Consider the following 121,896-nt stretch of genomic DNA (forward strand, 5'->3'; position numbering starts at 1 on the left):
ATGAAAAAAATAGAAACCAATGTAAAATATCTCATTGGAAAAACAATTGACCTGGAAAAAAGATCCAGGAGAGAGAATTTTAAAATTATTGGACTGCCTGAAAGCCATGATCAAAAAAAGAGCCTAGACATTATCTTTCAAGAAATTATCAAGCAAAACTGCCCTGATATTCTAGAACCAGGAGGTAAAATTGAAAGAATCCACTGATCACTTCTTGAAAGAGATCCCAAAATGAAAACACTAGGAATATTATAACCAAATTCCAGAGTTCCCAGGTCAAGGAGAAAATATTGCAAGCAGCTGGAAAGAATTGTCAAGGAAACTTGCCATGATATCCTAAAAGAAGTGGGTAAAATAGTAATTAAAAGAATCCACTGATCATTTCCTGAGATCCCAAAATGAAAACTTCCAGAAATATTATAGCAAATTCCAAATCTCTTAGGCCAAGGAGAAAATACAATAAGAAAGAAACAATACAAATACTGAGGAGTCACAGTCAAGATTACACAGGATTTAGCATCTTTTATATTAAAGGATCAGAGGGCTTGGAATATGATATTCTGGAAGGCAAAGGAGCTTAGATTACAATCAAGAATCAATTCCCCAGCAAAACTGAGCATAATCTTTCAGGGAAAAAATGGGCATTCAATGAAATAGGGGACTGTCAAACATTCCTAATGAAAAGACCAGAACTAAACAGAAAATTTGATCTTCAAATACAAGACTCAAGAGAAGCATATAAAAGTAAACATAAAAGAGAAAAACCAAGTTATTCTATAAGGCTAATAATGTTATATCATGATGCAATAAAAATCCTTACACAAGAAGATAAGACTTGTAACTCTTAAGAACTGTATCTCTATTAGGGCAGTTAGAAGCAGTATACATAGACAGAGGTGCAGGTATAAGTTGACTTTGATGGGTTGTGTTTCAACAATCCAGCTAGTAGCTGTTGTGGGTGTGAAAGACCAACACAAGCCCAACAACAAGAACGCTACCAGCATGCTGCAAAAACACAGGTTCTTTTGATCTGCTTTAGTAAGGAAAGCAACGTTAAGGGGTTGACAAGTTTTCTTTAATTCAGCATACAAATATCTTTCACTTAGTTCAGGGGAAAAGACCAGCACCCTGAACTTCAGATCAAATACAAACAAATTACAAACATCGACAGACATACCGAATACAGATTCATAGTTACCCACATCTAGGTTCAGCCTGGGAGCTCATGAAAGGGACTGGCCCAGAGTCACATGCGCCACCACTGCTGTGGGTAAGAGCTCCCAAGAAGAGAAAGCCAACCCCTGGTTTTATATCTTTTTCAGGGTCAGGGGTGAGTCACACATGCGACTCACCCACGTGACCTAAAATCGTCACAAAGAGGCAACTTAAACCCACGTGGTCTAAGAGCCTCTGATGTCCCAAATCACTCAAACTCATGTGTAAACTAGGCCCTCCCTTAGTTAGCCCCACCTAGGGCCCCACCTTGGTTACCAATTCACACCCACATAGGTTTAGCACCTAATTGGGGTTTGGGCCTGGGACTTAGCACCTAGTAAGACTCAAAGACACTTAATCCTTTTAAAACAGTAAGAAAGTCCCAACTCAATTGATATTACAGATGAGATGTATATATATATATATATATATATTATATATACATATATATATACATGTATATTAAGGGGTGAGAAAGAGATGCAGAGTGGAGAGGGAAGAGAGGTAGAATATACCTTTTTCTCATAGTACTGGGCAATTACACAAAAATTAACCACATATTAAGGCATTAAAAATATTATTCAAATGCAAAAAGGCAGAAATATTAAATGCATTCTTTTTAGATCATAATGCCATAAAAATTATTTTTAATAAAAGGTCATAGAAAGATAGATTAAAAATTAATTAGAAACTAAATAATTTAATCCTCAAGAATGAGTGGGTCAAATAACAAATTATAGAAACAATAATTTCATCAAAGAGAATGACAACAATAAGACAACATACCAAAATGTATGGGATGCAGCTAAAGCAGTACTTAAGGGAAAATTTATATCTCTAAACACTTACATCAATAAAATAAAGAACAATCAGATCACTGAATTGGACATAGAACTTAAAAAAGCTAGAAAAAGAGCAAATTCAAAATCCCTAACTAAATGCCAAATGGGAAATCATGAAAATCAAAGGAGAAATTAATAAAAATTGAAAATAAGAAAACCACTGAACTAATAAAACTAGTAGATGGTTTTATGAAAAAAAAACCCAATATGATGGATAAGCCATTTGTTAATTTGTTTAAAAAAAAACAAATTACTAGTATGAAAAATTAAAAAGATGAATTAACTACCAATAAAGAGGAAACAAAATCATTAGGAGCTATTTTGCCCATAAAGCTGAAGTGAAATGAATGAATATTTATAAAAATATAAATTGCCCAATTAACAGAAGAAGAAATAGAATACTTAAATAACTGCATTTTAGAAAAATAAAATTGAACAAGCCATCAATGAATGCCCTAAGAAAAAATCCCCAGGGCCAGATGTATTCGCAAGTGAATTCTACCAAACATTTAAAGAACAATTAATCCCGATACTACATAAACCATGTGGGAAGATAGGTGAAGGAGTCCTGCCAAATTCTTTTTATGACACAAACATTGTGCTGACACCTAAACCAGGAAGAGTCAAAACAGAGAAAGAAATCTATAAACCAATTTCCCTAATGAATATCGATGCAAAAAACTTTAATAAAATGCTAGCAAGAAGATTACAGCAATATATCACCAGGATCACATCCTATTTAATATGACAGAAAAGGAAAATGATAAATGTTGGAAAGAATGTGGGAAAACTGGGACACTACTGCACCATTGATGGAGTTGTGAACTGCCTGTAACCATCCTGAAGAGTAATTTGGAACTATACCCAAAGGGCTATAAAACTATGCATACCCTTTGATCTAGCAATACCATTACTAGGTCTGTATCCCAAAGAGATCATTAAAAAGGGAAAAGGACCTACATGTACAAAAATATTTATAGCAGCTCTTTTTGTGGTGGCAAATAATTGGAAATTGAGGGGATGCCCATCAATTGGGGAATGGCTGAACAAGTTGTGGTATATAAGTGTAATTGAATACTATCGCACTATAAGAAATGACAAGCAGGATGATTTCAGAAAAACCTGGAAGGACTTACATGAACTAATGCAAAGTGAAGAGAACAGAGCCAGGAGAACATCATACACAGTAACAGCAATATAGTGATCCAAAACAATTTCTTCCAAAGAACTCATGATGGAAAATCCATCCAGAAAATCTCAATGTAGAAAATCCACATCAAGAGAAGGAACTGATGGAGTCTGAATGCAGATCAAAGCACACTATTTTCACTCCATTCATTTTTTCATGGTTTTTTACTTTTGGTCTGTTTCTTCTTTCACAATATGACTATTATGGAAATTTTTTCTATGCATGTAAATAGCCTATATCAAGTTGCTTACCATTTTGGCAAGGGGGTGTTGAGGGAGGGAGAGGGAGATAATTTCGAACTCAAAAATATTTTTAGATAAATGTTAAAAATTATTTTCACATGTAATTAGACAAAATAAAATATAATTAAAATAACAAGATAAGACAAAAATTACATAATATATTCTTCAATATTAACTCTCAAAATTGTCCTGCCAATCTGTATTTCCCTCCGAACTTCCCTCTATTCCCATTTATGCATTTTTAAAATGTCAGTGGACCTCTCTTTTTGGCATTATCATTGTCCACCTCCTTTTCCCTCTCCAACCTTCTCCTATCAACAGAGGGAGAAAAAAATAACATTGTAACAACTACAGTCAAATAAAACAAATTCACACAATAGCCATGTCCAGAACTTAATGTCTCATTTTGTACCTTGTGGCTATCATCTGTTTGTCAGGAGGTGAGTGAACTGCTTCATCATAGCTCTTTTGAAGACATTGTGAGTATTTGCACTGATAAGAATTATTAAATATTTCAAAATTGCTTTCTTTAGAGTAACTCCATTTTCTATCAGTAGCTCTGCTTGGTTTCAACTCCATGGACATCATGCCTAACCAGGATAAGCAGAACATCTAAAATCTCATCACCATGCAGATCAACTGTTTTTCATACTCAACACCTTCCCAGCTGACCAACTCACCCCACCCCGCCATAGAAAGCCACACTTTATGGAGGGCACAGGTATGAACTTTCTAGGCAATTCTTCATTTTCCATCAGCACCTATGCTTGCTTTCTACTCCACAGAACATTATACCCACTGATGTCTTTGCCTCCTCCTTGTGTTCGCTGCACCACCAGCTTTGCAGGTTCCATTTGTATATTATCTTCCACCATTAAATTGTGAGCTACTTGAGGACAAGGACTGTCTACTTTTATTTGTATGCCCAGCACTTAGTACAGTGCTAGGCATATAGTAGGTACTTGATAAATGTTTATTGAATTTTTTGTATAAATTGTTCTCTTGGATTTATCCAGTTCATTCTATATCAGTTCATATTGTCCAGAATTTTCTGAAATTTGCCATTTCTTATGGCACAATAATATTTCATTATATTCCTATTCTATAATTTGTTCAGCCATTCCCCAATTGATGGACGCCTCTTACATTCTTCTTATCCTTCCCTCCACCTTCTTCCACCTTATAATACTTGTTTCAAGATGAGAAAATTTTTCATTGTAGCTATTTTTCTCCATTATTATCCTTCTCCTTAACACTGCCCCCATCCCTGTTTATTTCTCTGAATTTCATCATTTTCTACGCCAAATTGTGTGTGTGTGCTCAACATCTCACCCAATTATGAGAAATAGCTAATTCAACCCCCCCCTTTTCTCCTTACTATACTACCGTATTCCTTTTACCCTCCCTTTTTCTTCTCATAAAAATATCAGAACATAATCAATCCCACACCATTCCAGGTCCTCTGTTTTTCATATGTAACTCTCTTAATGTAACTACCCAGCAAGGGATATCTGTTTCTTTTCCCCCTATTAAAGTTTGAACTATGTCCAAAAATACTTAATTCTTATCAGTAAATCTTCCTAGAGATTGGACCCAAGAAACCCCTGAGCAATGAATATATCCCTTCCCCTTCCCAGGGGAGCATCTATTTGTCACAGACATGACTTGTGGAAGGTTGGACACCTGATATCAGCAATAAGATGCATAATAATAAGCTGTTGATAAGTGGGGACCAACCCCTTGCCCTGAGACAGGAGAGTGCCATTTTGCCAGTTGGGGATAGGCTGAGGGCCAGGACAGTTGAGGCAGCTAGGTGATTCAGTGAATAGGGCCCTGGATCTGACGTCAGAAAGACCTGAGTTTAAATCTCACCTCAGACTAGCTTTGTGACCTTGGGCACTTTCCTCCTCTGTAAAATAAAGATAATAAGAATACTTAGCTCCTTAGGGTGGTTTTAAAGATCAAATGGGATAATATATATTTTTTAAAAAGAGCTTAGCACAACATCTGGCACGTAATAAATGCCATATAAATGCTAGCTTGTACTACTAAGTACTAAAATTACCTTAGTAATATTAATTAATAAACCTTATCCTTAGTGGGGGGTGGGGGGAAATCATATAGTCCTGAGTCCAGCACAGCATATCACTATCTAAATGTCCAAATTTAGAAGAACCTCTTTTTTTGTAATAGCTCCAGCCTGATTGTTTAGCATATATTTCTGATGAGAGCTAATATGTCTCACAAACTATGCTAGAAAGCATCTTCCATTAGTCCTGACTCCAAAGGGGAGAGCCGTAATTGTCCAATTCCATGCTCTCCAAGTCCCAGATCACTTTGCCAGACCCATGGCCACTACCTAAGAACTTGTACAGCTGAAGTTCATCTCGGCCCCATCCTTCAAGGTCCTCTCACATGCTAACCATGCAGCCTGGAGCTTAGCAACTGGAAAGACTTGCCAGTAACCCTAATTCCTAGGGTATCTCATCTTACCAAATTAGTGGCTGCTGAAGTCCATTTATGCATGCCTCTCTTGTAGCAGATGGAACAATCAGTTAACCAGGCACAATGGCATTCCTCAAGGAGCCAGGTCCTTATGGGTAGAAGACACTGGGTCAGCAGAGGAGACAGGCTCCCAGGGTCTGGACTGGAGCCCTCAGTACCTAGCATAGTCATAATCTTAAGGGTGGACCAGAAAGACCTAGGTAAGAATGAGTCCTAATGTACAATTTCCATTTAGCAATAGAAGTTTCTTGTGCTCTACCTATCTTGTTAAAGGAATTATCTTGTATCACGCAAACCATAATAGGCATGTACACATGGAAAAAAGGATAATGTGACCCTTTGCCATCCGTTTAGTAGCAAGTAGGTCCCAGTAAGAGACAAGCAACTCCTTTTCAAAAACAGTATAGTGAGAGTGCCTGATCTGAGGAGACTGGAGCTCTAGACACATAAAAGTGGCTTTTTTCTACTGCCCCTAGGTGCCCATGAAAGGTACCACTCAGCCAGGCCTTTATGGACCTTCAGAACATAGGCCTTGCAGGACTGTTTGTTAGTGCCTAAGGGGAGAGAATACTAGACAAATTGCTTTACATCTTCCATGGCTATGGCCTATTCTGAATTATTTTCCTTTTCTGTCATATTAAATAGGATGTGATCCTGGTGATATATTGCTGTAATCTTCTTGCTAGCATTTTATTAAACATTTCAATCTTATTTGAAAGATACTGACTTGTGAATGACTCAATAAAAGGAGGCCATCGTGATATCTAAGTAGGGAGTGTGGATTTTCTGAAATCTAAAGAATCTAGTAAGTACCTAGGTTTTCTGCTTAAATCGAGGGAAGCAAGGGTCAGTAGCTTATTATGGCCTATGTGGAATCCTCTGGGTTTTCCACACAAACTATATCACTCAACACTTGACTGAGAAGGCTGGACCCTAGATTTCCTTAGGGTTGATTTTCCATCCCTTATCTCTCATATGGGCTACCAGCTGATTTAGGGGCTCTGACACTGTGCCCTCATCTGGTTCAGTCGACATTATCATCAATATAGTGCTATATCCCAATGCTCTCAGGAAGAGAAGTCTCTTTCAAGTCTCTACCAACCAGTATGAAGTTCAAGTAGCCCTCAGAAGGATGGTAAACATATACGAGATTCCTTCCCAGGTAAAAGCTGAATCTGATTCATTTTAGCCAGTTGAATATTTCCTTCCTAATTTAAATAGCATTAATTGGTGCAAAAACTTTAAAAATTTTATGTTACCAAAATTGCCCATTTTATTTTCTCTAATAGTTTCCATCCCTTGTTTGGTCATGAATTCTTCGCCTTTGCATGGTTATAAAAGGCATTTCATTTTTAAAATTCTAATTTATATGATATTTTATATTGAAATCATGTATCTATTTGGAACTTACCTTGGTATATCTTTGGTATGTTGACTTAAACCATATTTCTTTGAGATTGCTTTCTAGTTTTCCTAGCTGTTTTTATTGAATAGTGAGTCCTTATACCCCAGTAGCTAGAACCTTTGGGTTCATCAAAAACAATGTTGCTATGCTTATTTTTTCTTTATGTTGTGTATTTAATCTGTTCCACAGATTAACCTCTCTACTTTTTAGTTAGTATGAAATCAGTTTGGATGATTATTCCTTTGCAGTATAGTCTCAGATGTAGTACTACTAGATCTTCCTTTCTTTCTCCTTTTTAAAAACTATTTCCCTTATGACTCTTGAAATTTTATTCCTGTAGATAATTTCTAAAAATTGTTTTTCTAGTTCTATAAATAATCCTTTGGTAGTTTCATTAGTATGGAAATCAATAACAAACAAATTTATAAACATTATTATTTTTATTAGAGTCACAGCCTAATGAGCAATTATATTTCCAATTATTCAGGTCTTACAACTGTAGCTATATAGTTCCTCTGTGTTTCAGTAGATAAATTCCTAAATATCTTATACATCCTGTAATTATTTTAATGGAATTTCCCTTTCTATCTCATCCTGCTAAATTTTGTTGGAAGTATAAAAAATGCTGACAACTTAATGTGGGTTAGAGTTCTCTACATTACCTCTTTTTCCTTTTTGCCTGTTTATTCCTTCAATTTCCTTTTTTTAGTCTTATTCCATTTCTAGAAGCAAATCAAATAAGTGTGCATAATGGACCTTGGTCTCAATGTAAAGTCTTCCAGCCTTTCTCCATTACAGAGTCCATTTATTCTTATGCTTTCTAATTTAACAGAATTCAGGGGGAGGAGAGGAAAGAAGGGTTGTCAAGAGCTTTTAAAGTAACTCAATATAATCATGTGGTTTTTATTATTTCTGTTATTAATTTGGTCCATTATGTTTATAGTTTCCTTTATATTATACCAACTTTTCATTTCTTGGTATAAATCCAAGGTCAGGGTACATAGTCTTTTAACATACAGCTGTAGTCTCTGCTATTCTTTTCTTTAATTTTGCTTTTAACCCTAATTCTTTTTCTCACTCCAATACTTTTGTGTCAACATTCAGGATACTGTGCTACATTTTCTTTTTCTGCTTTGTCACTCCCCAGTTTAAGTTATTAGCAGGATTGTATCTGCATCATGGAAGAATTTTGCTAAGATCTCTTCTCCTATTTTTGCAAATGGCTTTTGTAATATTGGAATTAAGTATTCTTTGATTGTTTGATAGAATTTTAAACATATCTGGTCCAGGAGTTCTGTTCCTTTGGAGTTCATTTATGGTTTATTCATTTTTCCCTGAATATTTATTCAATCAAATGATCTTTTTCTTCTGCTAATATGGGCATTTTATGTTTTTGCAAATATTCATCCATTTCCTTTGTAGGCATATAATTGAGTAAAAGAGATTCTTATAGTTATCTTTCCTTTATCTTCAACTGCTGGTGAATTCATGGTTTTTTTTTTTAACCAGACAATTTGATTTTCCAGGACTGCTTGATTTAAAAAAAAAAACAAACTAGTTTTATTTATCAACTCAATGGCTTTTTCTCATCTTTAATTTTCAGAATTTCTAATTTGGTATTTGGTTAAGGTCTTTTGTTGATTTTATATGATAATAATAATGGACAATATTTATGTAGCACTTTCAGATTTGGAAAGTACTTTATAAATATTATATCATTTGATTCTTATAACAACCCTGTGAGGTAGATGCTATTATTTCCCTCATTTTACAGATGAGGAAACTGAGATAGAAAAGATTCAAGTGACTTGCCTACAGTCACACAGCTGGGAAGTGTCTGAGGCCAGATTTGAACTTAGATCTTCCTGACTTTCATGTCCAACAGTCAATCCACTATGCAACCAAACTGCCAATTCATTGATATATTCTTTCTCTCTTTTGCTAATGGAAGCATTGAGAAACAGAATTTTTCTGCTTAGGACTGCTTTAGCCTCATCTCAAAAGTTTTTGGCTGTTGTGTCATTGCTGTGATTTTCTTTAGTGAAATTACCTACCATTTCTAAGATTTGCTCTTTGACCCACCAATTTTAACATTTAGTCTTCAACTAACTTTTATTCTTTTCTTCAAAGGGACTGGATATAATTTTTATTGTATTATGGTCCTTAAAGTGTTTGTTTAATATTTCTGCTTTTCTATATTTCATTCCAAGTTCAAACCACTAAGGTCTGGCTTAGTCTGGCTCAGGTCGACCCATTACACCATGGGACTGCTAGGTGGCCAAATGGATAAAGTGCTAGGCCTGGAGTCAGGAAGATTCAATTTCCTGAGTTCAAATATGGCCTCAGCTGCTAGCTGTGTGACGTTGGGCAAGTCATTTAACCTTGTTTGCCTCAATTCCTAATCTGTAAATGAGCTGGAGAAGGAAATGGCCAACCATTTCAGTATCTTTGCCAAGGAAACCCCAGATGGGTTCATGAAGAGCTAGAAATGACTTAAAGGACTGAACAACAGGAAAAGGTATAAATGCAATCTGTGATACACAGGGATCTGGATTATAATTGGACAGATGAACAGAGGAAATCTTGGGACTTACAATGGAATACATAATATATGTATATATATATATTACATATATAAAAAAATATGTACACATACATCATATGTATGTCTGTGTATACGTATTTTTTCTTATTAAACCAATTCCTTTGCCTCATCTGTCCCAAATGACTGGGACTGAGTTCGAGTTCAAGTGAAAGATGAAGAATTAAGAGCAGTACTACAAGAAAAAGGGTGAGAAACCAACTCTCTGAAATTCATTTCATTCCTTGGAAGGTAGTTAAATGCTAATACAATTGAGGAAGTCAGAGCTATACCATGAAATGATATACCAAAATGCAACTATCACAGATAGGGTACTAGAAAGCAATTTATGCTGTTCCAAGAATTTTGCTGTATAGCCATGAAGGTGTTATATAATGACTTCAGACATTTAGTTCAAGAAAAAAAAATCCTTAAATTAGTAAGAAGCAGATTTCAGTGACTAAAACTGGAAGCAAATGTTTATACAAAGCATGCACAGAGGAAAATGTTATTGTAGCACTTACTCAGAGGTTGAATATGTAACTCATATTGATAAGTATAATCTCTACAGCATGGCTACTATATCCCCTCCAGGTTCTGGATAGCCATAAGAGGATGGGAAGAGGTACCTTCCTTTCCCCCGGGGTTGATTTTCAATTAACCAACTTTAATTAACTTTTAGAAAGGGATATTTACTAAAGTGGTAAAAAGTTTATGATAAACTATTCTACTTGTACATACAGAGGCTAATGGAAGTAGGCTCAAGTGTAAAAAGTTCACGTGGCAAAAGGATAATTTGCGATTTCTGATTGTCTTTTTGCTTCTCTTCTGGGCTTTTTGTAGAGCTGGAAATCTGTAGCCAGTCTATCCTTGGTTCTCAGGAACAATTGTCATCAACTGATGCTGGGATATTCCACCCCTCCCTCCTTCACTTATTTTCCTTATTGCTCACTTCTGACTCCATTCTCTCTAATTGTAGTTTCTTTAGGGGCTGGATCTCAAAAGAGCCTCAGCCTTCTCCCATACGGGGAAATTCACAATTCACCAACCTAGGTCTCTGCCCCAGCTGACTCTTGGGTGGTCATAACTTGACCCAGCTGGATGCTGTGCTCTCTTTCAGGTTTGGCGGAATGCTACATAGCATTATGTACACACAGTGTCTTGTCCTGGTCACCTGTCCCATTCTCTCTATTCCTTAACACTTTGGCCCAGCATAAGCGATTCAGAGCCTGCTTTTCCTAGCACCCACTGGCAGTTCAGAGCTATAGGCAATTCAGAGTTTTGCAGCATTAGTACATGTGGGTTGTAGCCCCCAGCCAGCGTTGTTGAAGGGCTCTGGCCAACCTGGCTGTTGAGGCCCAAGAAAACTTCCATAGCCAGAAGCCAAGGTCCTTATGGCACTGGAAAGAGGATCTGCTAGTATGGCCTCACAACTGCCAGTGTGTGAGATGAGGGAGGGGTGCTGAGTGAATTCAGGGTCAGTGTCAGTTCCTGGATTTTGTTTTGTTTTTTACCTTGTTTTGGATTCTTAGTCTAGGTCTAGCACCTAGACCACAGAAGCAGCTTAAGTTGCTTGGCACACAGTTTCTCTTTTGGGGAAGTTTAAAGGTCATGAGGATCAGAGAAAATGTCTAGGTCATCATCTTGTTGCTTGCATGACCCAGAAGTCACTGCTAGGATTTGATGGGAAGATGGGAAGTCCTTTTCTGGACCAATGAAGTTTACAAAGCCCTCCTTCCACCAACGGGGTCAAGTGGGAGGGGACTACTACAATCAGTTCTTTGTGAGTTTATCTAGAGCTGTTTCCTCTTTACTCACTCAAATTTTCAATTTCTAATTTTGAACTGGTGTTCTATTTTATAGAAGATACACAGGGCATGATCAGGTTTCTCTAGCCAATCTGAACATACTTCCTGTATTACTAATGTGCCAGAGAAAAGTTTTGGGGATGGCCTTGACTTGGCCTATGGTTAGATAATCTTGACTCAGTTTCCCCACTGTGCTATTTCATTTTTGAACACCTGGTTAATCCTGAGCCTGGTTTTTGATACCCTGTGACTACATGATATGACTCATGCCTTGAATTAAACTGAGCTAATGGAGTTTTTCCTGTTTTGGTATATGTCAGATCAGTCTGTGTCCCTGAGATGAATCTTGACATTGTTATAACTATATCTCTTCTTTTTCTTTCATAGCAAATAAGGGCAGGTGAGCAGTAAAAGTTTTTTAAGTACAATACTAAATCTATTAATAGACTGATGCTGGAACATCTCTGAGTTACTGTACTAGTATGAAAGTTTGAAAAAATCTTATAATTTTAATTTGTATTTGTGATCAAATTATAATATAGAGATTATATTGTAACAGAATTCCTCTTAAAGAGAAAATCAGACAAAGTAATAAGACAAAGATGTAATGTAAAAGTTTTCTAATTAAATGGAATAGCAAATTTTGAGAAAGTAACAGGATTAGTGTTTTCTTTAGGAATTTATATACATATGTAAATCTAACATGGAAATTCAGGCTTTGAGTGTATTTTTGTAATAAATTCTCAAAATTGGGTTAAGGATTTTATATATAAAATTGTATTGATAATTGTAAGGAAAGTGAAATTATTTTCCAATTTTTAAAACTATGTTTGATAATTTTAAAAGACAGAAGAATTCATTTTAGAGTTACAGCCTCATGAATTTTTTTAAAAAAGATTCTTATATCAGATACAGAGTTTAGGTGAAGAAAGAAATAGCAATTGGGATATAAAAACTGAAATTCTCTGAAGTTTCATGTTTGAAAAAACTACATTTAGGAGATTCTATTAAATTGGATTATGTCTTGTTACTCGCAGATTTTAGCAGAATTATTTAAGAACCTTCACAAGTGATTTGGAAACAGAGAAGCAGAGCCCCTTTCAGAGCTGTCCTAAGAATGAAGTATATTCCAGAATATCCAAGAGAAGACAGCCAGGAACTAAATGACTGCATGGAACATCTAGCACTCAAAATGTGTTGATTAAATGGACATTGGGAGTGGGTTAGTAGGATACAAAACTTGACGTTAGTTAATACTGGTGATCACTATTGTATTGCTTGCCCTTCTGTTTCATGTTGTTTATGTTTAAGCTTGGTGACATGTAAATCCCCCTTCTCAAAATTAGTCCACTGTGAGCCCTCTAAGTACTTTGATCTGTAACCTAATTTAGGTAATTCTGATTATGAATTTATGAAAACCCTTATAGATTTGACTTATAGATAAATGATCTATGGGGGGAGTAGACTGCGTGTTCCCCTATAAATCAAAAGGGGAAATTGAGAAAATTGAGAGAATTAAGGGGATTAGGATAGCAAGTGGTTAACTGCAGGAACTGAGTGAACCACACTCCATCTTCTGACTCACTTTTGGAGCTAGCTTGGTTTCTATTACATTATGGGTCTAGTCCAATTTCTGTCTTGTGAGAAAATTTCATTTGTGAGAATTGGTAGAAAACCTTATGGCACTATTTCAACCTACTCCTGCATGGCTAGGAAAGTGGACAACCTCTCCCTGCTGCTTAGTGACCCTTAACTAAGGACCTAAGTTAGGATGAACAAAAACCTAGTCAGATCCTAAAACTGATTTTTTGAACTTTTCTTAAGTTGTTGCCCCCACAACCAAAATTCTTGGCTGACTCACCAAAACACTGTGGCAAGTGAAAGATGAAATGACTGAGGAAACAAAGGTTCAATCTTCCGAGCATAACAATTTATTAAGCAGTGCATTGCAAGTACTCAACAAACCAAGACCAGACCTCCTTAACTTAGGCCTGGACCCTCAATACAGGGGGAGAGAGACTTTTATACAGTAAAAACAATTAATCAAACAAGGCCAATTAATTAAAAGGAAACAATATAATATTAGGTTATCTGATTTCTAATTGGAGGAAAGATTAGGGATTTTGCAATTCCCTTAATTCAGAAAAAGAGGTGTCCCACTCCCCTCAAGTGTCTGTAAGCAATCAAAGGAACATGGCAACAATAACTGACTGATCAATATGGCGGCAGTTTTCAGATATTACCTGTGGATTACTTGTGATGTACAAAACTCCTTGAATCAATCATAAGATCTGAGTTTCTATTCACCATAAGCTAAGTTCTTAGGGTCTCCAAGTAGCAGGGAGAAGTGATCCAGTTTTCCAGCCATGTAGGACTAGGTTGAAACAGCACAATAAGGTTATCTTCCAATTCCCACAATTGAATGAAGTTTTCTCACAAGACAGAAATTGGACTAGACCCATAACTGAATAGAACGAAGCTAGCTCCAGAATTGAGTCAGAAGATGTAGTCACTCAATTTCCACAACTAATCACTTGCTATCCCAATCTCCTCAATTTTCTCAATTTCCTCACTAGAGACACTGTTTATGCATGAATTTTAACAATATTTTCACCTGATAAATGTCTTAGGGCTAAGTGAGAGTGATTTTGATCCCACTCTTCCACTACAAACTTGTTAAGAGTATATTGAAACATACATGTGTGTATACACACACACACACACACACACACACACAAAATGGCAAAATATCTAAGTGCTTAAAGGAAAAGTCAATCAAATTTCATGGAGAAAGAGGTGGTAAAACCTTAATGTGCTTTATCAGACCTAGATAAATCTAATAAAAAAATTAAACAACAAAGAAGTTAAGGACCTCAACAGAACTTTGGAAAAGTTAGCTATGACATCTCTGGAAATTATTAAGAATAGAAAGAGGTGTGTGTGTAATGTATGTGTGTGTATATAATATATGTATGTATGTATATGTATACACACAAACCCCTAAACATATATGGAAGACTTATATGTTAGGTATTATATATTATGTACTAATTTGAGTTTTTTAAGCCCTAGCAAATAGTCAATTTTTATAATGGTGCCATGCACAGATTAATTTATGTATAAACACATTTTTAAAAAAATCAAATATATACATGTACATATATATAGCTATATGTATATATATATGGATACATGTATGTATATGTATGGTGTGTACACAATTTGGATGTGTATTTATGTATATGAGTATATGCATACTTCTGTTGTTCAGTTGTTTTCAGTCATGTCCAATTCTCTGTGACCCCATCTGGGGTTTTCTTGGCAAAGATACTGGAATGGTTTGCCATTTCCTTCTCCAACTCATTTTACAGATGAGGAAACTGAGGCAAACATGGTTAAATGACTTGCCTAGGGTCACACAGCTAGTAAGTGTATAAGGCCATATTTGAATTCAGGGAAATGAGTCTTTTTGACTCCAGGCCCAGAACTCTATGCAGCGTACCACCCAGCTGCTCTGGTAGTTGTGTGTGTGTGTATACATACACACACACACACACACACACACACATATACATACAGGCAAACATATACATATGTGTATATATATATGTATTTGTGCATACATATTTATGTATATATAAACTTTTCAGCTATATATGTCATATTTATAAAAACTGACCATGTGCTAGAGTTTAAAAAAACGCATTAAGAAATGCCAAAAACCAAAAATGTTAAGCATATCTTTTATTGACCAAAAGAATAAAAATTATAATCAATAACAGGCTTTGAAGAAAGACTTCACATTTAAATAGACTTAATTATTTCATCCTCAAGAGTTAGTGGGTCAAAAAAGATATCATGAAAATGATTTTTTCATCAAACAAAATTACAAGAATGAGACAACATACCAAAACTTTTGGGATGCACCCAAAGCAGACCTGAGGACATTGAATTCAGGGAAGTTGATGAGATTATTACATGAGAATATAGGAAGAAAAAAGAAGAGGGTTCAGGACAGAGACTTGAGGTGCACTCATAATTAGTACACATGACATGGATTAAAATCTAGCAAAAGAGACTGAGAAGGAGAAACTAGGAGAAGATCCAAGAGAAAGCAGGGTCACTAATGAGCACAGGGTATCCATAAAAAAGGATGCCAACAGGGTTCAATGATAGAGAGGTCAAAAAGGAAGATGATTGAGAAAGGCCATTAGATTTGACAATTAGACTCAGAAGGGCAGGACTATGATAGAGAGACATGAGGTAGTGGGGAGAAGCAACAGTAGCTGAGAAAGGAGGTATTCACCTAGGCAATCTTCAACTCTGAATCCCAAGGATTAGGAAGAGGTAAATAGAGCTGCTAGTCATAGGATATAGAAGTACTATTTGTTTGGCACTCCTACCCACAAGGTTCCTTTGTAGTGGTCACACACAGGTTGTCTGTTTTGGTAATCCTCAAATACCAGGAAAGAAGGGAGATCAAGATGAGTGTATGAGATGGTCAATATATTCCTGGTAATTGAGGCCTAGGAGCTGACTGAACTCATATTCAACACCAGTTCTTTTGCTTATCCCAAAATGATTGGTGCACAGTCAGAATATATCAGAAACAAAATGAATCCAAAAACCTGATTCTTGGTTACTCCTGGTGTCTGAACATCTTTTGTAGGAGGTTCTCTTCCACGGTCTGACTAGGTGGTCAATAGAGGTCTTAGGCATTTTATCACCTTCCCCAGTGACTCATCTTGGGCAGTATCCCAGTGGCAGGAGCCTACACTAAAGCCTTATTCCATCTGGAATACTGAACATTTTTAAGCATCAATATGTATAGAAATTGTGGGCAGCTTCATGGCACAATGGATTGGGATTGGGTTTGGGATCAAGAAGACTCATCTTCATGAGTTCAAATCCGGCCTCAGACACTTTCTAGCTATGTGACCCTAGGCAAGTCACTTAACCCTGTTTGCCTCAATTCTTCATCTTTAAAATGAGCTGGACAAGGAAGTTGTCGTTGAACAATAACAACAAAATGTATAGGAATTGTGAACAGTCTATTTAGATGAATCATTAATTGAAAAGATAGTTTTGATTCTTAACTCACTAGGTATAGTATAAGATAAGGTGTAAGGTTCAACATACCTCACTGGGGCAAAGATTAGGCAGAAATATTCCTTTTAAAGGATATGCTTAGAAAAGGCTACTAACCAGAAACTAGAGATTTTAGGGTAAATTACAGTCACTCAGAGAATATAAGGGGATTTATTCATAGAGAATGTTTAGAAAGCCATTATTCTCACTTAATAAAAGCTAACATTTATATTGTGTTTTAAGGTTTGCAAAGCATTTTACACCTATCTCATTTTATCCTCACAACAACCATGGAAGATGAATGCTATTATCCCTATTTTACTGGTGAAGGAACTAGAAAACCAAGGTTTAATGACTTGCTCAGAGTCACACTGATAATAAGTGTCTGAGGCAAGATTCAAACTCAGGTTTTCCTGATTTCAGGTCTTCAGAGTTGGAAGGGATCTTATAAGGCACATTATTCAACTTATACTTGAATAGGAATCTCCTTTACAACATCCCTGATGATTATTTATCCAGTCACCACTTTCAAAAGTGGTCATCATGCTTTTGGAAAAAATGATCTCCAGAGTACCTTCCAGCTCTCAGATCTTTTCTTTTATGGTTTAGCTAAAGAAATATTTGACTGCAAATCTTATCTACCAAAGAAGAAATAGTACCTTCCACTTTCAGCTTACTTTCGTCTACTCTCTTTATATATATCTTGTACCTACCCAATCACTGACATATTCTTTACCCTATTAGAATATGCATTACTTGAGGGAGAGACTACTATTGCTTTTTCTTTGCATCCCAATACTTAGCACAATGTCTGGCATGTGGTAAATATGTAATAAAGGCTTGCTGACTAAATTCCAACTGTATATGATCTCTGGAATGCAAAGGTTATTAAACTTGGAGTCTGAACTTTAAAGAAAAAACATTTTGGTCACTATTTCAATATAATCTGTTTCCTTTGCAGTACTACATATTTTGTTTTATGGATTTGAAAACAGTATCCTGTGAAAAGGTACAAAGTTTTCACCAGACTATCAAAGGACATCACACACACACACACACACACACACACACACACACACACACACACACACAAAATGTTACAAAGACCTGGTTGTAATACCATAAGTGTTAGGTCTAGCAAATTTGGTTCTCATACAAAGTGAGTGATCTTATATATCACACAACCCAAGAGGACTATGAGAAAACTAGAAAAATTCCAGAAGATAACTAAAATGTTGGGAATGCTAGCATGAAGACTTAAAACAATTCAGTACTTTGTCCGTAAAAGCAAAGGTTTAAGGGACATAATTAACATCTACAAAACCATAGCTAGGATAAATCATTCTGAATTTGAAAATATTAGGATTGTAGAAACACTAAACTAACTTTTTAGTTTCTCTAGCATTTTTAAGAAATATTTTTCTCTAAATCTCTATTATCCTGGGGAAAACCCCTTATAGGGTCATAAGCTGAGGACAAAATGTCTCCCCATTCACTAAGTATTTGGCCCTGACATTCATCTTTTTCCACTGAGAAAGGATTAAAATATAGATGGAGAGGAGGAAATTCCTTGATTTAATTCCAAGAGTGAAAGGAATGGTCCATGAGGGGATGGTGGCTCGATACTCAGCAAGTCTGGAATGTTAACCTAGACTGTATTTTAATATGTATTTTCCTTGCTCAAGATTCCTAGAAATGTTACCTGAAATCTTCTTAGGACAAGGAACATGCCCACAAGGACACAGAAGATCATGACATTTTGAACATCTCTCTCCAAGCTAGAAACTACTTAGATATAATATTAAATACTTTCAGGTAGACTTTAGCCTAAATTTCAGAATACAGTATTATATTATTTTTCTTCAAGAGGATGTGTGTACACTTTGGAACTTGAATAAAGAAATAATTTAAAATTTTAATTTAGAATAAGTAAGAAATTAAATAGATTAGAAACATAGGATATATTTCTTACGGTATTCTGACCATTTTCCTGCCAGGTTGCTGCATTCTGCCCTCTAAGTTGGTGCTCCAGCTTCTGCCCTACTTGAGTCACTGCATTCCTGATAGGTATACTTAGTCCATCTTCTCTATACACACTTAACCCCACCCCCTCAGCTTCATCGTCTGGACTAGTAATGAAATCAACAATTATTCCTTGACTTTACTCCTCATTTCTGTGACTTCCCGAACCAACACACACAGGTCACTATTCCTCCATATTTGTGTTCTTCCCCTACTGGAATATAAGCTCCTTGAAGGAGGGATTATCTTGCTATTTGTATTTTAATTCTCAACACTTGGCATAATGCATAGTATATAGTAAGCACTTATTAAATATTTTTCATTTGTTCATTCCTAAAGAGAAGGATTCAAAAGGGAATTAGGCAAATTTATGAGAGAAACACATATGGGTATTTTAAAAGGCTACAGTATATCCATTCTTTAAGGTTGCTATCAGAGCCCACTGTGTTGTTGTCATTTGTCCTTCATTCTCAAAGAGGACAATGACATCAGAAAGGTGATGTCATGACTTGCAGGTGAATTGGATTTAACTGAGACAGGGCTAGGCAAAGTCACCAGCCTCACTCTCTCTTCTTGAGCCATCTGGGTCCAATGGCAAGATATAGAACAGGATGCCTAGAGATCAGCCCAGAGCCCACTGTGTATTTGAGTGTACTACTGATAACTAATGAATAACTGGATTAGAGAGCAACAGTTCCTCTTTATAGGTAACTGTGAAACTATCAAAGATCAAGTTAGTCAAGAGATACTTAATAAGTGTGTACTATGTGCCAAGCATTGTGCTATGTGCTAAGGATATAAAAAAAACTCACAAAAAAACAATGCAGTAAAATAAAAAGCAGTCCCTGCTCTCAAGGAACTCACAATCAAATGGGGAGCGGGGGGAGGGGAGACAATACGCAATTAACTATATGTAAACAAGCTATCTGTGGAATAAATTGGAAATAATCCCTCAAAGAGAAGACACCATAATTAAACTGTCAGGAAAGGCTTCCCGTGGAAGGTAAAATTTTACCTGAGGCTTGAAGGAAGTCAATGAAGCAAGGAGGAAGAAAAAAGAAGGGAGGACTTTTCAAGCATTGGGGACAGGAAGTAAAAATGCCCAGTCAGGAGACTGAGTGTCTTGTGTGATGAACAGCAAGGGTTTGGGGATAGGTGAGGAAGGGTGCTGGGGAGTAGTTAGGATATAAGGTGTAAAAAGACTGGAGTGGGGGAGGGCGTTATAAATGGCTTTGAATGTCAGAGAGGACATGGTCAGACCTATGCTTTTAACTTTGACAGCTGGAGAATGGCCGGGAATAAGGAAGAGACTTATGGCAGAAAGATCAACCAGCAAGCTATTGCAATAGTTCAGGCATGAAGAGATGAAGACCTGTACCAGGGTAGTGGCTGTGTCAGAGGAGAGATGTTAAGGTAAAGGTAAAACTGACAGGCCTTGGCAAAAGATTGGATGGGGATAAGGAATAAGAGAGAGAGTGAAGAGGCAAGAATGAAGCCTAGATTGTGAGCCTCAGTGAGAGGGGGAATGGAGGTGCCCCTTGCCAGTAAAAGGTTAAAATTTGGAAGGAAAGATAGTTCAATTTTAAATATTTAGAGTTTAAGATGTTTACAGGAGAGGCAATTCAAGATGATGTCCAACAGGAAATTGGAGATGCAAAAATGGAGGTTAGTGCTGGATAAACAGATTTTAAAATCATCACAGATGATTTATTTGGAGGAAAGGTTCATTGAAAAATCAAGTATGTATGTGTATATAGGGTGGGGAGAATGGAGGGGTAGTAGTGGTGGTTATCTCAGCCTCCAAATACTCCCTGAATTTAATCATCATAATAAATTCCCTAGCATTTTCGTGACATCAGAATCATTGCAGTAGAACATAATACTGTACTTCCAATGTAGTTCTCAAGTCTTTACCTCTCCCCTCCAAAAAGGTAGGGGCAAAAAGGTGGCTAGAACTATCCTTTGAAATGATATAATAAATATAAGACAGGAGTGAGCATCCATGGGACAGCTTTTGAGATACCTGGAGACAGATCCATAACAGAATCAGAAACATGAATTTTAGGTGAAAGTTATCAGATGGTTAATCATAATTAAATTGTCTTTAGGTGACTTTACCTAAAGACCTTATTGGATTTATGCTGTTAAAATAATTATGGATCTGAAATTTAATAAAATAAATGTAAAAGTCCTATGACTAAAAAATTCTGTGCAAAAAAGATATGGGTGTTTTAGTGGACTGTAAGGTCAATATAAGTAAGTAAATTCAAATGTAGCAGCCAAGAATGCTATGTGATCTTAGGCTACATCAATAAAGAAATGAATCCAGAATAAGGGAGATGATAGCTCCGCTGTACACTGTCATGGTCACAACAGGAGTATTGTCTTTAGGTCTGGGCATCACATTTCAGGAAGGATAAATCAAGCTTGGAAGTGTCCAGAGAAGGGTGATCAAGACGATAAGGTTACTAGTGACCATGCCATGCTAGGATTAGTTGAAGAAACTGTGGGGTTTTAGACTGAAGAAGACCTAGCTGTTACATGGAAAAGGGAATTATTAGACTTGCTCTGTTTGGTCACAGACAACAGGATGAAAAGCACTGGGTGGAATTTATGAAAAGAGATGGAGAATCAAAGTAAGGAAAAAGTGCCTTACAACACCCCCCCCCCCCGAGTCTGGTGTAAAGGGTCAATTTCTATGGTCCAAAGAGAAGCTAGGGGCAAAGAAGAGCACTGATGAAAAGGGGGAGAGCTAGAATAAGGAGGGAGAAAAAGAAATAAACATTTATATAGCACCTACCATGTACTAGGCACTATGTTAAATGCTTTACAGATATTACCTCGTTTGATCCTCCTAACAATCTTACGAGGTAGAGGTTGTTGTTATCCCCATTTTACAAGTAAGGAAACTGAGGCAAATAGAGGTTAAGTGACTTGCCAAGGGTCACAAAGCTAGTAAGTATCTGAGGCCAAGTTTGAACTCAGGTCTTCTTGACCCTAGGGCCCAACATTCTATCTATCCACCATACCCAAATGAAGAGAACACAAAGTGTCACAGGAGTTAATTGCTAAGAATTGGGAACTATGCCCAAAGAGTGTATTAGTGTCCCAGGTTTCCCACATCCCTTTTGACATATATTTTCCTTTTTTGTCATATTAGTTACTCTGATACGTGTTAGGTGGTACCTCAGAGTTGTTTTAATTTGTATTTCTCTGATCAATAGTGATTTAGAGCATTTTTTCATATGACTATAGATAGCTTTGATTTTTTTGTCTAAATGACTGTTCAAATCCTTTGACCATTTATCAGTTGGGGAATGTCTTGTATTAAAAATTGTTTTTACATATAATTGGGGAAAAATAAAATATTAAATTTTTAAAATAGAAAAAAAGGTTAACTGCTAGGTACTATTAAGAACTATATTTTCCTATGGGTGTAATTATATTGGTACGCTGCAACGCTCATGTTTGATCCACTAAACTGTTTTCTGGCCAAAACCGATCAGTTGTGGGTTTTTTTTTCCAAAGGATACAAGTACATCTTTGATTTCATAATGGAAATCAACAGGAAAAAAGCACTTTCTTTACATAAAATTACATACAAAGGAAGGCTTAAAAGTGTGAAAATAATGGACCCAAACATAATAATATTCCTAACATACAACTACATTAATTTTAGGACATTAAAGTGGAATATAATTCCTCTACCCATCTCAGACACATCTCCCTTCTATTTACTCATATAACAACTCCCCTACCTCTCCCAGGCTACTGCAATAGCTTCCTAATTGATCATCCCACTTATAGGATCTATTTATCTGTCATAGCTGCTATATTGTTAATTGTAAATTACAGGTCTTGGTCATGCTGTGGAACTCCAGTGACAGGTTCCCAAATAACTATTAACCTTTAGTTTATGTTCTTGTCCTCCCTCAGTTGTACCTAGGATACTACCTTTCATTTCCCTTAGACTTTGTTATTACTCATCTATATACAGGTTTTATACCCCCAGAAGAATGTAAGGTCAAAAGGCAGGGTCTTTTTCATTTGTTTCTGTATATCCAGTGCCTGGAATGTAGTAAGTGTTTAACATTTTTTGAATTGGGCCATTTACACACAAATTTTAAACTTTAGTTTTGATGGAAATTTTTTTTTAAAAATGTTATACTTGTCTTAGAAAACAGGGTATGTTGACCATGAGTTAAATTTTTTTTGATTACCCAGAGTTTTTATGATCAATTATTATCCTATATGGTCTCAGCAACCACTACTAAGGGCTATGTAACTCTACAGTAAATACTAGATTGGTATTTCCTTCTATTTCATGTTTATTCTCTCTCTTCTGCCACCGGTATCAGTTCTTCACAGGCACTAGATCTCCTTCTAGCTATCCTTGACTAATCTCTGCTACAGATTCTGTTGTCTGTCATTCTCCTTTTTTCCCCCTTTTTCCTGCTGTTTTTATTCTTTGGTAGCTTCCATGGTTTTCATAGCTATTATTAAAAAATGAGAGTACTACTTTCCTTCAAGCCACAAACTAACCAATAATCATATTCTCTGTCATTACATCTCCACATCTTTGGCTCTTTGTAGCTATTCTCGTAACTGGTCACATTTCAGAGTTTCTTTGATTTCAGTCAAATGAGACCAAACAGCTGCATGTCCAGTGTGTATGTGAATGGTTATATTATTCTCCAATTATTTCCTCTTCCTCCAGATATACTTACATGCCTGTATTTTTCTTTAAATTGAATAGTTCTAAAAGTGTATACTATAAAAATACTCAGTGATTTACTAATTGTTACATTTTCCAAATCAGTTCTTCAAGATATTCTCAAAGTGGAGAGTTTATCTCTCAAAAAAAAAAAGTAGTTAAAAAGAGCATCTGTTTCCTTGATGAGAACTGTACTTAACTTTATTTTTAATGTGTATATAACATGTAGTAATTTAATTCTTATCCTAAGAGCAAAGATTTTACATAATGGAAAACTGAACATGTTATTTATTTAATAGTGGGGAAGGAATTAGGAAGTAAAAGCATTCTCAATGCTTTAAATCTTCCTGACCCTCAGGAAAGAACTTGTTAAAATAAGTACTTTAGGTTTAATGACCCAGCAACTTTTCTGGTACCTAATTCAAAACACTTTAAGAACTACCTCCTTATGTATGTAAGAAATTTGCTCATTAGAGATTTCAAATTCTATTCCTTTTATTTATTTTGATTTGTACTTGTACACCAAATCTCCACAATGATGCATCACATAATGCAGTAGAGCTTTCTCTGCAGGGCCAGATGATATAATAAAAGGCTGATATTATAGTCCAGGAGTCAGGAGGTTCTCTAGTCTAGCCTTAGACTATCTGGCTTCCAACCTTACCATTCCGCCAAAACTGCCTTCTCCAAATTTACTAATGATCTTTTTTTTTTTTTTTTTGAGCAGGGAAGGCAGGGCAATTAGGGTTAAGTGACTTGCCCAAGGTTGCACAGCTAGTAAGTGTGTCAAGTGTCTGAGGCTGCATTTGAACTCAGGTCCTCCTGACTCCAGGGTCAGTGCTCTACTCACTGTGCCACCTAGCTGCCCCTGTTACTAATGATCTTAGTTGCCAAAACCAATGGCTTTTTTCTCAATCCTCATTCTCCTTGACCTCTTTGCAGTCCTTAAAACTGTTGTTCACGTTCTCCTCTTTGATCCTGTCTTCTAAGTTTTGGGGACATCATTCTCTCCTGGTTTTCTTCCTACCTATCAGACTACTCCTTCTCTGCCTCCTTTGCTGAATTTTCCTCCAGATCACACCTTCTAACTATAAGTGTCACTAAAGGTTCTGTCCCGGGTTTTCTTCTCTTTCTCATTTATACTACTCTGTACTACAATTTCATCAGCTCCCATGGACTTAATTACACATCTTTATGTTGATGATTCTCAAACCTACCTTTCTTGTCCCAATCTCTCCCCTAATCTCTAAACTCAAATCTACAACTGCCTTTCAAACATCTTAAACCAGATGTTCAGTAGATATCTTAAATTCAATTATGTCCAAATCATACTTCATTATCTTTTCCCCTAAACCTTTCCCCTCTTTCACTCTTCCCCTCTACAAGACCATTATGCTAGGCTTTCATGCTCACAACCTAGGAGTCATCCTGGATGCCTAACTATTTTTAACCCCTCATGTCTACGCTATTGGCAAAGCCTGCTAATTGTACGTTTGCGACATATTTCAAATATCCCTCCTTCTCTCCTCTGACACTGCCAGCATTCTACTGCAAGCCCTCATCACCTCATAGCTTGACTAAAATAATAATCTCCTGGTGGGTCTGCCTACCTCAATTCTCTCTCCACCCCAGTCCATCCTCCATATATCCATTTAAATGATTTTCCTAAAATACAGGTCTGATCATGTAAACTCCAGTGGCTTCCTATTGCCTCCAAAAGCGCATATAAAATGTTCTATTTGGCAGTCAAAGCCTAGCCCCCTCATACCTTTCCAGTCTTCTTGTACCTTACTCACAAACACAGACTCTTTAATCTAGTGACACTGGCCTCCCTGCTGTTCCACAAAAAAGATCATCTCTAGGCATTTTCTTTGGCTATCCTCCAAGCCTCTCTCTGTTCTTCTCTACCTACTGACCTCCATGATTTCCTTTAAGCCTCAACTAAAATTCTACCTTTCACAGGAAGCCTTTCCTAACTAATTCCAGTGTTTTCCTTTTAAAAATTATTTCCTATTATCCTGAATATAGTTACTTTGTATGTATTTGTTTGTGTGTTGTCTCCCCTACTACATGGTAAGCACCTTGAGAGTAGAGACTGTCTTTTGCCTCTTTTTGTATCCACAGTGCTTAGCTGAAAACTTGGCAATAGCAGATACTTAATAAATGTTTATCGATTTAAGTTAATGAATAGCCTCTCTTGCTAACTTGGGCAAAAGACTTAACTTCTCTGAGCCTAAATTTCTTCATCTACAAAATTTGTATCATATGACATCTAAAATAACTTTCAGTTCTACAATTCTATTAATACTGAAAAACAGAGGCTTGAAAAAGATGGGATCACTTTCTTCTTTTCTTCTTACAGAACAAACTATACAGCATCAATTCTTTCATTAGAAAGATATTTAGAAAAGCATCAAAGAGAGCATTTGAAAAGAATACATATAACCACATGAATGTGATTAAGGGACCTATTAGAGCAGGAAAATAATTTAGAGAAAATACTTCTCTGTAATGTTAAAAACACTGGTTTTAGAATCAAAGGATTTATGTATGAGTCTTGACACTGCCACTAAAGTTGTGTGACTCCGGCAAAGTCTGAGCCTCAGTTTTTTTTTTGCCTGTAAGAGTTGAGATAAAATTTGCCCTGCATACTTCATCAAGTGTAATATAGTGGCAAAAATAGTAGATCTGGAGTCAAAAGGACTTGGATCCAAAGATTAGCTCTGTCATTTATTCTATATTCTGCTAGTCATAACTACTCAGGCCTGTTTTTCCATCTATAAAATAAGAGGTTCAGATTAGATGACTCTAAGCTCTCTTCTAGCTTTAAATCCTATGATCCTATCTGGTTAATATAAGGAACACATTTTCTAAGCATAATAAAAAGCAGTAAGCTGCTTTTATAGGGTTTTACCTTTTTCTGTAAGCCAATTTTTTTTGCTCACTGTATTTTCTATGTTTGCCAGACTATTCTCTCTTTTGTAATCCATTTAAAGCTCTGCCAGGACTTTTTTTTTCCTTGTGCCAGAAAACTGTAATTAGAGGACAATCTGTAGAACATAGTGTCACCTAAAAAAATTGGAAGAATCCATTAGCATATGCAAATATTCAGGATCTCAAAAAAAAAATCAACCTTTAAAAGCATTAGAGAAAAAAAAATAAAAGCATTTGAGAAATAGGAAATAAAGAAACAAAGTAAGACAAAGTAGAGCTCATAGTTCAAAAAAAGTTAAAATAACCAGTAAACTTGTCTTTCATTAGGAGCAGCCTACCAAAACCACCATCCCAAAACCACACTTTATAAGTTTTAATTTTTCTTATAAGTTCAACCAAAAAATGAAGTACTTAAGTGTGTGATCACATCAGACTTTCTTTTTATGCAACTATTTCACAACTAGCAACTAACAAAATAGAGAGTACTCTAAGTGCTGCAATTAAACAGAAAAGTACATTTACAACACCCAAAAAACCCTGAATATTAAAACTGTTGTGGTCTACAATTTAAGTTATCATGAAGATATCTTTCATGTAATATTGTATAGCTATGCTCACTGATAAATGTTCAGTCTATGTTTATATTAATTCATTATATGTGAGAATATCGGGCAATAAAGATTTATTAAGCATGTACTATGTGCCAGGCACTGTGCTAAGTGTTGGAGATACAAAAAAGGCAAAAGATAGTCCCTGTCTTCAAGGAGCTCACAATCTAATGGGAGAAGACAACAAACAAACATGTGCTTAACCGAAGAATTAGAAGATTCTATGAGAATTTAAGATCCATATGTGGTTTCTAGATTAGATTTTATTTGTGCATCAAATGCACATTGGCTGTAAACAAAAATGAAAAGGTATAGTCATAAAAATATTTTATTGGTAATTTTACATAATGTTAGGCGACTAAATATTTTTGTCTGTATTAGTATATTAATATATGAATAAATGATAATTATGCCTGAAAATAGGGAACTGCATGTTTTTCATTAGAACTGTTTAAAAATATTTAGTAAAGGGCCAATTAAAATAACAAAAGCTGACTTAAGAAGAAATATGATAAATTATTAGGTATTCCCCAGTTCTGTGCACCACTCCATATCTCTGTTGTAATTATATTTATATATGTGGATAGCACTGAAAAAGTCTTGGGCAAGGAAAGAATGATAAAATTATTATTCAGTTAAATTTCTTTCAGGAATGAATGTAACCTCTTAAATGGAAATTTTTCGGCTGCTTTTTTTGTGGCAAATGCCTACAATCACCTGAAATGGAAAATTTTACATAGTATGTAAAATACCAGTGTATAATGATAATAGTACTGTATCTGAATTATAAAGCTAAACAACTGATACTTTAAAATGTTTACTGTTTTGCTAGTAAACATAATAAATGAATGTTTAAAAAAGTGAACAAAAGAAAACCTGATAAAACCAGCAACAGTAATCTAGTTAGATGTGTCAAAAAACATTGGTCAAAGTTCATAGAACATCCTTTAATAACAATTTTCCTATTTAACCATACCAAGTACCAGCAGGTATACTTAAGAAGATAACTATTATGAAAATCTGGTCAATCTAATAGTTCATTAAATTGATCTAACTTGTATGTATATATGTGAATACACACACACACACACACACACACACACACACAAACACACATATACAACTGTTTTATAATTCTCAAATAATACATATCTAGGCAGCTTGAACTATGTTATAAAATTTTTAATTCAGTACATGCCAATAGTAGTGAAATCAAATTTTAAGTGTTGGAATTCACGAAAAGTGAAAAAGATTACCAATAACACTGCATAATGAATGCTCTACCACATTTTCATGGCACTTTTAACTTTGGATATCACAATGTTAATTCTGGAAATGTGGTCTTTAGTGTAGATTGCAACAAAATTCTTAATCCTAATGCACTTATATTTTATGTAAAACATGTTATAGGCTGAGCATAAATGTTTGTCATGAAAATGTGGCATGTCTTGGCCAAAATATCTGTATTTGCATGTTACAGAGAAGTGACTAAAGAAATCAGGAAAAAAATAAACTTTAATGAGACTCTCCATTTAATGATGAGGCTTCTCCTCTGGGTGAAGATGACCTGGACATTCCTCTCTCTGTATTATCAGAGCTAGAACCACTCTGACTATGATGATCTGCAGAAGCAGCACTAGATGCAGGTGGTGACTTAGTTTTCTCCTTAAAGTCTGTAATAATGACTGTCAGATCTCCAACGGTCACTTCCAAATGCTGAGCGCTACTCCGATCCACATTTTTCAATCGTGGCCTAAATGAAATTTATAACATTTAAAACTAGTTTTCCCCTCTAACATAATTTCTGTGAAACTTATGTGCAAAATTTACATGAAAAAATACATCTGTGTCAAAAGCAAGGTATCTAGTGTAACAAGCATGCCACCAATACACTGATGTTAAAAAAAATATGGCAATGTTTACTACTCAGGATTAGAGCCACAACAGAATAGTTCCAACCATAAGTCTTATTTAAATCAATCCTGAAACATTTAACATAATGGTACAACAATCACGTAAAAGGCCACAGTCTGAACCAGTGTCATAAATACGTGCTAACGTATAATTTATGCCAAAATATTGTAGAGAATTCAGCAATAATATGTCCCATTATCACTATCTACACTTTTTCATTGAAGTTTTATGAAATTGAAGATGAAAATTTATGGTTGGAACAGTCTAGAATGCTTATACCAAAGAGTGTGCTAATATACAGGCTGAGTATTCAGTCATTAAGAAAATAAATTCTAATTCGTGGCTAATTCACATTGTATTGTTACATATGTGAAGAATTCCATTTTTAATTTCTATGATTTAACTTCTAGGACCTTTAGAAACCAGTAAAAACTTTAAAAGCTATTTTTATGCATATAACTGAATACATATTCAATCTTAAAAAAAGAAAGAAAAAATATACAGATTTTCCAAATGTTACAAAAATATGTTTCAGATTTACCTGGTTTTCTTATGACTGTTCTTTTTGCTAGTTGTTTCTTTTTCACTTTTTTCCTTTTCTAATTTATCTTTTTTCTCTTTCTTTGATTGTGGGGGGGGCACAAATTGCTGGGTAACTTGCTGTGCAACCAACTGGGAGACAGGTCGAGGTTTCCTGTGTACATTTTAAAAAATAATTTTATTGTATTTCAAGAAAATGTTCTTACAGGATATTATGTAAGAGAAGTACAGACTATGACTTCCAAATTATTTACAAGTTAAAGCCAGATTGTAAAATTTAAGGAGAAAATAAACTACTTTGCTTTTTCTGTTAGCATTTGGGAAAAACTAGGCCAATTTATGATATAATATAATTAAAGCATTCCGAGCAATAGGAGACAACTTAATTATTAGATTTATTATTATGTGAAATAAAGAAGGCCATCAAACCAAGTGTTTATGGTGTGTGCAACATATATAATGAACACAAATCATTGAAGAATAAGTATGGATTACTGTGTGCTGACACTATGTAATCTACACTTACAATCAGATTTATATAAATTCAAATATTTACTAAGTGCCTGATACATCCAAAGTATTGAAAACAGATGGTTCACTGTTCTTTTCCTGAACACATGTAAAGACAAGATTCTTTAATTATCCTGAGGGTCAAAATATCTTATTTCTAACCAAAATCTATCCATCTTTATTTGAAAATCTATTTTCCCTTATAAGGCAAAGAGAAAAACTTCAGAATCTTTCCCCTAAACTAGGGAAAAGGCTATCCTTTCTAGCATGAAGTCAATAATTCTAGTTCCTCTATTTTTTCTTCATAATGGACTTATTTTTTCATCACTTTACAGCTCTACTCTGGACTCTCAATTTTTTGACAACCTTTTGAGTGTACATGGACTTTTGTAACAAGGGAGGTTCAATTGAAAAGGTAAAGACAAACAGCATTAATAGAACTCACTTTGAAAACTTAAAAAAAAAGTAGTGACCGAAACTATACATCATTTTATAGTAAGGGTCTAAAAATTACGCAATACAGTGAAAATTATCTCAGCCTTTGCATTCCTTTTACTGATTTTCAGTATCATACTGGCTTTCTTCACAATAACATCATAGAGCTTTTAAAAAAAAAAAAAGCCTTTTTTTAAACCCCAAAATGCAAAGGTAAAATACTATCCCTTTTTTCAGAAAAAGAAACTCAGGCTGCAAGCAGGTAAATGACTTGCCCAAGGTCTCACAGTGTCAAATTTAATTAATTGTCGTAAACATTTCATTTAACAAACATTTCAGTGTAACTATTATGTGAAAGATACTTTCATAAGTACTACATATACATTATTATTATAAAGCTGGAGGGCAAGTAGGAGCCAGATTATGAAAGGCTTTAAATGTCAAGCAATAGACTTTATATTTTATCATAAAGGCAATAAGGAGCCATTAAAGATTTTTGATCAAGGGAAGAAATATGGCCAGATCTCTGACTTGGGAAGAAGATTTATGCAAGTGTGGAGGTTGGGTTTGAGAGAAGGAGAGACAAACTTATCAGGACACTATTGGAACACTTCAATTGAGAAGTGATAAGGGATCTAATTAATCTAGGATAGTCACAACATGTGGAAAAAGTGGGTCAGATGCAAGAAAACTAGGTAGATAAAATTGACAAGATTTAAAGCCTAGATTCAAACCTAAGTCACCTATTTCTCCTTCTAGCACTTTCCCCACTAATCCATGCTGATTTTTTTTCGCTATTAGCATATCTTTTTCTAACTAGATTGTTAGATCCTCCTAATAGGACAAGGATTATGATTTGGTCCCATTTAATACTACAGAGGTCAGTATAGGGATGGGTACAAGTAGAATTTTTAATGTTTAACTGAAGAGATTACAAGGGATAATGCAACAAACATTTTAAAGAATCTATTGTGTGTGGGACTGAAAAGAATTAAGTATGAGCAAGACTTTGAAGGCCAGGTAAATGGGTCTGAACTTTATTCAGTAAGCAATAGGAAGACAATGAAGGTTTGAGGAGAGGACTGATGGTAGTGGACCCCCTTGGTTTGCAGTACCTGTTCTTTACAGAGTAGGTCTCACAAATAAAGCTAACTCAGGTTCAAAGTACTCAATGGATCTACACCCACCAATACGTGTATCTTTACAGCCAAAGTACGTATCAACAGTCAAATGAACAGTCAATGTATACATAACTAGCTCAAAGCAAAGACATTCAATGTAAAAGCATGAAAAAGTAGTAAAAACATATTATATACCTGGCCAAGAATATCAGTGGAAGGACAGATGGTAATAAGCATTTACTAAGTGCAAGGCATTGTGCTAAGTGCTGGGAATACAAAGAACGGCAAAACACGAGCCCTTGCTTTCAACAAGCTCACAGACTAACAGAAGCAACAACATACAAACAACTATATACAAGCATATTAAATGCAGGATAAATAGGAAATAATGGAGAGAAAGCACTAGAATTAAAAGGGATTAGAAAGGTTTCCCATAGAAGATGAGATTTTAGCTGGGACTTGAAGGAAGCCAGGGAAGCCAGGATGCAGAGATGAGGAGGGAGAACATTCCAGGAACAGGGAACAGGCAGTGAAAATGCCCAGAGAAGTAGAAGATGGAGCATTACATGTGACCAACAGCAAGAGGGCCAGTGTAATTGAATTGAAAAGTGTGTTGGGGAGTAAAGTATAAGAAGTAAAATATAAGAAGACTGTAAAGATATTGAGGGAAGGGGTATAAGTTAAAAGGGCTTTCAATGACAGAGAAGATTTTGTATTTAATCCTAAAGGTAATCCAATGGGGGGAGGGGTCAGGGGTCAGTAAAATAGTAAACTTGTGCTTTAAGAAGATCACTTTGATAGGTGAGTGGAAGATAAACTGGTATGTGGGGCACTTGTGGTGGCAAGGAGACCAACCATTAGCCTACTGCAATGGTTCAAGAGTAAGACAATGAGGGCCTGCCCCAGGGTGGTAGCAGTATCAAAAGGTGGTATATATGAAAGATGTTAAGAAGATAAAAAAAAAAATCGACAGGCCTTAGAAACAGATTAGATACAGGGAAAGGAAATGAGAGAGTGAGGGATCAAGGATGACACTTAGGTTGTGACCTTGGAGGAACTAAGAGGATGGCAGTGCTCTTGAAAGTAATAGGAAAGGAAGAGAGGAGGGTTGGGGAGACAAGATAAGTTCAGTTTGAGATATGTTGAGTTTAAGGTGTTTAAAGGAAATACAGTTTGAGATGTTTAATATTAGACACTCGGAGACGGGAGACTAGAGGTCAGCAGAGAGGTTAGAGTCGGATAAGCATATGTGAAAATCATCAGCAAGAGGTGATAATTGAATCTAGGTGAGCTGATGAGGTCACCAAATTGGGACAGATATGCTCTATGGGAAAACCATGGTTAGTGAGCATAACTTAGATGGAGATCCAGGAAAGGAGGGTTCAAACAGGCAGGAGAACCAGGAGAGAGCAATACCACAAAAATCTAGAGAGAAGAAAGGTTGATCCATAGCATCAAAAGCTGTAGAGAAGGATGAGGATTGAGAAAAGATAATTTTGAGATCGAGTAATTAAAAGATCATTAGTAACTTTGGAGAGAGCAGAATTGAATCAGAAGCCAGACTGTGGAAAATTAAGAAGAAAATGAAAGGAAAGGAAGTGGAAATACCTATTGCAGACAGCTTTCTCAAGGAGTTTAGCTACAAAAGGGAGGAAAGATGGAGGGCAATAAGTAGCAGGGTGGATGGATCAAGTGAGGGTTTTTTGAGGACAGAGACACAAGCATGTTTGTAGGCAGTAGGAAAGCAGCTAGTAGACAGGGAGAGACTGAAGATTAGTAAAAGAGTAAAGTTGCTAATGTTTTCTGGTAGTGTTACTAAGCTGCTGGTGTCAGGCCTGCTCTTTGCTGATCTGCTCTTAATGCTGCTACACTCAATGTGTACTTTCCGCTAGTCACAGCTAGGCATGGCCCCATTAAACCATAAAAAGCTACTATGGTGCCAGGGAAGTTTAAGATACAACCTCAGAAAATAACAATGACATGAAAATGTCTACAAAAAACGCTTTGAAGAAAAAAAATGCAGATTGGACAAAGCCAAACAAAAATTCCTAGAAGAACTTCTAGAAAGAGATTTTTTTTAAAAGTAAAAAAATGATTTTAAAAATCAAATAAGAGCAACAGAGGAAAAGTTGAGAAAAGAAATGAGCAAGAAAATTATGAAAAGAAAATAAACAGCTTTGGTAAAAGACACAGATACACACAGGAGGAAAAAACACCTTAAAAAACATAATTCACCAAATGGTAAAAGAGTTACAAAACTTCACTGAAGAAAATAATTCCTTTTTTTTTTTTTGGAGGGGGAAAGGCAGGGCAATTGAGGTTAAGTGACTTGCCCAAGGTCACACAGCTAGTGCATCAAGTGTCTGAAGCTGGATTTGAACTCAGGTCCTCCTGACTCCAGGCCTGGTGCTCTACTCACTGTACCACCTAGCTGCCCCAGAAAATAATTCCTTAAAAAAAATTAGAACTGCTTAAGTAGAAGCTAATGATTTCGTAAGACATTAAGGAACAATAAAACAAAGTTAAAAGGATGAAAAAAATAGAAGAAAATTCTGAAGTATCTCATCAGAAAAAAAATTGACCGGAAAAAGTGGAGCAAAGGGAGATAATTTAAGAATTACTGGACTACCTAAAAGCCCTGATCAAAAAAAAAAAAAATAAAAAAAAGGCCCAGACATCATATTTATATTTTTAATTGGTAAATATTTTTATTGATTTATTTTTAAGCTTAAATATACAATAAGAAAAGAGAAAGAAACATTTTACAAACACAAATACTAAAAAAAAACTACAATATTAGAAAAGAAAAGAAAGCACTGCTATGTACACAGTAGGACATAAAAGAGGATTTGAAATACACAGCAATAAATTTCCATTTCAAGAAAGCCTATATAATAAACACTCCACATTGTGTTCAGAGCTGTCCATCTTTTCTTTGCTTTCTTGTGAGTTTTCTTTTGTTCTCTGCTGTGCACTTTTTACTTCGTTCTTTTTCTTCCCTCTTTCTCTACCCCCCCCCGCCCCCGCCCCGACAAGGCCACAATTAAGCAGGGATACACATACATACATATACATTAACAATACAAATACACACATATATATATACAAACATGCACATATACATACATATACTTACATATATGTAGATATCTATAATCATACTCGTGTATAGACATATATTCAATGCATCTACGTAAGACTGTACTATACTTTTTCATCCTCTGTTTCTCTGACGGTAGTTAACATCTTCCTTCATAATTCCAAGTCTTTCCATATTTTTCTAAGTCCACAATTCATCATTTTCTACACCACAACAATATTCCATTGTCTAGTTAATTTAGTCTAAAACAATATTGAATGATATGGATGATTAGTTCTCTTGATTAGATCTATTTTAGCTTTAACTTAGTCTGAGATCATGAGACCCCTGCTGTTTTTCCCTAATGAATTCTACTCCTGATTTTCATTTTGTTTGTGTGTATGTTTTTTCCTATACCTCCTGACTCCTCTACTTTACTTTCTGCCTGCTGCCTTGCCCTCTCAATACTTCACCTACTCCCTGCTCCAAAGATCCCTCCCTTGTCCTCTCCCTCCAACCCTTTCCCCTTATCCTTGTTTCTATCTGAATTTAGAAGACTTTTATAGCATTCCAAATATATGTTATTCCTTCTTTATCTCATTCCCGTTAATCTAGACGCTTTTCAATATGCCCCCTTTATTCTATTCCTTCACCTTCTTATTTCTTTATAAATTTAGAAGACTTTTATTCCCTTCCAAATGTAGATATTGTTCTCTCTTTAACCCAGATCTGATGTGAGTAGGGTTCCCTCTAAAAATCCCTCCTTTATCCTCTCCCTGCTTCATAGCCTCTTATTCTTTTATTTCTTTAGGAATTTAGAAGACTTTTATACCCTTCTAGATGTATAGCTATGTTCCCCCTCTTTTACCCATTCCCGATGAGAGTTCCGGAACTACCAGCCCTCCTCCCCCATCTTATTTCTCTGTGTCAGTTTTTCCTCTCACAACACATTTATAGAGGATAATTACTCTTTTTTACCTTTTACTAAATGGCTTAATTTTTAGGAACACATCATACTCAGGTCTGCCCCAATATTTATTTTGAACTACCCTATAACTAATTACAATCTTAGACATATGTATTTATATTTCCTCATATAAAAAGTAAACAGTCTGTCCTGATTGAGTCCCTTGTAATTAGTCTTTGATGCAGACCTTTTATTTCTCTTGGATCTTGTATGTCAAATTTTCCATTAAGTTCAGGTTTTTTTGCAACAAAATCCTGAAAGTCTGGCAATTCATTGAATATCCTTTTTTTTCATTCAGGATTATGCTTACCTTTGCTGGGTATAATATTTTTGGCTATAACCTGAGTCCTTTTGTTCTTTGATATATAATGGTCCAAAACCTGCGGGTCTTTTGGTTTCATCGCTACTAGGTCTCCTGTGATTGTAATTGTGGTTCCATCATATTTTAATTTTTTTCTTGTTGCTCATAATATTATCTCTTTGCAGTGGAGGTTTTGGAACTTGGGCTTGATATTCCTATAAGTTTTTCTAGTGAGATCTCTTTCAGGCAGGGATTGGTGGATTTTTTCTATTTCTATTTTCCCTTCTTGTTCTTATGCTTCAGAACAATTTTCTTTAATTATTTCTTATATTATTGTATCAAGATTCCTTTTTTGATTGTAGCTTTCAAACAAGCCAACTATTTTTATGTTTTCTCTTCTTGGTCTGTTCTCTAGTTCAGTTGTTTTCTTATGAGATGCTTCACATTCTCTTCTATCTTTTATATTTTATTCTTTCTTGGTCTCTTATAATTCCACTGCCTTCCTCTTGCTCAGCTCTAATTTTTAAGGAGTAGCTTTCTTCCTTAAGATTCTGGATATTCTTTTCCAGTTGGTTGACTTTCTTTTCATAATTTTCCTGTTTACCTTGGATTGTTCTTTTTTTTAAAAAAAATTTTTTTTCTCAATTTCTCTCATTTGATTTTTAATTCTTTTTAAAGTTCTTCTATGAATTTTTTTGGGCAAGTGACCATAATTTAGCATTACTCTTTGGGGTAGGAGAGGCTTTTTCCTCAATCTCTCTCATTTGATTTTTAAATCCTCTTTAAAATTCTTCTCTGAATTCTTTTTTGGGTAGGTGACCATTTAGCATTACTCTTTGGGGTAGGAGAGGCTTTTTTCCTTCAGTATCTTCCTCTGAAGATGAGCCCCAGTGTTTTCTATTCTCATAGTAACTTTGTACAGCTGGGTTCTTTCTCCTTTGCCTGTTTATTTTTTTTATTTGTAGTAGCTTATTATAATCACCTCTGGTCCTGGGGTATGGAAGGTGGTGCCTCTGGCTTCAGATCCTCCTTCAATTGTCCCCTCTGGCCTGGAACAGAAACCAAGAACTCTGCACTCCTGTAAGCGCCCACAGCCAGTAGCATCCCCATTCCACTACTTCTGCACTCACTGAGTGTATGCTTCTGCTTTCTCACTCAGGGCCCTATCTCATTAGCACAGCAAAGGTTTCCTCAATCTTCCCTGTTCAGATTCCCAACTCCCCACACTGTCCAGGGGGTAAAAATTCCTGTGGCTGGGGCCAACGCTACCTCCCAATCCAGCTAGTCCTAGGATTCACCACTTGCGGTTTCAGTGGAACTAGCCTATAAACTAGGGCAGATTACACTTCACAGGGACCAAACCTCAGACCTGGGATTTTTCTTCATATCTTTTCTGGATGTTGCAGGAATACTACTGTTCTACCCCAAATCTTGTATATTTTTAACTGCCCTACATTCACCCTGAGGTGTTATTTTGTCTTATATTGGGGGGGGGGGAGGAATCTGGAGTACTTGGAATTTTCTGACCTCCTCCACCATCTTCCAAGAATCTTCGCCCAGACATCACATTTCAAGAAATTATAAAAAAAAATGCCCAAATATCTTAGAGCCAATGGTTGAAGTAGAAATTAAAAGAAATCAACTGGTCACATCCAGAAAGAGATTCCGAAATGAAAACTCTCAGGAATATTATAGCCAGATTCCAGAGCTCCCAAGTCAAGGAGAAAATGCTGCAAGTGGTCAGAAAAAATTCAAATACTGTAGAGCCACAGTCAAGATTTAGCAGCTAAAAGAGCGGAGAACTTGAAATAAGATATTCCAAAAGACAAAAGCTAGTTGTAACACTAGCTTTACTAGTTATAATACTAGCTTTACAACCAAAAATAACCTATTCAGGAAAACTAAGTATAATCCTACAGGGGTAAAACTGACATTTAATGCTTCCTCACCTCTGCATCTTTGTTATCCAGACTTCCTTCAAGACCCAGCTTAAATCCTGGCTTCTTCAAGAGGCCTTTCCTAGTCTACCTAGGCACTTACCTTCCTTTCCTATATTACTTTCTATCCACTTAGTATGTATTCTATCTGTTCCTAATTATTTACATGTTGCCTCTCTCACTGGATTAGGAGCTCCCTAAGGACAGAGACCATGTTTTTGCCTTTATTTGTATGCCTAGTGCTTAGCATAATGCCTGACATATAGTAAGTACTTAATACATACTTAATGATTGACTAAAATTAGTCACATTCATTTATTTAAAGGCAAGAAAGCATAATCATTTTCAAAATCTAAAGTACTGGCTATGATAAACAATTCAAGTCCATAAATTTCTCCTGGGTTAGCCTTTATTTTTAAAAGTAAGAAATATAAAATCAAGAAAATAGATAAACCATTGGTTAATTTGATTTTAAAAAAGAAAAAGGAAAACTAAATTACCAGCATGAAAAATGAAAAGGGTGAATTCATCAGCAATGATGAGGAAATTAATTATTAGGCGCTATTTTGCCCAATTATATGCCAATTTCGACAATCTAATTGAAATGGATGAATATTTACAAAAATATAAACTGCCCATATTAAGAGGAAATGGAGTAATTAAATAACTCTCTTTTGGAAAAAGAAATTGAACAAGCTATCAATGAGCTCCCTAAGAATAAATCCCTAGAAGGATTCAAAAGTGATCTCTACCAAACATTTAAATTACAATTAATTCCAATACTATAAAAATTATTTGGAAAAACAGGCAAAGAAAGAGTCCCACACAAGTTCTTTTTATGATTAAAATAAGGTACTGATACCTAAACCAGAAAGAAAAGAAACAGAAAAAGAAAATTATACACCCATTTCCCTAATGAATATTGATGCAAAAATTATCAAATACTAGCAAGGAGATTACAGCAATATTAACACAAAGATCACACACTGTTACCAGGTGAGATTTATACCAAGAATGTAAAGCTGGTTCAATATTAGGAAAACTATTAGCATAATTGCCTATATCTGCCAAGATAAACCCACGAATTATAGGAACACAATTACAAAATACTTTTTACACAGATGAAGTCAGATCTAAACAAACAAAACCAACAAAAATTATATGATTATCTCATTAGATGCAAAAAAAGCTTTTGACAAAATACAATAGTCATTCCTATTAAAAACACTAGAAAGCATAGGATTAAATGGAGCTTTCCTTAAAATAAGTAGTATCTATCTAGCAAGCATTATCGGAAACAGGGATAAGAGAGAAGCCTTGCCAATAAGATCAGGATGAAGCAAGGATACCTATTATCACCACTATTATTCAGTATTATGCTGGAAATGCTAGCTATAGCAGTAAGAGAAGAAAAAGAATTAGAATAGGCAGTGAGGAAACAAAACTATCATTCTTTGCAGATGATATGATGGTATACTTAGAGAATCCCAGAGAATAAGCTAAAAAAACCTACTTAAAATAATGAACAACTTTAACAAAGTTGCAGGTTATAAAATAAACCCACATAAATCATCAGCATTTCTATATATTGCTAACAAAGCTCAACAACAAGAGATAGAGAAATTATATTTAAAATAACTCTAGAGAATATAAAACACTTGGGGGTCTTTCTGCCAAGAGAAACCCAGGACCTATGGGAACACAATAACAAAATACTTTTCCACACAAGGTCAATTTCAAACAACTGGAGAAGTATTGATTTCTCATTAATGCTCTACCAATCAAACTTCCAAAAAATTACTTCGAAGAACTAGAAAAATAACAAAATCCATCCAGAAAAAGAAAAGATCAAGAATATTAAGGTAATCAATGGGAAAAACATGTGAAGGAAGGTGGCCTAGCAATACTAGATTTCAAATTGTATTACAAAACAACCTGGTACTAGCTAGGAAACAGAGTGGTAGAGCACTGGAATAGATTAGGTGCACAGTAGTAAATGACCATACTAATCTAATGTTTGATAAATGCAAAGATACAAGCTTTTGGGACAATAACTCATTATTTGGCTGGGAAAGTAAAGCAGAAACCAGGTATATACCAACACAGATATACACCAACACCTCACATCATATATCAATATATGGTTTAGACATAAAGGGTGGTTGCCATAAGGAAAATAGGGGAGCATGGAATAACTTACCTGTCAGATCTATGGATAAGGGAAGAATTTATGACAAAATAAGAGACAGAATTACACAAAGTAAAAAGGATCATTTTGATTACATTAAATTAAAGAGGGTTTGCACAAACAGCAGCTAAGATTAGAAGGAAAGTGGGAAACTGGGGGCAAAGTTTACAGCAAGATTCTCTGATAAAGGTCTCATTTCTCAAATATATACAGAACTGAATCAAATCTATAAGAATATCAGTTATTCCCCAATTGATGTGGTCAAAGGATATGAACAGGTAGTTTTCAGAAGAAGAAATCAAAGATATAGCCATATGAAAAAGTGCTGTAAATCACTATTGATCAGACAAATACAAATTAAAACAACTCTGACCTAACAGATTGGCTAGTATGACAAAAAAGGAAAATGACAACTACTGGAGGGGATGTGGAATAATTGGGACAGTAATACACTGTTGGTGGAACTGATCCAGCTACTTTGGAGAGCAATTTGGAACTATGCCCAAAGGGCTATAAAACTGTAGATACTCTTTGACCTAGTAATGGCACTAATAGGTCTGTGTCCCAAAGAGATTAAGGGGGAAAAAAAAAAGGAAAAGGACCTATCTACACAAAAATATTTGTAGCAGCTCTTTTTGTGATGACAAAGAATTGGTAATGGAGGGGATGTCCATCAACTGGGGAATGGCTCACCAAGTTGTAGTATATGATTGTGATGCAATACTATTGTGCTATAAGAAATGACAGACAGCTAAGGGCATAATAGATAGAATGCTGGGCCTGAAGTCAGGAAGACTCATCTTCCTGAGTTCAAAGCCAGTCTCAGACAATTACTAGTTGTGTGACCCTGGGCAAGTCACTTAAATCTGTTTGCCTCAGTTTCCTCACCTGTAAAATGAGCTGGAGTTTAAAAAAAATGTTTTTACATGCAACTGGGAAATAAGATGTACAGGCAATGGGGTATAAAAATCTACCTCACCCTACAAGAAAGTAAGGGGAAATGGGATGGGGGGAAGGGGGGGAATAGAAGGGAGGGCAGACTGGGGAAAGGGGCACTCAGAATATATAACATCTTGGGGTGGGGGGAGGGTAGAAATGGGGAGAAAATTTGTAACTCAAAATCTTGTGGAGATCAATGTTGAAAACTAAAAATATTAAATAAAAGCACTACGCTAAAAGAAAAAAAATGTTACCAAGAAAAAAAAATGAGCTGGAGAAGAAAATGACAAACCACAATATTTTTCCCAAGAAAACCCTAAATGGGGCTATGCCTGCAAAAAGACTAAACATGAGAAATGATGAACAAGATGCTTTCAGAAAAACCAGGGAAGACTTAGATGAACTGATGCAAAGTGAAGTGAGAGGAACCAGGAGAATATTGTACACAGTAAAAGAAATATTGTACAATGATCAACTGCGCATGACTTATTCTCAGCAATATAATGATCCAAGAAATTTCCAAAAGCCTTAACATGAAAAATGTTCTCTCTTTTCCCAGTAAAAAAGGATGCAAAGTGCTCACCTATAGAGGTATGGAGACAGGGGGAAGGGGGTATAGGAAAACTGAGGTTTGGAATAGCCTATCAAGAGTTTGATAATTGGGGAAAACTAAAAGGATTGCTGTGATCTAGTGAGGGCCTAGTTGAACCTAAATAATAAATCTGTTATGAACTCAGTTTATACAGTTGCATGACATTCTCTGGGAGCTTTCAGTATTGCATGAATAGAAACTGAGAAGGCAGGTGGTAGAGGTAACAAGTATAGATCATAAAAAGGACCACAGCTTTAGAGCTTGAAGAAACTTTAAAGGTCACTGGATCCAACCTCCTTATTTTACAGATGAGGAAACTTAGGCACTGAGAAGTTAAGTGACTTGCCCAGAGTCTAGCTCCAGCTAGTAAGTGTCAGAGGCTGGCCCCAGGTCTTCCTGATCCTAAGTCCAGCCAAGTCCATGACACCACACTGGTAAATATGGTTTGATAAAGTATGTCTAGTACAGGACAAAGTGGAAAGGGATTCAAAGGCAACTAAACAGGCCAACCATATGGTCAAGACTGAAAAGAAGAAAATGAGGCCAGGTGACAGTGATGGATTAGGAAAACAAGGAGGAATGAGGGGACTGAAGGTCACAGTAGGGATAAATAATAGGCTTATGAGGAGTAAGTCAGTCAATTAACATTTATTAAATGCCTACTAATTACTAAGCACTGTTCTAAATTCTGGAAAGTCAGTTGAAACTGAAGAATATCAGAGAAATTTTAGAGTTTGTGGTCACAAACGTAGAAGTTATAAGTAATAGTCAGATGAAAGGTATGATCATCCCTGTGCATGTCCGAGATAGAATTAGGAGGCTGAAAAACAATGAGGTAAAGGTATTTAAGGGGGATCTGGCATGTATACCAAAATCCCCAAGTATAAGAAGTGAGTCAAGTACTGAACTTCTTGAGAAAAGAGGGAGACTGTCTGGGAGGCTGGAAGAAAACTGCCACAAAAGAGATGAATCAAATGATAATGATAGAGAAACCCCGAAGGGAAAAACAGACTGATGAATGATAGCAGAGCAAAGAAACAGCGTGGTCATGGGAATAAAGAGAAAGGATGTACCTATTTCTCTTTCTGGAATAGTATTTCAGTTTGCATGATAGAAGAATCAATTGGTAGTGAAGAGGATAGCCAGGTATGCAATATCTCCCTGGAGAAGAAGGTTGATATTTGTACAAGAAGATGGCAGGAGGGGGCGGGCCCAAGATGGTGGCTGGAAAACAGGGACCCACTTAAGCTCTCCCCCACATCCCTCCAAACACCGGTAAAAAATGGCTCTGAACAAATACTAGAGCTACAGAACCCACGAAATAACAGAGGGAAGTGGGTCTCCAGCCCTGGACCGCCTGGATGGTCGCTGGTAAAAGTCTATCACACCATGCTGGGAGCAGAGTGCAGCCCAGCATGGGCCGTACCAGGACAGACCAGGCGCTGAGGAGATAGGGCAGAGCAGGGCCATGAATCACTAAGCTGTGGCAGCTACCAGACTTCTCAACCCACAAATGCCAAAGACAACTTAGCATGTCAGTGGGAAAATTGCTGGATCAGGCAGAGAGAAGTGCACAGTTGGCCCTAGCCCCGGGGGTGGAGGTGATGCAGCACAGCAGCAGTGGCAGCAGGAAGCTCCTGAGGCTGCTTCCAGAGCTCTAGCTGCAGTTGCCTCTGGCCCCAGGCCCACCTGGTGGGAGGAATTAAGTGGTGGGTGAGAGCAGGAGTGCAGGGAGCACTTTGCTGGTGCAGAGGCAGGGTTCTCTTGCTTTGCCCTGCTTGGAACTGGGTCACAGTCTTGGTTGGCAGTTTTTGGGGAAGGAGGAGCACTGGTGTGGCAGAGTTTGCTGTGTAGAAATAGCTCTGAAAACAGCCAACGCAAGGCCCCTGAAGCTTGGGACAAAGCACCCATTATTCAGAAAGCAGTCATACCCAGACAAAAACCTCAAGGGTCAAGTAGTTGGCTGGGAACATAAGCAAGCAGTGAAAGACTCAGACTACTGAATCTTTTTGTGGCAACAAAGATGATCAAAACATACAGCCAGAAGAAGTCAACAAAGTCAAAAACAACATATCAAAAGCCTCCAAGAGAAATATGAATTGGTCTCAGGCCATGGAAGAGCTCAAAAAGGATTTGGAAAGGCAAGTAAAAAAGTAAAGGAAAAATTGGGAAGAGAAATGAGAGTGATGCAAGAAAATCATGAAAAACAGGTCAATGACTTGCTAAAGGAGACCCAAAAAATACTGAAGAAAATAACACCTTAAAAAAATAGACTAACCCAAATGGCAAAAGAGCTCCAAAAAGCCAATGAGGAGAAGAATGCCTTAAAAGGCAGAATTAGCAAAATGGAAAAGGAAGTCCCAAAGACCACTGAAGAAATAGTACCTTAAAAATTAGAATAGAGCAAGTGGAAGTTAGTGACTTTATGAGAAATCAAAAAATTATAAAACAGAACCAAAACAATGAAAAAATGGAAGGCAATGTGAACTATCTCACTGGAAAAACCACTGACCTGGAAAATAGATACAGGAGAGGGAATTTAAAAATTATTGGACTACCTGAAAGCTATGATCAAAAAAGAGCCTAGATGTCATCTTTAAAGAAATTATCAAGGAAAACTACCCTGAGATTCTAGAACAAGAGGATAAAATAGAAATGGAAAGAATTCACTGATCGCCTCTTGAAAAAGATCCCAAAAAGAAAATGCCCAGGAATACTGTAGCCAAATTCCAGAGTTCCCAGGTTAAGGAGAAAATATTGCAAGCAGCCAGAAAGAAACAATTTGAGCATTGTGGAAACACAATCAGGATAACACAAGATCTAGCAGCTTCTACATTGAGGGATCAAAGGGCTTGGAATATGATATTCTGGAGGTCAAAGGACCAAGGATTAAAACCAAGAATCATCTACCCAGCAAAACTCAGAATAATACTCCAGGATAAAATATGGATTTTCAATAAAATTGAGGACTTTCAAGCTTTCTCAATGAAAAGACCAGAGCTGAAGAGAAATCTGACTATCAAATACAAGAATCAAGAGAAGCATGAAAAGGTAAATAGGAAAGAGAAATCATAAGGGACTTACTAAAGTTGAATTGTTTTGTTTACATTCCTACGGCACAGGGTGAGTTGAATTAGAAGGGATGATACCTAAAAATAAATAAATAAATACAATTAAGGGGTGAGGGAGAAAAATATTGGGAGGAGAAAGGGAGAGATAGAAGGGGTAAATTATCTCACATAAAAGTGGCAAGAAAAAGCAGTTAGTTCTATTGGAAGGGAAGAGGGGGCATGTGAAAGGGAATGAGTGAATCTTGCTCTCATCAGATTTGACTTAAGGAAGGAATAACATACACACTCAATTGGGTATCTTACCCTACAGGAAAGTAGGGGGGAAGGGGATAAGACAGGGGAAGACAGAATGGGGTAAATGATCTCACATAAAAGTGGCAAGAAAAAGCAGTTCTACTGGAAGGGAAGAGGGGGCAGATGAAAGGGAATGAGTGAATCTTACTCACATCAGACTTGACTTAAGGAGGGAATAATTGGGTATCTTACCCTACATGAAAGTAGGGGGGAAGAGAATAAGAGAGAGGGGATGATAGAGGGGAGGGCAGATCAGGGGAGAAGGTAATCAAAAGCAAACACTTGAAAAGGGACAGGGTCAAGAGGAAAAAAGTGAATAAGGTGGGGACAGGATAGGATAGAAGGAAATAATAGTCTTTCACAACATGACTGTTATGGAAGTGTTTTGCATAATGATACATGTGTGGCCTATGTTGAATTGCTGGCCTTCTCAAGGAGGGTGGGTAGGGAGGGAAGAAGGGAGAGAATTTGGAACTCAAAAGTTCTAAAAACAAATGCTAAAAAAAAAAATTTTTTTTTTTACATGCAACTGGGAAATAAGATATATAAGCATTGGGGTATAGAAATCTATCTTGTCCTACAAGAAAGTAAGGGAAAAGGGGATGGGGGGAGGGGGGAGTGACAGAAGGGAGGGCAGAGCAGGGAAAGGGGCAATCAGAATATATGCCATCTTGGGGTGGGGGGAGGGTAGAAATGGGGAGAAAATTTGTAACTCAAAGTCTTGTGGAAATCAATGTTGAAAACTTAAAATTATTAAATAAAGTAATAAAGACATAAAATAGAAGATGCAAGGAAGATGAATTGAAGGGATCCAGGATAAAGGTTAAGTTTACAAGATAATGAAGATGCTAGAGAGCAAAATGAAACAAAAAAGGCAGAGAAGAATATAAGTGAATCTTAGGTGGATGTGGAAAATGGAAGAGAAAGGGAAAAAGTTAATTTTTGCCTTGGTGGACATTTGCTCTCAATTCTAGGAATAAAGGAAGAGGTAAGAATTTCCCTATCATGGCAATGAAATAACCACTCTCTAGGATCTTGTGCTAATGATATATAGAATCAATGTTATACCACACTGCTTTGGACTCCCAGAAGCATATGCTAAGTCAAGTCAGCTAGCACCGGAAATATAATGGCAAAAACAGCCTTTCCTTTCAAAGAGCTCACAGTCTAATGAGGGAGACACCATGCCAAAAACTATATAGAAAGGAAATATGTACAGATAAATTGGAGATAATCTCAGAAGGAAGATACTAGCTTTAAGGGGAATAGGGAAAGTCTTCATGCACAAAGTAGGATTTTAGCTGAGACTTAAAGGAAGCCACGAAATCCAGGGCATAGAGATAAGAAGGGTGAAAATTCCAGGCATGGGGGACAGCCAGTTGAAAATGCAGAGAGTCAAGAGATGGGAGTGTCTTGTGTGAGGAACAGCAAAGAGGCCGGTGTCACTAGAATGCAGTAGACTAGAAGTGGGGAAGAGGGGAAGGTAGGGAGGTTATGAAGAGGCTTAAAAACTAGAAGATATTGTATTTGATATTAGAGGTAATAGAGAGCCACTGGAGTTTACTGAATGAGAGATGACATAGTCATACCTGCCCTTTAGGAAGATCACTTTGGCAAATGAGTTAAGATGAACTAGAGTGAAGAGAGGCTTGAGGAAAGGAGATCAACCAGAAGGTTACTACAACAGTTAAGGAGTGAGATGAGGGCCTGCACTGGGGGATAACAGTGTCAGAAGAGAGAAGGGGGTTAGGGAGGTTTAGGAGAGAGATTATAAGGGTAGACGCAACAGGACTTGGCAACTGACATGGGGAGAGAGGGGGAGTAAGGAGTCAGGAAGACACTTGGCTTGCGAGGATAATCACCTTTAGTTCAGAGATTCATATAGTTTAGAAACAACACTGTACTGTACTCACACTCAATACCTTATTCCAAAACAGGAAATGAAACAAACTCAGGAGATGGCTTACATGCAGCATAAATACCTAGCTCCTGATCTCTGAATTTTCTACTGTCCCCGAGGGCCTTAGATATGGTGAGATTCAGGAACCAAGATGCATTAGACTCCCCTTTGGAGTAAGCCTAGCTCCTGGCCTCTAGAAGTCAAGGTCTAGGATAGGAAAGGTTTCTTTGTATTGGATTTTATTTTAATATACTATAAGGAAAAGAGTTCTAATACTCAGAGATATCTAAAAATGTTCAGGCCTTTTAGTTTTCTGGAGTTCCTTGCTTGATGCAGTGGAGGCACGGGAAGAAGTAGACAGAACAAAAGAGCTTAAGTTAAAATATCTGTGGGATCCAAGTTACTTCAATAAAACTGTATGTTCTTGATTTCTTGCCAGACCCTCCTATGCACCTGATAATATTCTGCATGTTATATGCACCTCTTTAGATTGTAAGATCCTTCAAAGTAAGTATCTTTTTTCATGTCTAGTATGAATACTTAGTGGAGTCCCTTGAATAAACTAGGCACTTCAACTGAGTTGCACTATAGAAGTTGTGTCAACTATAAAGTATTAAATGTTACAGGGGTCAAGGGGGGGGTGAAGAATGAAAAACTGACCAATGGAGCAGGAAATCATAGGGTGACTTTTGAGAGAACAGTTCCAATAATGTAAAAGAGAAGATGACTACAAGGGAATAGAAAAGACTGGGTGGTGAGGAAGTTTGGTGGCAAAGGAGAGAAGAAAGATAAAACTTAGAAGGTTTTTTGTCTTTGTTTTTAAAAATAGGACTGGGGAGAACAGAGCCTATTTGCACACAGGTAAAAGGAGATAACAGAGAGGGAAATACTGAAGTTGCATGATAAAAATGTGACAACTTCTGCAAGGGACATGGTTGGAGGGTAAGGGCTAAAGGGCATAGATAGAATGATTGCTCCTAGTAAGGATTTTTCTATTACCTAAGGAAAATAAGAGAGAGTTAAGTGATGATGTCAAGAAGTCTTGAGAGTTGGAAAGAAGGGAACCTAAGAGAGTCCACATTTAATGGCCTCAAACTTCTCAGTGAAGTTGGAGACTATTTCTTGTTTCAGGGAGAGGAGAGGGCAAAGTAGAAAGAAGCACATTAGCTTTGAAACATACATTTTGGGAAGTGCAATTCTATACATCAGTGTTTCATAGAATTGATTCAACTGATCCTCACAAGATCCCTATGGGGTAGGTACTGTTCTTATTCCCATTTTGCAGATGAGAAAACTGAGTCTAAGTGGTTAAATGACTTGCCCATAATCACACAGCTGCCAATCCTGCCAGAGGCTGAATCTGAAACTGGGTTCTCCTGCCTCCAAGTTGTATATTTTTCCACTCTACTCAAATGCCACGGGTAGATTTGTTAAGGAATAACAAGAGTCTAGATGACACCACAGAACATACTTAAAATGGGTGAGTTCAGATCAGGTTTCCTACCCCCTCATCAGAGAGTTTGGCAGTACCAGAGCAGGAATGGAGAACTGAAAGGTGGAGATTAACTTCAAAGGATAAAGGCAAGGCACCCATGATAAACAGTAATAAATTAACTCGCAAATTAACTTTTTAAGACAAATTCAGTTGGGGAAAGAGAAACCCCAAAACACACAATCTTGGAGAAACGGATGGGCCAGTGACAGAAGCACATGTCGTACAGGGTAGGGCTGGACCAAGGAGGTGTTTAACCATTGTGCTATACCTATAAAACTGCAGGGGGAAGGTAAAAACAGAACACAAAATGAGGTCCTGAAGCTTATTCAGACTATTCATTGCAACATAGTTTGGCTGAGGTTGATCAGGTATTAGGTGTGATGATAAAATGAAGTATCACTAAGTCAGTCAACAAGCATTTATTAAGTGATTACTATGTATCAGGCACTGTGCTAATGAACTGGGGATAAGTACAAAGAAAGACAAAAAACAGTTCCTGCCCTAAAGGAGTTGCGAAATGTGCTAAAGAAGAATCACACATGGCACAGAGAAAAATGGTCACAAAGACAATAAAGTATGTAGAATCATTATCTAGAAAGAGGATCTAGTGAAGACCATGCAGTTCAAAGTTGGAGGTTCAAAGCAAAAAATACAAAGTAGCAAAGAGGTAACTGTGGCCACTATGAGATATGCTTCAAAAAGGACTTTAAATTGGGAAGGAAATTAAGGGAAGTTAAATTAAATCAGTCATTTTACATTATCAACAGCATAGTTTTTAAAAAAGAAATTAAGAGAGGTCAAAGGATATGAACACTAATTTCCAGAAGAAGAAATTCAAGTTATTAATAGCCAGATAAAAATGTTCTAAGTCACTAATAATTAGAAAGATGCATATTAAAACAAATCTGAGGCACCACCCATCAGATTAACAAAGTTGACAAAAAGGGAAAATGACAAATGCTGAAGAGGCTAAGGGAAAATAGGTACACTGATAAAGGGTTGGCAAATCTGTGAATTGGTCCAATCATTCTGAAAAAACAATTTAGAACTATGCCCCCAAAACTATTAAACTGTGAATATCCTTTGACCCAGCAATGCTGCTACCAGGTCTTGGGTGGAAGGAGGGAGGAGGAAGAGAGCATTTATACATACAACACTTCCCTTTTCCATGTAGCAGAATTTGGAAGTTCCTGTATATACTTCACCCAAACTGTGCAATCCTAAGTAGTTAGGGGGCAGAGCCAAGATGGCCACATGAAAACAGAGTCTTACAGGAGCTCTCACACAAATTCTGTCAGATACCTCTAAAAAAGTCAATCTGAGCAGATTTGAGAGAGTTAGAAGCGCCACTAGTAGACTGAGTGGGGCAAATTTCCAAGCCAGGAAGAGTTGTCAGGGTCGACAGGCCAGATCTGTAGGCTGGGAGAGTGCCCGGCACATGGAGCTGCACCAGACCACACCAAAGCTGAAGCAGCTACGGAAATCAGCCAGTGATCCAGGCTGGGAGAACTCACACTGGTAGTGATCCCCAGGCCTTAGGACTCCCAGGACAGGAGTCTGTCTGAACTACAGGAAGAAGCAGCATAGCACCTGAAGCCACAAGAACAACTACTCCAGAGGCTTGCAACAAGCAGTCTAAAGGTTTGAAATGTGCCTTTTTGAACTTCCAGGAGCAATAATGGCCAGTTAAAATGGCTCTCACCCCTCCCTTCCTCCCTAACCCAGATAATACTCCTTCGGGAGAAACTTTGAAATGGAAGAGCCATAAGTGGGGCTTCAGTAGCCTTTTAGCTTGAGAAGTTGGGGAGAAGTCCCTTATCATGGTGGTGGAAGGAGACTAGCGTGGGAAGAGAGGTATCCCAGCAGGCCCCACCTCAGCAGAACAGTGGGAGTTCCCAAGCCTCAGGAGGGCGGAGCCAGCAGTTGTCAACACCAGGATCGCAGATGTGGGTTTGCACAGCCAGGGGAAATGGCAGACATCAGACATCAGCACAGAAAAAGGCTGTACCACAGCACTAAGGGAAGAGGAGACTTCCAGCAGCCAAACCACCCTTCCCCTACACCTCAAAAACCAGAGGCTGTAACACACAAAACCAATAACTACACCCACAATTCCCAGAACAAGAATGCTGGGACAGAGCCCCCTGAAGCCCAAAAGCAGAAATCCACTTTAAAGCCAGGAAAAAGTTAACCAACATGAAGAAGAACTCTAGGAAACCAAGGACCATTGATTATTTCTATGGAGAGAAGGAACACCAAAATACCAATTTGGAAGAAGACAGCAGACACTATACCCACATCTGAAACCTCAAAAGGGAATGTGAACTGGTCTCAAGCCCAAAAAGCATTCCTGGAAGAGCTCAAGGAAAATTTTAAAAATCAAAATAGAGAGGTAAAAAAAAAAATGGAAGAAAAATTCATGGAAGAAAAAAAATTTTAAAGAGTAAAATTAGAGAAATGGCTAAGGAGATTCAGAATGTAGTTAGAGAAAATGATGCCCTGAAAAATAAAATAAACCAAATGGAAAAGGAGGCCCAGAAGCAAAATGAAGACAACAATTCATTAAAAATTAGAATTGAGCAAGTAGATTGATTCTATGAGAGTAGAAATGATTCTATGAGGCATCAAGAGTCGGTCAAACAAAATCTAAAGAATGAAAAAATAGAAGAAAACATGAAATACCTGACTGGAAAAACAACTGACCTGGAAAATAATCCAAAAGAGACAATCTAAGAATTGTTGGTCTACCAGAATGCCATGATGAAAAAGAGAGCCTGGACAGTATCTTCCAAGAAATCATTAAGGACAACTTCCCTGAGGTCCTAAAACCAGAAGGCAAAAGAGTCATCAAAAGAATCCACAGATCACCCCCTGAAAGAGATCCCAAATTGAAAACTTCAAGAAATACTATAGCTAATTCCAGAATTATCAGGTCAAGGAGAAAATACTGCCAGGCAGCCAGAAAGAAACAATTCAAATATCATGGAACTACAGTCAGGATCACGCAGGATCTTTCAGCTGCTATATTAAATGACAGGAGAAATTGGAATATGATATTTTGAAAGGCAAAGGAGCTTGGACTACAACCAAGGATCAACTACCCAGCTAAATTGAGCATAATTTTTCAGGCAAGGAGATGGACATTCAATGAAATAAGAGAATTCCAGATCTTCCTGATGAAAAGGTCAGAGCTCAATGGAAAATTTGATCTTCAAATACGAAATTCAAGAGAGACATAAAAAGGTAAACGGGGGAAAAAAACCTTGTTAATCAATAAGGGCAAACTGTTTATATTCATATATAGGATTATATTGTTTTACATGTGTTATATATATATACACATATATATGTCAATCTTGAGAATAGTACAGTTACGACAATTGAAAGGGATATACACAGACTGTGGATGTCAGTATAAAGTAACTGATGTAATGATAAAAAACATAATTAAGGGGTGTAAAGGCATGGACTTGGGAGAAGAGGTAAGGAGGTAGTAGAAAAGGGTAAATTACATCATAAGAAGAGGCACAAAAACATAGAATAGTAGAGGGAAAGAAGGGAGGGAGAAGAGGTATATTTGAGCTTTACTCTCATCAGATTTGTTTCAAGAAGGGAATAACATACTCTGAGAAGTATAGAAATCAAACTCGTCCTACAGGCAGTAGGAGGGGTAAGGGGAAAGAAGCAGGGGGGGGGGGGTCAGAAGGGAGGGAAGAAGTAGCAAGGGGAAAAGGGCATGACAAGGGAGAGAAATCAATAGAAAGGGTAAACCAAGGAAGGCAGCCATCAAAAGCAAAACTCTTGTGAGGAGTGGAGAGGGGAGAAATAAAAGCATAAATGGGGCGGGGCAGGGGGGAATAAATAGAGAAAAAGACACAGATAGTAAAAATAACTGTGAATGTGGATGGGATGAACTCTCCCATAAAATAGAGCCAGACAGCTGAATGGATTAAAAGCCATAACCCTACAGTGTGTTGTTTACAAGAAATACATCTGAAACAGGGAGATACACATAAGGTAAAGGTAAAAGGATGGAGTAGAATATATTGTGCTTCAGCTAAAGTGAAAAATGCAGGGGTTGCAATCCTAATCTCAGACAAAGCAAAAGCAAAGACAGATCTTATTAAAAGAGATAAGGAAGGGCACTATATCCTGCTAAAAGACACCATAGACAATAAAGCAATATCATTACTTAACACATATGCACCAAGTGGTACAGCATCCAAATTCTTAGAGAAGGGGTTAAGGGAATTACAGGAAGAAATAGACAGCAAAACAACACTAGTGGGGGACCTCAACTTACCCCTCTCTGAACTTGATAAATCTAACCTCAAAATAAATAAGAAAGAAGTTAAGGATGTGAATAGAATTTTAGAAAAGGCAGATATGATAGACCTCTGGAGAAAACTAAATGGGCATAAAAAGGAATATACTTTTTTCTCAGCGGTATATAGTGCATACTCAAAAACTGACCATGTACTAGGGCATAAAAACCTCACAATCCAGTGCAGAAAGTCAGAAATAGTCAATGCATCCTTTTCAGATCATAATGCAATAAAAATTATTTGTAATAAAGGACCATGGAAAGTTAAACTAAAAATTAATTGGAGACTAAATAATATAATCCTAAAGAATGAGTGGGCCAAAGAACAAATCATAGAAACAATAACTTCATTCAAGAGAATGACAATAATGAGACAACATACCAAAATTTATGGTATGCAGCAAAAGCAGTTCTTAGGGGAAGTTTTGTATCTCTAAATTCTTACATGAATAAAATAGATAAAAAGGAGAACAATGAATTGGGCATGCAACTGAAAAACTAGAAAAAGAACAAAATGAAAATCCTAAGTGGTTAATTATGCCAGCAGGGCAGTTTTGACCTCCTACTATAACCCTATTTCTATTCTTTATCCCTTAATTACTTCTTTTCTTCAAATCAACTTTTTTATAAACCAGCATAAAGACCTTCAAGTACTCTTAGGTAAAATCCAGTTTTTAAAATCTGGATTTGCTTCACAATCAGCCTCTGACCAATTCCATATGGTCACAAACAAACGTTCACTAGAGATGTATCCCAGTTGCTACTGGCACTGTCTTGACATTACAGGGATACCAATGAGGTACACAAACTGTCCATCAGTTATTCCTCATTTTTGCTACATGATTAGCCATCTCTCTTTTAATAATCTGCCCTAAAGTTCTGCCACAAATTTAAGTTAAACTCACTTTACAAATTATACAGTCTGTAAAGGATAGACTTCTTCCCCTTTTTAGACAATCAATATACTTGTCCACCTCCATTCCTGCATGGTACCTCACTCATCCTCAATGATTTATCAAAAATCACTCACACAATTTAGTAACGCCATCTTTCAGATGCTCTCTCATAATCCAGGACATAAGTTCACGTGAACCTGATTGTGTTAACTCATTCAAGTATTTATAAAACCTCTGAGGTAACATGGTCAACTTTTTTCTAAGGTTATGTTACCATCTCCTCTCTTACGTTGCATGTCAATTCCCTGTTATTTTTGTTCTGACCTTAGCAATCAGAAGATAATTTCTTAGGCAGACAAAATGTAAACAAGAGTTAAATACTTATCCCTTTTCTGCCATCTGTAATAATAATAATGATGTTAAGTTGCTCACATTTTTTAGTACTTTAAACTTGGCAAAGTGTTTTACATACTTTATCTCATTTGATCCCCATATCAGCCCTCTGAAATGGATCCTATTGTTATTTTATTGATTTAACAAAGGGAGTAGAGCAATAAATAAACATCTTGTTTTAAAAGGTCTATAAGTAGAACAGTGAAACAGAGAACAGAGAAACCCTAGAATAATATCACTAGACCTGAGTACTCGCATTGGGTCTTTCACTAATTAGCTTTGGACAATTCAATAAACATTTTTTTCAGTTTTTTTTCAGTTGTGTCTGACCCTTCACAGCCCCATGTTGAGTTTTCTTGGCAAAATACTTGTGTTGTTTGCCATTTCCTTCTCCAGTTTATTTCACAGATAAGAAAACTGGGGCAAACTGTTAAGTGACTTGCTAAGGGTAAAACAGCTATTAAGTGTCTGAAGCCACACTGGAATTCAGGAAGATGAGTCTTCCTGACTCAAGCCCAGCACTCTATTCACTGCTGTGCCACCTAGCTGCCCCAACAAACATGTAAGTATCTATTATGTACTGAGCTCTTGGAACACAAATAAGAAAAAGAGACAGTCCCTGCCTTCAGGGAGTTTATTATCTAATGGGAGAAGACAAGATACGAAAGGAAACTGAACCAGGAGGAAGGGGAAATCCAGAGGGTGGGGAAAGAGATGTTGTTCCATGGAATCAAAGTCAAAGAGAGCAGCAGCTGACAGAAAGTAGAGTTACTAGGAAGGTTATGAGTCCTTTACAAAGGAAGGCTTGGGGAGAAGTTTAGTGTTCTGCCCTCCAACCCTCCCCCAAAGGGAAGAGGCAACTGAAGGTGAGTTGAGAAAGTGTACAGTATCAAAACCTGAGTCATGCTTCCTGGTAAGGAGGATCAATCTATACTGGCAGGAGGGTATATTAGGGCATGGAGTCAAGCCAAGCAGAGCAGCTAATGGAATATGTCACTAAACTTCTAGACTTCAGTTTTATAACATGTTAAAATGAAGGTGTCAAACTATATCATCTCTAAAGACACTTTCAAATTTACTTCAATTCATTTCACTTCAAATACCCATTATCCATACACATGGCAACAAAGACAAAAAAAAAAAATTCTTGCCCTCAGAGAGATTACATTTTATATGTTAAAGAAAAGAAAATCCAGTGGTAGGAAGGAGAGTGAAAATGGAAAGAAAATGAAGAATAAGAAGAAGCTTTCTAGACAAACCTGAGCTAAACCTTAAAGGTAGGGATTATTAAGAGATAGAGGTAATTTCTCTTTTTTTTGGCGGGGGGGGGGGGGGGGGGGGGGAGATTCATTCAATTCATATTTATCACCCAATCAAGATTCTGATAGCTGTTGTTTAGAGATCACAAGGATGCTATCCTTTCTTCTTCAATAGCAGGTTCACATTACTAAGGAACTTTAATAGACATGGATATTCTGTCAATCACCCTAACCTCCCAACTTCTGAATTTACTCATTTTCCATGACCAGAGGAATACCTCAAATTCACCATAGTTACACTGGGAACTTAGAACCAGCACCCACCCTTGGGTCACTTACTTAGGTCACTGGGAACTAAGTCCTGATGGAGAATTGTACAAGGAGACAGAGAGGGTCTATAGCAAAAGCAGATCAACGGGAGACTGAAACAGAAATCAACAATTAAGGAAGAGGGTAGAACTTAGTACCAGAATGGCAGTGAAAATAGTATTCAGACTACAGAGGGGACAAAGCCAAACAGGACCTACCCAACTCATCTAAGAGTGGCAGAGGGGAAGGAACAGAGGGCACTAGTACGAAATTGCAATTTATGCACAGAACCTGGAAATATAAATAAGCAGGAAAAAAAACACCACAACGATGAAACACAATGGGTTAAGAGAAGTCCAAGAGCCTCAGAGGGAAAAAAAAATTTAAGGGCTTGCCTGCAAGGAAAACAAGGGTAAATGGAAGAAATGAACAATGTAAAAAACGAAAATGGAAATAAGAATAATCCAAGAAAAACAAAAAGGCTATGAAAGGAAAGTCAACCAATTACAAAAGGAGATCCAGAATCTTAAGGAAGAAAATGACACCTTGAAAATTAGAAGTGGGCAAAGTGAAGCTAGCAAAATTATAAGAGATCAAGGAATAATTAAACAAAATATGAATAATGAAAAAATAGAAGAGAAAGTGAAACATAAGAAAAACAACAGATTTGGAGAACAGAACAAGAAGAGAAAATATAAAAATAACTGGACTAACTGAAAGTTATGATCAAAAAAGGAATCTTGATACAAAAATAAAAGAAATAATTAAAGAAAATAGTCCCAAAGCATTAGAACAAGGCAAGGAAGTAGAAATAAAAAAAAAATCCATCGATCACCACTAAAAAGAGATCCTATGAGGAAAACTCATAGGAATATCATAGTCAAATTTGAAACCCCCAGCTTAAGGATAAAATATTAAAAGCATCAAGAGTAAAATAATTTTTTATTCCATAAATTAACCCATTTATTGTTGGACTATGGGCTACAGATATTTGATAAGATTTTACTGGTCTTTCAATTCCTTCAGTCTTCTGATGGTAGTTTTGACTGTGACTGCAGAGGTGGTATTGTAGGTCCATGCACCATCAGCTACTGTTTTCATACAAGATTCACAAAGCCAGATACCCACAGCCTGTCTCTTCATTTTGGTCTTGCCACAGAAGGAGCAGGTATACTTGGCATGCTAGTTAATTTCAATTTTCTTCTCCATTTTTCTGAGGGATGCACCATAACGTGTTCCATATTTACCAACAATTCTGACCTTTTGGGTACGTTTAGCCACGTTGCCAATTGTGGGGCTGGAGCTCGGAGAGGCAAGAGTAAAACAATTTAAATATTATGGTGCCACAATTAGAATTACACAAAACCTAGCAGCAGAAACAGTAAAAGATCGCAGGTTTTGGAACACAATATATCAAAGAGCAAAAGAACTGAGGCTCTGGCCAAAAATACCATACCCTGGCAAAGTTAAGTATTATCCTAAATGAAAAAAAAAATGGACATTTGATAAAACTCTCAGACTTTCAAGACTTTGTTAAAAAAAAAAATCCTGAACTTAACAGAAGATACAACATATAAGAACCAAGAGAAATATAAAGTACATACCAAAGACTGATTATAAGGGATTCATAAGGACAGACTGATTACCCTTTATCTAAGTATATCTAAGATTCTTATTAATAATTAGGTAGCTCATAAGAAAGATTGGGGTAAACCTATGATATGAATTTTAAAAGTAAAACCATTTAGAAACAGCTAAAAAAGGTAATTATTTTATACAAATGAGGCATAAGAGGAAGAATGAATACAGAGGAATTAGATGGGATAGGAGTACTGGTAGTTCTGATAATCTACTTTCATCAGGAAGGGGTTTAAGAGGGAACAATGCATGTGTATTTAGAAGACTGTAAAAGTATTCTAAATTCAGAAGAAATAAAACAGTAGGGGCATAGGGCGGGAGGAGAGGACAAGGGAGGGATTTTTAGAGGGGAGAATGTGGGAATAGGTAAAGGGGGTTATAGAAAGGTGTCTAGATTTATGTCAATGGGAGGACAGGGGAGAGATCCTTGGAGGGGGTTAGGCAAGTAACAGGAGGGCAAGGTAGTGAGTGGAAGTAAAGTAGAAGAGGCAGGAAGTACAGGAAACGAGATATAACAAACATAAAAACAAAGATCAGGAGTACAATATGTTTGGGAAAGTTTATGTTTATATATGTATGTATATATCTATAGCTATAGAGAAACATATCCAAACTTTATTGTAGCCTTGGGGGGACGGCAGGTTGGGAAGGAGGAGGGGAAAAAAAAGAACAAAGTAAAAAAGTGCACAGAAGAGAACAAAAGAAAACTCACAAGGAAACAAAGAAAAGATGGACAATTCTCAACATAATGTGTATTATTTATCATACAGTCTTTCTTAAAATGAAAATTTATTGTTACATATTTTGAATCCTCTCTTATGTTCTGCCTGGACAGTATCTTCCAAGAAATCATTAAGGAAAATTGCCCTAAGATCCTAGAACCAGAGAGTAAAATTATCATCGAAAAAATCCACAGATCACCCCCTGAAAGAGATCCTAAATCAAAAACTCCAAGGAATATTGTAGCCAAATTCCAGAATTATCAGGTCAAGGAGAAAATACTGCCAGGCAGCCAGAAAGAAACAATTCAAACATCATGGAACTACAGTCAGGATCACGCAGGATCTTTCAGCTGCTACATTAAATGACAGGAGAAATTGGAATATGATATTTCGAAAGGCAAAGCAGCTTGGACTACAACCAAGGATCAACTACCCAGCTAAATTAAGCATAATTTTTCAGGCAAGGAGATGGACATTCAATGAAATAAGAGAATTCCAGACTTTCCTGATGAAAAGGTGAGAGCTCAATAAAAAAATGTGATCTTCAAATACAGAACTCAAGAGAGACATAAAAAGGTAAACAGGGGGAAAACAAAACAAAACAAAACTATGGTATTCAATAAGGGAAAATTGTTTATATCCTTATATAGGATTATACTAATTTATATATGTTGTATGTCAATCTTGAGAATGGTACAGTTATTATGACAATTGAAAGGGATATACATAGACGGAGAAGGTCAGTATAAAGTAACTGATGTGATGATAAAAAACATAACTAAGCAGTGCAAAGGGATTGTTCTGGGAGAAGAGGGAAGGAGGAGGTGGAAAAGGGTAAATTAACTCACATGAAGAGGCACAAAAACAGAGGGAAAAAAGGAAGGGAGAAAAGTAGTGTTTGAGCTTTACTCTCATCTGATTTGGTTCAAGGAGGGAATAACATACTCTGATGAGTACAGAAATCAAACTTGTCCTACAGGCAGTAGGAGGGGGAAGGGGAAAGAAAAGGTAGGGGGGTGGATAGAAGGGAGGGAAGAAGAAGCAAGAAGAAAGGGTTAAGATAAGGGAGGGGTGTCATAAGGGAGGAAAAACTGAGGAAGAAGGTGGTCAAAAACAAAACTCTTTTGAGGAGTGGAAGGGAAAAGAGAGAAACAGAAGCGTAAATGGGGGGAAATAGGATGGAGAAAAAGACACAGTAATCATAACTGTGAATCTGAATGGGATGAACTCTCCCATAAAATGGAGCTGGACAGCTGACTGGATTAAAAGCCATAACCTTACAGTGTGTCGCTTACAAGAAACACATTTGAAACGGGGATACAGACAGGGCAAAGGTAAAAGGCTGGAGTAAAATATATTTTGCTTTAGCTAAAGTAAAAAAAAAGCAGGGGTAGCAATCCTGATCTCAGACAAAGTAAAAGCAAAGACAGATCTAATTAAAAGAGATAAGGAAGGACACTATATCTTACTAGAGAGCACCACTGACAATGAAACAATATCATTACTTAACATATAGGTACCAAGTGGTACAGCATCCAGATTCTTAGAGAAGTTAATGGAGTTACAAGAAGAAATAGACTGCAAAACTACACTAGTGGGGGACTTCAACCTTCCCCTCTCTGAACTTGATAAATCTAACCCCAAAATAAACAAGAAAGAAATCAAGGAAGTGAATAGAATTTTAGAAAAGGCAGATATGATAGACCTCTGGAGAAAAGTGAATGGGGATAAAAAGCAATATACCTTTTTCTCAGCAGTACATGGCACATACTCAAAAACTGACCATGTAGTAGGGCATAAAAATCTCTCAATTCAGTGCAGAAAGGCGGAAATAGTCAATGCATTCTTTTCAAATCATGATGGAATTAAACTTATTTGTAATAAAGAATCATGGAAAGATAAACTAAAAATTAATTGGAAACTAAATAGTCTAATCCTAAAGAATGAGTAAGTCAAGGAACAAATCATAGAAAAAATTAATAACTTCATTCAAGGGAATGACAATGAGACAACATACCAAAACTTATGGGATGCAGCAAAAGCAGTTCTTAGGGGAAATTTTATATCTCTAAATGCTTACATGAATAAAATAGAGAAAAAGGAGATCAACGAATTGGGCATGCAACTGAAAAAGTCAGAAAAAGAACAAACTGAATATCCTCAATTAAATACCAAATTAGAAATACTGAAAACCAAAGGGGAGATTAATAAGATTGAAATAAAAAAACTATTGAACTAATTGGTTTTATGAAAAAAAAAACAATAAAATTGATAAATCTTTAGTCAATTTGATTAAAAAAAGAAAGAAACCAAATTACCAGTATCCAAAAAGAAAAGGGTGAATTTACTTCCAATGAAGAAGAAATTAAAACATAATTAGGAATTATTTTGCCCAATTGTTCACAAATGTGACAACCTGAGGGGAATGGATGAATATTTACAAAAATATAAATTGCCCAGGTTAACAGAAGAGGAAGTAAAATACCTAAATAACTCCATCTCAGAAAAAGAAATTGAGCAAGCCATCAATGAACACCCTAGGAAAAAAATCTCCAGGGCCAGATGGTTTCACATATAAATTCAACCAAACATCAAAAGAACAATTAATTCCCATACTTTATAGACTATTTGGGAAAACAGGTGAAGGAGTCCTACCAAATTCTTTTTATGGCACAAATATGGCACTAATACCTAAACCAGGAAGAGTCAAAACAGAGAAAGAAAATTATAGACCAATTTCCCTAACGAATATCGATGCAAAAATTTTAAATAAAATATTAGCAAAAAGATTGCAGCAACTTATCATGAGAATAATACACTAAGACCAGGTAGCATTTATTACAGGAATGCAAGGCTGCTTCAATATTAGGAAAACTATTAGCGTAATTGATCATATCAACAACAAAACAAGCAAAAACCATATGATCATCTCAATAGATGCAGAAAAAGCTTTTGACAAAATACGACACCCATTCTTATTAAAAACACTAGAAAGCATAGGAACAAATGAAGTCTTCCTTAAAATTATAAGTAGCATCTACCTAAAACCATCAGCAAGCATTATATGTAATGGGAATAAGCTAGACACATTCCCATTAAGATCAGGGATGAAACAAGAATATCCAGTATCACCCCTATTGTTCAATTTGCTACTAGAAATGTTAGCTTTAGCAATGAGAAGAAAAAGAAACTGAAGTAATTAGAATACGCAAAGAAGAAACTAAGTTATCACTCTTTGCAGATGATATGCAGATTTACTTAGAGAATCAAGTAAAAAGCTACTTGAAATAATAAAAACCTTTAATAAAGTTGCAGGACATAAAACAAACCCACATAAATCCTCAGCATTCCTATACATTACTAACAAAGCCCAACGGCAAGAGATAGAAAGATAAATTCCACTTAACGTTATTGTAGACACTATAAAATATTTGGGAGTCTCCTGCCAAAACAACCCAAGGGCTATATGAATACAATTATGAAACACTTTTCACACAAGTAAAGTCATACCTAAATAAATGGAAAAACATCAGTTGCTCGTGGTTAGGCCAAGCTAATATAATAAAAATGACAATTTTACCTTAATTTATTTATTCAGTGCCATACCAATCAAACTACCAAAAAATTATTTTACAGAGCTGGATAAAATAATAACAAAATTCTTCTGGAAGAACAAAAGGTCCAAAATATCAAAGGAATTAATGAAAAGAAATGCTAGGGAAGGTGGCCTAGCCATACCAGATATTAAAGTGTACTGTAAAGCAGCAGTCATCAAAACTACCTGGTACTGGCTAAGAAACAGAGTGGTGGATCAGTGCAATAAGTTAGGTACACAAGACACAGTAGTAAAAGAATATAGCAATCTACTCTTTGATAAACCCAAAGAATCCAGCTTCTGGGATAAGAATGTACTAACTCACAAAAACTGCTGGGAAAATTGGGAAATGGTAGGGCAGAAACTGGGAACAGACCAGTGTATTACACCATATATCAATAAAGGCTGATACTATAAAGCAATTTGGGAGAGCAAGGAATAGTTTACCTGTCAGATTTATGGGAAAGGGAAGAACTCATGACTCAACAAGAGACAGAGAGTGTTACAAAATGCAAAATGGATAATTTTCATTATGTTAAATTGAAGAGTTTTTGTATAAACAAAGCCAATGCAACCAAGGTAAGGAGGGAAGCAGAAAATTGGGAGAAAATCTTTACTATCAAGTGTCTCTGATAAAGGCCTCATCTCTAAAACATACAGGGAACTGAGACAAATTTATGGGAATACAAGTCATTCACCCATTGAGAAATGATCAAAGGATATGAACTGGCAGTTTTCAGAGGAAGAAATTAAAGATATCTATAGGCATATGAAAAAATGCTCTAAATCACTATTGGTTAGAGAAATGCAAATCAAAACAACTCTTAAGTACCACATCTCTCCTGTCAGATTGGCTAATATGACAAAACAAGAAAATGATAAATGCTGGAGAGGATATGGGAAAACTGGAACATCATTACATTGTTGGTGGAATTGTGAACTCATCCAGCCATTCTGGTGAGCAATTTGGAACTATGCCCAAAGGGCTATAAAAATGTGCATACCCTTTGACCCAGCACTACCACTTCTAGGGCTACATCCCAAAGAAATCACACAAGTGGGAAATGGACCAGTATGTACAAAAATATTTATAGCAGCTCTTTTTGTGGTGGCAAAGAATTGGAAATCAAAGCGATGCCTATCAATTGGGGAATGGCTAACCAAATTGTGGTATAGGAATGTGATGGAATACTACTGTGCTATAAGAAATAAGGAGCAGATGGACTTCGTTATAACCTGGAATGACTTATACGAACTGATGCTGAGTAAGGGGAAGAGAACCAGGAGATCACTATACACGATTACAGATACACGATATCTGTAAGGACTAACTTTGATAGACTTGACTGCTCTCATCAATGCAAGGTTCAAAGACAGCTCCAAAAGACTCATGATGGAAAAAGCTATGCACAACCAGAGAAAGAATCATGGAGTCTGCATGCAGATTGAGGCAAACTTTTTGCTCTTTTTTAAATTTGGTTTTGTTTCTCCTTCCTCATGATTCATTCCATTGGTTATAATTCTTCATTACAATTGGACTATTATGTAAATAATTTCAATGTGAAGGTATATGTAGAACCTACACTGGGTTACATGCCATCTTGGGGGTTTAGGGGGAGGGAGAGAAAATTTGAAATCCAAATACTTGTGCAACAGAGTGCTGTAAACTAAAAACAAAAAATAAGTTAAAAAAAAAAAAAGAAAGAAAGCAGCTCATAAATGGGGATTGAGGGAAGCTGAGTGATAAAATAGGTATGACAGAAGGGGCAATCTACTAGAAAAGATAAGATGGAATGTAATCACTTGTGTGTAGAAGTGTTAGCTTTACAGAGAAGGGCCACTTAAAGCTCATGAGTTGGAGAGGAAGGAAAAGATAGTAGCAGAAAGCATCTGGATGATGTGCGATGAAGAGGAAAGGAAAAGAGAGATTCTCAGGGAATAGCCTCAATTTTTTCCCTATGTATTTGTTTATTTTTTCTAACTCAATATTCGGCATGTGGGTACCTAAAAAGACTTTCTACTTGAGTTTGACACCACTGGTCTAAAGCATCTATTGGTTATATGACTTGCCCAAGGTCATACAACCTGTAACAGATTGGGAACCTGAGACCAGGTGTTCATGGCTCTGAGGACAATTCTCTATCCATTACATCATGCTGCCTCTTAATTTAATATATATTTTCAAATAAGCAAGCAACACAGATTTCTGGTGTAACAAGATATTTCTGTTAATATTCTACCTGTAGTCACAGATCTTGAGAGTTGGAAGAGACCTCAGTGGTCATGTCAATCAATCAATAAACATTAATTAAGTGCCTGCTATATCCGAGGCACTCGGCTAAGCTCTGGGGTTACAATAGGGGACAAAAGACAGCCCCTGCCCTCAAGGAGCTTACAACTTAGAGGAAGAGAAAACAAGCAAACATACAGATACAACACAAGCTTTATACAAGATAAATAGGAAATAATTAATGGCAGGAAGTAAGAGGGGTTGATGAAGGTTTCCAAAAAAAGATGGGATTTTAATTGGGACTTAAAGCTAGCCAGAGAGGTCAGGAGTCAGACTGGAAGAAAGAGAGCATTCTAGGAAATGGGGATGGCCAAAAATTTACCTGGAGCCAAGAGATGGAATATCTTGGTCCTAGAACAGCCAGGTCATTGGTGTCACTGGATCAAAGAAGTAAGATGTGAGAAGAGTGGAAAGGGAGGAGGCCAGGTTATGAAGAGCACTGAATGCCAAACAGCATTTTATATTTGATCCTGGAGACAACAGGAAACCACTGGTGTTTTTATTAAGTATGGAGGATGACATGATCAGACCTACACTTTTTGGAAAATCATGTTAGTAGTTAAATGTAGGGTGGATACACCAAAGGAATCCAACTACAACATACCTGAGAAGTCATCATCTGTTATCAAGGAAATATATGAGCAAAAATTTCTTCAGTGTAATGAAGGGAATGATTCAATGGACATATCAAATTCTCCACTTATAGCCTTCTGATTTAAGGGAGGACAGACTCTTTTAGAGTGAGTTTATCAATCAGGCAAGCAACAAATAGTTACTAAGTGCCTACAAAGTAGCAAACACTGTGCTAGAAAATGTGAATACAAATACAAGGAAAGAAACAATCCCTATTCTCAAAGGACTTGTTCTATTGGATGAGACAACAAACATTCAGAATAAATAATACATACAATAAATAAATAGCAGGTCATTAACTACAAGCTGGTGGGAGGGAGAAGAGAGAGGAAGACCTCATTTAGAAGGTGCTCCTTGAGCTGTAACTTGAAGGAAGAGAAGGATTCCATTACGAAGAGGCAAGGAGGGAGTACATTACAGATGACATATGCAAAAAAATGACATGGAGAGTCAAATGTGAAGACAGCAAAATGGTTAATTTGGCTGAACTACAGGGTGTTAGCAGAGAGATCTATAATTAGGCTGGAAATCAATCAACTTTTATTAAACAATCAACATTTATTAAACATTGTCAAGTACTGTGCTAAGTGTGAGGAAGTCAAAAGATAGTGCCTGCCCTCAAGAAGATGACAATCTAATAAGGAAACAACAAGCAAACAAATCTATACAAAGCAAGATCTAAGTAAGATAAATCAGAGATAATTTTAACAAAGGGAAGGCTGTAGAATTAAGATGGTTTGGGGAAGGGCTTTTAGTTGGGACTTAGGGGAAGTTAGTAGACAGAGTTAAGGAGGGAAAACATTTCAGGCATGGGGAACAGTCATCTGCTCCTATTCACATGTTGAATTAAGCTAGAGAAAATTTAAAAAACAACTGTGCTGCTTGGGTCTACTATGTATTCAGGTGACATAACTTCAAGTTATACCTCACTAACTCACTATGCCACTCATGACAACAGCTCTTCCAAACTTTTTTATCCATCCTCAAATCTCTCAAGGATCCCCCTCTCCAATTCTCTCAGCTGAGAGCCTTCCATCTTAATCACTGAGATCAACTGTCAACAACTCTCTCTTGTCCTCTCCACCTCTTCTCACATGATAGTCTTCTGCCATTATCTCCTCCATTACCTGAGTGAGGCAGCTGGTAAAGCAGTGGACAGAACACTGAGTCTAGAGTCAGAAGACCAGCATTCAAATCCAGTCTCAGACACTTACTGCTATGTGACCCTGGGCAAGTCACTTAATTTCTCTTTGCCTTAGTTTCTTCAACTGTAAAATGGAGATAATAATAGTACCAACCTTGTAGAACTGTTGTGAGGAACAATGAAATAATATTTGTAAAAAGTGCTTAGTGCTCTTATGTGTGTATAACATCCATCCCATTTGAACATGGTTAAGAGCTGAACATGTTTTACTTATAGACTACTCACTTTATATACACTGTTCTCTGTATACAATTTGGAACTGATTACATAAGTATATTCACATGCCCTTTTGAAGGTCTTTTTCTTACAATTGGAGTAAAATAAATATCTCTTAGGTAAATTCATTTGTATAGTCACCGCAACTACGCATGGAAGACACCTACTTACAAAGAGTGTTGTTCATCTTCCTGAGGGGTAAATTAATGTTGGAGTTGAAAGTTTTGAGAAAGCAGTAAGATCAGATGATTATATATGTCAAGTATAAATGAATCTAATGGGATATAAAGACTTTTAGCATGTACTAATAATAAGTTCTAAAAACCGGCTTTAGGGTTTTATATATACAATTGTATTGTTTACCTTCTGCACAAACCAGGCAGTTCTCATTAAATATATCAACATAAATTACTAACTTAGATGATAAAGTAGTTACGGAGAATAAAACTGAAGTTTTTCCTTTGTGGGGCATGAATCCAAGGTGAAGAATGAAATAAATGAATACCAGTCTTAAGAAGTTAAATGACTATGAAGTAAATGCCAATTTTTAAATAGCATTCGACCTTAGCTTACAGGTTTAATTTGATAAACACTGAATCTTTAACCAATTTACAAGTTACATCTTCATAGATTTTTTTTAAGATTCTTCCTTCAGCCTGTTGTTGGCAGTATCTAAATCAAGAACAAGGTTTAGGTAAAGATAGAACTATCTAGCGAGGGGGATACAAAAACCTAAATTCTCCAAAGTTTCAAGTGAACGATGGGTTAACAGAATTAGAGCCACAAGATTTGAGCTAGTTTTCACCACATGACCTAGTTATTCACAAAACAGAATTTAAGTGGCTTTATTGTACTGGGATATGTTTTGCAAAAGAATATAACAAAAACATCTAAAAAGCTCGACGAATAACCTGAACCAGAGAAGCAGATCAGCTAAGAGAAGCTGCTCAAAAAAAGAGGCTAATTCTAGAATTCCCAAGAGGAGAGGTCTTCAGAAACCAGATGACAGCATCAAGAGGAGAGTTTTTCAGAAACCAAACAACTACATGAGACATCTGAGACCTAAGATATGATGTGCTAATGAAATGAACATGTGGAATAGGTTACTAAGAAAGAGACTGGATGTACACTCTTCCCTCTCACTCCTTCCTCATGTGTTGCTGTTTCTGTAAGGCCTACTTGCCAAGGTGGACTGACCTCAATGGATCCTATCAAGTTAATGATCAATCTCTCTTTCCTCCTCACAATATTCCCATTATGCCAAAATACCTAGGTCTCATAATTAACAATCCTGAATGAAGTGTTGAGTGACATCAGGTCTTTTCGTATCCTAGTGAGTCAATCTTGAGAGGCCAATAGACTTATCAGCTAGTGATTCATTGAGGAAATTGTGTTTTCTCAATGAATAGGAGAGAAGAATGTTTAAAGATACTGTCTTCTCCAGCAGATTGTCCCTGTATCATTCCTGCTTTCTAATTAATCTTCAATCTCTCCCTGTCCACTACCTACAAACATGCACATCTACTTCAAACTTAAAAAACCCTCAGTTGATCCATTTATTCCCACTAGTTCTTATCCCATAGTTCTCTTTCCTTTTGAAGTTAAACTGCTTGAAAAGGCTGCCTATAGTAGCTGCCATGACTTCTTTTCTTTTTACTCTCTTCTTTAACTCTCTACAATCTGATTTCTGACTTGCTCATTCAACTGTTGTCTCCAAAGTTACTATGTCTTAATTCCCAAATCTTCTCAATCCTTATCGTTCTTGACATCTCTGCAGCATTTGATACTGTGGATCAACCTCTTCTCCTTAATATTATCATCTCTCTAGGTTGTCATGACATTACTTTCTCCTGGTTTTCCTCCTGTCTATCTGACTATGACTATCTATCCTGGGCTCTCTTCTTCCTCAATATAATTTTATTTGGTGATCTTAGTTCCCAAGGATTCAATTATCATCTTGGTGATGAGGATTCTCAAAAATAATTATCCAGTCCTAACCTCTCTGCTGACCTCCAGTTTTGCAACTCAGTTGCCTGCCAGACGTCACCGGATGTCCCAAAGCCATATTAAATTCAACATGTCCAAAACTGAAATTTCCCTATCGTTGAAGGGAACCACCAGCACCCATAACACCTAGGCTCAAAAGCTAAGTGTCATTCCCTCTCTTACCCCTCCTGCCCCATATCCAAGTTGTTGCCGAGATCTTCAATTTTATCTTCACAACATCTCTTTCCCATCTGCCCCTTTCTCTTCTTAGAAACTGTCATCTCTATGGTGTAGACTCTGATCATCTTATATTTGGACTATTATAATAGCCTGTTGGTTAAGTCAGTCTACCTGCCACAGTTTCTGCCCTATTCAATCCATCTTCCACTTAGCTATCAAAGTGATCTTACTAAAGTGCAGGTTTGACCATGCCACACCCCATTCCCAACTCAGAAAATTCCAATGGCTCCCTATTACCTCCATGATCAAATATAAAACCCACTATTTGGCTTTAATATTCATTATTTGCATCTTCCCATCTTTCCAGTTTTCTTATACTTTACACTCCTTTACATATTCTGCAATCCAGTGGCACTAACATCCTTGATGTTTCTCACATACAATATTCCATCTTCCAACTGCAGGCATTCTCACTTCCTGTCCCTCCCATGCCTGAAATGTTTTCCCTCCTCACCCCCACTTCCTGGCTTTCTTCAAGTTCCAGTTAAAATCCCACCTTCTATAGGAAGCATTTCCCAGTCCCCTTTAATTCCACTACTTCCCCCCATTGATTATTTCCTATTTGCCTGTACAAGGCTTCTTTGTACAAAGCTGTTTGCATGTTTTCTCTCACATTGAAATGTGACCTTGAGAGCAAGGGCTGTCTTTTGCCTTTCTTTTTATACCCAGTGCTTACTTTAGCATGTGGCACATAACAAATGTTAACTGACTAATAAACACACATCCACATAATTTTCTTTGGATTCTTTAAACTTCTTTAGATTTCTTCAGATTATAAACCCAGAAAGAAAGACTAACAGTACAATTCTGTGAAATAGTTTTGATCTCTCTTTAAAAATTATTCCTCCTGACTCCAGAGCCAGTGCTCTACTCACTGCACAACCTTGTTTTTGTTTTTGGGTTGGGTTTTTTTTTTTTGGTCCTGTTTCTTCTTTCTCCTGATTCATTCCATTGGTCATAATTCTTCTCCATAACTTGACTAGTGTGTAAATTAATTCAATGCGAAGCTATACGTGGAAGTTATATGGGATTCGATGCCGTCTTGGGGAGGGATTGGGGGAGGGAGGGAAGAAAATCTGGAACTCAAAATTATGTAGAACCAAGTGTTGTAAACTAAAAATTAAAAAAAAAAAGTAATTGGCAAATGTTTAATGAAATAAATAAAACTATAATACAATGTAAAAAAAATTATTCCTCCAAGTTGATGAAGGTAAGACCAGTTTGCTTGAAGATGTAATGAGGGTAAAACATGATTTTTCATCATATTAATCCTGCATTGCTATAGCTCCCTACCACAATGCACATCAGCTTCTTCTACATAACTGGCCTCTCCATTAACATGTCAGAAATAGGATATTGTTGGTTGAGTAGCCAGGGCCTATTACAATTCTCCTTGAACTCTGACTCCATTTTATGTCCAATCTTAGTAACAAAAAGCACATCAAAAAACTCAAGAATATCATCTTCTGTAGAATATTCAAAAAAAATTGTTTCTGTGCCTTTACTCTCTCTAAAGAATTGATATATATACTTTCACTGCTACCTGACTCTATTTTCTGACACCTAGAAACATATCTTCAAAGAACTCAGCCTACTCTGTGCAGCTACAAATGCTGCCTACCATATGTGACCCTAGAACTCTTTCAATTCTAGTTTTATCCAAAGATATCTGCCAGTACACACACTCTACCACAGCCTGGATCATTTTCTCAATGTCATCTACTCCATTACCAGATCCTGAATAAATCAGCACAATTCCATGCAAGTTAGAATCCTCTTCTGCCTATTTTCTCAGAAGTTTTACATCTAGTTGACACTATACCTCTTTCCAATATGCTTCTCTAAATTCTTTAACATTCTCTCCAATATAGGAAAACAATGTGTCTTTTATGAAATAAATTGTAGTTATGGTACCTTTCATATCTAATAGGGCCACAGTGACTTCTCAGGCACAAAGAGGACCACTCTATCTCTGTCCCTGAGGCAGACTGTCAAGAGCAGGGCAGGGCAGCAAGAGCTTTTCACACCCAAGGACCTGAGCTGCACCTGCTTCGCATACCTCAAAGCTATATATAAATATTACATATTCTCTGAGACTAGGTTCTGATTCTCAAATCTGGAAAATATAAGACTAAAAAAAAACTACAGGCCAACACTGGTAAGTATTGATGAAGAACTATTAGAGACAAAAATATATTACTGTATTCTAAATATTTATTATGACCTAGTAAGATTTATACCAGTGATACAAGGATAGTTCTTTTTTAACCAAATATGGAGATTCTCACCACTAGATAGTGACTTTGCCTCATTAAGTACCAGACCTTATGAGTAATGGTCTCTCCAGGAATTGGAGATTGCTGAAATACTAGAAACATCCATCAAATATGGGACTTTCCCCATTTTCTTAATAAAAGAAGGTAAAATTAAATATCACTGTACCAGCATAAATATTAGACTTTAATACATGGTATATTATATATATTATAAAATATTATTGTTGTTCAGTCATTCAGTCATGTCTGAGTTTTCCATTTCCTTCCCCAGTGTGTCCCTATTTTACAGATGAGGAACTGAGGCAAATAGTGGTTAGGTGACTTGTTCAGGGTCAGCTAATAAATGTCTGAGGCCGGGTCAGAACTCAGATCTTCATGAGACCAGGCCCAGCACTCTATCCACTGTACCACCTAGCATATACTATATTATACTATATATAACATATATAGTATATATACCTTTGCCTCTGCCTGTCTTCTCCAAAGAAAGGTAAATTTTGATGACTGAATGCTGCCTAGTTAACTTAGGATTTACTGGCTAGATCTCTTTCTCAAAGACCAAGCCTTAATCCCATTTCACTCTCTGGAGCTCATAGATTGGACAACAATAGGTCCGTGCCCAAGCACCACTTAATGGCTATTTTCTGGGTCCCCCAGGCTCAGAGTGAATGTAAGTAGTAACTGTTTCTCTTCTGGCAGGCAACCCAGAGGGTCTTCCCCTCCCAATTTGATTTTTTCTTTTAATAAAGGGGCCAGGCCTAGACTCACTTTTTAAAGAGGCCTATTCACGGAATGGGAGTTACCTCACTCAAAGTGGGAACCTGAGAAGACCTCAGCCTAAAAGGGCCAAGGTCTCCCACTGCATCCTGGGCCATCTCCAGTCATCCTGATTAATATCTGGCCCCTGGACCTAGATGGCTCTAGAGGAAAAAGTGAGGCTGGTGACCCTGCACATCCCTCCCTCACTCAAATCAAAGACAATTACAAGTCATGTCGTCATCTCCCTGATGTCATGGCCCTCTTCGAGAACAAAGGACAAATAAAACTACAACAAGTTCTTTTTTGACCAATTATATTCCATTAAAACTGGTAATTCACAGGAAAAGAGAAATATGTAAAAAAATCATAAAATATTCAGATTAACAAAAGAAATACTCTATAAATATAACTTAATATCAGAAAAAGAAATTGAACAAGCCATAAATAAACTCCCAAAGAAAAAATCCTAGGACAAGACATACAAGTCATTTCTATCAAATATAGAAAACATGATTAATTCTATTAGTACACAAAATGTTCACCAAAAAAAGGATAAAAGGGCACCTACAAAATAAATATGGTCTTGACTAGACATCAAGAGCTGAGGATGAGGTAAAAGAGAGAGATTAAATGAAGAAAGAAAACTATATACCTTTATCTCTAATAAAAATTAATGCGAAAAATTTTAATAAAACATTATCTAGCAGGATACAATATATTACAAAGATTATTATACCAGGAATAGGGAGTTGGTTCAACATAAGGAAGAATGTAAATTTTTTTAGTGTTAATAATATAAATAATAAAAAGAAAGATTATATCAACAGATGCTGAAAAAGCTTTTGAAAAAATTCAGCACTTGTTACTATTAAAAACTCGAGAAATCATAAGAATAAATGAATCTTTCATTAATATAGTAAATAAACTATATCAGGTGGATAGGTGGCACAGTAGATAGAGTGGTGGGCCTGGAGTCAGCAAGACTTGGGTTCAAATCCAGCCTCAGACACTTACTAGCTATGTGATGTTGGACAAGTTACTTAACCTGTCTGCCTTTTTCCTCAACTGTAAAACAAGGATAATAACAGCATGCCACCTTGGGCAGGGGTGGGGGTGGGGGGGTGGGTGAAGATTTAGAACTCAAAATCTTATAAAAGTGAATGTTGAAAACTAAAAATAAATAAATTTAATAAAAAAATAAAACACACACACACACACACAGACACACATGAATCATCACAGAGACTGTATCACCTTTGGTATTCATACCTCATCAGTAGCCTTAGCCTCTGCCTCTTTGATTGGAGGGTTGGAAGGCAGAGCAAAAAATTCCTCCCAAAGCCTCCATTTAAAAAGAGCTCAGAAGGTTCAAAGTCCAAATATTTGCCACCCTCCCCCTACCTTTTTAAGCTTCCTTTAGTTTACTGTCTTCTTTCATTAGACTGTAAGCTCCTTGAAGGCAGGGGTTATCTTTTTTTTTTCCCTTATTTGTACCCCAGGCACTTAACTGGCACCCCTGTACCCCGGCATATAGTAGGTACTTAAAATAAATATCAAATATCAGCCAACAAGGATTTATTAAGTGCTTACCATGTGCTAGGCAAGTGCTGGGGATACGAAGAAAAGCAAAATACAGTGCCGGCTCAGGAGTTTACAATCTAACGAGAAAGGAATTTTATATGGATGTATGTATGTATGCATGTATGTATGTATTCCTTAGCTAGGCATGGTACCTAATAGAAAAAAACTGACCATGAATTAAGGCATTAAAAACCTCACAAAGGGAGAAAAAACAAATATTAAACATATTTTTTATCGAGCATGAGGAATAAAAATTATATTCAATAAAAGACTGATAAACAATTAAAATTAGATATTAAATAACCTGAAATAAATCACAGAAACAAAGAATAATAGAAAACAGATAATATCAAAGAAAATGCCAGCAATAAGAAAACACAGAAATTTAAGAGATACCATCAAAACCTTTTCATTAACAAAAGAGAAGCAACAGATCTAGTAATTGTATGTGTAACTAAAAGAACCAGAAAGCTAACACATTTCAAAAACTCAAATAAAGAGTAAACCTGAATATCAAAGAAGAGATTAGCAAAACTGAAAGCAAGAAACCTTAGAATTAATAAAACTTGGGAGCTAGTGTAAAAGAAAAAAACCAACAATATGTTAAATTGTTTTTTTTTGTTTTGTTTTGTTTTACAATTTCCAAAATAATTTTATTGTCAGGATTCTGTACTTTTAGTTCTTCTCCTGTACAGTCTTGGTACCCCGGAGTCGACCAGTACTCCGGGCAGCAACAAGACCGACCTTTCGTCCAGCTGGGGTGTCTCTTCGAATGGTAGATGGTATTCCAATACACAGGTGATTACCTCCTCCGAAGGGATGTTCCACAGGATTCATGGCCACACCCCGGACACGAGGCCAGCAGTTTCTTTTGGCCTTGTATTTGTGGTAGGCACGACCTGCCTTAAGGATAGGTTTATCAATACGACCTCCTCCAGCAACAACACCAACCACAGCTCTGTTTGCAGAGGAAATCACTTTCTTAGAGCCTGAACGTAGCTTTACTCGTGTCTTCTTGGTTTCAGGATTGTGAGAAATCACTGTGGCATAGTTTCCAGATGCACAGTTAAGCTTACCCTGGTCCCCAGGCTTTTGTTTAAGACAGCACACTATGGTCCCTTCAGGCATAGTGCCAACTGGGAGGACATTGCCAATGTTGAGCTGAGCTTTCTTACCACCGTACACAAACTGGCTGGTATGGATGCCTTCAGCAGGAATGAACAACTCTGTCCTCTTTTTAAATCAGTAAGGATCCCGGAAAGCTACTTTTGCAAGAGGAGCCCCTCAGCCTGGATCATGGATTATGTCCTTTACGATACCCTTAATGTAGCCATGCCTCTTGGCGAGGTCGACTGCCCAGAGCTTGGCGGCCCCTTTCCTGTGCTTCACATGAGCGCGGAAGACGGAACCCGCACCCTTTCTCTGACCATGGATCACTCAGCCCATCTTGTGTGGTCTGGCTCCGGACTTGCTAGAAAGAGCTAAATTGAAAAGGAAGCAGAAGGGGCAGCTAGGTGGCACAGTGAATAGAGCACAGTCCCAGGAGTCAGTAGGACCTGAGTTCAAATTTGGCCTCAGACACTTACTAGCTGTGTGACCCTAGGCAGATCGCTTAACCTTTGTTTGCCTTAATCCACTGAAGAAAGAAAGGGCAAACCACTCCACTATCTTTGCTAAGAAAATCCCAAAGACAGTATTGGTGTGCTATGGTCCACAAGGTCACAAAGAGTCAGACAGGACTGAATGACTGAACAACACATATAATAACAAATCTACCTAAAAACAATTAGAGCAAACATTATATAAAATGTGGATAAACTAGACAACTTTCCCAGGATGTCCTTTTCTAGGATAAAGATGTCCATTATAATCACTATTTTTAGATATACTGCTAGAAGGCCAGCTACAGCAACAAGACAAGGAAAAGAAACTAAGAGATAAGTATAAACTCAGTATAATTTTTTTTTTTGCTGAAGATATAAAAGTTTACTTAGAAACTGCTAGAGAGCCAACTAAAAATTTAAATGAAACAATAACTTCAGCAAAGCCATAGGATCTAAAATAAACTGACACAAGTCACCAGGATTTTTGTATATTACCAAACACAGTAAGGAACAGAGAAATTCCATTCAAAGTAACTACAGAACATATAAGATAGTTGGGGGTCTACCTGCCAAGACACAAAAAGGAACTCCAGGAATGAAAACTGCAAAATACCCTTTCAACAAATAAAGACTACCCTATGTAACTAGAGCCATATTAATTGCTTGTGCATAGGGCTATTCAATATAACAAAAATTAGAATATTGCCTAAATTAATTCACTTATTCAGTGCCATACCAATTAAATTACCAAAGTATCACTTTTTGGAGCTAGAAAAAATAGGACGTTTATCTAGAGGCACAAAAGGTGCCTCAAGGAAACCTCAAGGGAAATCTCAAGGGAATCTTAAGTGAAATAATGAAAAATGAGAAGGAAGGGGTGCTAGCAGTATCAGATCTCAAACTATACTACAAAATTATTAAAATGATTTGGTACTAAATAGGAAACAACGAACAGATTAAGTACATAATATACTAAAAAAAATGAACATAGTAACCTCATATTTGATAAATCCAAAGACCCCAGATACTTTTGTAAGAATTCACTATTTGACAAAAATAGTTGGGAAAACTGGAAAGTAGGCTGGCAGAAATAAGAAATAAACCAACTTCTGACACAATATACCCAAGATCTAAATGGATACATGACTTAGATATAATGGGTGACATACTGAACACACTAAAGCAAAGGAATTACCTGTCAGATCTATACATAGAAAAGTTCACGACCAAAAAAGAGAAAAAGAGGATAACAGAATAAAATAATTAGAGGCAGGTAGATGGTACAGTGACTAGAGCACTGAGCCTGGAGTCAGGAAGATCTGAGTTCAAATCCAGCCTCAGACATTTACTAGCTGTGTGATGTTGGACAAGTTACTTAACCTGTCTGCCTGTTTCCTCAACTGTAAAACAAGAATAGTAACAGCACCTACCTTCCAGGACTGTTATGAGGAAGATAATACTTGTAAAGTGCTTAGCTTAATGCCTCCCAAATAGTAAGCCCTATATAAATGTTTGTTTCTTTCTACTCTTCATAGAAAATAAGATGGACAATATGAATTACACGAAATTAAAGTTTTCTTTTTCCATAGACAAAAACAATACAAGCTAAAATTAAAAGGGAAACGTAACGGGGGAAAAAATCTTTGCATCAAGTTTCTCAGAAAAAGATCTCATTCCCTAGATATTTAGGTAACTGATTCAAATTTATAAGAGCCATTTCCAACTGATAAAGAGCCAAAAAACATAAATAGGCAATTTCTTCCGTATAAATAGGGAGAAATCTAAGTTATTGATAGACACATAAAAAATTCTCAAAATCACTAATAACTAGGGAAATGCAAATTTGAACTTCCACTTTATATACTGATATCATATTGGCCAAAATAACAAAAAAAAAGATAGTGACAAATGTTTGAGGGGCTTTGGAAAAGCAGAAATATTAATGCATTCTCGATGAGGCTGTGAACTTTTTCAGTCATTTTCAAAAGCAAAATGGAACCATAACCCCAAAGTTACTAAACTATGCATGTCCTTAGACTCATTAATACTCCTACTAGGTCTATATCCCAAAGAGATCAAAGAAAGAGGAAAAAGGACCCACAAATAGAATACTTATAGCAGCTCCTTTTACAGTGGAAAAGAACTAGAAATTGTGGGGGTGTCCATCAATTGGAGAACAGTTAAAAATTATGATATTAATGCAAAGGAATATTATTGCAGTATCAGAAATGTTGTAAGAAATGAAATAAACAATTTTATAGAATGTATGGAAGAACTGATGTATGAACAGATACAGAGTAAAATGAGACATATCACCTACCTCCCAAAAGAAAAGGTTATGGACTTAGCATTTAGATTGAGATAAATATATTTTGGACAAGATCAATGTGGGAACTTCTTAACATATTTTTCCTCATGGGAAAGGGAGGTGAATAACCTTGCTTCAAATGATTTTTTTGTTAATTGAAAAAATTAAAATTAAAAAAAAACATGACATGAGGCAAAATAAAAAAATCATACATTTAATTACTATATAAAAATAACTAGAGCAAAAGGTTTAAAATTTTTAAAGAAAAGAAATGGGAGAGAGAAAGGGAAAATGAATTGTTAGTGTTACTTTGCTAAAGTTTATATGTCTACACAGATAAAGTAACTTTCCAGCTTATAGCTTTATCAGGGATTTTATTCCTCATTTTGACTATTCATTTAATTGTGTTTGTTCATAGTAAATATATAGTAATGATTTAATGCCTTTGTGAAATTCAGGTAGACAATGTCTATGGCACGCCCGTGTTTAAACAAGAGTATTAAAAGAAAGGGAAATTAGCCCAAAATTACTTTTAATTTATATTTTGTTTCTTCAATCAACAACCTATTTTCTCTCCCTCCCATTGCCACTGGAAAAAAAAAGAAAAAGAAAACTCATCTAACAAATATGCATAGTCAAGCAAAATAAATTCTCATATTGGCTAGGTCCAAAAAATATGTCTCAATTTGCATTCTGAGTCCATCTCCTCTCTGGCAGATAGACAAACATACTTCGAAATGGATTCTCTGGAACGGCAGTTGGTCATTTTGTTGATTATAGAGTTCTTAAGTCTTTCAAAGTTGTTTGACTTTACAGTATTGTTATTCCATAAATTATTGACCTGGTTCTTTTCATTTCACTCTGCATCATTTCATTCAAATCTTTCTAGATTTCTATGAATTGTCCCTTTCTTCACTTCTTATAAGCACAATAATATTCCAACACACCCATATACCATTATTTGTTCATATGTTCACCAATTGATGGGCATTCCCTTAGTTTCTAGCTCTCTTCTACCGCAAAGAATTGCTAAATATATTTTTTGTTCATATAATTATTTTTCTTTGATCTATTTGGGATACAGGTCCAGAAAAGGTATTGCTGGGTATGTTCTGTTTAGTAATTTTGGGAGGAAAGTTCTAAATTGTTTTTTTAGAAAGGCTAGACCAATTCATAGTTCTACCAACTGAGCATGTTCTTACAATCCTTCTCAAATGACTTCCTGATAAATCCATGCTAGCCTGTAATGATCACTATTTACCTTTTTAAGTGTTCACCAATCCTCCCTTGTAATGACATTTTCTAAAATTTTGACAGGAATCAAAAGCAAGCTCATCAGGCTACACTCTGAAGAATTTACCTTCTTCCCTTTTTGAAAGTAGGGACATTTGCCCATCTCCTGAGTTAAAGGAACTCTCCATAATTCACAACTTTTCAAAGATCAGACAGTAGTTCAGGAATTATATCCTTCAGATCTTTCAGTTCCTAGGGATGTAAGACAGGCAGAACATTGATCAGCACCATTGTCCCATCTTAATTTAACCACTCCCTGTTTAATATCAAACTGATGCTAATCCTATCTCTTTTTTTTAAAAAAAGCATTTATAGTTATTTTGATTTCAAAGAAGTCAAAACAGTAGTAAAAGCAGAACACTCATTGCTTACTATATTTAGATGATAAGAGATCAATAAATAACAGTAGTCCTTTCTCCAGTTCTCAGTATCCTCCATACTGAGGTTGTAAATAAACCTAAGCACTTGGTTTAACTACTAATTGTTGTTTTAGGTCTGGCTAGAAAAGGAGAAGTGGAACATAGACTCCCTATTAATTCTAAGACAAAATACGAAGTCCTCTGCTTAACAAGGAAAGCTAGTCACAAACTTGGCTCATTCGCTCTTTCCTGTCTTGCTCTTGTTCTTACATTCTCTTTCTCATGTCCCAGCCAAACTGGCATTCTTACTCTTTCTCACACATTACCCTCCATCTCTTATCACTCATGCCTTGAATGTGTTTTCTCCTCATCTCTGCCCCTTATAGTTCCTAGTCTCCTTCAAAACTCACAGTTCAAGAGCTACCTTCTATTGAAAGCCTTTCCTGATCTTCACTCAGCTGCTACTACCTACCCACCAAAATTACCTTCCACTGTTTTATATATACTTATATACACGTTGTATATACATGTTTTCTCCCCCAAAAGATCATACAGTTCTTAAGGGGAGGGATTATTTCATTTTTGTCTCTGTATTCCCAGTACCTTGAATATAGTAAGCTCTTAGTAAATGCTTGCTTTGATTATTGATTGCACCAAGTTACTTATGTCACCAAGAAAATCCGTCCAAACCCTGAAGTCACGCCAGAGCTCTAATTTCTTTTTTTTTTTAATTTAATTTAATTTTTTTTTTCTCTAATTTCAAAATATTGCTCCTCCTACCTTGGAAGAAGACTGTGTATAGAAGTCATCAGATGAATGCAGGAAACCCAACCCAAATAAGGACAGGTTCTACCCTGGGCTACATGAAACCTAAAACTTAAACACATAACCATAAAACTGAAAAGAAGTTTACTGGGTATATTTCAGACACTAGAATACCAAAACAACTTTGAAATATGAATTGATCAGACACTTTTATCTGATAAGGTTTGGTATAACTGCTCATTAACTATGTACCAGATATAGTTACACTGGATGTAATACAATAAAGTAGATTTAGAAAGACTGAATGACTAAATCCAAGAAGTGGTACTGATGTCAAATCAGGAGGTCTCCAGTGTACTGCCACTATATTCTGTTCTTGGCCCTGTTTTGTTCATTCGTTTTAATCAGTGATTTAGATGAAAGCTCGTTAAATTTGGAAATGACAAAGCTGGAAGTGATAGTTACTATATTGGAATATTGAATCAAGGTCAAAAAAACTATCAACATATGGATTTGGCCCATCTCAATGAGAAAGCAAGGATGTAGTAAAAAAAAATAAATAAATTGAATAAGAAAAAACATTTCTTAAGATGCTAAGTTATACTATATGGAAGTTAAAAACCACCACTATTCTTATTATTGTAATACAGAAGAGAAAGATAAGACCTATTCTACTTGCCCCTGGAGGGAAGAATTAAAAACAAATGGTGAAAGTCATTGCCAGATTTCATCTCAACATGAAGGAAAAAGTCCTAATAATGAGAGCTATTCAAAATATGTAACAGGTTGTCCCAGGAGATGGACATCTCACTGTAGGTCTCAAGTGAAGGTGGGATGACTGATTGTTGTTGTTGAAGAGATTCATACCTCAGATATTAATTGAACTAAATACCTCTGAGATCCATCCTAGTTCTAAAATGATTTTTTCTCTTTTTAATAAAACATAAAAATTACACTCTTTCTAAAAGTTAGGTGAAAAGGTGGTGCAGCAGATCAAGCACTAAATCTGGATTCAGGAAGACACAAGTTCAAATCCAGCCTTAGAAACCTACTAGCTGTGTCATCCTAGGCAAGTCATTTATCAGCTCTCTGCCTCAGTTTCCTAATATGTAAAATGGGGCTCATAAAAGCACCTATATCCCAGAGTTGTTTTAAGCACTAAATGAAATAACATGTAAAGCATTTTGCAAACTACAAAGCACTAAATAAACATTAGCTATCTAGTATTATTATTTTAAACTTTTGCCTTACAATTAAAGTATAAGTGAATCCCAGATCTTAAATGGGGAGGCCAAACCCTAAGTTCGTTAAATAAAATGATCTTTCTCAAAATAATTAAAATTGACCAAACTTATAAACAGGATTCAGATTCAGGTCTTCCTGACTTCAAGGCCAGCACTCTGTCCAATGCACCACCAAACTATATACAAACTTTACCTGTATCCAGACACCTCCTTCTAAATGTAAAATATGCATTATGGTTTACAAAAGTACATGCTGAGAATGACCTCATTTTAGACTAAAGATTCAAAATAAGCCTGAGATGAGCCATCAGCCAACCAAGGCTGACATAGTTGATTCATAAATCAGTGGTATATGAGCAGCAGGTAAGTGGTGAAGTGGATAGAACACTAGGCTTGCAATTAGGAAGACTCATCTTCATGAGTCCAAATTTGGCCTCTGAACAAGTCACCTACCCTATGCCTGTCTTAGTTCCTCATCTGTAAAAAGAGCTGGAAAAGGAAAAGGCAAACCACTCCAACACCACTGCCAAAAAAATGCCAAAATGGGGGCACAAAAAGTCAGACACAACTGAAATGACTGAACAACAACAAAAAGTCAGTGGTATTAAAGAATGAACTGGAATTTAAGACATAATTCAATCTCAAAATAAAAGCACCTAAGGAAAACTGATCACCTGGCTTTCAAAAAGCATACCCATCATTTCTTCTTTTATTTTCTCACAAGGGAAAATAGTATTCTCTTAAACATCTGGAGCTGCTCAATTTTTTAAGGAGGCCATGACTAAAATAAATTATTTTGTGCTTTAAAGATTAAATTTAGTCATACTCTTCTAATGAAATAGATTAAAACACCAGCCAGATTAAACATAGCAAATTATACTACAAAGTATTAAGAGGACAGGAGCTATAGCTGAGATTCTTTTTCTGTGAAATATCAACAAAGACCTTCATAAATGCCATGGCAAAAATGTTTACATTAACAATAACCTATTTTCTTTTCCTAATTCATACTAAAAATACTGAAATTATTAACATTCCCATGAAGAATTAGGAAGAAAGAAATGTGTCATTAGCTGTTCAGTTTTTTAAAAAATCACAACATTGATTTTATTGGCTTGAGTTCCTGATAAGGAACTTTCTCCACTAAGGTAGAATAATTAATCAACTAATTGGCCAGTGTGCCACTCATTAGTGATGCAAATACAATGAATGAAATAATCGCTACTCCCAGGGAGCTTGCATTCTAATAAAGGAGACAACAAGGACACAAGGATATGCAGAATAGAGAATAAATATGAAATAGTTAAATACAAGGTCGTTTGAGTGAGAGCACACTAGTATTTGAAGGAATCAGGAAAGGGTTCATATGTGGAAAATGGTGTTTGAGCTGAGCCTTAGAGGAAACAAAGGTTTCTAAGAGACTGAGGTGAGAAAGGCTGGAGAGTGTAAAGGCACCAGAATTAGAAATGAAGTCTTATTTGTGAGGAATAGCAAGTTTGCCATTTTTTTATTCGACTTGTGAAGTCTTTTGGTTGGAATAAATGTACAGAGATCCACTTAAAGAATTTAAATAAATCTATCTTTTAAAACAATTGGAAATTCCCCTAAAGCAGCATCATTAGCCTTGCTAAAGTAAAATATTTTTAAAACTGATTTATTTTTCAGAATATTATTTCTCCTTTTTCAGGCTATTATTATTTTGGCATATCTATTATTTCAGGATATCAGCTATTTAAACTACTTTGTACTCGTAGCTCACTTCCCTGAATGTTGTTCAAAAGCAATTTTTATTGCTTGATTTATCACAATCCACTGTGATCTTTTTAACAGTAAAATGGTATCTAAAACTGAAAATACATATTCTCCTTTGAGTAAGTCCAAAGCAAATGAAAACATAACCAACAGTTAAATTAAGGGTATTTGCTGCATACTTTATAAAAAGAATTTTTAAAAACAGGACTCCTATAAACTTTTTTGGTACTTTTAAAAATGTAATTCAATCTACCCATATTGATTTACACAAATTTTGGGAAAATACATCTGTCCGTGAAATGGGACATAATCTATGTAAAATGAGCTTTCCATATTTAACAACTAAAAGACTCTAAATTCCTTAAACTACATATAACTTAAGACAAAAATGTCTCCCCTTGTACCAAGTTCTTTCTTTCAAATTCCTTTCAAAGAGAAGAGACTTCAAAATGTCTCCAAGTTTGTGAAAACTGGATTACTTACCAGTAACTGGAGTTATCCTATTGGGTCTTTTCCCTCACAGATCCACTTGCCAATCTGTACAGCATCACAATCTTCTTGATGGCCATCCACTGGAACTGAGAGGGCATGCAGTACAGATGTATATGTAAGAAAGTGGGGGAGGGAAATTTGGGAGATGCTAGAGACATGCTTCAGTGTACTTGCTTACCTTCCTGAAATTTGAAATTTCAACGGTTCCATGGTCCTCGAGGCATTCACAATAACTTCAAAGTATGTGGATCTGTGGAGATTACCCAATAGAACTCCAGTTACTGGTAAGTGATCCAGCTTTTTCTTCTCTATCAGAATAAGAACATTATTTAAACCAATACTATGCAATTTTAGGTCTTTACTGAGAACTACAAAGGAAAAGGTTATAAGTACACTAGACATATGTACATCCATCAGGGAAATATATTTACACAAAAACTTGCCAGAATTTTCCATTTTTACAAATGTCATTGCAAACATTTTAAAATATTACTTTATTTACTCAGTGTATAAACTAAGCAGAATCTGTTTCATGTGTAAAGAAAAATGATACACATAGCATTAATATTTAGCCAAAAAGTTTCAGGAATGCTCCTCATGCACTATCAACTTTTCAAGTCTTTCAAATAACTGTTCACAAAAAAAAGTATTCCAAACTACTCATAAGTGCCATTATTAAAATTTTTAATGCTTGCACTCCTTAGGATGAGGAGGAGAAAGAACATCAAAATATGTGATGATAAAAGAACAGGCTTGAAGATACTTTTCTTTTAAAAAACTGATCTCATATTTATAATCCTTTTAAGTTCCAAATATATGTACCATCACTATCCTCAGTCCTTCATAGTCATCCCTTTTAACACCTGCATAGTCATACACTGTAACAAAAAAGAAAAATGCAGTTCAGCAAAACTAAACAAGACATCCATTAAGTTTGGCAGCATACACAATATTCTATATCCATAGTCTCCAACTTTGCAAAGAATGGAGCAGGATATATTTTCTCCCTCCTTCTTTGACACCCAGATTATTCTTTGTAATTTGAAAGCCTAATAATCCCGAAGCCACATGTCTTCTCCTCTCCAAGCTAATTAAACATAATATAGCTTCCAAAGGCTTCACCAAGTCAGTTATCTTCCTCTAAATGAAAAACAAAACTGGTCATGTTTTTTCTAAAATATACTGCTCAAAACTATGACACTCTAGATATGTTCTAACTACCAAGTCTTATAGTTTCTTCCTTTAAAGCATCCTTCATATACATGCCTCTTTTTCTTCACTTACAAAGCAGCCACTCTGATGCAGGTGTTCAACGTCTCAATTACTGCAATAGCCTTCTAATTGGAATTCCTGCTTCAAGTCTGTCCTCCACTTCAGTCACAACTGTGACCATCACTCACACACACGCACATGCACATACACAACCCCTCAATAAATTCCAGTGGCTCCCTATTACCTCAGGATCAACTATAAAATCTTCTGTTTGGCTTTGAAAGTCATTCATAACCTTCATAACTTCCTACTTTCCCATTATTCTTACACTTTATACTCCCCTCCAGATACTCTATGGATAAGCAATACTTGCCTCCTTGCTTTCTGTTCCTTGCAAATGAGACACTTCATTTCCAGACTTTCTGTCTTTTCTCTAACTCTCCCCAAACTGAAATGCTCTCACCTCCTTACTTCTACTTTCACCTCCTGCCTTCTTGTCTTCCTTCAAGACTCAGTTCAAATGTCATCTTCTGCAGGGCTTTCTCAGTCTCCCTATCCAACTCTACTATCTCACTTCTAGTGCTGTCTTTATAGGAATATCTCCTCTCATTTATACTGTAGGCATACAGTTCTTTGCATGTTGCCTTCCCATTAGAATGTAAGTTTCTTGAGGGCAGGAACCACATGTTACCTTTATTTGTATCCCCAACACTGAGCACAGTGCTAGGTACATAGCAAATGCTAAAAATGTTTGTACACTGACTGTTTGAAGAAACATGGCAGAATACAGCAGTACTGTAATATCCCTTGCTCTGGGCACTGTGCTTCCTTTAACTTATATTTACTATTTATTTTAACATAATTACTTATAACCTATATTGATTTTATTATACAAGCCTCCCCCTCTTCCCTGTATCTAGACACTTTTCCTTTGTCCAGTACAAGAGTTCAGAAAAAAAATCAACTGCACATCTATAAGACTTAGCATTGATGCTTATATTTGACACCCTCTTATTAGATTAAGTTTACCCATAATTCAAGCCTTGAGGGCTATCTTTTTGGACCACGATTCTGTCAACCCAGCTTATTTCTCTTAGCGTCACTATCTTTTGCAAATTTTAGAAGCATACTATCTATGCCTTTCATCCAATTCATTAAGGAAAAGGGTGAACATAATGGGATCATGGATAGAACCTTGTGGCATCCTCAGTAGATACATAACTCCAGTTTGACACTGATGTATTGAAAATCACTGTATCAGGTTTGGAGCCTACCTAACTATATTAGCCAGCATCAAGCCCACATTTCTTCATTTTGTCCATAAAAATATCACAACTTGTGTCAAGAGAAAAAGACTATTGTGAATATGGATCTGTTTGGGAAATAGAAAGGTGTACAAGTAATAGCATTTGTAGCACAGAAGGAAATATCCCTCTGCAGTTCTTCAAGAGCAATTGCCTCTAAAGACAAACTGTTGATTATGTGTATCGCAGAGTGCCAGAGAGTAAGATGGCTGCCAGTGTATAAATCTTTGGCAGAAGTAGTAACCAGTCATTCATTAACTGAAGCATGGAGTAGATAAGCACAATGTTTGTTATTAATCTTGGTGGAGAAAGCTTTTGGTCAGCATGAGGAATGACTGTCAGAAAGAGAGAGAAGTCTCTGGGTGAGGAACAGCATCTATTTGCATTGCTTAGGTATCCTCCTTTGTACTATCATTATGGCGTATGTATTCTCTGGTGTTAGTGTAGTGTCAGTCTCAGTTTCAGTCAAGCCTCATATATTACTGAGCTCACACACACAGCACTTTAAAAGGAGTACATGATGCTGAAGCCCTATCTGAAGTATCCAGATGAGGATGTCAGGAGAAGCAATGGCCTTACCTAATACGGAAACATTTTTTTAAACTTCATTTTAATTTCTCTAGGAATAAAGAAATGCTATTTCTCCAACCTAAAACCCTGTCCCAAACTTCTCCCTTTAGGAGAGTGGGAAGAGTAAAGGTTATCGTTTCTTTTGAAATTCAGAATTAAGACATTGATCAAAGGAAGTAACTTTTAAAGGGAAGTGGTCCAGGAAAGAATTCAGTAGAGGCTGTTATATTAACCCCAAACTATTTTTAACTTATTATGATCTTTTCCTTATTCAGAAGATTCTATAAATGATACCTGAAAACCTCTTGACAGAGTCATATTAAAAGGCAAAGAAGACTATGCTATTTTTTAGACAACTTTCTCTTTCAAACTAGAAAATTACTTGGATAAATACCAAAATGAAATTACTTGTGGCAAACAAGCATAAATCACAAAGTTCTAAGGTTAAAAGTATTAATATTTTTATTTCAACACTAATAATGTTGCTAAAAACCAAGAATATTTCATCTACAGCATTTCCCTGATCTACTAGTCTACTAACCAAAAAAAAAAAGTATATAGATTAGTCTGGCATGACTTGTTCTTAATGAATCCATGCATCATTGTTTAAGTGCTAATTAATTATCCCTTTGATCTAGAATTTTGCTTTTGAGACATTAACTCGGGTTCAAAAGCCTTGAGTTTTTTAAATCTACTTACCTTTTTGAAAATTTAGACATTTGCTTATCTCTAAAGACTATCAGAACCTCTTCTGTTCACAATTTTTCAAAGATTACAAAGAGTATTTACAAATTATTTAAATGCTCTAGATTATAGTTCATACAGGCATAGCAGCATGGATTTATAGATGAAAACGATCTTAGAGGTCATCTAGTTGAACCCTCTCAATTTACAGATGAAGAAACTGAAACCCTGAGAGGTTCAATGACTTACCAAGGTCAGATCCAGGATTTGAACTGAGGTTTTCCAACTTCAAATCTAGCATTTTTCCCCCTCACAGAGGCATGAGGTGGCCAAATCAATGAAAAGGTATTTTATCTTCTTGTTTATATAGGGACACAGACAGGATGGCAGAGCAGAAAAAAGTCACAAAAAAATCTGGGTTTAAATTCCATCTCTTGCTATTTACTGTGTGACCATGAATACTTCATAACCTCTGCATCTAATTTTACTCATCAGTTAAATGAAAATAGTAACAACTGTCATTACCAACAACACAATGTGATGGGGTTTAAATTTAATATTCTAAATAAAAAGATTTTGTAAATGTTAACAGTACTATACAAATGCCAGACATTATTATTCAGATAAAATTTTGAACCAATTTCTCAGTGTAAAGATCATTCACCTTACTCAAGAAAACAAAAAACAAAATAAGAACTGAATAGTTCTGTCTTTGTCATTTTTCATCTATGATACAAGTTCTATTCCTTCCTTTAGGGTCTTCTGCCAACAAAGTTAAAAAAAAAAGGTACCTTTTCAGCTCATTGGGGGTTTAATAATCCTGATATTATTCATATAGACCTATATAATTTTTTATGCTTCACATCACTTACCTTCCCTAGAGATCTTTTGTTTTTGATATCTTATTTTTCTCAGTATCTCACTCAACGAAAATTTTTATCTTTTTCTTTATTCGTTATCTTGATCAATTCTTACAGCATAGTAATATTCCATTATATCCATGTACCACAAGTTGCTTAGCCATGCCTTAATCAATGGGCATATATCTGCTTTGTTTCCAACTCTTTGCTACTACAAAAAGTGCTGCTATAAATATTTCAGTGTATGTGGGACTCCCTTATCAATGACCTCCACGGAGTATATGTCCAGTAGTGGAATCCCTGGGTCAAAGAGCTTAGAAATTTTGGTGATTTTATTTGCACAATTCCAAATTGTTTTCCAATTATATTAGCTCAGACCCCCACAAATAATATATAAACACGCATATCTTCCCACAACCCCTAAAACATTGACTACTTTGGTCTTTGGTCATTTTTGTCAATTTGTTGGGTATGAGTTCAAACTTAAGGGTTGTATTGATTTGCATTTCTCTTATTATTAGTATTTCTCATTCTTTTATATGGTTGTTGACAATCAGTAACTCTTCCCTTGAGTTCATTTGTTCATATTCTTTGACTACTTATCTGGGAATGGCCTCTCACCTCATATCTCTTTGTTGGCTATCTATGTTGTACAACCAACCCCAGCAGTACTGTATACTACTGGCAGAGCTGTAAACTGGTTCAGTCACCCTGAAAAGAAATTTGAAACTAAGGCAAAAAAGTTATTAAGCTATGCATATTTTTAGACCCAGTCATACCACTATTATGGCATGAAAAGATCAAAGAAAGAGGAACAGGACACACACACATACACACACACATATTTGTAGCAGCTCTTTTTGTGGTGGCAAAGAACTTGAAATTGAGAGGGGAAGTCATCAACTGGGAAATGGGCAAACAAGTTATGGTTTATGAATGTAATGTAATATTATTTATTCTAATAAATGATAAGGTTATTGGTTGCCGATAAAGCTGTGAAAACTTATTTGAATTGATGCACAGTGAAAAGAACAAGGAAAACAATTTAAATGATAATTTTATAAAAAGTAACCTTACAAGACTGAAAAACTCTGATAAATGCAATGATCAATTATGATTCCAGAATACTCAAGATAAAACATACTACCCACATCATGACAGAGAGGGCCAAACAGAACACAAAACACACACACACACACACACACACACACAAACACACCCCTATATAGGCATGACCAATAAAAGAAGTTGTTTTGCTTATCCATATTTACTACAAGAGCTACATTTTTCTTTTATTATTCAATTAAAGGTGTAGGGAAAGTTGGGGGAGAGAAAGAACTGGTTAATTGAAATGATTATTTAAATTAAGTAAAATTATATAACATGTTAATGACATATACAATATAAATTATGTAAAAAAAGGAATATAAATTAACTCTAGCAGTATTGCTATTGAGCAGCCATGAACACTATATATTACCCCAGCTATTTAAATAATTATTTGGCTAAGGGTGCAATCTGTAATTGAAGATACACAAGTATTTGCTGTGTCTTAGTAAATCGAAACTCAAATATTTTATACATTTTATAGTTAGCTGGAATGGAATTTCCCTTTCTATTTCTGCCTCTTGGATTTTGTTAGTATTATATAAAGAAATGCTATTGATTTCCGTGGGTTTATTTTGTAGTCTGAAGCTACTGTCCCAGTTAAGTATCTCTGATTCTGTAGAATTTTTCTAAATAAAATATCACATCATGAGCAAATAAATAAGTTTATCTCTTCTTTACTATCTTTACAGCTTTAATTTCTTTTTCTTGCTTTATCGCTGCTGCTTGCATTTCCAGAACTGTGTCAAATAATAGGTAGAGGAGTGACCATCCTTGTTTTTCACTGAGAAAGGTTCTAGTATATCTCCATTGGAAATTATATTTGCTACTGGTTTTCAGATATTTTTATGATATTAAAAGATCTCTATGTGCCTATATTTTCTAGCTTTATTTTTTTAGGAGAAATGAGTGTTATAGTTTGACGAACTTTTTTGTACAATACTGAAATACTGTAATTTTGAAATGTTTTTGTTTTTAATATGATTAATTATATTGTTTTTTGTAATGATGAACTATCCTTTCTTCCTTGGCATAAATACAACTTGGTCATAATGAATGATTTCTTGGGTGAATACTGTAGTTTGAAATTTTATTTAAAATTTTTGTATCAATATTCACTAATGATACTGGTCTACAGTTCTTCTGTGCTTTGTCTTATTTATCTTTATCTTCTGGGCTTTATATATTCTGTGTTTTGTCCATAGTTTAAGTATTAGAGCTGTATTTTTCTCATAAAAAGAGTCTAGTAAAGTACTTTTCTTTCTCAGTTTTTCAGAATTTGTATAGTATAAGCCCTAATTATTTTTAAAAGTGTGTTAGAATTCTCCTGTGAATTCATCCAGATCAGGAGTTTTTGTTATTAGTAGTTCCTTTACAGCTAGTTCTGTTTCTTTTTCTGAGTTTGGCTTATTTAAATTCTCTAATTTGTCTTCTAATAGTTTTCTATTTTTCAAAGTATTCCTCTAAATCTTATGTTCTCAGTTTTAGTAGCATCTAGTGCATAGTAGGGTCTGATTTTTTTTTAATTCTGATTTTGTTGTGATTTTTACCCTATTCATTTTCTATTTTGTTGATTTGACCTTCTGCCCTTTTCTTTTTGTTGTTGTTGGAGACAATCAGAGTTAAGGCACTTGCCCAGCGTCACGTAGCTATTAAGTGTCTGAGGCAAGCTTTGAATTCAGGTCCTCCTGAAGCCATGGCCAATGATTCAGGGCCATTGCACGACTTAGCTTCCCCATGCCCTCTTCTTTTAGTCAGGCTGGTTAGAGGCTTATCAATTTTGTTAGTCTAGAATTAGTTAGAACTAGCTTTTAGTTTCATCATTTTTATGGGGGGTTTTTTGGTTTATTTGTTCACCTCTTTCTCCTATTTTTCAATATCTACCTTTTTGTGCTTATTTTACATTTATTTGTTGACTTTCTAATTTTTAACACATATTTATAATTCTTCCCCTGAAGACTACTTTCACTGCATCCCAAAAATTTTAGTGTTTTGTTCCATCATTATTTGTAATAATATATGGTCAATTTTTATAAAAGTTCCATGTGGGGCAGAAAAATTCATGCATTCTTTAACAGTCCTAATAAAAGATGCCATCAGTTCTTTAGGCCCAGTTTCTCCCTTTTGCTTAGTGTATTTGTGTGTGTGTGTGTGTGTGTAAATATATATGTATGAATATGTACATGTACGTATACTATAAATGTTGAAAATAGAAAGGAACATTAAAGCCCTCTGCTATTATTGTATTACTATCTACATCTTTTTATAATTCAGCTAATACTTTGTTGGCGAATTTAGATCCTAAGGGATTTGAGTCATATGCATTTAATGTTGATACTGGTTTGTTGTCTAGTGTTCCTTTCAGCCTAATGTAGTTTTCTTGTCTATTTCTTTTGGCGGTGTGAATTTTTGTTTTTCCTTTGTCTGACGGCATAATTGCAATTCCTGTCTTTTTTGGATTCATTTGATAAACGGTAAATTTCTTGGTTAAATAGTAAAATCTTCCCCTTCAAATTCTTTTCTTAGGACTGTTTTTTTTTTTATATTCTGTACCTTTTTGTATAAAGATCAACAAAGTTTTCTTGTTCTCTTCATTAATTTTCTCCCACATTTATTCTAGACTTTTATTCTTTTAATTCATGGTCCTACTTACTTATTCCTTCTTTAGTCTTTTCCTCATGGAATTAAAGCTTCTTGGGAACCTATTTTGGGTTTCTTTTTTTAAATGGTTTCTATATCGCATTGTATATGCTGCCCCCCTCTTCCTTTTTTTTCCTGCTGTGCCTCACTCTTAATAGTATCAATTCCTACAGGAGTTAGGGAGGATAGAAGTATTGCCCAACAATAGAAATTTTCCCATAACCCTGAATTCCTGATTGTACAGTTCATTACTACCTCCCCCTCTTCATTAACTTTTTTTTTGGCCAATTACCATGAAATGTCTCCTCTCTGCATCCATGCCCTTCCAATCTTTCTAGATGTTTATTGCCCTGTATGAGCTTTGATTCACCTTATTCTGAAGAAGGCTGCTGACCATTGAGGCACAATACTCTGCTCCTCAGATGTGAGGTGCCTCTAAGCACCAAATTCCTGCAGATTTTACATTTCAAGTGGCCATCTCCCATGTCTCCCTGCATGGGAGTGTTCTTCAGTGAGACCCATTTCCATCACTGAATCAAAATGTCTCCATATCTATCCTTCCCTTTGTCACTTCACCCATTTTCCCTCAGACTCTCTGCTTCCTGAGAGACTTTTAAGGGTTATTTTCCCTTCACTGCTAATCATCGACTCCTTTAGGGTATCTTTTACTGTTTAAGTGCCTCTCCCATTATATAGTTTAGTCCTTCTTAAAATAGTGATTCATCTGTGTAGGCTGTTATAAGGTTTCACTCATGGTGTTTCAGGACCTATTCCTCCACCATTACTTCTACTATTTAAGTTCTACTTTCATCATTGTCTACTTACATACTTTTAGAAAATCTTTTAATAATCCATCTCTTGTTTGTTGTTGTTTTTACTCTCTAGGTTTATTTCTCTGTCTAGTTTTTATCTCTTTGTGTATGTGTCTGTGTGTGGTGGTGGCGAGGGGAGGTTCAGAAAGGAGAAGGTGGGAAATGTTCCTTGCTGTTATTTGTTTTTACCTTTATTATGTTTCTGTAGTCTGGGGTATTTGCAAAGCAAATAATCTGCTCATGTCTGGGGTTTTTTTTTGGGGGGGGGGGGGAGGTTGGGGCTTTTTGGGTAGGAATGCTTCAGATTACTCCAATCAAATGTCCATCTTTTTTCACTGATGATTAGACTCAGGTTTGCAGGCTATGTCCCTTTGGGTCGAATCTTGAACTCCTACACTCTTTAGAAATACACTATTCCATTCCCTTCTACAATAAATGGTAGATATAGCAAAGTCTTGTATTATTCCAATTTCCTTTATTTTTTAAGGTCTTTTTGCTGGCTACTTATAGAATTTGTTGTCTGTCATTTGAATTGTTCAATTCAGTCACTAAGTGCCTAGGAATTTGTAGGATAAGATTTTGTATCTCTTCGGGCCACCAATGCATTCTTCTGATTGGCACTTTGTTTTCAGGGTTCAAGTTCTGGGTAGTTTTCTTGTATTATTTCTTGCATTATGGTGTTCAGGTTTTTTGATTTTTTTGTTTCTGAGAGACCTATAATCCTTAAGTTATCACTAGGCATCTTGCTTTGACATCACTATGTTTTGCTTGTGTGGATATCATTTTTTAAACATCATTGCTTTTTGCTTTTCTTCCACAATGAAAATGCAAATACATAGAAGTGAAGGCCAATCATCTATTCTTTCATTTGTTTCTTAAGGGAAATTTTGGAAACATCTTGTTTGTCTTTCCATGCTTTCCTAGAAATCCTTAGGGTCATCTGTCTCATGAATGTTGCTTCATTTTCCTTTGTTTTTTTAAAAATATTTGTTCAGAGATATTTAGACTCATTTAGCTGTCCTAAAAGTGATCTTCCCTTCTATTTTTAACATCTTCCTTGCCGATTTGTCTACTTGTTCTCAATGTTTTTAACTAAGCTTTCTACCTCCTGTGATCTTTAGTAATTTTAGCCTTTTTTCCTTATATTCTCTTATATCTCACTTTCTGACTTCTTCCCCTCTGATGACAAATGTCCAAAGGCTAGATTTCAAAGCTATCTCAACTTCTTCCCACACTAGGGAATTCAATTCTCACTGGCTTCAGTCCCAAATGGGATGGAACTGGGAGGGAATTCAAATGACCCTAGCTAGATACCAGTCTCCATTTCCTTTGGGCCTGGTGGAACCCATCCCTTTCCTCCCCTAGCCACCACCCCCAATATATGCTGGCATGCTGCTCCAGTTTCCTTTGTATTTAATTTTCTGGCCAAGTACTGCTTCACCAAAACAGGATACTGCAGTCTCAGAGTAAGCTTCAGCTTTTCTATACCTCTGCCTTCTCTGCATGAGTGTGTGGCAGGGAGAGTGCTGAATAGGGAAGAATTTAGTTTTTGATGCTTGTTTTCACAGAATGGTGGGGTGAGAAAATTGCTAGGTGGATCCCAGAGCAGTAGCCCACAGCTCCCACTACTCTGCCCAAGTATGCTGGCTGGTGGGAGAGAGGGTTGTTAAATGAGATTATAAGGGAATAGTTTTCTCTGCTGTTAAGTAATCCAGTTGTTATCTCTTTAAAACTCTTGGTATGAAGACAGCTGCAATTAATACACTTTCCGAGAGTTCAGAGGATTTTAAGAAGTCTAGTTCTCCATTTTGGTTACCATGTGACTGGAACACTCATGTCTTTTAAAATTCTGACTGATTGAGTTCCCTGCATAAAGCCTCTATGCTTTAGAAATTTATCTCTCCCTTTTGTCTTTCTTAAAGGAACAACTTCTGTTGATATCAACAGAATTATTTTGCTCATAGCATTCCAACCCTCTTATACCAATTTACCACATACAATCTCAAGCCATGGAATCCTACATATACTTTTTCTTAACTGTTTAAAATAGTTTCTTCCCAAATCTTGTTTTAGAATCAGACTATGCCCAGGTATCCTTCTCCTTAGCACTCATGAATCTAAGATGTCATGGTTACGTCTTTCTCTTATTTCTATTTCAGCAACCAGTTCCTCCTACTGGTTAAAAATCAGTTACCAATTCCCCTTCACCTTCCTATATCCTACGGTCCAGCCAGATGGCCTTCCTGGCTGTTCCTTACACACAGCATTTCATTTCCCATCTCTGCCTTTGCAACAGCTACTCCCCATGCCTGGAATAGAATTCCTCCTCATCTCTATCTTTTAGGATCAGTTGTTTGCTTGAAAAATCATTTCAGATGCTGTCCTCTTCCCCTTCCCCTGTTCTCCTTAGCTACTAGTGCACCCCATTACCTTGTACATACTTATATATGCATATGTGGTCTTTACTGATAGCAAGTAAGCTCCTTGGAGGGTTGTTTCACTTTTTTTGTCCTCAGAGTTTCCTACACAAAGTCCTACTCTGATAGTTTATCATGGTATGGAGGTAACCTTGGATTCTCAAGGCTTTGGCAGGTTCTACCATCTTACAAAAGCATCAACGACAGCCCTGGCAAAAGATCAAGTCTATTTCCCAAGCTAACTACAGAGAGAGACATCACCAGTACAATGGCCAACAGGTAATGAATTTGTTTTTGGCCACAGCAAACAACCCATGAAATAAATTTTAAAAAATTTAAATGCCCTCAGACCTGTCCATCCTCCTTTTGCTTCTACAGTGATGGTAGCATATTGGCAAGAAAGAAGACAAGGCGGTGGGTGCTAAAAATCATGGTTTTTAGGCCATCAATATGCTTTAACTTAACTACTAGTACTCTAAATGTGAAATCTTCATATAATTACCAAGAGTAGACATATTGCTAAAGGATCTGAATCAATCTTGACATTCTTGCTATAATCAAAACCAGAAGAAACAAGTTTCAGCTAAATGGAAAGATGGCTCACTCATCAGAAAGTAAAGAGAACAGTTAATGGAATGGGTTTTATTGTACCACCAAGGACAAGAATATTTGTTCATCATGTGTTACAATACTAACAAATCAAATAAGATAACACATGTACAGTGCTTTGCAAACTTTAAAGAGCTATATAAATGCTAGCTATTATTACTACTATTCACCAAAAAAAAAACCTCCACAACAACTGAAACTTATATAACAAAATCAGCTTCCATGGTTGAAGAGGTAGAGAAAAATGTACGAAGTACTTGATAAGATCCTCCAAACTAAATCAATGAACACTCTGATATTTGGTAACTTCAATGGGAAGGTAGGAAAGGTAAAGAAGGAGAGAAGTATATGGGAAAGCATGGTTCAGAAAGAAGTAGAGAGTACAAAGACGTGCAGATTACACAGAAGCTCCATGCCTCTTCAGCAAGAAAAATTTCTTAAAGAAAAGAATTGATAGGTGTTATCAAATAACATCATAAATAACAAAAATATATTTTACCAAACAGAAAAAGACCTGTTTTTGATATGAAAGTTGTCCCTGAGTAACTCAGGTCGTTCTAAATACATATACTTGTTGAATATCCTTCTCCTGTTAGGCTAAGGAAATTTCCTTTTGCTAATTGCTGAATAATCTCAACATATTTCATTTTGTTCTAATGTTGAACCTAAAGCACCACAAGGCTGGCCTGAGTCAAGGCACATCCCAGAATACATGTCAATACAAAATCTTTGTGAGAGTCATGTATATCTGAAATGACAGTATTCTTGATGATGCTATTTGTAGGGAACAAGCAGGCTTCTACAAACAAGATTCATCAATGGCTTACATCTTCACCATTTCACAACAAAGCTAAAGATATAGAGAACATAAGATTCCATTGATCATTACTATAGTCTTTGATTTGGTAGAACAAGATGCCAGCTTATAAGTGCCTTTACAATTAAGTATCTACTATCCAGACATCAAAATAATTCAAAATTGCTTGAAAAATATAACCACTGAAATAACCCTGTAATAATCCTCTGGATAATAAACAACAGATGAGGCGTAAAACAGGGAGATGTGTGTTTGCCAAAGGTATTTGCTACTGTGATGGATAAGATCCAGTGGAGAGTCCCAAGTTGAAGAGGAATTACCTGTGGATGGTGAGGTCCTCCAGATGTTCCTGTTTGTGGATGACACTGTGCTGATTACATCAAGCCCCGGAACACTGCAGAGCCTCCTAGAAGAGATCTGTAATCACTCAAAGGAGTTTGGACTATCTATCCACACAGGAAAGATCAAATGGATGAAGAACATCCATTGTACAAAATATACATGCATTTAGAAAGACAATCTATAAAGAGTTTATCCACCAGATGTATATATCTGGATAAGACAGTATAGATGGGCAATGAGGTGGGCCCAGAGTTGAACAGGTGAGGAGCATGCTAAATTGACTTAATGAAAATGCAAAGCTCATTGATCTCAAAGCTTACCATGATGGCAAAGGCATATCTTTTAATACTAATACCTTACCAGCATTGCTTTTTGGCAGCAAGACATGGAATTATAAAGAATTAAAAATAAGTAGCACACAGAAGGCAATGGATAAAATACATGATAGGAGTATTTAGGCTATAACAGCTAACTGGGAAGGAATTCTGTAAAAGATATCAAGAAATTACATGATAGGAAGAGAAGATGGGCTGGTCACATGACAAGAACAAGGGATGACAGGTTAGATAGTCACAGTGCTCTAATGGTAGATTGTGACATCAGGAGAAACCAAGGAAGGCTTCCAACATGTTGGATGGGCCACTATGACAAACTTATAGAAGCACATGGATAAGAACCACACAGGATGGATACACGCGAATGAGTTGCAACCTGAATCACTGGAGAAAACTTCTGAATCTCTGAGATTGTAGAACCATTTTAGTATTTGTATATTGTCCCAAGTGCCTAGTAGGCACTTAACAAATGCTTGGTGATAAAGTTTAAAATTTCCTCAGCTGCTTTTTAGTATAGAACAGGAGTTCTTATCATTTTTGGCATCATAGACCCCTTTGGCAATCTGATTTAGTTACACTGGCCTGATTACTGATCCACAAACAATACACTTTGTCTCATAACTCTACGCATTTTTTTGGAGGGGGGAAGACAGGGCTATTGGGGTTTAGTGACCCGCCCAAGGTCATACAACTAGTAAGTTTGTCAAGTGTCTGAGGCTGGATTTGAACTCAGGTCCTCCTGACTCCAGGGCTGATGCTCTACTCACTGCGCCACCTAGCTGGCCCATCTCTATGCATTTTTACCTGTTTCCCCCCATACCTGGAACACCCTCTCTCCTCATTTCTACTTTCTAGCTTCCAATTCCCATAATGCTAGAGCGCCTTCCTTCTGAGAGTTTATCTCTAATTTAATCTGTAAGTACCCTGTTTGTACATAGTTGTTTTTTTGAAGGTTGAGAAGGGCTTTTATTATTGTTTTGTTTTTCAAAAGTATGCTGGAGCTTATGTCCCTGGCACATAAGAAATGCTTTTTGATTTGAACTGGTGAAGGCTATGGACCCTTTCTCAGAATGTTTTTAAATGCATAAAACAAAATATGTGTGATTGAAAAGGAAGCCACTATTATTAAAACACAGTTATCAAAATATTTTTAAAATCAAGTTCACAGACATCAGATGTAGAAACTGTCAAACTCTTATAATAAAAACCTAAAAGACTATCACTCATTGATTTTGAAGTCTGAATGAATGTCACTCATTAATTTAGGTGAATGTCACTTGTGTTTTTAGCCCTTCAATTAGAAGTACTTTAATATGCAGTATGATTTAAGCCTTTTAAAAAAAATTTACAGTAATTCTTTACTTATCTGGAATCATTAGGAAATGAGGTCATAGAATATAATAAGAGTTAGCGTGACACCCTGAAAATTAATTGATCATAACCCCCCCATTTTATAGATGAAGACACTGAGGTCCAGAGAGAATAGGTGACTTGAAGGTCACACAGGGAATAAACAGAAAAGCTGTCTTCCACTGAACAGAAATACATAAAAAATTTCAACTAAGCACTAATACTTTATTCTGAAGGGAAGTAGATAAGAGAGATTACAGACCTCTTCACTTCCTTCTCAAAATACTTTGAACACCTAACTTTTTCTTAAATCTCTGCTATACCACAGTGATGCCCTTTTCTGCTTACCAATTATTTCTATGTGCTTACAGACACCTTAATTTCCCTTACCACCTAGTTTTGACAATCAGATACTAGACATTGTGCTTCTTAAGAAACCAAAACATACTATAAAGGCTACATATCAAAGCTCAACTATTTCACCTATAGGAGAGTTTTAACTAAATAGAATCTATTTTTACCCTTGGCATATTTCTGTCTTGGTTATCTAATTTCCTACTCTTCAACGAAAGTTTCAAAGTATCAAATTATATATTGGGGAGGGGTGGGTGGGTAATAAATTTAAGAAATAAAAAGATATCTCTATATCATCTAATCCAAGCCATTTTTATACTTGTGGAATTTGAGTCCTTGAGGCATTTATTAACTCATCTAAAGTCACCCATGTGCGGAGTGGCAAAGTTGAAATTTCAATACTGACCCTCTAACTCCAAATTTAACACTCTTCCCACTGCTGCAAGCTGCCTCCAAAAGATTAAAGAAGGGAAAACAGAAGAGCAGGGCTCCAATTATTAAGTCTCTAACTTTCTAGTTACCTGAGACCAGGAGTGAGAGAAAAGTGTGGGGTTATCAACCTGTTATAGTAGGCCTTAGAAGTATAGTACCTCATCCCCATGTTATGGGGCAAGCATATTTACAGAATGGGGGATAAGTGTGTTAACACTGGGGTCCTGGATTCTGGTTCCCCAAGGTGGAGTGGAAGGGAGAGGAGAGAGCAGTGTGGCCAGGGGTTCAGGCACCATGAGTAGCTTCAGCAAGGAAGATCAGAAGTCAGAGAGTAACAAGAAGTTGGAATGAAGAATCAAATTTTGTAAAGAAATTAAGTATAATACTAAGTGGACTGGAAACACTTGGCATATTTGCATTTATACTTAGCTTTTACTGTAAATTTAAGAATTCAATTTTCAGTTTAGTTCAATGAAGATTTATTAGTATTTATAAAGCCCTATGTGGCCAAGAGTGGTATATTCTAATATTTCAGCATACATATGTAGAAAGACTTTCTGATAAGACTGGGTTGAAAAATAAGAGTCAAGAGCTCTTCCATGACTGTGGTAGACTATGATGCAGACTATCTCATTAAAAGATTTCTTCTGGAAATATGGAATCTGATAGGTGATAATAATAATAATAATAAGCTAATAGCTAATATTGTACTTTAAGGTTTGCAAAGCTCTTTACAAATATTATATTACTTCATCTCCACAACAAGCCTGGGAGATAGGTGCTATTATTATCTTCATTTTACAAATGAGAAAAAGGAGGACAAAAGTTAAGTGACTTGCCCATGGTCACATAGTCTGTGTCTGAGGCAGTATTTGAACTCAGGTCTTCTTGGCTCCAGGTACAGTACTCTATCCATTAAGCCAGATGTTCTTTGTGGTGAGATCCAGCAGTAGATACCATGGAAGCAGCAGCTGAGGATTAAGGTGCATGGGCAGAGGGATGTATGTACCTGCATAAAGCCTGCCCAGGACCCAAAAGTCCCTCCTTTCTCACCAGTTTTGTGGTTCACTGTAGTCGGCTGACATATTTTTCTAAATCCATTTGAAATCAGTTTCCAAGCCATTAAGCATGGTGCTTTGACTGCAGTACATACTCACAGATGTATCTTTTGGCTCACTGAGGACCAAAAAATTCAAATGTGATGCTGCCACGGATCTCTTATGTTACTTGTATCAAGCTTCAGGTAGGAGCTGGATTAGATGACTCTTCAAGACCCTTTCCAACTGTAAGATTGTATGAACTTATATCAAGGTCATTTTTTTTTTTTTGGCTGAGGTCATGAGGTATAGTACCTACCTTCTGCAACATATTCCTTGGCTGAATAGGTGAAACCTCTTCTGGGTGGCTTGGTCTTCAGGCTTTAGAGAAAATGCTAGTCCACAGTTCAAAAACAATAAAAATAGTGGATGAAAGATAGCCACCACTCAAGATAAACCTAGTTAAGGAATAGAAAATATGTGGTTTCCAATGATCGTACAGCATTGTTAATCCTCCAAGAATGACCATGACAGCTCTGCTACACCAGTGACATAAGCAATCAAACACAATTTATTTTCCCTTTTGGGAAAAAGACTCATAAAATGATTAAGTTTAGTACTGTATCCATGGTTTGATGTTTTAAAGATCAGATCTAATCGTATATCAAAGCAAGGTAGATTCTTTTTGCTTCCCCATCTAATCATATGTCAAAGACAAGGTATATTCTTTTTTTTTTCTTTCCAAGTTTCATCTTGTAAAATATGCTTTTGTAAAAGACTAATCTGGGATATTTAGGTGGGGGGAAGAAGCTTGTATTTTTAAAAACAAACAGCAAACAATTTATATTGATAGCTGAATTGGAAAAAAATCAATGGTCTCAATTCAAAATGTAAGCATTGACAGGAATTTACAGATTAAAACAAAATTTACAAAGAACAACATTTTGTCAGATGCATTCAGGGTTTTTTCTATTTCAAATAGGTAGATTTAAGAAGAGTATTTTGTTATATTTACCAATAATCCTAGAAAATTACAATCATTTCCCTTACACACCTCATTCCAATTCAGATCTTTCTTATATTTCAAAGGAGCTCAAAAGAAACACAAGATGCGCAAATTTTACAGACATCTCCATTCCAAATGTTCATATGGACTACTTCTGCCAGACCTGCTACAGCCATCCAAACTCATGTTAGTCTGATCAGCCACAGTTGGATACACCATACATTGACTCCAACATGGTGATGTCATCTTGATCCTCCTCAATTGCAAGTGACAACAACCAAGTAAAATGGAAAATATGGGTAGTTCACATTTCTACGTAATAACCTATAAAAATTCAAAATAAAATGCTCAGGCTGATACATCATAGCTGTTTCTTTATTAGAATCTATGACATGTTTGATATCATGTAACTACATTGAAAATTCACTCATTTTACAATGCTAAATTATAGTATGGATTACCATTGACAATATTTCCATATATAGTCCTGGGGCACCAACAACTAAATTTATAAGATATTTATGGAAGGAATCAACACAATTATTATCTGAAGACAATGTAACATGATGTTGTGACAGTTAATATTCTTATTTGCTTGAGTCATTCTTCTAGCAGGTTCAGGTACCAAGGAACCACAGTCAAAGAACACAGCTTTGGGGCAGCTAGGTGGTGCAGTGAGTAGAGCCCTGGCTCTGGAGTCAGGAGGACCTGAGTTCAAATCCAGCCTCAGACACTCGACACACTTACTACCTGTGTGACCTTGGGCAAGTCATTTAACCCCAATTGTCCTGCCTTCCCTCCTCCAAAAAAAAAAAAAAAAAGGAACACAGTTTCTATGATGAACAAGAGGAGAACTTGGAATACAATGTTCTTAAAAAAGCAAAAGATAGAGACTCTGCAAAATATAATCCTAAAGGGAAATAAAATAGACCTGCAATGTGTGAAAGCACATTAAACCACTCTTCTTTAATTCAACTGAAAATATTAGGAAATTTTTTTTCTAGTCTAAAAATTTTCTAGACTTTTTCTTTTAGGTAAATGTGTAGAAGATTTACGACAAAAAGGCCTTCCTGTGGAAAAATGGATTAGGATGAAAACTAAATTTAACTCTTATCTCGTTAAGATCAAATTAAGTAGCATTTATCAAGTGCTTATCACATGGCTAGGACACAGCTATTGGCATGTTATCTCCACAAGTTCCTTGACAGCAGGGACTGGTTCTTACCTGTCTTCATATCCCCAGGGCTTAGTACGATGCCTGGTACTTAGTTAATAAATACTCATTAATTTGACTACTATCTTTTCTTTTCTTTACCCCTTAATCTTTCTCTTCCTAGTGTATTATCTCACAGAACCCAGCATACAATCTGGACATTAATAACGTGATTCTTCAAAGCTTTCTCCATTTAAAACCATGGAATAAGTGATCGATAAATTCTTGTTAACTTGACAGACCAAAGTACAATCTATGCCTTCCCAGAAAAACATAATGCATGCCTTCATGACTTTCAGTCTTTCTCAACTGTGTCCTACTCTTCTGACCCCATTTGGAGTTTTCTTGGCAGAGATACTGGAGTGGTTTGCCATTTCCTTCTCCAGCTCATTTTACAGATGAGGTACTGAGGCAAACAGGGTTAAGGGACTTGCCCAAGGTCATACAGCTAGTAAGTGTCTGAGGCCAGATTTGATTGCAGGAAGATGAGTCTTACTGACTCCAGGCTTGACACTCTATCCACTGTACAGCCTAGATCCTTGCCTTCATGATAGTCACCAATATTTGAAGAGCTAACCTGTAGAAGAGGGATAAGATTTGTCTTGCTCGGTCTCAAAGGAAAGATCCAGAAGCAATGCACAGAAATTACAAGCATATTTCATCCAATATAAGGGAAAACTTCCTACATTAGAGGTGTCAAAAATGGAATGAATGAGTTCTCATCAAAGAAGGTCTCCAAGTAGAGCTGGATGACTCTTTAATATCCAAAGAAGGCCTTTAGCCAAGTGATTTTTCTTACTCAAATCTCATATACTACTGTGTCTGGACCTCTTCTACACATCTGATATAACTTGTATTATACACTCTATTCTTTTAAATCTTGCATTGAAGCCTTTGAGAGGAGGGATCATATATTTTTGCAATCCCCAGGACCTGAGATAATACACTGTGTACAAGTAGCACTTTTTTTTTATTGAACTGAAAATATTGAAGAAGAAAACTCAAAGGTCCCTTCAAACTTTGCCATTCTAGTATAGAAATCTATCTGGCCCTACAAGGAAATAAGGGGGAAGGAGATGGGGGTGGGGGAGGAGTGGAGTGATAGAAGGGAGAACAGACTGGGTAAAGGAGCAATCAGAATACAAGCCATCTCGGGATGTGGGGAGAGTAAAGATGGGGAGAAAATTTGTAACTCAAAATCTAGTGGAAATGAAATGCTGAAAACTAAAAATAAACAAATTTTTTAAAAAACTTTGCCATTCTATAATTTCATAAGCCTCATCAGCTGCATAGGCAATTATCCCCCCAAAAACTTGTAGATATGGAGAAAATTTCAAAGATTTTACATGAAGTCCCCACACAAAGGAAATATTTTTTGGTTGGCAGTTCTTTTGCACTCAACTGAATCCTTACAGGAAAAAAAAAGATCAGCTATATTAAGAATAATCACAAATTTCTAGTTAATGTGGTACACATCATTACTATTGTATTTTGTTTAAAAATAGGTAACCATTTAAAAAAAAACTACTCTTCTAGTTCTGTGAGCTTTTGTACTTCTAACATGGCAGGGGAATGGAGATTATGATGGTTAGCCTGGAGAGAATTCAGCCAACAAGTAGTAGGAGATCTAGGCATGAAAAGCATGGATGTATCATGAAAACTTTACAGGAAGAAAATAGCAACAGTATCAAGTGTATTAGAGAAGTCAAAAAAGGAAGAGGACTAAGAAAAGGCCACTAAAAACACACTGGTAACTTCGGAGAGAACAGTTTCAAATGAGTTTTAAGCTCAGAAGCCTGGCTGCAAAGGACTGAGGGTTGAGTGAAAGGAAAGGAAGTAGCTTCCTGGATTCCTTCAAGTCCCAGGTTAAAGGCCACCTTCTACAGGAAGCCTTTCCCAATCTCTCTTAATGCCTTTCCTCTGTGAATTATTTCCTATTTGTCCTATACAAAGCTTGTTTGTACACAACTGTTTGTATGTTGTCTTTCCAATTAAACTGGAACCTCCTCAAAGGCATGGACTGTCTTTTTCCTTTCTTTGTATTCCCAGCACTTAGCACAGTGCCTGACATATAGAACATACTTAATAAATGTTTACTGACTGAAGTAGAACTGTGAGAAATGGTGGGAGCAGTTTTGTTTCCACAGAGTTGAAAGTATCACTCTCCCTGCCTCCCTCCACCTTTACCAGAATGTAAGTCAAGTGACTGATCAGAACTAGTTCTAATCAGAACTGTGATCTAGCAGAGACCACGCTTCTGGTCAGGTGAAAGGTTAGAGACTTGCTTGACTGAGCCATTTGAGGAGGGCATGACCTAGGCAGTCAGGGGGTTGCATCTGGCCAATGAAGAGCCGGGTGGGAGATTCAAGGTGAGGGTCTATTAAAGGACTGGCATCCATCTGAGTCTTTTGTACTTTCTCCTGTCCTCTGTTCAGGGGAGGTACCCATTTATTCAGGGGAATAAATGTAAATTATAATTAAAATGCTCCTGGCTTCCCAACAAGTCTTGTTTATTCCTAGACAATGTAAGTATGTTTCTAACAAGGGGACATACCCATTTATTCAGACCCAATAAATATAAAATATAATTAAAACGTTCCTGGCTTCCCAAAGAGTATTGCTTATTCCTAGACAACATGAGTATTCTTTATAACAGAATTAATGAGTATACAGAATTTTTCCTGGGAGTTAAAGGGAAGAAAGACAGAGGCAGTTAGGTGATGCAGTGAATAAAACACAGGTATATGTTATTTTTCTATTAGAGTCTAAGTTTCACAAAGGCAGACACCATATAAACTTCATACCTCTCTTCAATAAGAGCTTAGTGTTCTTCATTACAGTAAGCACTTAATAAATATTTGTCATAAGTATCCATGGATACTTGTTCAAAAGAACAAGTGTGGCATAGTGAAAAGAGTCCTTGATTAAGAGTCAGGACAACTGGGTCTGAATAAGCTAGTGCAGGGGTGGGGAACCTGTGTTCTGGAAGCCACATGGGGCCTTCTAGGTCCTTGGGTGTTATGGGGTTTAGACTGTGGGAACCCCCTTGAACCCCATCCTGAATCTTCCCACTTGATCTGGCTTTTCATGCCCAAATAGCCTAGCCTAGCCTTTCATTGTCTGCCTCTGATTGCCTTCTATCTGTTTCCCACCCTTGATCCATATCAAAATATCTATACTCAAGAATGTTACCCTAGCCCTCTATGGTCTGTCATCTCCAGGTAGCCTTCAGCTATTCCTGCCCTGGAGTCTGACCTCACCCCAGTCACTCCAATCACCCCAATCCTCCCCAAACCCCTCCTCCCACCACCCCAGACTACTTGACCACCCTAGATCCCTCCAACAATCTTTCTATAGATGAGCTCCATCTTGCCTCCATGAAGGCGCTCAGATTCAATCTAGCTCAGCTCAGATTAATTTGGCCCGCTGGCATTAGCGTCACAAATGCTCAGGCTCCCTAAGAATCTACCCAATATGGCAAATCTTTAATAAACTTTGTTTTTATTTGGCTGAGAAGGCTTGAGTCTAATGCATTCAGCAGGACTCAGTGCATTGGTATTTTGGGGTCTCGAGCACCCCTCAACCCCAAATCTGAACAGGTACAGCCTTTTGACTGAGTTCCAGTTTTACAGAACGAATCCTTTTGTCAAAAGGATTCGTTCTGTGAAGTTTGGATTCAGTCAAAGGGCCATACTTGAGGACCTAGAGGGCCACACATGGCCTGGAGGATGCAAGTTCCCCACACCTGATAACCAATCATTTTATAATCACTGATTCTAGTAAGGCTAATTTGTTTAAAAGTTATAAAACATCTCTCATTTGAAAAAACAACATAATGTGCTTCACCCACATAGGAAATTCTTCACTCAGGTAAACAATCAAATAAGATAGTAGTAAAAATATTAAAGCTAGCATACTTCAATCAAAATTATTTTCCTCACTTTAAAAAATTATGGGTTACTGCAGCTAATTATGTATGAATACTATTCCTAAAATGATAAATCTAAAGATTTTAGACTAAAGGGAAAATTGAAAAAAATATCAAATTTATATTGAAGGATTCTTTTCTAAGTGCTTTTAGACCAAATCTATATTTCAAAGAACTTCCAAAAAGAAAACATTTAAATTACAACCACAGACTGTTACCAGCTCTTCCCCAGCTCACCTGTATAGCCCCAAACTAGACCAGTAACCCAAAATTACAAATAGCAGAAAGAGAAAATTTTCAGTTCACATATAAAAACTATGACAATTTTGGAATACAGGAAAAGTGTAACAGAGAAAAGTTTCATGAACTTCTTTTATTTGCTTGGCTTCTTTTATGCCAGGGTCACATAGGTAGCTTCTTATTTTTGAGGTTGTTTGACCTTAAGTTCTAAGGAGTTCACATAGAATCAATTAAGGATTTTATTAAGTGCTTGTTTTGTGCCAGGAATCAAGACACTAAGCAAAAACAAAAATAGTCCTTTGCTCTTAAGGAGCTTGCATTAAAATAGGCAACAGGTATATTTATATGTATATACAAGATACCAACAAAAACAAAGTTAGCTCAGGCTTATAAACATCTCAAAATTAGCTTCATTTGCAATTCAAAAATATTTACTGGTAATATATATTCTAGACACTGCACATTTTCATTCAAAGATGATTATAACAATAGCTGCCATAATGGTAACTTACAATCTAAGAGGGAAGGAAACTTAGAAAGCTTCTAGTCAAACCCCTTTCCTTTACAGATGAGGTAACTGAAGATGAGAATAACTGAGCAACAAGTCCAAAGTCAGAAAGGTTATTTTACAAGTGCATCCAGGCCTTTTGACTCAACATCAAGTGTTTCTTACCACCAAAACACACAGCCATCAAGTATGTAAATGACAACAATACAAATAATAATAATAATAATAATAATAAAAGTGCTAAAAGAGTTCAATGGCAGCAATGGCTAGTTGGAAGAGATCAGAGAAATCTTCAAGAAACTGAACCAGGAGTGATAAGGCATAAAAGAGGAAAGACCAATATAAGCAAAGACACAAAAGCAAGATGAGGTATATGTCTTTCTTGAATGAAATGCAGAATACATGTGAGAGTTTAAAGAGAAAAATGGGATAGAAAGGTAGTCTGCAACAATAAGTACTAGATTGTTTGGACTTTATATAACAGGCAATAGAGAATCACTGAAGGTTGTTGAATCCAGGTGATGCTTCATCAAGATGGTGAAGTAAATAGAAAGTTTAATCCTCAGATATGTACTCTATCAAAAACCAAAAAAACAAAAAAAAAAGAGCATCTTGAATGACTAAGAAATATAAAAAGAAACTACAGTAACTTCACCAAAACCAAGATGTGGCAAGAGGAAGAAAGGAAACCAGAGAAAGGAGAGGAGGAAGAGAAAGCACACACAGTTCATGGAGGCTTTCCAGCCTTGATCAAAAACAATCCTAGGACACTGTGACTCTATAGTAGTGCTATGTCCCAGGTATCAGAAAACCCAGAGAGCTACAAAGCGGTACCCCAGGGGAGTCAAACAGAGCTCTGAACTCAAGGGGATTTTTAAGATCATGAGAAGAGGACAGTGATGGACCACCTAATCAAGTGGATCTGAGAGTTTGCAGGTCATGGAACTGAATAGCCCTTGATACTTTGAAGAGCTCATTTCTCTGTACAAAGAGAATATAATCAGGCCTGGTATCTGCCAGCACTTTGTTCAGAGATACTAGTGGGAATTAAAGCCTGCAGCAGAATCCCAGATAATACAAATCAGGATCAAACAAGAACACATCATATCATCCAACAGTACAATAAAGCAATCACCTCCTGACCAGAAGTCCCAACTCGGAAAATAAGGCTGAAAATAAGAACAAAACTAAACTAAATAAGAAACCAAACAATAAAGAAATTTTATGGATACAGGGACAACTAGGACACAGGCTTAGATAAAGAAACTCCATAGTAACTGTGGGCAGAATTGCTTGACCACAAGGACTATTAGAATTCCTATAAGAGATGAAGCAAGTCAGGCAATAAACATCTATATGCCAGACACTATGCTAAAATCAAATGAGACATTATTTGTAAAAAGTGTTTAGCATAGTGCCTGGTAGATAGTAGGTGCTAAAAAAATGCTTATCCTTTCTCTCCTCTAAATGCTAGGAATGCAAAGAAAGGTAAAAACAGTCCATGCTCTTGAGGAGCTCACAGTTAAATGGAGGAAGACAACATGCAAATAACCATGTGCAAATAAGATACATACAAGATAAATTAGAAAAAATTAACAGAGGGAAGGCACTAGAAGTAAGAGGGCTAAGGAGACTTCCATTAGAAAGTAAGATTTTAGCTGGCACTTGAAAGAAGCCAGGGAAACTAAGAGGTAGAGAAGAGGAATGAGATCATTCCATGCATGAAAGACAGTGAAAATCCCTGGAGTTGGGAGATAGAGTATTATATGTGAGGAACAATAAGGAGACCAGTGTCATAAGATCACAGAGCATGTGGAAGGATGTAACGTATAAGAAAACTGGAAAGAGGGGAGCAGAGGAAAGGTGGTATCAGATTATGGAAGGTTTTGAATGACAAATAGGATTTTATATTTGATTCAGGGAGCCACTGAAGTTTATTGGGAAGGAAAGTGACATGGTCAGACTTGCCCTTTAGAAAGATCACTTTGACAGCTGAGTAGAAGATGGACTAGAGTGGGAAAAGACTTGTGGAAAGCAGTTCAGCCAGCAAGAGTTGTAATAGTCTAGCCATGAGGTGATGAGGGCCCACAGCAAAGCGGTGGTAATCTCAGAAGAGAGATACAAGAGACTGCAAGAGATGTTGCAAAAGTAAAAATGACAGAACTGGATAACAAATTTTGTGCAAAGGAGGTAAAAAAAAAAAGGTGAGGAGTCAAGGTGACATCAAGGTTACCAGGCTGGGGATCTAGGGGAATGGGGGCATTCTCAACAGTAACAGGAAAGTCTGAAAGTGGGGAGTTTCAGGGAAAATATAACTTCAGTTTTGGATATGTTGAGTTTAAAATGTCTACTGGCTATCCAAAAAGGTGTCTAACAGGTAGACAGGAGGTTGGAAGACAGATTAAAGCTGGATAAGTAGATTTAAGAATCATCAGCATGGAGAAGCTAATTGAATCCATGGAACCTGATAAGATCACAGAGTATAGAGGTAGAAAAGAAGAGAGCCCAAGACAGAAGTAGCTGGCTTGACCTTGATGAAAATCCAGCAAAGGAAATGGAAAAAGGAGCAGAAAGACAGATAGGAAGAGAACCTGGATAGAGAGAGGTATGTTACAAAAAACTTGAGAGAAGAGAATATCAAGAAGAAGAGAGTGATCCATAATGTCAAAGGCTGTAGGATGAGAACTGAGAAAAAGGCATTGGATTTAGCAATTAAGTGATCATTAATAGTTTTGGAAAAAGCAATTTCAGTCAAATTATGAGATCAAAAGCCAGACTTGAGAGTTAAAAAGATAAAGTTTAAAAATTGAGAGTTAAAAAGAAATCAAGAGTAAAGGATGTGAGTATACCTGTTGGAAACAACTTTCTCAAGGAGTTTAGCCACCAAAGGGAGGAGAGAGATGGGACAATACCAAGTGGCAATGGATGGATCAAGTAAAGTTTTTTTGAGCATAAAAAAAGACATGAGCATGTTGTAAGCACTAGGGAAACAGTTGGAAAACACTGAAGATCAATGACAGTGTAGGAATAATAAAGGGGACAATCTGCAGAAGAAAAGATGAAATAGGATCACTTGTACATGTAGAGAGATTAAACTTGGCAAGAAGAAGGACCATCTCTTCATGTGAGACAGGGAAGCAGGAAAGGAAAAAAAAATAAGATATAAGTAATTGTCTATGGAACTGACACTCCAAAGAGCATGGTGAGTGAGAAAGATATAATTTGTGAAGACTTCACAGGGTAAGAATACAGGGGCTACTCTCTTCTCATATTTCTGGAATGGGGAATGTCTGAGGGAGTAGGAGAGGCTTGGAATTTAACCTTGTAGTGACTTACCTAACTTCTGGAAAGTCAGGGCCTGAAGCTGTAGGTGCACCTCCTTTCCCCCTCTTTGGGTGCTAGCACAAGAATTTTACCAAATAGGAAGATAATGGACTACCTGTGAGCTGTTTGTTCTCTGCTCCAGGAAGGTCCCCCTCTCCTTCCTCATTCTTTCTCTTTACCCTAGCCATATCATCGCCACATCAGTAGCCAAATAAGGAAAGTATGTATTTTTGCACCTAGATTATAAGCCTGCCTCCCAGCCAATGGCGAAAAGGGATATAAGTGGGCAGGAATCTTTGCATTAAGGGTATATCTATTGATGCATTTCCTTTGTACCTTGCCTCCCTTCACTAGTTCATCCTAGTGGAGGCGATCGCCCAAATCTCGAGAGATTTGTAAAATAAATTCACTTTGCTTCTGCCTAAAGATGCCTCTCCAATTATTTGATTTTTCCATCCCACACAATGGGGTGGGTTGCTTTAGAGTGGGACAACTAAGGTTGTGGGAGGAGGGGGAAGGAGGGAAGGAATGAGGGGAATGAGAATAAGGGAATGAAGCAGTGGGGGTTACAAATATGAGAAGCCTAAAGGAAAGAATTAGAAAGAGAATAAACAGCTTAGCATAGTACTTAACTTCCTGAAAATTAGAATGAATCAAACAGAAATTAATTACTCCATGAGGCGATAAGGAACACTAAAACAAAATCAAAAGGTTGGGGGGAAAAATAGAAGAAAATATAAGGTATTTCCTAAGAATCATCAGACTACCTGTAATCTATGAAAAAAGAAAAGCCTGGTTACTATGTCTCAAGAAAACCTAAAAATGCCCAGACATAGTAGAATCATAGGTCAAAGTGAAAACAGAAAGAAAAAAATTCCCTAGATATCTTCTTAAAGAAACCCAAAATAAAAATCCCCAGGAACATAGTCAGAATCCAGAACTGAGTTAAAGATAAAATAGTTCACAAGCAGACAGAAGTAAAGAGTTGAACTCCCAAAGAATCGTAATTAGGATCACACAAGACCTAGTACTGGCAACCACATCTATAAAGAAGACAGTTTGTAATACAATATTTCAAAAAGAAAAAGTTATACAAGCTTACAACTCAGAATAACTTATCTTGCAAACGTGAGTATATCCTATAGAAGAAAAAAAGGAACCTTTAATGAAAAAGAGCAACTCTAAGCATTCTTGATTAAATTGCAAACAAACCAATTAAGAGAAATATAGTAAGGTAACTAACCACACTGGAGTTAACTAGATGAAACTAGGATTGCATTTGATTTAAATTTAAATTTAGCATTTAAATTATAATGGGGTCAGATCAGAAATAAGTAGACCTATAAAAGCCAAATGCTGTTAAGGGCAAAGGTGGGGTACAGGGGAACAACTACATAAGACAAAGGGACTAGTGATGTTTTTTTTTTTTTCTCTTAAAGATCTTAAGAAAAGGTAGGGAAAAAGAATAAACTAGGAAACAAGGAGGGAGGAACTCACTATTTCGAATAATCATGATGTCTAAGTAAAAGACTACATAAACACAAGAGTAAAGGGTATGGGAAACAACCATCATACTAAGCTTCACTCTCATCTGAACTAGACAAAGGATGGTTACTTACATTTACACACACACACACTCACACACACACACAGTAACATTTGGAGTAGAAATAAACTAGAGAAACGGGTGGAGCAGGGAGGGAGTCACGAGAGAGAGATTAGTCATAAGCAAAACAAGTTTCATCCTTGGAGGGTGGATCATAAAAGAAGAATTTAAAGAAAGGCAGCTTAGAAACAGGTAATTAATGTCTGACTGAGGTGAAGAGAGGAAGGGCATTGGAGTGCATGCAGACTGTTTTAATTTCAGATCATTAGCATTAAACATATTCCTTCCCTTTCACCACCTTCTCTGAAAAGAAGGGGATAGGTCAAGGAAAGAAAAATGAGTAAGAGGATATGATGGAGAGAAATACATGATTAAATAAGAATCAACACAAATGGGATGAACTCACCTCCCACCCCCAAGAAACAAAAAAAGACAGAATGCATTAGAAAACAGAATCTAACAATACCAGAAGCACCTAAACAAAGATTCACATGCTGTTAAAATGACAAGGTGGAGCAAAATTTATTATGCCTCTGTTAAACTCAAAAATGCAAGGATAGCAATCATGACCTTGAACAAGGCAAGAGTAAAAAATAGACATGTTAAAAATGACAGAGACAAACCACATAAAAACAACAAATTATTATTCTTAATATTGTAGTTGGCTTGGGGACAGGATACAGGGCACTGAGTTCTCTAGATTTGACTAGTGATGACAGAGTTGAAAGGGATGATGGCACTGGCAGAGTTTTGGTGTATGGAGGCAAGAGGGCGCTAGGCACCAAATGCATACATACTTTCAAGCCAAAGACTGACGGATGACCAGCAATGACATGGTAGAAACTGAAGAAGCCAATATCGTTATAATAACCAACTCCTTCACCAAGCAAGCTGATCAAGCGATAGATGATGTCAAGAAATTCTGGAATGCTCAGAAGGTGGACACAACTCTTTGGAATGGGCAAGAGGCAATACCAAAGCTAAATCTATCTATAAAAACTGACAGGCAAATAGAATATATGGACCTCAAACATTTCTAACCACTTTGCAACCAAATAGATGATCTTCTAATCTTGGCTAGAGTTAAGTTTACTTCAAATGGAACCTCAGGGAGTTTTTCTTTAATTCTAGTAGCTTCTTGACTTGTTCCTCATGGTTACAATTTGGTAAAGGGAGCCATCCACCAGCTCTAGGTGGGGAAAACAGCAGCCTGCTCCCATGTTTCACTGCAACTGCCATGCTTGTGGTTACCCTGGATAAATCAATTCTTGCTGCCAGCTTCAGTTCCTGCACTCCATTAGAATGCCATGTTGAAACTTTTCATGATTGGATCAGTCAGTCAACAGCCAACAAACATTTATTGAGCATTACCTATGTGCCAGGCACTGTGCTAGGGATTAAGGATACAAATACAAACAAAAAGAAGGACAGTCCTCGCCTTCAAAGAGGTTACATTCTAATTAGGGAAGATAATACGTAAGAGAGAGCTGAAAGGGGGCAAAGGGAGAGGGTAAGAGAAGGTACCAAAGAGATAGGGTAGCAAATTCTGAAGAGCCATAACTAGGAGGAGAATATGAGATGGTTAGCCTGGGGTCCTTTCTAAAAATGGAGGTTCTGGAAGGAACTCGCCAATGGGAGAAAGGGTCCATAGAGGAGGAAAGATGTTCCAGGGCAAGAAGGGCACAAGGGTTAAGACAAGTTCCAAAGTGAGAAAGTAGCTGAGGTATGGTGGACGGAAAGATGACTGGACCAGGGTTCTACTTCAAAATGGAGCTTCCGAGACAACCACAGAAAAGGGAGAAAGGGGCCCCAGGGCAAAGAGATTCTAGGTAAGAAGGCCACAGAGAAAGAGTAAGGTTCCGGGGAATACTGGTACTGAGGGAAAAAACAGACCAAGTTGAGGAATCCATATAGCAACAATGGGAGGGAAAGATTGAACTAACTTTGGCTTATACCATCCTATTACTATAGAGGGCAACATCATCCTCCCAGTCTCTCAGGCTCACTACCTAGAAGTCATCCTAGACTCCTCATCATCTCCTACTCCACCATATCCAATCCGCTGCCAAGGACTGTCAATTTCACCTTTGTGCCATCTTTCAAATACATTACCTTCTCTCCTCTGACAGCTACCAGTCTAGTTCAAGCCCTCATCACCTCATGTCTAGACTACTGTAACAGCCTGCTGATGGGTATGCTTGCTTCAGGTCTCTCCCCACTCCAATCCATCCTTCCATTCAGCACAACAGAACTCCAGTGTTTCTCAATTGACTCTAGGATCAAATAAAAAAAGGTTTGTTTGGCATTCAAACCCTTCAGACCTAGCCCCTTCCTAGCTTTCCAATCATCTTATATGTTACTCCCCAACATATATGCTATAATCCAGTGATACTGATCTCAGACATTCCATGAACAAAACACTCTAGGCTCTGGGCATTTTCTCTGAAATGCTCTCCCTCTACCACTCTGACTACTGACCTCCCTGGCTTCCTTTAAGATCAACTAAAACCCCATCTTCTTCAGGAAGCCTTCCCCAATCCCTCTTAATTCTAGTACCTTTCTTCTGTTAATTATTGCCTATATTTCCTGTATATAGCTTGCTCTGTATACATTTCTTTGCAATTTGTCTCCCCCATTAGACTATGATCACTTTAAGGGCAAGAACTGTCTTTTATCTCTTTTTGTATTCCCAGCACTCAGCACAGTGCCTGGCACATAAAAGGTGCTTAACAATCAATAAATAAATATTGATTGGGTCTCAGTTTCCAGTTAATCCAATGAGAAGACTACCTGATCTCTAAGCTCGGCATTAGAGTCTATGATTAAATGCAATATATTGTATCATTAAAAGATACACAAATGTTGATAAACTTTAAAATTCCATCCACTGTTTTGTGAAGTAAAATTATTTAAATTTGTATTTTTCATTTTAATAAGTGTTATAGGCTGGGCTTAAATTGGGTCTGTCCCCTGGCAGTTTAGGTCCAGTACTGGAATGAAATGGAGATCAGATCATTTACCAGTTAATGAAAGGAGTTTTACCTAGCCAAAGAAGGAGGACATTCAACAGAGATATTCAGTAAGGATACCACATTGATTCAACAGAGCACAGCTTCCCAGTGTTAGTAATGCTGTCAGTCCATAGTCAAAAGACTCAAAAAAGTGAGTAGAGCATGGGCCCTGGAGTCAGGAGTACCTGAGTTCAAATCTGGCCTCAGACACTTGGACACATTTACTAGCTGTGTGACCTTGGGCAAATCACTTAACCCCAACTGCCCTGCCTTCCCCCTACCAAAAAAAAAAAAAAAAAGACTCAAAAAGAAAGAGCTTGACTCTTTGACCCAGCAGTACTACTTCTAGGACTATATCCCAAAGAGATCATAAAAATGGGAAAAGGACCCATATGTACAAAAATATTTATAGCAGCTCTTTTTGTGGTGGCTAAGAACTGGAAATTGAGGGGATGCCCATCAACTGAGGAATGGCTGAACAAGTTGTAGTATATGAATGTAATGCTATAAGAAATGAGGAGCAGAGAGACTTCATAATAACCTGGAAAGACTTATATGATCTGATGCTGAGTGAGGGGAACAGAACCAGGAGAACATTATACACATTTACAGAGACATGGTATCTATGATGACTAACTGATAGACTTGGCTCTTCTCACCAACGCAAGGTTCTAAGACAGCTCCAAAAGATTCATGATGGAAAAAGTGATTCACATTCAGAGAAAGAATTACAGAGTCTGAATGCAGAATGAAGCAAACTCTTTGCTCTTTTTTGGTTTTGTTTCTGTTTTGTTTCTTCTTTCTTGTGGTTCATTCCATTGGTTATAGTTCTTCTTTACAAATTGACTATTGTGAAAATATGTTAATGTGAAGGTATATGTAGAAGAGATATTGGATTACATGCCATCTTGGGTGGGGAGTAGGGAGAAGAAGGAGAGGAAGAAAATTTGAAACTCAAAAACCTGAGGAATTGAATGTGGTAAACTAAAACAAAAAATAAATTAATTTTTTTAAAAAAGAAATGATGAACAGACTTCAGAAAAACCTGGAAAGACTTATGAACTGATGCTGAATGAAGTTAGCAGAACCAGGAGAACATTATACACAGTAACAGCCACAGTGTGCGATGACTGACTTTGATAGACTCAGCTCTTCTCAGCAATGCAATGACCTAAAACAATTCCAAAAGACTCATGATGAAAAATGCCATCCACATCCACAGAAAGAACTATGGAGTCGGAATGCAGACTGAAGCATACTATTTGCTGTCTTTTTTTGTTTTGTTTTTTCTTTCTCATGGTTCCTCCCATTCGTTCTAATTCTCCTATACAACATGACTAACGTGAAAATATGTTTAATAGGAATGTATATGTAGAGCCTGTATCGGATTGCACGCTGTCTTGAGGAAGGGAAAGGGAGGGAGGTGGAGAAAATTTAAAACTTATGGAAGCAAATGTTGAAAACTAAAAATAAATGAAATAAATAAAAAACTAAAAATAAATAAATTTGAAAAAAAAAAGCTCCCCATAGCCTTTTGTATTCACAAAACCAGGAAGTCAAATCAACAACCTGAGCCAATCTCCTGAGCATGAAGGGAGGGTGAGGAAAAAGGCTTATTAAAAGCTTGCCTAAGCTAAATGGCAGGCTACTATGAAATATTGCTCCTATCACACCAGAGCATCAGTGCCACTGTTTAACAAGTCAACAAATAAGAACTTTAAGCTGATTATTATAATGTTGATAATAGGTACATAATACCTATTCTGAATATATTATCTTTCACATCCCAAGGATGGTACCGCATTCAAAAATTGCTTTTTATTTATTTTTTAATTATATTTGTTGTTGTGATCGTTCAGTTGTTTCAATCACGTCCAACTTTTCATGACCCCATTTGGGGTTTTCTTGGCAAGGATACTAGAATGGTTTGCCATTTCTTTCCCCTGCTCATCTTACAAATAAGGAAATGGAGACAGTGTTAAGTTACTTGCCCAGGGTCACATAGATAGTAAGACCAGGTTTGAAGTCAGGTCTTCCTGATTCCAGGGCCAGCACTCTAAATTTACTATATTACAAAAGCTAAAAATTCAATAACAGTAGCTAAAAGAGAAAATGCCCACAATTACCTCTAAAAGAGATAATACAATTAAAATATGACAGTGAACAATCTCCCAAAGTAAAACCTTAATACTTCAGTACTCATTTACTATTCTATATCTTCTGAGATAATGCTAAAGCAAACTTATAACAACAAATACAGTCATTTACGAAACAATTATGTGCAGAACACTATCCTAAGAGTTAGGGAAAATACAAAGGTTTGTATAGGGCTCTATATTCCCTATATTCAGAGAGTTTATAATCTAAAAAGAGAATAATATGGAGATCAAGTAATAATGTATATGATAGTTTAAGCAAATTAGAGTTACAAAATAAAACAAGATCTTAAAGTAAAAGTAGTTACATGGAAGATGAGGAAAAATTCATGAAGGAGATGGCATTTGTGCTGGGGTTTAAAGGATGAATAAAAATTTTTAAAAAGCTACTGCAATATCAACAGAAATATTAGGGTAGGGCAAAGGGATGGGAACGAGCATTTATAAAGCACCAACTATATTCCTGGCATTGTGCTAAGTACTTTATAAAAACCTCATTTGATCCTCACCTTATAAGATGGGTGCTATCATTATCCCCATTTTACAATTGTGGAAACTGAGGCAAACAGAGGTTAAGTGACTTGCCCAGAGTCACAACAGCTAGTTATCTGAGGCCTAATTTGAACTCAGGTCTTCCAGACTCCAGGATAGAGGCAATAAGAATCAGCTATTAATCAGTAACAAGTTATAATTGATGCAGAGGTAGAAAAAGGAAGTTGGATAAAACTTTTTGATGTATATGTTGTATGTTGTACTACAAAACTGCCAAATTTGAAGAGAAAAAAGAGTGACACAATGACTACTGAAACAAGATGACCTGTAACAGCCCCAACAAGAATCTTATTCTATAATCTTCCAAAATATGGTTGGGTGCCTCTCAGGAAAATGAACATCTTGATCCAAGAATTCTCAACATAGAAACCACACAGGAAAGTTTCTAGAATGAGAACTTACTTTTTTTGAGCATTAGAAACTATGAGAGTCTTTAACGTATTTTGTGGATAACCAGACCCTATTTAGACCCATAAATGCTATCTTTATATTCTCCTTCCTATTCCTAACTCTCCAGTCCAAGTGAGTAAGTTTTGTCTTGGGCAAGACAGGTGAATACTTGGTTAACTCATTTAGGGAAGAGAAAGCAAAAACAAGCACAAATAATCCACCACTACATTTGCCACCAGGATCATAGATTTAAAGGAATTTAAGAGATTATCTACTTCAACCCTCTTATTTTACCGATGAGGAAACTAAAGCCCAGAGAAGTTGTGATTTGAACAAGATCACAGAAGTATAATGCAGCAGAACCCAGGTCCTTTTATTCCAAGTCTAGTGGTTCTGATACAAGATAAAAATGTGGGGAAAAACATGAAGAAGTTTCATCTTCTTGCTTCTCTTAAAAAAAAGTCTAGAAAACAAGATTTTTGATGAGAACTTGAAGGACTTACTGCTTGGCCTGGAACAAGAAAGATCATAGGATAATGAATTTAAAGCACAAAAGGACTATGGAAGACATAGAGCTCAACCTCTTCATTTTGTGGATAAGAAAACTGAATACCAGAGATAGTAAGTGATTCGCCTCAGGCAGCATGAGAGGAGTAATTTGAACACTGGTACTCCAATTACAGAGCCCAAATTCTTTATATTGATTCCACAAATGCCCCTGAGATTTTATAAACCCATAGTAAAATGTCATCAAATTGAGTGACCAAAAAAAAACTGCTACATATGACTTCAGCAATGAAAAGAAATTTCCATTTATCCAGAATAGCTGAGCAAACAGGGTACTCTGATTAGAAGACTCAATCAATATTCTAAGAATACAATAAAAGTTAATCCCTTCAGTTTCACAGGACTGTTATAATAAATACCATGTGTAAAAGATTAAATACACTAGCAACATAAAATACAGGTGTTTCAGTTGACTGTACACAGACACATCAAAGCACCTAGCTTTCTAAGAAAATAAATTGCTGATATTTTATCTCTCTTTAATAAAAATAGAATACAAAAAAACCCCAAAATCCACTTACTTAGATTCTAAATAACTAGATTTTTAGATCTTTACTGATCCATCTATGTTAACAGGTAAAAAACAACACTAAGGCACTAAATATTCACTTGAAGAGTTTAGTGAGCTATTAAAAATATTGGCTTAAATAGCTTTCAGGAATAGTCACATTCCTCTAAAGCAGGAGTTCTTGGATCTTTTTTTGTGTCAGAGATTCCTTTTTATGTTTATGCTTATGGATAGATCCCTTCTCAGAATGTTTTTAAATTAATAAAACAAAATATACAAGATTACTATGGAAACCAATTATACCAAAAAATTGTTATGAAAATATTAAAAACAAGTTTACAGATCCCAGGTGAAGAACTTCTGTTCTAAGGAAGCAAACATATAGCAGCATAGAAAGTGGCTCAGATACAAAATGAGACTTTCATCTGGTAGGGACTGTTTAGGCGTGGCCTCATCTGGAACATTTGCAAGTTATCTCCTTTTCCTTACCACCTTACAGAGTTAAGATTACCGACTTAAGTACTATACTTAACTTAAAATGTCACTTGGACATGTAGTATATAAATATTTCCAATACTGTAACCCTGGCACAGTGCGCTACAGGCTCTTGACCTAATCAAATATTTCCAGGGAGGCAAATACATTTCAGCTTGCAATCAATAGGTACCCTATTAAAAATTTAAACTGCCCTGTACCACTACTATAGCCAAACAGGGTTATCTCACTCTGGACTCAGGAACAAACGTTTTAAAAAATTAGGAAGTGAGAGCTCTTAAGAGTTCAATATGGAATCTATAATTCCAAAGAGGCTGTCAGAAAAAGGAAGTTAGAAGTTGAAAGAGCAGTGGTTTACTTTTAGTAAGACTATATCTCTTCAGATTTCTGGTGAACTATCCAGAACTTCTTCAGTTTCTGCCCAAATTACAAACTATGGCAGCTTCTCTGAGCCCTCCTCAAGCAAAGTTTTCATCAATAAAAGCTGAACCTAGCTGAGCCTAGAAGTAGCTGCCAGAATTACATATACCACAAAAAAGGTTTTCTAAAACTTCTGTTTATTTAAATAAGCATACCTAGAGTGAATTCTTCAGTGCTCTCAAACTCTAAATGCAAATCTAGTCTTATATTTTTGGCATATTCAAAATGTTTATGGGTATGCATAAGTATAAGTACTTATTTGGCAAAAGTACAATGTGGCCTTTATTCTTTTCTTTTTTTTAAAAAAAAAGCTTTAACTTTTTTGCTTTTGTAATAAGAACAGTGTAAAAAAAGTGGACATTAATACACAAAGAGCAGAATAGACTTGTGTTGGCAGTTGGAAAAATCACATACATGGCAAAAAAAAAAAACCCAAGATGTGTAACTGAGAGACTCTTACTACACTACTGTAGTTTCTAGAAAGACTTAATGTCAAGATTTTATTTCTGTGCATTATCCATCATCTTCTCAATAAAAATGAAGTGAAGTTTAAAATGAGGGGAAAATCTAATTATTCCTACTACAACAATATTTCCTATTGAATATTAAAACTAAGAAGTATTGGTTTAGATTCTCTTAATTACAACTGAAATACATTAGTATGTTTATACTGTATTTTGCTCTACTGGAGGTCAGACTGATTCAGAGTATGTAACCTTTTCTAAATATTAGGCTGGACAGACAAGCTAAGGATCTCTGTAAAGTAGTTGTTGAGGAATGTCTAATTTTGAATTTCCTGGATAATTTTCTGTACCCACTTAATTCTCAAGTTATTTCTTTTTTAAGTTAGTCAGAACTACTGAATTATTACCCTGAAATCAAATAAAGACTGAAAATAGGCAGAAGTCATTTTTAATTCACAAGTCCAGTCTAATACACTGCCATTCAAGAAAATTTGGAACATTTGACCACTTAGTTTAGCTAAAATATTGCTATAAACCCAGAATTTCATTCTTATCTTTAAAGAATATTAGGCAACTAAAACGAAATTAAATATGAATTTAAACTAAACCAATCAGATTTTTCATCTCCAAACAGAAGTTTATAACGTCTCCTACAATTCCACATTTCTTGCCGACACAATGAATTACACTAACTGCTTCCAAATGATTGAGTGGTTTCTCATTGATCAAAAACTGGCAGAACAATGCAACCAACACTAAATTTGAGGGGAAAAACCGTTATTTCTGGCAATACTTGTAAAATCATAGTGCTGCTCTTAAATATTTAATTCATTCTGAACAGCAAAAACATATTACAGCCTCTTCAATTCCACCGCAAACCACAGCTCAGGCCCAATCTATCTGACCCAGTTCCTATCCTGAGCACAATCTCAGCTTCCTCTATTACCTCTGCCCTTTCATTTTATAAGAGTCTGTAACATGGCGTGAGACCTGTACCAAGGGTGTTCTGGTGAATACCGCCTTTCCCCTTCTACCCACAGTGAGGGAAGATTAAAAAGAGAAAGGAGGCCGGGTGACCACGCAGCGCTCCACTCCGTTCTCCTCCCTCAAGAGACAGGAGTTTACTGGCGAGACTCACCTAGTGGAAGTGCCCTTCCTCACATCGCACATCATGCATTTGAAAGCCTCAGCGCTGTTTCGAAAGGTGCAAACACTACAATCCCAGTAGCCCTCATCGGAGGACGGTTTCGGCTGCCGCTTCGGCCTGCAACACGCCACCCAAGAAAAAAAAAAAGGCCCAGGGGTCAGCACCAGCGCCATAGCAGCAGCAACAAGCCTCACTCCCAGCCCTTTCTGTTCTTCCTCCCGAAGCCAGCCCTGTAAGCACTTGAATTGACTCCCTCCCCCGACTCCATCTACCCCGAACCCCCAAAACAGCCCTCCTGGAATCGCGGCTGCTCCACTCGAGTGGGGGAGGGGAAAGTGACGGGTAAAAGGGAAGAAAACAAGAAGGGTGGCTGGGGACCGCAGCTGCAGTTGCTGCAGCCGCTTTTGAAGCTGAGAAATACTGCTACTAGAGCCGCCCACCAGCCCGTCGCCATCGCAGTTCTTTGTAGAGCTACCACTTCCCTCAAGCCAATCTCGATAGCTCGGGCCAAGAGCGAGGCAGCCACCTGAATCAGGCGGACAGAGAAGCGACCTGCTCACTCCAGGCCGCAGGCCCCCAGATACTGTTACCTGGTGGGGCTCTTCTTGTCTCCCATAGCTTGACTAAAAATACACCCCGGAACTCGCTGTCGCTGGTTCGGTGTTTGTCAATAAAAATAATAATCACCCCTAGCGGAAGCAGTCAGGGAAGGGGGGGCGGAGAGAGGGGACGAAGAGAAGCTGGTAGGCGTAGCCTACGCTAATACCTCCACCCTAGCCTCCAGCTGTCTGAGAAACGCCGGCTCTTGTCCACGTGACCCGAGCCCGCCAATCCGAAACTGAGCCGGAGACTTCAAACTCGGCCAGCTCTGCATGTGGGATGCCTAAGCTGGCGTCTTTCCCTTC

The 121,896-nt window shown here is 36.6% G+C and overlaps 1 protein-coding gene and 1 pseudogene across 2 annotated transcripts; both read right to left on the reverse strand.

Moving 5' to 3' along the window:
- Positions 1-28,320: 28,320 nt before the first annotated feature.
- On the reverse strand, positions 28,321-121,691 carry YAF2 (YY1 associated factor 2). Of its 2 annotated transcripts, XM_036761876.1 has the most exons (6): positions 121,582-121,691; positions 120,983-121,108; positions 95,927-96,012; positions 82,753-82,882; positions 29,609-29,761; positions 28,321-28,906 (listed from the first exon to the last, which is right to left on the reverse strand). In XM_036761876.1, the coding sequence occupies exons 1-6, from the start codon at positions 121,605-121,607 to the stop codon at positions 28,669-28,671; spliced, it is 759 nt and encodes a 252-aa protein (XP_036617771.1). In that variant the 5' UTR covers positions 121,608-121,691; the 3' UTR covers positions 28,321-28,668. The 2 variants fall into 2 exon arrangements, with proteins under 2 accessions (XP_036617771.1, XP_036617770.1); XM_036761875.1 differs by lacking the exons at positions 82,753-82,882; positions 95,927-96,012.
- Positions 73,433-74,203, reverse strand: LOC118850086 (annotated as a pseudogene).
- Positions 121,692-121,896: the final 205 nt, after the last annotated feature.

This window comes from Trichosurus vulpecula, chromosome 5 (assembly GCF_011100635.1).
Source record: "Trichosurus vulpecula isolate mTriVul1 chromosome 5, mTriVul1.pri, whole genome shotgun sequence".
Taxonomy (NCBI): domain Eukaryota; kingdom Metazoa; phylum Chordata; class Mammalia; order Diprotodontia; family Phalangeridae; genus Trichosurus; species Trichosurus vulpecula.

Excerpts from the sequence above, each read along its gene's own strand:
- YAF2 (XM_036761876.1), bottom strand. The coding sequence starts at position 121,607 with ATGGGAGACAAGAAGAGCCCCACCAG. Across the intron at positions 96,013-120,982 it reads AGGAAGGGCACTTCCACTAG|GAGGCTCTGCAGTGTTCCGG; the intron begins GTGAGTCTCGCC and ends GATCTCTTCTAG. Across the intron at positions 29,762-82,752 it reads AAATTTCAAATTTCAGGAAG|GAAACCTCGACCTGTCTCCC; the intron begins GTAAGCAAGTAC and ends AAATGTACACAG.